This window comes from Sinohyriopsis cumingii, chromosome 9 (genome assembly GCF_028554795.1).
Source record: "Sinohyriopsis cumingii isolate HCF-2022 chromosome 9, ASM2855479v2, whole genome shotgun sequence".
Classification (NCBI taxonomy): Eukaryota; Metazoa; Mollusca; class Bivalvia; order Unionida; family Unionidae; genus Sinohyriopsis; species Sinohyriopsis cumingii.
The window spans coordinates 21917106-22039493 of record NC_142969.1 but is presented as its reverse complement, the minus strand read 5'-3'; the positions used below and the strand labels follow the sequence as shown (position 1 = coordinate 22039493).

Here is a 122388-nt window from a genome sequence, read left to right as displayed (position 1 = left end):
GACGATTTGCGTTTTAGGCACACGTTCTCCACACCACACCCACAAGGGTTGTTTTTGTAAATCTTGCACAGAAGAACTAGGGGAAGAAGGACTGGTCGACGTAGCTGCGTCTGATGTGTGAAAGGGCATGATGGTCACTTCTTCTTTTTATAGTCGATGACTTGCGAAGCGTCGATCCAAGAATCGAAACTGGGTGGATATCCTTTCCAACGTACTTTGACTTCTTTGACACGTCGTTTGCCCACTTTACGGGTTCTGCGTTCCAGAATGCTTTCGATGTCGTACACGTCGTCTTCTTTTTTGGTGACACGTTGTAACTCGGGCAAATAAAACGTTCCTTTGAGTACTTCTCCGTTCATGTCTTCCAATTTATAGACGGCAGGATGACGGCCATGCACTCGTCCAGTGACGCGAAACAATTCGGTCGTCCAGTTAGGTAAGTAACCTTTGTCGAAAGTGCGTTTGGTTTTGCCAATGCGCACCCAATCTCCTACGGTCAACTCTCCACTTTTCTTAGGGACAGCCCTCGTCGGGGACGTACCGAACAGGCGCTCGAACACCAGCACTTCGTTGTCGGGAGTCACGTCTTGCGGGGCACGTCCGATGCTTCGATGGTAAGATTGGTTGTACGCTTGCACCAGGTGCGGTAAGATGTCGATGTACTTCAGAGTGTGGTGATGCGTAAAATATTTCCACATGCGTTCTTTCAAAGTGCGTTGAAAACGCTCCACGATGCTGGCTTTGGTTTCGGGATTCTCGGTGGTAAAAAAATGAATGTCACGTTTCTTTAATTCTTTTTGGAAAGCTTGGTTCAGAAATTCGGTGCCTTTGTCCGTTTGCCATCGAAGAGGGTGACGACCACTTTGTTTCAACACCCGTTGCAGGGCTCGCACTAACTCGCTGCTCGATTTGGAAGTCAAAGGCACGACCCAGGCAAATTTGGAAAAGACGTCGATGACACAAAACAAATATTTGTAACCACGATTGTAGCTGGCCAAATGAGAGACATCGGCTAAATCGGCTTGCCATTGATGATCGATACCTTCCACTCGGGTGCGACTTCTGGCAAACTTGCGTCGAATGGGTTTGTGTAAAGTGTAGGTAGTTTGTTCTTGTAACCATCGTTGCACTTGAGGTAAACGGAGACTTTTCAGTCGGCTTTTGGCAGCACGATACAATTTTTGAACTCCTGCGTAACCTGCAGGATGGGAGGGATCGTAGTAAATGCTAGCTAAGACTTTTTCCATTTTTTGTGTGGATTGGTGTCTTAATAAGGCACCCACTCTTGGAAGAGGCTACTCTTTTTCTCTTGGGGTATTTTCTTGGATTGCATGGCTTTGCGTGTGCGGCCAGCAATAGGTGTCGAAGAGGAGGAGGAGGAGGATGTCTGAGCGGGGGATATCGGTTCTTGTTTCACTTCTGTTTTCACTTCTGTCTTCACTTTCTTTTTCTCTTGTGAGGAAGAAGGGGTGGCCATCATCTTTTTAATCCATCCAATTCTGGAGGTAGGTGGTGTTGTTAACTTGCGTACTTTTTCTGGTGGAGTTTGAAACCCTTCTTCTTCTTCTTCTTCTTTTCCTTTTTCTGTCTTGACCACTGGTACTGGTACTGGTACTGGTACTGGTGATGGTGCTGGACTTTTCATCAAGGTCTTAAAATCTTTCAGAGTGGGTAAAGCTGTTTCGTCTAAAGCTTTCTGGTGAAAGAGTTGCAGTCTTTGCAAGAGTTGACCGTACTTTTGCGATTTTTCTGTTTCGGACAAATCTTGGCGATCCAGCAAGGATTGCAATTCGTGTTGTAACTGGGACATTTCGCTCAAATTGGGATTGGGAGGTAAATGCGGGGTGCGTTGTTCTTGCCACCGATGGTATTCCATCCATCGTTTGTAAGGCACTAAAGCTAGTTTTCGTCCTTCCATGGGTTGTCAGGGGTGAATTCTGAGATCTTGGGACTTCCGAAGGCCTTTTTATCTTGCTCCCATCAGTCCTCCCAACATGGTTCCCAAGACTCCTTTCAGTATGGGGCCTAACAAGAGAGGTAAAATGCCTCCACGTTGGACCAACATCTTCTTTTTTTGACGAATGGGAATTTTCTTTTGAACCATTTTCCGAAGAACGTGACGATGTTTGCCTAAGCATTGTTTCTGGTGTTTGGACAAAGGGATCGTGCCTTTCAAAACGTTCAAACAACATTCGCACACGGTATCGATGACCTCTTTGGAGGCCGTTTGAATGAGTTTTTTTCGTAGGGGTGGAGAAGCTTTGGACAGGACAGATAACAGGTCCCCATGTTTGGCTAAACGTGGTGGTAGTCCTTTCCTTTTCTTTCCTTGGGGTTTTCTGGAGGGTGACATCTTTGAGTCTTTAGGAGCACCTAAAAACACTGATACCCTACTCGGTCACAGGCCTTTTTTATACTGGAACGCGTCGCCACTGATTGTCTTTACGTTTTATCAGTTTGAGGACAGGCATGACACGTCGTGCAGGGGTACGTAACGGACTAAATCGAGCCAGTTCTTGCTTGGACAAATCCAGTAAACTTTGTAACATGCCCGATCTTTCTTGAACTTTGATTTTGGGAGAAGGTACTTTGTGAGCAGCAGCCACTGCCGCTAAATGGGAAGGTCCTGCCACTGGGGAAGTTCTTTTGGGGGTCATCAACGGAGAAGTTCTTGGTGTGATCAACGTCTCCAAGTACTCTTCAGTTCCTGGTGACATCAACGGAGAAGTGGACAAACGTGAGGCTGCCGGAGACGTTGTGGCAGGTCGTGGTTTGCGAGTGTAAGGTTGCGTCCTGGCCGAAGTGCCTCTCTTGCGACTAGTTTTCTTCTGTGGACTTTTCTTTTTTTGAGGACTTTTTCTCTGTTTCTTTTTCTTGGGGCTTCTTTTCTTTTTCCGGGGTGATGGTGGTGGTGTCTGGTAAGAGGAGGGTCCTGCCACTGGAGAAGTTATTCTTCTTGGGGACTTGGTCTTTTTCTTTTTCTTCTTGGGGCTTCGTTGAACTTTTGTCTTGGGGATAACTTTGGGGGCATTAGGATCCCATCTTAAGAGTGAGCGAATGATGACCCCTCCTAGAGTACCGCTCCCTCCAGGTTTCAAAATGATTTGTTTTTTGGTTTGAGTGTCGATGCGGGGATCGGCCAGTTGGATCAAAGCGACTTTGTTTCGATCGAAAAAGCGTTGGGTTTGATGAGGAATCTGAATGATTCCTTGGAGTAATTGACGTGCCGTCACCGTGAACCATCGTAAGACTTCTTTGAGACTAGCTTCTAAGACACGGGCTCGTGTTTGTGGATCTTTTTCTCGGCTGATGCCATACAAGGCACGAATCAATTTGACGGGAAGATGTGACTGAAGGGACGTCATGTTCACACTGTGTGAGACAGACGAAAAAGGGTCCGAGGTTTTTATAGATTTTTTTCATGGGAGGAGTGAAATGAAGTCGAGGACGGAGACGTGTACAGGACAGGTCCTCCGTCTTGGCACCAGTGGTGAAACAAGTGGGTACGAAATCGCAAATCCTCGGGGGTCGTAGGTTTCAAATCGACGAGTAAATAGGCGTGTGGAGTTTGAGTGGCATCGTCGTACGCCTGAGTCAGCCAAGGCGTTCCTAACTGTTTGGCTAAGACTTGCACTTGCGATTTATCTCGAGGGCTTTTAAACAAGACCACGTAATGCGCATTGAGACTGATGGTGCGATGGGCTTTACTTTGTTGAAACAAATTTTGGGTGATGTAAACGACACTGGCATTACGGTGATGCCCTTTGCGCGTGAACCACAATTTAATTTCTTCTTCGTCTTCTCCTAACATGTCGTCGAAAATGACCAAATGGGTTAGACGGGAGTCAGAGACGATGCCATCGTCTTCTTTAGGAATGCCTTCCACAAACACGATGGAATCGCCTTGACTTTCACGCAAGAGGCTGTACGCCGATTGCCACTCTTTGTAACACCACACGATCCGTTGAGGTGGCCGATCGATCAAATGATGTTTATGTTCGATCAAACGTTTGACGAATTCGGTTTTGCCCGAACCGCTAGGTCCAGCAATGAGCATGTTAAAGGGATGGCGAAGATACAAAGCCTCCCAACTGGCACGATCTAAGTGTTCGTCGATGACTTTGACAGTAGAGGAAGAGGGAGCAGAGACAGCAGAGGTAGCCATGGTATGAGAAATGTCACTTGTGACACGAAAAAACAAACAAGACAAGAGTTTATATACTTTTTCAGAACACGTTTATTGAATGTTTTTTTCAAATATGAACACGAAAGACAAAAATACATACAACCCAAATAGTGATGTACAGGAATATAAAACACAGCAAAGCGATCAAAGTGGAATATAAACAAGTGTCTGTACAACATGTTTTGGTTAACCAAGATGTCCTAGGGACAGTGTGTAATGTTCTTACAGTTTCTACATGAGGTATTGTCACACAAGTGTCCTCCCGGAATGACCTTTCAGGCATGTCCATGACAGTCCTGTCCTGAAGCGAGTGGTTGTTCTCGGTGACGGGTTCTTCTGGCACCGTCACTAACACGGGTTGAAAAGTAACTTTTTTCCTTGAACAACTCTTGTGCATACTGGGCCACTTCTTGGGTCCAAACCTCAAAACCCCCCTTTTTCCAATCACGAACATCTGTCCAATGAGGGTGTAAGTCACAAGCTACACACACATCGTCATACACGTCTTGGGTCGCTAAAAGTTGACGAATCTTTTTTTCCTGTTGAGGTCGAGAAGTATCCAGATGAAAACGCAAGGCTTTGAACAAAAGGAGTTTTTCGTGACCATTTAAGGCCATGGAGGTGGTAAGTACTGATCGTAAAGAGTCCACAAAGAATCGGCTGGTAAACGAAATCCCAGAAAACAAGTCACTAAGACACACACCACTTGTCGTCCAAAATTGAATGGATACAGTTCTTGTAATAATTGATGGTAATGATCCACGGTTTGAATATGGTCATTGAGTTCCTTCCACGGAATCTGTTGGATGACATGTGACATAAGTCGTGGCATGGCAGCCTGTTTTTATAGTCTCTTTGTTTCGGAAACAATACACGTACTTTCTAGCCAGAGATCTTCGTTCTCCAGTAGGGAATCTAAATCTTGCATACTGTAACCGAAACTTCAGAGTTCGTTTAGAAGTTTCCTCTTCCTCTAAGTAGATTCCACGTAAAATATGTTGATAATCCTTTAACTTGTCTTCCTCAATGTATTGCTGTAGGTGAATCTCGAAGTAACCAAAATAATGAACGTTTCGATCATTCACTAACTCAAAGTGTTGAACAAGGTCTGACCACTGAAACAATTTCTGACGAATCAGTTCTCTTATACCATTCAGGTACCAGTGGTTAAAGATCTGGTGACGTAACGGATGCAATTGTTCTTTACGTTTGACTTGTATTTTCACCAGCTCTCGGTAAATGCGTTCTCTCAACTCCACAGGCAAAGCACGAATGTTCTCTAGCAAAGTATCCATGAATAGGTCATACTAAATCCTCTTTGGTCTGACACAAGAAATGTACTCTTTGCACAAACATGGTTTCACTTCAGTGTCGAATTTAAATCGTTGAGTCACTAATCTACACATGACAATTCGTTCAGAAGTTTCCTCTTTCACCAAGTTGACATTGTGTGAAAGATGTTGGTAATTCGTTAACTCTTCCTCTGGAATTCGATGCAGTACGTTTACAATGATGTAACTACAATCGTCCATACCAAACCAATCCTTTTTAAAACTAGAGGATCGTTGATCAATGTCTGTCCGATGGAACACTTTCAATTGAATCAATCCTTGTATAGCCTTCAGGTACCAGTGGTTCAAACACCGGTGACGTATCGGATGCAATTGTTCTTTACGTTTCACTTGTATTTTGACCAGTTCTCGATAAATGCGTTCTCTCAACTCCACAGGCAAAGCACGAATGTTCTCTTGTAAAGTATCCATGAACAGATGATTATGGTAAAAAGTTACTTCAATGTCTCGGTCCCACTAAGGGTAAGTAATGACAATTCGGTGACCATCGAGCATGTTCAACGAAGGCCGAATCTTGCGGTTCCCAGTGGTGAAGTGACACACCGCAACTGAAGCACTTGACTTTATCTCCTTCGCCCAAGTAGAAAAATCCGGCTCTGGCTAATTCTTCGGGGGTCGGTCCTCCCAGATACTTTGGCCATTTTCCTTTGAACGATTGAAGACGATTTTCAAAGTCGCAGTATTCCGACGAACGCACAGGAAACGAATATTCGTTTTTCACAGGTTCGTTTCGATGAGGGTTGAGTGAAATGGGTAGGAGTTTGCTCAGGGCTGGATGACATCCGTAGGGAGGTAAACGTGAAGGTCGACATTCCCCTTTAAAACGAAACCCAGTAAAATGTCCAAGAGGACGAGCAGCATCGCTTTCGCATCCCACAGGTTTGACACGCACAGCATCACTTTCCATGACAGGGGTAGGGGTACTAAAGTTCCCATGATGCTTTACGGCATCGCTCAGGTCACAAGGTACAGCATCGGTCCCATCGCAAGGCTCACAATCGCACTCGTCTGCAAACTCCGTTACGCAATTACAATGGTAACCACATGGACAATCGCAGTTTCCTTCCGGACATTTTCCGTCGCAATGCCTGGGTCTTATCCATCCAATATTAGTCACACTAGAGGAAGATACAACTTTTTTACAATCCCCAAACTGGAACGATGTCTTTTTCAAAGTATTCATCTTGTTCGCTCGGTCTTGGTAGTCACAATGAACTATCGATCTTGACCATAGCCCCCTTTTTATACTAGTCGCAATGCAGTCTCCAGCTTGTAGATCTTTCCTTTTTTACGTTTTTTATGTCTTGTTTCGGAAGGTACCGTCTCTAAGGTACCGTCAACATTGTACCGTAGTGTAATGGGTGGAAAGGCCATAGAAAGGTAAGGGCAGTGAGGAGACCATCGAGTATGTTCCAGAATAGCTGAATCTTTATAGATACATAGATCCATTCGTAACTTCAGTCCGCAAGCGAAACAATGTACCTCGTATCCCAATCCTGACTCAGGTCCCAAGTAGACAAATCCTGTTCTAGCTAAAACATGCGAAGAAGGTAATCCTTCCCTATCCGTAGGCCATTTCTGAAACGTGTCCAATCGACGGGCACAATCACAATAGTCAGGTAAGAAGACTGGAAAATGGTAGGGTTTGAACTTGGAGTTCTCATCGGGTTTCTCACTCAATTCTTGCTGTGGCGAAGTCATCTTTCTGGTGGGGTAACTATCCTCTTACAACCAATGTTTTATACCAACGTGTCCATACGGTAAGGTGAAATGATTGGGAAGTCGAACTCGCTTCTGGTACACGATTTGATAAACTTTTTCCAAAGGTCGACTGACGATGTGGTGAGTGGGTAAACGTACAATCTTGTTCGGTTGGTGAGTGGTCACTTTAAAGTTTCCATCCTCTCCCGATTGCAAGGCTTCTTTCAATACCCCAAAGTTGACCACTCGACTGGTACGATAATTCAGAGTCAGTCCTTTCACTTTGCACGTCGTGTGCACTTCTCCTTGTTTGTCCCGGTATTCGTAGCCGTAATTTTTGGGACCGCCACTGACGAAACTTAGAATCTTGTCGTCGGGATGTTCGTCTGTCCAGGCTCCTAAACGGTCTCCTTCGATGTTAGGGTGATGTTGAATCGGGTGATGGATGTAAATGCAACTGTCCGTGTCAAAGTACAGGACGCGTTCTTCTAACAGTTCTAAAGCTTCGTACAATTTTAAGCGAGCATGGGCTGTCACGTAAGCCGCAATGATGACATTTCCAAAAGGGTCGTCTTGCACAAAGTCCAGATCTTCTTCGTAATTGACCAAGATCAAATTCTCTCGAACGACGTCCACGTGTTTCATGTATTTGGTTTTGTCGTGAATCATCTGGAAGTAGCGGGAAGGTTCTGTCAAATATTCCGTCTTGGGTAAACACGGTCGTTGTGCCATTTTGCCCCACAAGCAATTTAACATCACTTTGGCAAACGATCGCCTGCCTTCGTTTTTCTCGATGTGGTCTAAAGTGATACCTTCTTGTTCGTAATATTTCTCTTTGAATTGTATTTGGTCTTTGGGAGTGTGACACCAGGAAGGATAGCCGCTGGCTTCTTGTTTCAGTTTCAAAAAGGCATCCACGTAGTCGGCGAAAATGCCTTTCTGCGTGGGGTCACCCTTGCGGTATTGTTGTGTCTTGGGAAAGTGGCAAATTTCGTACACTTCTAACAGTTGGTATCCCATGTCCAGAGCTTTGAACAATTCTACGCTGACCCAGGTTCCCGTCAAGGCACGTTCTTCCTGGCTGTGCTGACAAGGTTGGTCTTGGTTGCACGTTTCGGCACAAGTACGGCACAAGGGAAACATCAGTTTGCCTTGACAATGGTGAGGTAAGACGGGGTGGTATAGGTTCGTGGGAGGCAAAACTTTGCACTTGATCAAGCCTTCGTATTGTCGAATGTTTTTCAGGTCGATGTGTTCCGTCAGCAATTGCGGGTGCCCTACAGGAAAACGACAATATTTGCACACGTAGGGATACAGCGAACACACGTCCAAGTATTTGATTTCTTCTCCTTTCTCTTCGTCGGCTTGGTACAGCAAACAGGTGGCATTGGTCCTTCCTCCGTACAAACTATCCCTCGGGTTCAGCGGGTCCACGAACTGGTAACTTTCCACGAGGCGTTTAAACTCGGGATCGGTTTTCATACGGTGATCGTACTCGTGTTCCCACATTTCCACCACTTGGTATCCTTGCTGTTCCAACTTTAGGCGCCGCTGACAAGTGTCCTGGTACAAGTCTTCCATGGTTCGTTGCAAAAACTGATTTTTAGTGCCACGGTCAGGGTAACAGACGGGACATCCGTGAAATAAGCAACCGTTAAACTCGTACACGATCTTGGGGTTTTCTAAGTCCCAGCCATCGACCGAATACGTTCCGATGGTCTTTTCGCCCCCTCCGTTGCGGGCATGCTGAATCCACTTGTCTTCCTTGTCGCACAAGTAATGTAACCAACGTAGGGCTTTGACCGAGTATTGACGTTTGACAAAGTGGGTCGTTTGAGGACTGATGACAGCCACGGTCTTTTCAGGCATGAATCGTTGTCGATACACTAAGGAACACGCTTTGGCAATGGTGCAAGCTTCTTTCAAAGGATCGACCCCTCCGTGTTCCATGAACAGTTCTCGAAATTTTCCACAGCAACGCCGTAAAATGTCCACGTCGGAACGACAATACTTTAGCATTTCTTCCTGAAAGTCGAAAGGGTCCGAGGCGTGAGCCTGGTACCAAGCGTAGAAAGCTTCTCGTTGTTCGGTACGCATGTTGTCGGGGTCGTAATAGTGAGCCTCAGGCAAATGGGGTAGAACGGCGTGTTGATTGGCTTCCGTATTGAAAAAGTGTGGAAAGTACCCTTTAGCCATTTCTGTCATTCCAAACGTTTTAGGCATTCGACTCAAAGGCATGGCCAAGTAACTCATCGAATCTTTAAACTGCACTTGTCCCACTTGCATGAAAATGATTTTGGCTCCGTTCAAAGTCACTTTAGGACGCTCGGTGCCTTGTTCCGTATAGTGCCTCAAAAGAAACTGTCCATCGTATCCGGAGAAATTGTGAGCCATCACCGTGGCATGACGATGACAATCTCCGTAACGTTCGATGTCCTCTTGGCTCCACGTCTTGTCGACGGGGTCTAAGGCCCATTGGGCAAAATCGGCTAACGTGTTCGGTCCCCGAAAGATTTTTTCACGCCCTCCGGGTATCTTGCTGCAGTGAGGGCAATGACTGAAGATAGGTTCTTGAATGCACTTCTCGCACGCTCGATGAGCCACGCAGAAATTAGGAATGTGAATGCCAGTTTCTTGCATGCATTCGAAATCGAAAAAGATGAAATTGCCTTTCTTCTTGTGACCGTCCTCTTTCTCTGGTGGGGGTTGGTATTTTTGCACGTAACATTGGTGTTCCAAGTCCACGATGTGGTGACAAATGTGACATTTTTTCTTTCCTCGACATACGTGTGCCTTGGTATTATTGGTACGTATGACTTGTTCACACGTAGAGCACAATCTCAGCAGTTGACAAGCGCATTTCTTCTGTGAACCTTGCGTTTTCAGATGTTGTTGGTAACAGGTAGGGCTGACAAACGTGCGCAGACAAGTGGAACAAGGCACTGGTTCTTCGCTCAGACAGGGTGAAGAGGCCAAACATCCTGTGCATTTCGATCCACAATGCTTGTGTTGCTCTCGATTGTTATAACCATGGTCACATTTCTCACAGTAATAACCGTATTTCAGGAATCCGGTGATACTGGTAATGGTATCGAAATGTTCATCGTGATGATAAAGATGAATGTATTTTCCGTCCTTAAAATCTTGACCTCGAAACAACAGAGGCCCGCGCACTTCTTGAGGGTGCACTTTCAAGGTGTAGCGTGGAGCTAGGGCATCTTGCAATTTTTGCATCTCAGGAATGCCACAGGGTGTGTCTTTGGACAGGCCAGCTTGTTGCAACAGGAGTTCTGCTTCGTTTCCTTGCTTGGCTCGATGGGAACGTTGAATAGTGTCCCAGGTTCTTTTCCATTCTACCGTGTCGTTCTTGTCGGCATAGGTTCGTCCCACCACGATGGCACGGGCTAAACACATCTGGTCATGAGAGTTGTTAATTCGGACGAGACTCTTTTTGGTGTTGCGAAGGTCGTCCACCAATAACATCTTTTTGCGTCCAGTCCCTTGAGGAGGAGAGACGTGGGTCATGTCCAGTGTGGCTTTACCATCGGTGATGTCAAACTGATCATTAGATTGTTGTACGTGTTGAATCTTGTCCATGACTTTGGAAGCAGTCAATTCTGCAGGGGTGCTAAACTCGATCCAAACAGGGGATTTCAAACCGTCGTGTTGTATGGAAAGTCTCAAACGATCGTCTTCTTTGGGTTGACATTGTCGCTTGAGTGCAGTGAGCAAAGAATCCCACACCTCGGTGATGAACACTTCTGCTTTCTCTAACGGCACTTCAGCCTTGAAATCTTTAAACTTCACCGTGTATTTGTAAGCCGTGGTTCTAAATTTTCTAGAGGAGCGCTTTTCCGTCTCTCGAATGTGATAGTACTTTTCAGGGTTGACAAAGGGTGGTGAACTTGGTTTAGAGGGTTTGGATTCTGGTTCACTCATGTCCTCTTCAAAATCACTGGCATGAATTTGTGCCAAGATTTCAGCCCTGGTACGAGGCGATAGATCACGTTTCTGCCTCTTACTTTCTTCTTCTTCTTTCTTCTCGAATGAATGGGATCGTTTCATCTTGAAAGCAAAAAGTCAAATGACTCAAGTTCAAACACCATAAACTACTTTATAGTCCTGGCAGACCAGCGTATATAAAAGGGTGTGTGTCTTGTCCTTTCACTATTCATTTCACTCTCAAGCCGAGCACAACGATGGAAGAGACTGACCAGATGGAACGTTTCGTCAGAGCTTTGCGAGGGGTCATTAGAAAATTCTCTTCAGACCAGCCTACGGACTACTCTCCTTCCTTTAGAGATAAAAGTCAAGATACTTGCTATATCTGTCAGAAGAAAGGGCATTGGTCTTCAGAGTGTCCAGACCGTCAAAAAAGAAAAAAAACAGGGACTAAAAGAGACAAAAGTGAAGATACCTGTTATTATTGTCAAGAAAAAGGACATTGGTCTCCAGATTGCCCCAAAAAGAAACAAGAGGAGTCAGAAGAAAAGAGGAATTCTTCAGAAGAAGAGAGGGATTCTTCAGAGGAAGAGAGGGATTCTTCTGAGGAAGAAAGAAGACAGGTGAAGAAAAAGAAACAGGAGAAAAAAAGAAGAAGGGAAGAAAGCGAGGAGGAAGAAGAGGAAAAGAGTGTGACGGTGAAGAAATTCAAAAAACAGAGAGACTAAACAAGGAGAAAAGAAGAAATCAATGAACTTATTATTAAAGTGTTGTGTTATAAATTGTGAATTGGATTGTAAAAAAATGGAGAAAAGAATAAATGAATGATATAAGGTAAGTGTCTTTGAGTTGTGATTTTAAAATAAGAAGCTACACTCACGCACTCATACACAGACACGTACTATAAGGGTAACATGGGTGAGTTTTTTTGAGTTATTGGCAAATTGAAATTGTATTTCTTTTCGAGAAATGTGGGTGGCCCTGAAAAGGGCCTTTTTTCTTCATGGTGTAGGGGTGAGTTTAAGCAATCAATTTTAACTGCCTTAAGCCTTTGCCACGGCCAAGGCCTACTTCTGGACTGCGTAATGTTGATGATGATTGGGTTGAAATCACTAAGGGTGGTACGGTAGGCTTAGTCACAGGGTTGACATGTTTGGCTCGGGAAGGTCGTATTCTCTTCGGTCGTGATAAAGAAGTCTGATACATTTGTTTCAGACTTCTTAACTCCGCTAAAATGTCCAACAGTACCGTGACCGTTTGATTTTCACCCTCTTGTTTCTTTGCTGCTACTTCTTCTTGCTGTTGTTTTTTTCTTACCTCTTCTTCTTGTTGCTGTTGCTGTAGGAGAAAAGCCTGTTCCGCTTCCTTTTGTCGTTGTATAAATTTCTCCAATTCTTCTTTCTGTCTCTGTCTAAAATTCTCCACTTGCGGTAATGAAGAAGGTAACGAAGGTTCCGGAACAAATTCTTGCGAGGAGAGAAAATCCACAAAATCCCAATTCACCTCTTCTGAAAGTAAGTCCGGGTTCCCTTGGGCAGTCTCCCCTGCTGGTGCACCCCACTGGATCGTTTTCTGAGTTTCCGTCATGTTGAATCACTGTCGCATAGATTGACTGCACACAAGCGCTAGCGAATCTATATTGACTACGTGACGTCACAGACTGCTCTCTTCGGATTGGATGCGAGCTGACTGAATTCTGTAACGCGTGTTAGGATTGGTAAATGAACTCAATCCGTTTCAATCCTTCCTCCGCCTATAAATAAGCGCCGTTCAATGCATTGATTCACCTGTTCTCGTCGCTTCAAGATGTGGACTACAGTTGAGTCATCCACCCTTGTGTCTTCCATGATGTTTCGGACAGACTTGCTCATGTATGTCCGATCGAAGTGGACCGTTGTCCACAGGACCAACACCAGCCTGTGGATACGTAGGATCTACGTCGAAAGACAAGGATGCCTGAAAAGAGTGCTGATGTACGGACCAACAGTAAGACGCAGCCTAAGGACAAGAAGAAGACCAATGCGGTGCCATTTATGTTAATGAATACATTAACATAAAACCCAAAGGCCCTTTTCAGGGCCAGCCATATTTCTCGAAAAGAGATAGTCTTTTGAATTGCCTACCCCTTTTTTAAATTTAAATTTAAATTTAAATTTTAAAAAAACTTTTTTTAAAAAAAAAAAATCCCATGTTAAATTCCCCTTGTCCGTATAGTATCCCACAATTTATTCCCATGTTCAATTCCCTTGTCCGTAAAGTGTCCCACGATTTTCTCCATGTTAATTCCCCTTGTCCGTAAAGTGTCCCACGATTTTTCTCCATGTTAAATTTCCATTGTCCGTAAAGTGTCCCAAGGGTGTTTTTAATGCTAATTCCCATTGTCCGTAAAGTGTCCCCCTTCACTACTCACGTTTCTTTGCATTTAGACCATTAAAATAATTGTTCGCACTAATTCATGATAGTTGCACTTAAACTTTACAGCTGTTTCACTTGCTGGCTTACGCGAATCTCACGCATCCCCAAACTTAAGATAATAAGAAAAATGCAGTTGTTAATAGCCACAATTAAACAATCAACTTAATAAATCATTATTAATACGTTTATTATTAATAGCTTAAGCATTAAACTCGTGTATAAATCGCAATACACGCTCTTAATATTAAATTTATTTACTTTCAAAACTGTTGCCAAAATTTACAGCTTCTTATTAATTTGATGCTGCATCAATTGCAGTAAAGAAAGTACGTATTAATTTAATATATAACTAATATTAAACTTCACAGATATGACTTATACATAAACAACCAGTATACCCTAAGGTGTCTATGATACAAATGCACTGCGTTTGGGTGTTTTTATTGCGTTCCGGTGTTTCGGTGTTTATATGCACTCGTTTAGCAAAGCCTGGGAGAAAAAGAAAAAAAAAAAGATCTTTTTTTTTTATAAAACAAATGTACTGATCGACTACCATAAAATATCTCATCGTTTGGGAATGGATTTTAAGGATGCCAAAACCCTGGCCATTACTTATTTCCTGAGGTTTTTTTTCTTCTATTTTGGGTGGAATCCCTAATCTGGCTCTGAAGAGAGACATTAGTACCAACAAGCGAGTTGAAAGTAAAAGTGATAGACACATCGACGGACAAAACCGATATAAAGGACGTGATAAAGTAGCCCCCCGTCAACAATTTCATGCATTCCTTGTTCAGTGGAGTGGATTTGTACTTGATTAACAAACTGGTCAGCAATTTGCATGGACGCTTACCCTTACCGATCCTACCTAGAAAATCTCTTGACGTACGGAAAAGAAGTAAGGAACACCCATCTGGATGCTTGTGTACTATGGAAACCTGACACAGCAGGCAAATTCAACGATACCGATTTGATTACAAATAAAGAACCAAACCACAATGTGGGATTCAACGGTCGACGAAATAAATCAAAGGACCCAACAAAAATTTAGAATAAATGGATTGGTTGCATTTAGATATGTGGTTGCAAGAGAAGTATCTGCTGAACGGAATGGATGTCCGCCCGAGCCTGAATCGTAGCAGTGCCGCTTTCCATTTGATAGCTGAGTCTGCCTATTACAAAACAGTCATTCAAGAAGCCAGACTCTACGTACGACGCGTGGAATTCTTACCTAAAGTGGATAACGACATCAGACACACTTTGAGCAGAACGACCGCCAAGTATCGGATATGACGCGTGGAAGTGAAAACTTTTACCATTCCGGCTGAACTGGACAGTTACACGAACCTTTTGATAAATGGTATCGTCAAAAATATAGCCTTCACTGGAACCTTCGAAGAAAATCATTTTCAGTTTTAGTACTACAACGTGTCCAACATCAAAGTCAGTCGAGATGGCAAAACCTTGTGTACCAGGCTTTTCGAACCTGACTTTAGTGGCGAGAAGAAGAATTGCTTGAGATCGTACTTGTCCCTGTACGAAGCCACGGGACAGTTAGGAACTAACACGGGATTACGTACGAGGTATATGCAGAAGGTAACACTTTGTGGGCCTTTGATTTCACTAAAGACCAAGGCAGCGACGACGGACATTTCCACCCTATAAAATCAGGCCAGATTCGTGTGGATCTTGTATGCTGAATTCGACAATATAAATCAACACTTTGAGAGAAGTCATTCTAGACTATTTGGAACTATTGAAGCCTGTTATCCTTCTTTGAATAGAGAATCTTTGGAAATGGAATGGGAGGATACCGTGGAAAGAGAACCCAAAGACAAAGACGAAGAGGTCATAGTGATGTAGTCTAGATGGCCAGGACAAGAACAGTATGGCAGAAAAATTACGGAATTGATCAAGAAAGATTGCTTTGGATGTCAAAACGATCATCCCAGTCAAATTCAACACGATAAATGTATAATGCTGAGTCAAGAAGAAGAATTGGACGAGTATCTGGAGAACGTTTGGGGACTCATCTCGGAAGAAGCCTTGTTTCAGCTGTGGTATAAAGACTTGCGTGCTCATTCCTTTCCTCCACTGAGTGCTCTAGAGGTCCGTCGCATTTAATATCACGTGGCACTGATTACCAAGACGGAGCTAATAGACATTTACTTGTCAGAGATTTGCACGCAAAAGTTAAGGATTAAATTGATAACTTATCATACCTGTGAAAAAACAAGAAAAAACAAAACAAAACAAAAAATGGATACCTGGGAACTTTATTACCATTTGAACCACAGTTCTAGAAATCCAGCGGTGTGTGCTAAAGATGAACTGCCTTATCGCAAACCTCAAGACCATCAAGCTTATGTCATAAACACTAACGACTGTCATCTCCCACGAACTCACTGGGTAGTCGTCTACTTTCCTAAAGAGGGTTATTTAGAGAATTTTGATTCGTATGGATTGCCACCTTTGGAATACATCACTGACTTTATGAGAAGAAATGCCCAGACAACACGATTCAATAATGTGAAATTACAAGGCACAGATTCCATGGTATGTGGACAATATTATGTATTTTCTTCATCAACGCAGTCTTGGAAATTCTTTAGAACATTTAGTGACTTATTTTGATCGTCACTCTTCTAGAAATGATGACAATGTAGATAGATGGTTTTGTGACCATTATGGCTATCTCTTATCTTTAGCTAGGAAACGTAGTGTACATCAATGGCCCAATGACTTCCATCAGTGGAAATCTCACTTCACTTCACCACATTGTCAACCTTGCCAAAATAATTTATTTGGTTGAAAAACTGTTTGTTTGTTTGTAAAAATGTTTTATGGTTAATTGTTGGTTGTTAGTTGTTTGAAATTATTTTTTTAAATAAACGTTGTGTTTTGAAAAAGATTGTCGTTTATTTCCATCTTTTAATCATTATACATGCTCTTTGACTTCTCTCTATCTCTCACCCTAAAGTCAACTATCATAGCGTTCCAACCCAAGAAAACATCGTAGGGATGTTTCTATCGCGTCCTTGCTTGAACAATATAAAGCGAAGTAGTCTCCAGTCTGACCATAAAACCTTTTTAAAAGACAGAAACATCAGAACCAGAATAGGGACACAATATTCAGAAGAATATGCGCTAGAGAACGGCACCCCACAAGGAAGTGTCCTAAGTCCGACCCTATTTAACATCATGATAGACGATCTAGAACGCTATGTTGACCTCAGTAAAACTGACATATCTTAATTTGCTCACGACAGCGGCTTATGGAAAGCGGGCAACCCACGCAGCCAACAACTATTAACTGAACTAAAAGCCAATTTAACCAACATCGGCAAATGGGCCGATAAATGGGGGTTCAAATTATCAAAAGGAAAAACAACGGGAATACTATTCTCCCCCTCCCCCTCAAAGGGTATAATATAGAACCACCAACCCTATATATCCAAGACGAACCAATCAAATTTGAAAGAGTCACAAAATTTTTAGGCATGTACTACGACCAACATCTAACATGGAATCATCACATTACCGAATTAATACGAAAATGTAGCGGAGACCTTAATCTCCTGAAAAACATCAAAGGTTTACAATGGGGTGCAGACCAAGATACATTGGTAACACTCTATAGGGCCTTAATTAGATCCAAACTGGATTATGGATGTCAGATCTACGCATCTGCCAAACCATCAATTCTTAAACGCCTTGACATAATTCAAGCAAAAGGTCTGCGTATATGTACAGGCACACTCCAAAATACCTCTAAAGAAGAACTACAGATCCTAACAGGCGAAACATCTTTAACATTAAGAAGAGAAGAATTAACATTAAGATATCAAGCCAGAATTTCTATACAAAAATCCCAGCCATCCCCCAAAGGAACATATTAACAAATGCAACATCCCATTTAGCCGGAGACTCGTCCCCCTCCAGCCATCTGGGAAAATGATCCAGACATTATGTAAAGAACTAAAACTCTACTGCCTTCGTGCACCTACTCCATGGACAAGGAAAAAACCTATTATCAACACCTTAGCAACAACTTTCGGATACAAAGAAGAACATCCTTTAGAAATAAGATCAAAGATCCTTACTATATTAGACAATTCTTATACGGGATTCATCAATATATACACAGATGGGTCTAAATCAAACAACCCAGACAGAACTGCTGCAGCAGTCACTATCCTGGAGTAGAATAAGGAAATAGGAAGCAGACTCCCGGATAACTGTTCAATATACACAGCCAAATTCTGGGCCATATTTGAAACAGTAAAGACAGCATATCAACAGAAATTCCAGAAAACATTATTAACAAGCGACTCCCTGAGTGTGCTAAAATCATCGGAAACAGGCAACTCAAAAGGGGCGTGAAAACCTCCTAAAAGAAGCAAACTTGCTACTTAACAACATGGAAAAACAAGACCAAATTGTAGAATTCAGGTGGGTTCCGTCGCATATAAACATTCCAAGTAACGACAAGGCAGACCAAGCAGCAAAGAACGCACTAAGCGAAGAACCAGCCCACATCAATTACAGCGTCCCAGAATTATACAGCAATGATAACCCAAAAAATCGCCTCTATATGGCAAACCCAATGGGATACATGCCCCAAAGGACGTACGCTGTACTCGATCCAAAAAACAGTGAGTCGCAAAACCAAAGCACCAAAAACCAATATCAAACATTATCAACGGATCATTAACCGAATCAATATATTAAAAACATTACTTGCAAGTAGTATGGGGAAATATGTCCTGGCTAATTGTGGAAATGGAGCAAAATGCCCCAACTGCGTTGATGATGATGACCTCCGGCATGTTTTCAACATCTGCCCGAAATATGACGAACAAAGGAAAATATTAACCACCACGTTAAAGAAAATTGGCTCGTCATATACCTACCCCGAACTTATCAAACAAATCCCAACCCCAATCAAATAAATGATGCCATGTTAATCTTCCTTAAGGAGATTGACAAAATCAATAAAATATAACCCAATCAATTATACTCTGACCGGCTTGACATCACACATCCTATATATAATTACAAATAGTCACTTACTCACCCAATCACCATCAGCCTGTTTCATGGGTTGATACAGGTGGGAAGTGGGTGCGGAGGTAGTATACGGTTTACAGCCCGTCTAGGGGCGAATACCGCGTGGGGCGGGCTGATGCTGCACCTGCACCCATCACCCACTACGGCACCCATGGGTGGTTATACAAGCAATGCAGTTTAGTGACAGATTCAGAATTAGGACTTAACCAATACTCATCTATAAAATACCTGATTATTACATTACCGGACATCCTTCTTAGGGCGGCTGGGTGGGAAATATGGGGTGGGGGTACCGCGTGGGAAGGCTGATGCTACACGTGCACCTATCACCCACTTCAGCGCCATGAGTCGTCCAAATGTATAATCAATTAAGCAATGCAATAGGTGATCGGTGATTAAGTAACCATCATTCTCATACTAACATCTGTCTAATCTATCATAATTAAGATGAATCGTCTTAAAAAACATGAACTAAAACTGGCCAACAAACTTAGATATTATAAGGTGGCTTAAAACCCAGCCATCAGGGCCCGCTGCACAATGTGGCAACAAACTGATTCATAAACTGATTAGAAATTAAAGTAAGAACTCAAAATCAGACCTATAAGGTGGCTAATAACCCAAAGCCATCAAGACCAGCTACACAATGTAGCACCAAATTACATAATTAGGAAAGATGTCCTTAAAACGTTAGAACCATAAAGTGACTAAATCTGTCATTAGGCACCCCGCACAAAACGGAAATACTAATTATTAGAATAGAAACCCCAAATATTATTCGATTAAATAACTTTTCCCTTAAATAGACTAGGAGATTCATCGTGCCATCTCTATCTTATTCTACAAACAGCACAAATGATTTTCCAAATTATAAATTTGGCAAAACGACGCCATTTACTATTCGGAAACTGGGTACAAAAAATCGATCCCGAATGTAGGACGCATCCCTTCCATTCAGTCCGACATACCTTTGCCATCTCCAGACATTTTTCATGTAAGTCAAAGCTCGGTGTCCCGATGTGACGTCATAGTGGCGACCAATCGATACTGGCGTCACATACTGCCTTGGTTGACACCCCTGCTCAGCTGTGGCAAACTGAAATTTATCTCTAATCATGATTGTGTGTTGGGTCCATTCCCACTCATGACGGACCTTCAATCAGGTCGTTAGGGACTTATTAGTCCCAAGACCTGCCTGCCTAATTAATCAGCGTTCTATGAACACATAAATGCCTGGGGGATGAGGCACTAATTCCTTCCCCCAGGATTAATTAAACAGACAGCTTTGCGGCAGAAATCCGTCGTGCAGGCCCTAGTTGGGCGAAAACGACGTAAATTCAATTAGTCAGATGGCAAGTAACCACCTTGACAAAATGAAGAAGTTGCAAGACATTCTGGATAATTTGGGAATGATGGAAGAAATGTTGGTCAAACTGGATGACGATTTTTATTCTTAGTCCCCATCGAGTCAAGATGGTAATCAATAATATAATAAAATCAAAGGACAGGTTAAAGGAAATGATTAAAGAAGAAAAAGAGAAGAAGGTTGACGAGGATAGAGGAAGAATGAGGGAATAGAATGAAAAAATAGAAAAGGAAGAGGAGAATGAGAAGAAGAAGAAAGAGGAAAAACAGGAGGAAACAAAATTAAACAAGAGGAAGACAACAACGATAACAAAAACTAAGAAGATGGAAGAGGAAAAGAACAAACTAAAAGAACGAGAAGAAACCCAAAGGCCCTTTCCAGGGCCACTCATATGCATCGAAAAGACATTTATTCTCTTTGCCATATATATGTTTAATGTTCATCAATCTATGTTTATGTGTTGTATGCGTTATATATGTATATATCTCTACTGTATTTGTCTCTCCCTAGATTAGCGCGTATTCAGGTCAAACCCTTGCTACATTGTTACCAATGTCATGGAACGTGACGTCACCTCACCTGTTCCATTCCTATTTTACCGATAGATCAACTGAACTTTCCCTTTTCCATATAAAGTCCCAATACTCCACATGTTAAATTCCCATTGTCCGTATTTCGTCCCAGGGTGTTTTGGACTAAGATTTCCATTGTCCGTATATCGTCCCCTATAGCTACTCTCCACTCTGCATTTTAGACCTAGGGTATATTAGTCTCCTGGCCTGGACGATGCTGTTGACAACTTTGCTCGAAAACTTATCCTGGCATATTGATCACATGAGATGAACCTAGCATGATGCTGTCAAATATGTTGGTTGTTGTTGAGAAGAGATCCGTGTATTGCGACAACAGGTTATTCCTTTGAGGGTCTGTGCTACCAACAGTAGAGACCACATAGGGGCTACTATAATAAGCACAGTACCTGCTGAATCATTCTGAAAGATGGAAGGCTTAAGTGAACAGACGATCTCACCTTAGACAGAAGGTGTCCACAGTCCAGGTAATATGATCTGGGACAGGGGAGACATAAAATATAAGCTTGTTGTTTAGTCTTGTCGTAAGCAAGTCCACCATGGGCCTTCCGCACTTTGACACGGGACTATGCTGTGGATTGGTAGACACCATTCAGTAAGGACTACTATCCATCGCTTGAACTGACTGCCCGTCAGTGTTCTTCTTGCCCGGAATAGATCAGACATGAAGGGCAATCCCCTCAGAGTCCGCCTGCAGCGTATGTTGTTGTTTTGGAGTTTAACGCCTTTTTCAGCGCAAGATACATGGCGGCCAGTGTAACTGGTGGAGGATGAACCAGGGAAAACCCCTGTAAGAACCACAGCCTCACGGGAAGCTACTGGCAAGCTTTCACACATACCCATATTAACCGAGCCGAGACTCGAACTCACGCCGACAGGTGAGACCGTAGTGATCAGTATAGGCAAACGCTTTATATCACTCGGGCACCCTGGGACCGGATTTAGTTTGCAAAGCGCTATCCAGAGAGAAGGAGCATATGCACTTCCATGTCACCTTTTTATGTGAAAGATGGCGTATTCGACCTGATCATAAGCTCTAAAGAACAACCATTTTTGCTCCAAATGAACTACCCAACCTGGATCTGATGCATGCACCTATAGCCTGGAGTGAGGCTCAGGGTCTGTCACCAGGAATCAGACCAAAAACCGTTCTCAAGTGGTTCACTAACTCCATTCATGATAAAATTCTGACAACAGTACAATCCCAGCTAACGGGACCCTAACCGGATCCTTGTGCACTTGTTTGTCAGAAGGAGAAATCGGAGATGACGCAAGCAATCATCCTAGGATACCCCGGTCCGCTGTAGAGTTCAAACTCCCCGGGACGTACGTGTATGTGGAGCACGAACTCGCCCAAGGTTGGTGAGGACATTCATCCTCGTGTAACCGAAATCCTTAAAAGAGATTAGCTCCTATTTCTAGCCGGGTCACTGTGGACCAGCAATACGACAGATCTTGCAAGACTGAAGAGGGACTCTTTCAGGTCATTGTGCATCAACTAATTATGGAAATACTTGATGGGGATCCCAGATCCCTCTGGGAGGCGACAATTACTACATGACTCAGGTAAAAGCTTTATGAGTGGAGGCTAAGCCGAATGGCATTGCTCAAAACGAAAACCTTCCAGTCAAGGGAAAACAATAAATATTTGCTGTGTGGAGGAAAACCTGTGACGCATCTTGAAGGTCGATGAAGACAGTCCAGTCGCAGGGTTTTATTGACTGGGGTGGTGGTCACCATCCTGAATAGTTCTCTCGAAGTAACATTTATGGTGGAAAGGTCAATGATAAACTGAAATTCCCAAGTTAGATGGAGACCAGGAAGATCTGGGAGTAGGAGACTATTCATTTTGCACCCTCTCTAATGTGTCTTTCCGCAGAAAGGTGTGCACCTTTCCCCTTTATTAACCAGCTTTGATTGGGGTAAAAGAATGGGTGTCCTTGCAAGAGGATAAGCCCAGAGAAGAAGCCAGTAATCGTGCTAGCTGAATGCCCAAAGATCCTCAGAAGAGGGATATTCAATTTCTTTCGAGGGGAAAAGTTCATAGGCTTCCTTCCTGCCAGCCTTGTAAAGCTTAAGACGGGAGGCTTGGATTGGTGCTGCTGCTGAACGGTTGTATCTGCATCTATTTAAAGACTGAAGAAGGTCCCTTGGGGTTATCAGGATTAGAATACTTCCTGGCTGGTTTTGACGTGTTAAGTGGCTGTAATGCATCAGTGATATTTTTTCGATAGGTTTGTGAGATGACACAGATGGAACGAAACAAGGAAGCCCTAAAAGGTTCTTATTGTTATCCAGTTTGGTTTGGTTTTCATGGATTTAAGTCAGTTTATCATTCCATAGGAAGCTGATGCTAAACTTTGATCCAGAAGTACATTCGATGTGTGCAGCACAACCTCCCTTCTGAGGTACAGCAGACACTGATGGCGCCATGGACATTGACAATGAATGCCTCAAAGTTTTCGTGCAAGATCGACATGTGAGGTTATGGTTACTATCGTACGAGCAAGCCCAGGTACCCAAGGAAATATCCACTTGTGATGCCTCAGTATTCAAGGGGGTAGGCGGGCTTTACAGGACACGGAGAAGCGTGAACACTAGCTGAACGATGCATCATGGGGTGGGGGGAGAGGACAAAATATATGTCAGCAACTTGCCAAATCCGAACCACTCCAAGGCTAATGCATGGGCATTCATGGCGCCATTAATAGGAAAGAAGATTTGCCTATCTGAAATAGATGTACCCACATTCCATAGGGATTGAAAGGGAACATGATCCAATCCTTTTCCCTAGTTGGACAAATGTACGCTGATACCCAACCGCTTCGGTGGTGTAGTGGTTAGAGCATCTGCCTCAGATGCGGGAGGTCACAGGTTTGATCCCCTGTCGAGTCATACCAAAGATTTATCAAAATGGTACTAACAATTTCCTCGCTAGGCTCTCAGCATTATGAGGTTAGTGGTCGGCCTGGTGTCAGGATAATTTGACTGGGTTGGACATCATGCTACATGTCTACAGCATCATGCCCCAGTGCTAGACGTCACTATAAGCTGCCACACTGTATACATCATTGCAATATGAATGAAAAATTGTTAAAGCTATGTTAAAAATCCAAATCACACACACACGGTGAATGGGGATGATCAGAAGAATGGAGACATGTGATGTGTCAATCCAATCCTTGTCACCGTGCCGCTGTTGAGACTACATTGACTTGTGAACGTTACTCAAATATCAGATCTGTCCCGAGGTGCGTGCCTGGGCCTGTCATTTGAACTGGATCTCGCTACCCCCCCCACACACACATCATAGGGAACTGTAACTCTTCAGGCCCATTATGTCCCTTGACTTCACAAGACAGATCCCATCCCCTCCTGGGATCAAGGAGTGACTACCATGATGACCTTCTCTGAGTCTGCAGAATAATAATTTGGTCCCATACTATCATTCTCCATTTGTAGGTGCACAGTTTCTTGGCCAGGTCCCAGCTATCAACAGGCAATAAATTACAGAGCATACAAACCATCAATACATATGCACTAGTACAAAATAAACGTGGGGTGAGAATCCCTTTGGGCCTTTTTGTGACCCCAATTTGTGACAATTCTGAAAAGAAACTTACGTTTTGCTTCAGAAGCTAGTACTTCAAAAACAGAAAATGCATACATTTGGTTTCCAAATTACACCCTAATCTATTAAACAAGCAAACTGCACACATTTTTATGTGTGTTTGGATTTTTAACAGCTTCTACAATTTGACTCGTACAGTGATGTCTAGCACTGGGGCATAATGCATTAGACATGCAGCATCCCATTATATATATTGACACCAGGATGATCAGTCCTAACGCTCACTTTGCTAAATGAGGAAGCTTCTAGTACTATTTTTTATTCTTTTTTTTTTACAAGATTTCGGTATGATATTCCCGGGGTCTGAATCTGCAACCTCTCGCATCCGAGTTGGATGCTGTAACCACTTAAACGACCAGAGCAGTCTAGAAAATTTAACTGAAAAATGAATTTGAAGAGATAAATGAAGGCCATTTTCTAAGAGTGAACTGCAATGTGAAATGAAGAGAATACTCCATGAGAAAGGTTGTTATAATGGTTCTGGGTTGTCTCTGTTCTAGATTTCTAGAACATTCTATACAATGGGAGGTCAAAGTTATGAACTCAGAGGGGACCTGGCATTCCATAAGAGAACAAGGTAATAATTACAGATATTGTATTATCATTATTATAGCATTCTTTTTGTAACATTAATATATTACTTATTGAGACAAAGTCATCCATCACAAGTCAGAAAGCATCCTTTGATTATTTTGTTGCCCGATTGTGCATGTGTGGAAAATGTAAGAATATATGTAGCAATCGTACATATTTTGTCCAAATTATACACAATACAAGAAACAAATTTTCAGCTTATACAAATTTTTATTTATGTTCTTTTTAATATGGCATGTAATACACATGCCAATTCTTTTATCACAGATGAAAATGTTTACACAAAGACAATTTCATATTTAACCCCTGCCACTCCATAGAACGACACTCATCAGACAGACTTAAAGGGCAGTTATACTTTCTCGACAGTTGACAGACTTCTACAAGGTAACAACTTTTAGTCCAATTTTTGACCTGGGTTACTCTGAAAACCATTGCTAGATATACACAGTATGAATACCACATTGCACAGAATGAAATAATCTTTCCAGCAACAGTTTCTGAAAAAATAATGTAGTGCTGCTTTTCAAAATAAAGTTGGGGGAAAAGATGGGGAAAGCAGTATATTTTTTCAAGAATTTGAAATTCATGTCTGATAAATAAAAAAAATCTTTGCCGGATTACTTAACATACCTTCATAAACTTTACAAAAGCATGCTCTTACTCGCATACTGTCTCTCGAGTCCAGATTGCATTTTACCTACCATTATAGCCATCACATCACAGAGATCATATCTGAATTCGGCCAATATTATATATTTGGTTGAGGACAAACAGGGGAAGAACCATGGGAAGCTACTGACAAGCTTTCTAACATACCCATGATGGCTGACCCTGACATCTTGATATAAGCCTGTTTAACACATTTGATGATCAAACTAGATTAAAATGACTGTCTTTAGAGTGCTACCAAGCTCAGCCAATAAACGTACAAGATCACCTTATAAATATGCACAAGACTCATAACAAAACACATCCAACAACTTCATAATGTTAGCCCATTTACCAAGCTTAATTAAAACCAGGCAGAAATACATATTCTCAAGGAGTATGAGAGCTCAGCCAATCAGATGCAAGATAGCATAATTAGCACATGTACATACGTCACTCGAAAATAAAACTCACCAGATAAACTCATGCTATAGCCAATTCACTAGCTTAAAAAAAAATGCTGATCAGAAATAGTCACCAAAGTGTTGACAAGCTTAGTCAATCAAATGCAAAATCACCTCATTAATACGCACTGAACTTTCACACTGGTGTGTTCACCAGATATCTCAATGATTCAAGCATATTTGCCAAGTCTGATCAAAACTGGATTCAAAATAAGAGTGTCTAGTGGAGTAATAACCTCAGCCAATCACAGGCAAAATCATTCACCTACTGCATATTACTGGAACCTGTATAACTCAAACATCAAACTCATGGGATATCCAAATCATTAAAGCCTACATTCCAGTTCTGATTAAAACTGGATAATAAAATATGGTTTCCACAGTAATAAAAGCTTGAGGATACCTTTTACAAAAAGAAAAAGATTTCCAAATCTTTCATAAAGTGCCGAGGCAGCTTATGATGGAATGAACTATAGAACCATACAAAAAGCTTCACCAAATGTGGATTCATTAAAATCCAAGATGAAAATGTTTCTGTTAAGTTCTAGCAAAATAATTAGTTATCTAAATATGGTCTCTGGAGTGGCAACAAGCTCAGCCAATCAAATCTCGGCCAATCAAATGCAAGATCACCTCAATATATTCCTGTAATATACCAAACAAGCTATTTAGAACTGCTATAAAGAATTAGATCTAATTTGCTTTAGAACTGTAAAAATGCCATTTTAACTGCATGATGCCAAGAACTTGACATTATGACGTATGTCAAATTTAATAAGGTCATGACCATATGACTTGAAAAACAATCATGTGACATAAGATATATCACACATTACATGACAATGTGGTAAAAATAAAAAATCATGTCTCACAGGAATTCTGTAATAACTACTCTTCCTCCAGAAAACAGAGGGAATCTAGAACCTAGAATGGAACCTCAATCAAAAAGTGGGTTAACTTTTATTTATGAAATTACACCACTAACTGCAAGCAGTGAAAACAATATTTTAATGCACATTACATCATGGAAGATGTTGGTCTATTCTGTTAAAACCGGGCATGCATTTTATTTGCAAATATGGTATTCTTAGACCTCCTCATCCTACAATCTGTTTTCAAGTATTTCCAGTCAAATGACTAGTAACTGTTTTCAACCACAAGAAAACATCAGTTAATCTTGTATGCAGCACGCAACGTTTATGTTTAAAATAATCTTTATGGAAGAATTAAATCAGTTGGTTCCTCATTTTAGAAATTCTTCCTCCAAGACTACATGATCTTATGATACTTCTAACATTGGGACTTTTTTCTTTGGGGCAGAAAAATTTGAACAGATAAAAATAAAATATAGCTTAAATATCGTACACTTGTGAATGTTTGTAGAATAAATAGAGGGTGATGCCATTCCTTTTATTTGAAGGAATCCTTAAATGACTATTTCTGAGTGAATTCAAAATATTATGACTGCATTAAATCCTAAATGATTGACAAGTGTTTGGTGAAAAATTAACACAAATGATCAAAATTCTAAATCTGAGCAAGAATTTTTTTAACATGCTTTGAGACAATGAGCTAACAATCAGGATGCAGTGATGGAGATGTTAACTGAACTGAAACTATTTTGTTAATGCTGCTTCAGTAACTATACGATTTTGTTCATACCTGGTGAAATACACGTGAAACCTATTAATTTCAAGAACATGGCTAACAAAATACCTAGCATGTCAAAATGGTCACAACATTATTTTGTCAAGATTTTCTTAGAAGTTATTCCACAACTGACTTTTTTGTGTATATATATATACATCATCTCCACTTGTTATCACAGAACAAACCTAAGTGTTAAATGTTTTCAACAAAATACTTCGATCCAAGTATTCGTTCTTCTGTATAAAACAATTTTAAGGTAAAAATTTAGATACATGCCATAGAAGTACTAGTGTATGTATGTGGTCAGATTTGGCAAATGATGGCCAAAGTAGTCAAAAGTGGGTGAATACTGGCCAAATTTTCACCGCAGGTATCCGAGTATTACATGTTGTTATAATTACCTTGTCATGCAAGTCCCTATACATCGGCTGCGAAAGAATTACTAATGGTAATTAAATAATGATTCACGACGTTCACGACAAAATCAATCTACAGTAGAGCAGGATGACCTATGAGAGACAAATGTCTGTTAGTAATTTGTTATTTTTCGGTTCAAGCAATAAATTATCAGATAGCCACCCACACCAATTTCCAAATTTATTGTACTGTGAACTGAAGTTATCCACAACTAATATACAGCTCCATCATGTGGCAAGATGTAAAATAAATCATCAAGTCATACAATCATCAAATGTCATCTACACAATACCTCTGAGGAAGTGAAATATGTGTTTATATGATGTAATCAATGATTTTAAAGGAAAAATGTACATACATACTCCAGACGTTATGGCACTGGACAATATCCTACCTAAAACAGTTAACAGAAGTTTGACAACTGTCAAGCATGCCTGAATTCAACAAATAAAGACAGTAACATATGTTCCCATAAACATCTCAACAGAATCATGTGACATCATCACCAACTTTTAGTTTAAAGCAGTGAAATCTATCATATTAGAAGAGATGGTATCTCAGAAATTTCATGCATCAATAAATTTCTTGATAAATAATTACACTGCACTCATGTAGCTGTAGTACATGTAATACATGCTGAATACGCTGCTTTCAATACCAATATTTCTTGAGCAGAATAAAAACAACAAACATATATTTTTCTTTCTCAAGAGATGAAACCAAGGATTGCAATCATACTTATCTGAATAAAAGAAAAATCGCACCTAAAAGGAAACCCCGATGCAAGCATGAAAAGGTTACTCTTGAAACAGTGTCTACTTTGTGCAGTTTAATTGGTTCTTCATTCGCACATTCTCAGGAAATACTTAAATTACAAACTTCTCCTATCTGATGACAACAATACTGGTCAAATTATAATAATAAGTGTACCAGTCATCAACAGGACACCCCGTTCCACATGGCATTTGGACACTCAAAAGTGACAAGATTTTGACAACCACAGTATAAACAAAGTTAAAATCTATGACTTTTCATGCCAACTGCAGTCTATAAAGACCAAATATAAATGATATAGATGAATCTTCTTATATAACAACGTTTCTCTTTCTGGTTTTTGATTCTAAATCATATTTTAAAATATTTTGTGCAAGTTTCAAGATGAAGACAGGATTTCAAACTTTCAGCTTTCATTTGTGTATTGTACATGCAAAATTCTAACAACCACCGTAACATTATTTTTTTAGTAATCCAGGTTTGAGAGCATATTATGTTCATCAAGGTTAAAAAATCACAAAAGGCAATCATTTCACAATATACTAACCATAGCATACAAATGCTGGACTTGCACCTAAAAGTGGAATTCAACTTTCATTTGGTGAATAGTTCTAACGTCATGACAGTGATAAAGTTTTCCTCCCTCAAATTACAATTGCAAAGTACACATTTTGAATCCTATTTCGAAATACAAAAAAATCCAATATTTTTGCAGTCTGAAATCTGTTATATCTAAAATTCAGGATAACACTAAGCTCTCTGAGAAGATTATTTTTTGTGTGTATCTGCAATTAATTTTTCACATTTGACTACAATATATCAGTGACAAAGTTTCTCAGATGACTACGGTCAACTTTCTGTTAAACAACCATCTTAACATCACCCATCAAATAAAAATCCTGACAATTAGGCAACATTACAGAAAAAGTACATCAAAAGCACCACAAAAAAATTAAGATAAAAATCACCTAAATTTTGCCTTCATGCCTGCTGGCATGTCTAAAGGTGTGGGTGACGTTTCATCTATTTGGATTATTAGTTGATATCTTTCATTTCTACTTGCAATATTTTCTTTTATATGTACTGACAAGCAATATAAATCAATAAACAAGCATCTCCCTTTTGTTTAGCTTGCCTGTAATTCAGCTAGAAAGTACAAAACTTTAACAATGAGCTTAATCTATAAAATTTTTTTATAAAGATTGACCTTAATTTCGAGTGTGGTTTGGGTGAATTTTTATATGGACACTTGCATGAAATAATCACTATGCTGAACTTCTGCCAAAGCCCGAATCACAAAAATGGATAAATATCATTACATTACACTTTTCACATAGGTCCTTGATGTGCTTTTACAGATATAATAATGAGTTAATTGCATCAAAACAACATGGAAGTTTGACACAGCGATCACACTTGGACCTTATGTCTCTCTGCACAACTGATGATATCCAAGCCACTATATAGCATAACTACTCCCACTGCAGTCTAAATAGGATTTTTAAAAACGGGGAGACAACTCTAAAAGTAATAATCTGACAAAGTGAAATTGTATGGTACAAAAAACTGTTATGATACAACATGAAAACACCTTAACAGTTTTGGACATGTTAACTGGACAAAATTGGTTTGGTTTAGTGCTTGATGACAGAGAAACACAAGTAGGTTATTTAGTGCAGAGGCAACTGGAGTAAAGTGCCTTGCCCAAGAACACAACACAGTAGCTGATCCAGGTGGTCTGATGGTAGGAAACAAACCAGAACCCTTTCTGTCACAAGTCCAGTATGCTAACCACTCAACAGATTCGTGGATACATGTAATGGATGGACATAATTTGTATACAAAGCAGAACGACTCTTAAAATACTGATATAATTTCAGGACATCATACAGGAAGCTTACCACGTTTCATTTCAAAGGGTTCAGGTGATAATAAATACAAAGTAGGATGCATGGACAGAAAAGTTGATTCCAGTATACCCCTATCCCCCACTTTTGTTAGCAAGGGGTATAACAAGATCAATGTTGTTTAGGTTAAGTACAATGTTCAAGTTCCTCCACATTCTAGCTAAATAAAAAGTTGGCCTGACAAAAAGGATGGTGTTCTTCTAACTGCCAAAATGTGAATTAAAAAAAAAAAAACTTGGTAGTTTACAGTCTATTACAATGGTACATTTCTAAGATGATGGTTGTTGTCTGGAACAAACTGTCACTAACATATTTTTATCAAATCAAACAGAAGGAAATAACAGCTGAAAATGATGCAAAAACCTGTTGGGATGCTGTTTAATTCTTGTTATGCCAGTAAAAAGGAAAAGAAGAGTATCTGCAATTGTATTTCTTTCAAAACAATTTCTATTTGGACTTTCAGTCTATTCTGAACATTTTTGGTCCCCAAGATATCTGCATTTGAAAGGGTTCTCCATATTGTTTTGTATACATAAAATGTAACATTAGGAATGTACTATTTACATGGAAGCTATTGAAAAACACCTGACATGATATTCATAAAAGACGTTGTTCAAATTAAATACAGTGAAAATCCAATACAAATTTATATTGTGATCAAAACAGCAAAGATATTTTTTTTCCAGACACTCTTCACATAAATTTCAGCATTTTGCTTAAAAATGTGTAGCTCTTACGACAACTATTGCTCTATGATTTTAAGTATTATAAATCAAATCAAATGATCATAATTCATGCAACCAGTCACCTTCTTCAATTAACTGAATCCCACTGAAGGAAATGTTTGCACATGGATTTCTTCATTATGACACGTACATCCTGACATATCAGTGAGGTAGATTTTTTAACAATTACAGCTGCTTTTTATATAATATCACACAATTACAGCATATGTTGCTACAAGCACTTATCCAGAATCTAATACACACAAAATAATCTACATAGTCGGACTATGAACACTAACATGTTAATTAACACTTCTGTCATTCAAGCTCCTTATTTCACAATATAGAACCTCAATTAGGCAATGACTGGTGATCCCAAGACAGAGCAATTTGGAATCAATCATATCCTACAGACCGTTTAAATGTGACAATACAAAATGGCAATACTTAGAGTTTCTCAAGCTAAAGTGTCTTGATAATATCTTCTTTTAAGCGAGCAAGAAACTCTTACATAGGTAAATTATAAAGTCGTATCATCTACAGCCCAAATTAGTTACATTTTCTGATTATTATAATAGTTTTCACTTGAAAGCCCTTTAGTGGCAAAAGAAACAAAAATTTACTTTATTACATGACTGAACACAAAAAACCAACATTACAAGGAATTTAAGTACAGGCAATATAATTCAAGGCTGCAACTTTTTTCTCCCCAAACTTCCTGTTTATTTTGCCAAAGAACAGATTTTACTGATCATTTCACAGAACACAAGTCCATCACAAGCATCTAGCAAATTGCAAATGAAATGCAACGAGAACATTATGATTCGTCAAGTCTTCATGGAGTATAAAGTATATGTTCACTCAGTCTCGCTTACTCGTATCAATTCACAATCTGCGGAACACTAGTGATCTGTTTCAAGCATAAACTAATACCTAACTCAAAATACTGCCAAGCTACAACTTTTCTACGAAGCACTTTTCCCTGACCCTGATAGTTTACATGAATGAGAATGGTACAATGCCACCATTAACAACATGGAAGAACTAAACTGCTTTCAAAAAGTTAAAAACCAGCACTGTAATTTTTTCCACCATTCACTGATATTCTTCATATACAGGATATGCTGTATAAATCTGCATTGTACACAGTATTTCATAACATATAGCCACTCCAGAAAATTCACATTTTTTTTCAAATGGATGAAATGTTTCAGTTTCTTGAGAAGTTAAACATTTTTTGATTGAAGTTTTTCCCCCATCATTTTATAATACCATGTATTCATTCTCCCATATTTAATAGTACTCGATGTAGACAGAGAAAATTTTTGTGCAGCTGCCATATTTTTCCCGTCAGTGACCTTGACCTCAAAATCGATAGGCTTCTGCCTTATCCTTGCAATAAGGTCACACCACGTCAGCCAACCCAAGCTCATCTGATGGCAGAATTCAAACCCAGAAAATCTGTTACATGACCTGTACACTAGCCACACAGCATCTGCCTCCATTAGTTAACTCTTGTGATATGATTGAGCATGCATGGGGCCTATTCTAGATCCCAAGCCACAGAGTGTTATTTCTAGAACATATTCTAAAAGTTTAAAAAAATTGAAATATTCCAAAAACTGTAGAGCTGTAAGCCATGATACAGACAAGTTACATTTTTCAAAATGCACCTGATGGCTATCATTAAACTTGAATAATCAGTACAATCACATCAGAAAAAAAAATTGTATTTAAAACAGATCTGATAAAAGCACATTATGAAATGTCAACTATTTAGTTTGATGTCAAAAGGGGAAAAAGGTGAAATTCCTAGAGAGCTGTTGATACAAGAAAGCATGACACACAATAACAGTGCTATTTTACAGGTTAACTGAGAATCGTGTACAGTGACTCTAAGCCAGTGTATGATCTATGTAAACTGTGACTCTGGTATGCAGCATTTGAACATAATATCAAATATCTTTTGTCATTTCCGATTTTTTTCTTAAAATTGCTATGAATATTTAAAGAAAGAAAAAACAACAAAACCACCACATGGATTGCCCATAGACCAATATGACGCAACTGGAAAGCGAAGTCAGAGGTTAAACTGTAGTCACCATGTTGTTACATTTAGCCCAAAATTCGAGAAAAATATACCTGAGGTTTGCCTTTTTAACATGAAGTTGGCTTCAGTTCCTCAAGTTTAATACATGTTGCTGAATGGAAATGAAATACATAATGTGATGTAATAAGATGGATAGACAGGGGGAACACCATATGCCCCATCCAATGATATTGGGGAGGGGTTAAAAATTTTTTTAACAAGGCATCAGAACTGACACACACCTATTTCCTTGAATAGCATTAATAGACTAACAATTCTTTTTGTATTAAATAATGTATAAATATATACATGTCTTAAATCCTTACTTTAGATTAGCTAATTGTCGACAAAACAAAATGTATGTGTTGGATGATGAAACTGACCTCATGGCAAAGGTTCAAGACTTCTAGATTTACACACGATTGCCCATTATTTTACACTTATTTCCTGCCTTTTATGTGGTGAAGTCCACAATTTTATAAGAAAGGATCAAATTTTACCAAGCAAAACATTTGTGCCAATTTCATGATGCAATCATTTAATTTATTCACCACAGCCATTCATTATAAAACTTATATATACAAGATCTACAATTACGTTGAAACCATTTAGCTGCCATTCAGAGCCCGAGTTTACATCAATCATAGCTTTAGGCTTATCACAAAAGCAAACTATTTTCACTCATTAACAGCATTAGACTGCTGCCCTTCTTAAATCCAAGCTGAATCTTCTGTTCATCTCTCCATCTCCTTGTCCTCCTTCGCTGACCTGCTCTGAATTGGATACTCGCACATGTACAAAGTTGGACAGTAAGGTATTGAATATGAGCAGACCCATCCACAATGTATGCTGTCCTGAATCCGACTGTTTTGGTGTCAAGTCGGCAGCTACACATTGCAATGGTTTAATCTCTGTGGTTTGCCTTGATGTGCCATCAGTCATGTGACATCCATGGCCACACTTGTATCGAGGCTTAGATTGTTCAATGGTTTGGTGTCCTCATGGTTCTGTCTGTAAAGATGATTGAAAATATATGATTACATGGTATGAAATTGTCATCATTTGCTGATCTGCATCAATTTAATAACCAAAATTTTTGTGGAAGTCATCCATTACAAATAGTGATCCAGGCAAGACTGAAATCGATAACCACACGTTTCCAAAAACTAAATTTATCTGATATGGAAATCAGAAAATAACAAGAAACCCCGTTTTGTCAATCCAACCTGTATTTACCTAACGAAGACACAAGAGTCCTAAGTGCACCTGCACACTGCTCACCAATAAAACAGAACCCTATGAAACTGATTTCCCAAACTTTGTATCATGTAAATTATACACTTATAAAACGGAACCCTATGAAAAATGTTTCCCAAACTTTGTGTATTGTATCCATTACACACCTACAGAACAGAACCTGAAGTGAACTATCTCCCAAACTTTGATAATATTTTGTTCTAATGTAATGGTGTTCATTCCAGAAAAGGGCCCCCACTGGTCAAAAACTGGAGTCATTGAATATATCCTAACCTGTTCTGGCTTGTGCAGAAAACTGAAAACAATTTCATTATCAGTCTCTCATGCCATGGGTATACTGTACTAATTTCTCATGTTCAACAAATGATTCCTCTCCAGACAAGTCAGATTTTTTTCATGTATTTTCCTCTCTGTATGTTGCTTTGCAAATTGCAAATATATGCATATGGACTTGTGACAACAAAATTTTTTTTTACTTCTTTTCTTTATGTATTCTATCCATGATAATAAACCATGTGCTCTTGATTGGTGCCCAAGCAATAAGAACATTGCTCATCTTCAATAAACCTGGATTCGATAGAAGAGGCAGAATGGTATTTGGATTGATGTTAAAGATACTAAAATCATTAAACATTTCTGAATGCCAATTTTGTTCATCCTCCTATGTACTCAATTCAGATATTCTTAACAACCATAACAACATCTTTATTTTCTATGGTCTTTTCTGTGTGCCTTGTGGGCCAAAGATGAAAAATTAGGGCATGTGACAAACTGTTAGTCTGACAGAGTGTGCCTTGTGTGAACCACGCGGAAAACTTGTGCCAAAGATGCAAAATAAGGGCATGTGACAAACTATTAGTCTGATAGTATGCCTTGTGTGAACCACACGGAAAACTTGTGCCAAAGATGCAAAATAAGGGCACGTGACAAACTATTAGTCTGATAGTATGCCTTGTGTGAACCACGCGGAAAACTTGTGCCAAAGATGCAAAATAAGGGCATATGACAAACTATTAGTATGATAGAGTGTGCCTTGTGTGAACCACGCGGAAAACTTGTGCCAAAGATGCAAAATAAGGGCATATGACAAACTATTAGTCTGATAGAGTGTGCCTTGTGTGAACCACGCGGAAAACTTGTGCCAAAGATGCAAAATAAGGGCATGTGACAAACTATTAGTCTGATAGAGTGTGCCTTGTGTGAACCACGCGGAAAACTTGTGCCATAGATGCAAAATAAGGGCATGTGACAAACTATTAGTCTGATAGAGTGTGCCTTGTGTGAACCACGTGAAAAACTTGTGCCAAAGATGCAAAATAAAGTCCAATGACAACCTAAAGTAAATATTATTTGTCTGATAAACATTCTCTCCAAAAATGAGACATAATTAAAACAACCCTTCTTTTATATCGCTGGTGCAAGTAAAAGTTCCCTCTATGGTACCAACAGTGTATATAAAAATGACCTAAGAGATTAAAGAGAACAGATTTTAGACTGAACGTAGCACATACAAAGTTTGTTGAATAGAATGCATTCATTACTGAAGAAGCATAAGACGATCAATCTTGTTGGCAGCCAAAAATGTCTTACTGACTCTGACAAGCTTGGGCACTAATCAAGAACATGTGCAATGACTAGCTTGGGCACTAATCAAGAACTTGTGCAATGACTAGCTTGGGCACTAATCAAGAACATGTGCAATGACTAGCTTGGGCACTAATCGAGAACGTGTGCAATGACTAGCTTGGACACTAATCAAGAACATGTGCAATGACTAGCTTGGGTACTAATCAAGAACATGTGCAATGACTAGCTTGGGCACTAATCGAGAACGTGTGCAATGACTAGCTTGGGCACTAATCGAGAACGTGTGCAATGACTAGCTTGGACACTAATCAAGAACGTGTGCAATGACTAGCTTGGACACTAATCAAGAACATGTGCAATGACTAGCTTGGGTACTAATCAAGAACATGTGCAATGACTAGCCTGGGCACTAATCAAGAACATGTGCAATGACTAGCTTGGACACTAATCGAGAACGTGTGCAATGACTAGCTTGGACACTAATCAAGAACATGTGCAATGACTAGCTTGGGTACTAATCAAGAACATGTGCAATGACTAGCCTGGGCACTAATCAAGAACATGTGCAATGACTAGCTTGGACACTAATCAAGAACATGTGCAATGACTAGCTTGAGCACTAATCAAGAACGTATGCAATGACTAGCTTGGGCACCAATCAAGAACATGCAATGACTAGCTTGGACACTAATCAAGAACTTGTGCAATGACTAGCTTGGACACTAATCAAGAACATGTGCAATGACTAGCTTGAGCACTAATCAAGAACATGTGCAATGACTAGCTTGGACACTAATCAAGAACGTGTGCAATGACTAGCTTGGGCACTAATCAAGAATATGTGCAATGACTAGCTTGGGTACTAATCAAGAACATGTGCAATGACTAGCTTGGTCACTGATCAAGAACACGTGCAAATACTAGCTTGGGCACTAATCAAGAATCCATGGATGATAATCATTCATAGAAAAAATAAAAAGAAGAGATAAAAGCAAACACACTGCTGCATTTATTTCAAAAGTAGCACACAATGAAGAAGAAAAAAATCCAAAAATATATTCAAGAGGGGCATGATTACTTTAGCACAAGGAATTTAAATCCCAGGAGGTATGGCATGACAGAGACTGATCATGATCACAGGCTCTACATGTACAGTTTTCAAGTATTATATACTCTGCATTATTTGTTGCCGAGTCGGACTAGCATGGTTTTCTAAAATTTTCTTATTCACTAAAAATATTATCCTGAATAATGAGAACTTGTTTTATTGGACAAAGAAATAGTAAAAAAAATACATACTATAGTCTTGATTCTGCAAGAACTAATTCAAAGCATATATTACTGCAAAAGTGAATATTTACTGCAGAAACTTTAAACCATGACGCAAGTGGTTGTGATAATGATACAGCTTTGAATTCCTATAATAAAGTAGAAACAGCTGAATATACCTGGATCCCCCTTTTTCCATTTTTGTAATAACCATCTAATTATATGCATTGGTTATGCTCATCAAAGTCACCACCACCACAAATGACCTTGACCTTTAAGCATGGGACTTGCCTATTGTATCATAAGGTGTGGATCTGGGTAAAGCTCATCAAAATATCCCAAGATTAAAAAAATATATAAAGGAATACAGGTCACTGACTTGCACTATCCCTTAATGTGACCTTGGGGCAGAGGCGTGATAGTGAAGAGAAAAATACCTTCAATTCATTTTAAGTTATGCTTTTTTATGGATTGGTCACTGATTTACATTTTCCCTTAAAGAGACCTTGACCTTGAGACAGTAGCACGACAATGGTATATGACATAATGCCTCATCGTGATATATCTAGTGTAAACTTTCACTGACATCTCTAGCAGTTCAAAAAGTCAAACTCTGGACAAGGATACAAGAGTTTCTCTTGCTGCGACCTTCATTTTGAGGCAGGGGTGAGTGGTTATAGTATATAGTTATAGTACATGACACGGTCTATACAAGTAATTGGATATGGTTTTATCATCATATCTTGTGATTTAAAATGGCAAGAGGTCATGGCTATGGCATGTGACACAATTCTGAACTGCATTCAGGACAATAGATACAAGTTTAAAAAATTGCATTTTCCCTTGCTCTGACCAAGACTTTGATACAGGAGATGTGGCAATAGTATGTGACTCGCTCTGTGTGTGTGATATATAATTCACTAAGTTTCATGAAAATATCTTCATTGATTTCAAAGTTGTACTCTCTGCCAATATAGTGACCCTGAATCGGGGGGGGGGGGGAGAGAATGGAAATGGCATGCATCATACCATGAATGCATGATATATGATTGGCAAAAATAAGTCTTCAGCACTTCAAAAGACATAGAATTACCTTTAGCATGACCTTGAACTTCAGTTAGGAGGTGTCACAATGGTATGTGACACCACCAATACAAAAATATATCATTGGTTACAACTATCCGAAATTGGTTTTTTAAAAGTTCCACAAGTGATTTGAAACTTGTGATTTGATACAGAACAGAACTGCAGTTTCATCTGTGACCTGGACCTTGAGGTAGGGGGGATTGGCATGACACCATCTCTTCATGATATATACTTGGGTAAAGTTTCACTGATGTCTCTTCGACAATTGCAAACCTATAGGCTGGAGAAGCAAATATTAATGGACTGATGGACAAACAAACACCTGAACATAATATGCCACTCTAGATAAGCATCTTGTTGCGATAAATACTTGGGCAAAGTTTCATTAAATCTCTCCAACCATGGGCTGGACAGTTATATGCTAACAGATGGATGAACAGCTGTCAAATGCCAAATACACCAGACACGAGTTGGCAAATAAAACTCTGAAAAGAAATTAGGTTTCTAAGTGCAGACAAGCACAGCCAATCTTCTGCAGGATCACCTCATTATTGTGCAAGATGACACTCATTCTTAAACTCATCCAAAATCTTGACAATGTAAGCCACTGTTCCCATTTTGATCAGAGATATCGTCTCCTAAGTGGAATCAAACAATTATGATAACAGCATGATAACAGCTGGCTGCAAGGCCATACCGAAAAACTCATTTTGCTTTATAGTGCCAGTGAGCTAAAAATTTTAACAATGAAGTTAACTGAGGGTGTGGACTTAACCAAAATGGGTGAACTTGTATGCTTACATGGATTCCAAACTGATCACTAAATTAGACTATTATCTACTACACAGATATGAAATCCCGAAGACCAGAATGGAATTACTGGTCAGAAAGAAATGATTATCTTTAAGAGCATAACAAACTTTATCAAAACATTCAAACAAATAGGAAGTACTTACTTTATACTTGAGTCCATAACTGTGTTGCTGGATGCCAGTTTGAGAAAATTTGAATTGATTGTTGTAATTGTTTTGTTGCTGAGGCTATTTCTTGAGGACAAATTGGATGTTGTGATCAAAGATGTAGTGGCAGGACTAGATAATGAAGTTGCAGATGAAAATGTTGACAGTGATGATGTTAACGATGATAACACTGATGAAGAGGTGATGGACTGTGGTACACTATTCAATGGAAAGTTAAACTGAAGTACATTAGCAGCTGGTGAAGTTGAAAGCCCTGTGGTTTTACCTGAAAAAATAAAGGTGATTTGAATGGTTACAAATTCTCTGGATACAAGTGTCGACTTTTCAGATCACCTCTGTAAAATTTCTTATTTCTAACAGGTAATTTTTAAGGTGTTGGGCTATATGAGACAACAAAAACAGACCCAACAACAGTTCTAGTTTCCAAGCTCTTTTGTGAAGAAGTTAGAATAAAGATGGGCTGTTTGTTTTATAAAGTAGGGAAAAAAATGGAGAAAATCAGATAGACAAATTGGGCAGATTTAAATGACTGTACTTGAATCAACTATATATCTATAGTTGCATGCATCTTGTCCTCTAACCTTAAAACTTTTCCCAGGAATAAACACTGCAGCAGGAAACCTTTAGGTGAAACTGCAGGTGATGCCTCTGCCGTTCAAGAAGTACAACAGAAAAAAAAGGCTTGAGCTGCCTAGGCATTGCATAACATCAGAACACCGGATGTTTGCTAAGACTTTCATAACATTGGAGCACCAGATATCTTTCTAAAACTATGTAAATTACTGAGAAAAAAATCAGATAAAAGAACCTCTCAATGATGTTAAGTTTGTATTAAATTAATAGAACAATTTTCTTTCACCATTTCTATCTAATTTGCTTCAAGTAAAAGAATTTTTGTCATTCTGGTTATTAATTCAATTTATTTTTTGCTTCCAATGTGTAACACAACAAAATTATTCCAGCTCAAATTTTAAATTACTAAAATTTTCAAGTAAATTTAGGTTCATGTGTGCTTGGGGCACTACCAAATGAGGCATTTTCAAAATTAGAGCAAAATTGTTGGTTAATATGGGATTAATTACATACTGCAGGAAGTGTTTAGTGAAACTCAAGTCTGTATGAATGAGAGTAGTTATAATGAGAGTCCATAATAACTGTTGTAGCAACCATATATGGAGGTCACATAGTCACCCATTTCACTCAGGAACAACTACATCCCATAAGAAGTCTTTTAGTGAAAACCCCATATCAATATGACTGTTACTTAAGAAGGAGAAGCAAAAAGAATTTTTCAAGATGGCCACCATGGCAGCCATATGAATGTCAGACTGTCACTATAGTTATTTAGGATAATCTGCAAGTCATAACAGTGTGAGCATGTGATTTGCATTTTTAACACAGCTTTAACAATTTTTCAGTCATATTGCTACAATGTCTGAAGTGTGGCAATTTATAGTGATGTCTAGCACTGGGGCATAATGGCGCAGGCATGTAGCATCATGTCCAACCCAGTCACATTATCCTGATACCAGGCCGACCAGTCCTAACACTAATCTCTTGATGCTGAGATTCCTAGCGAGGCAGCTGCAAGTACCATTTTTTAAGTCTTTGGTATTACTTTGGGTTCAAACCCACAACCTCCCACATCTGAAGTGGACGCTCTAACCACTAGGCCACTTGAGAGGTTCAAGTCAAGCTCATAAATAGAAAACATCTGTTGATATATCTGTTCAGAATAAGACATGATAGCAACCTCATGATGGCCACCAGTGTCCATGTAAGCTGCCGAATTGGCACCAATGTCATTTGGGACATTCTACATCAGATACAGTAATTCTGTGAAAACCACAAGTTGACATGACAATCTATGCTGCATAAGAGTATTCAGCAGACCATAAGAGTTCAGCAGATAAAAAGAGTATTCAGCATACAATAAGTATTCAGCAGACCATAAAGGGGCGCTCACCAGTTATTATGTACTTTTGAGAGAGTGAGGTATGTAAGGTGAAGCTGTTTGCATTTAAAACATGCACAATGGAGAGAATGGTGGCATACCTCTATGCTACATTAATGTAATGTGGATGATATTTATTTGGATATTGTACTTTTGGAAACTGTACATGATTTAAACACACTGCTAACTAAAATTAATGCTCCCTTGTGCTAAAAAAAATCAGCCTGAATTTGTGTAAAGTACACTATCCATAGCAGCTATTAAAATAGGGAAAACAGATTTTGCTAGACTAGACAATAAGAGATTCTGAAAGTGCAATGAATGAATTACCAAATATATAAAATGTAAAAAACGTTATCGGCTCCTTTCTATAAAATTTACCTCTGAAGTTCAGGAAGTGAAAATGACCAAGTAGAGCTAGCACTTTTTTGAAAGGTGCACATCTGGAGTAAGGCCAAGCTGTATACTCTATAACCCATATTACACCCATCAATCAAACATCAAAATAAAGGGAATTAAAGGTTCTTTGAATCATACCTAAGATATACAAGGTCTTTTTTTAAATAGACAGTATAACCAGTGAGGGAAGTTGGGGAAATTCTTTTTCTTTAAAATCCTAACCCTATGCAAAATATGAAACTGTAGAGTGCCACCTAAAAGTATTCAGCAGACCATAAGAGTTCAGCAGATAAAAAGAGTATTCAGCAGACAATAAGTATTCAGCAGACCATAAGAGTAAAGCAGATAAAAAGAGCATTCAGCAGACAATAAGTATTCAGCAGACCATAAAAGTATTCAGCAGACCATAAGAGTTCAGCAGATAAAGAGTATTCAGCAGACCATAAATGTATTCAGCAGACAATAAGTGTTCAGCAAAAATGAGTGTTCAGCTGACCATAAAATTATTCAGCAAACCATACGAGTGTTCAGCTGACAAACAAGTATTCAACGGACCATAAGAGTGTTCAGCAGACCATAAGAGTATTCAGCAGACCATAAGTGTTCAGAAGACATACAAGTATTCAGCAGACCATAAGTGTTCAGCAGACATACAAGTATTCAGCAGAGCATAAGTGTGTTCAGCAGAGCATAAGAGTGTTCAGCAGACCATAAGTGTGTTCAGCAGACCATAATCCTTAAGGACCTGAGACTGTCAAGACAGGATCTTCTTGAACTTTAGGCCTTTAGTAGTATAATCCTAAATTGTTAGATTGTTAGTCAAATCCAGAAAATGATGTTCAAGATGTGACTTTCATAAATTTCAACATAAAACACTGCTGACAATGATAAAGCATGCTTTAATGATGATGATAATGCTTCAACAGGCGAGACAAGCAAATAGGAACTCTGAGCTTGTCAGCATATAAACTTTAGATTCACAATATTATCTGGAGGTTTCAGTTAAATGCATTCACTGATGTAGAACATATACGACTTTCAATAACAACTTGATGCAAAATTACAATGTATACTATAATGCTTCAACAGGTCAGACTAGACAGGATAAACTAGCTCATCACAGCATACATTTTAGACCTACAATATGTAAAATTAAAGTTGTTGTATTGAAACCATTTTTCTTCTTGCTCCCAAAGTCAACTGGCTTTTTCCTCCTTCTTGCTCCCAAAGTCAACTGGCTTTTTCCTACTCCAAGCCACCCACAAAGTTTGGTTTTCGTCTGTGATGCAGAAGTAACATCAATGTGCACAAACCATTTTCCTTCTTTCAATCATGTTGACCCTGACCTTGTACCTTTTGACCCCAATATAAATAGGTGTTTTTCTTGTCCAAATTGCAAGTTATGTAAAATGTCTGGTAGCAGTAGATACTAGAGAACTGGATTTACTGTGTGGAAGCAAAATATGACCTGTCCTAACAAAGTGCACTATGCCTTATGATAGGTGTATACAATTGTGACTACCTGAGGAGGTGTATAAAATTGTGACTACCTGAGGCACTGAGGCATTGATTTTGGTGACATTTAAACTCAAGGGTAGTGCTGGCAAAATCTTCCTGCCATTTTCCTACCAACAAATTGCCATGAACCACCATATATCAGTCAAAATTTAGATAATGAAAATTCTGATGTACAGCAGACCATCTTTTTCCCCCAAGTTACACAAGAATTTTCGAAGAACTGCTACTGACCAGCTAAGTTGTGCTAATGAAAGGGTACGTATTTAGGGGGATCTTTCACGATGTAACAGGAGCAAATTCTAGCTGGTAATAATTTTTTTATAGTGGGTCCAATTTATACACCAGTTAGACTTTTCCACCATATCCATAAACCAAAAACATGTAAAGCTTTTAACTGTCTAATCACTTTAGTGATCTCTGTGATGTGACAAGGGCTAAAAAAAAAAAGTTTTTCAATCCCCTTCACATTAGAATATATCATTCTCTAAATGGCAACGTTACTTACTCTCTACAATTGGTCCATTTGTGAGAGGCAGAGTGGATGACACAACCGATGGCGACTTGTTGATATTAATGTTGCTACTATTGCTACTAAGATTAGCACCATTTGTTGTGGAAGTGACTATAGCACTATGATGCTGAATCTGTGATGAACTAATAACTGCCGACACGGCAAATTTCGCACTGTCCGAGTCCAATGTGAATCTAGATGTGGGTTGTGATGAAAAGGAATGATCAAGACCATTGTACGAGATTTCGAGGTCCAATGAATCTTGCAGCAACAGCTGTTCTTGCTGCTGCCGCTGCATTTGTAATAATAACTGTTCACGATGAGACTCAAAAAGCTCCATATTAAACTCTATTGGTTCTTGTGAATTGGAAAATGATGAGCCATTAAAATGAGAAGGACTGGAATCTTCTGATGGAGGTGAGTGTGGACGATAGTGTGGACTGAAAGGGAAAAATAGAAATTTACAGTCAATATTGAGTCAAGAAGGCAGCAAGAAAATAAATATCACATCCAAATGATGGCCTTGACAGCTCGCGACTAACAAACTCTCAACTAGGATCTATATTTTAATTTCTCTAATTCAAATGCATGCCTGACGTCAAAACAAACTACTAATACAGAAAGAGGAGGTAGTTATTCCACTGTATTTTAAGTCATCATCTCATCCTAGGCTGACACCCATAACTTATTACCCCAGTCCATGCACCCAAGACAACCAAATTTTGTTTCAGACTACTTGACTGTAAGGTTCTCAAGCGTATATGACTATCAGCAAGCAGATTATTTCCCTTTTATGGGGGGGGGGGGCAACTCCCACTCATTCAGATTTTAACTAAAAATATGTCTGAAGGATATTTTTAAAAATGCACAAAACTTTCATTCAATAAATTATACTTTTTAACCCAATTATCAGCAGAGAGGCCAACCCTACAATACCATCCCACATTTCAGACTAAATGAAGTTTACTATGTGAATGAGCATGCTGTCATTTTCTGGTTCTTGGAAAATTCCATTTTCAGTGAAGGGGTTGAGTTTTGGACTACATGAACACAGAAGGTAAACAATGTGTTGCCTGTATCCAATATTAATGAACAGTCCAAATATTTCCCTAAAAAACTGAAAGTTTCTTTTTAAAAAAATGGAAAATATATGCCCTCAAATTTTAAAGAGTTGTAAAGTCATTCTAGAAACTCATCAAAAAGGACTTGCCCATACAAATATGGAAGCAGTGTTAGCACAAAACTCCTATTTGGTTTGAAATGCGAAGATGACAATGTTAAGTACTCCCTGATGATAACTGGGCTTGAAATTATATATAAATGAAGGCAATGACCAAAGTTTTGCACACTCCGTATATCCTTCAGGCTTTTCATTTCACAATCGGTATGCAGGTACAAACTGCCACATACTACAGTGTAACAGTAATTATAAACTGCAGCACAGCATTGTGGCATAAAGACATACTTTGGCCTTTTTATCCACGCATAAAATTTTCATTTTTTTAAATATTAATTTAAGCTACACTGTTTATTTCATTAATTTGCAAAAAAATTAAAACTGCATTTTTAATGTTTCAAGCATGCACATTTTCTTGTAGCTATACTTCTTAACCTGTCTCCAGGAGGTTCTTAATGCTGTCAACTTGTTTGCATTTCAAACTAAACGGAAAATATTAATGTAAACAAGCAGACTCGTACTGTATTGGTTTCTAGAATAGTCCATGTCAGTAAAAACTGTCATCAGCATAAAAATTTTGCATTATCTAGTTTTAACATTTCTAAAACAAACAGAATAAGTCAAAGCAAAAACTCTTGAATACATGTGTTCAAAGAGATGTAACTTCTAAATGTAGAAAATTATTGAGATTATTAATAACTACATCACATCTATTGCTTGAAAAGAGTCATCCTTGCAAAATGTGACGTCCATAATACTAAGAAACTCCCAATGAAATTGAGTGTTTGGGACACCATGGTGACAATCAGTTTAGAAATGAAAAATCTGATGAATGAAACAATCAGGTTTTGTTTATTTATTTATATCTATGATATGTTTCTGAAATCGGTTGTTGTTGTTGTTGTTGGGTTTAACACCATTTTTCAGCACACGATAGGCTATGCATGGCGGCCAGTATTAATGGTGGAGGAAAAACCTGGTAAAACCCCGGTAAGAACCACTGACCCACGAGAAGCTACTGGCAAACTTTCTCACATACCCACATTGGCCGAATCCTAGACTCGAACCCATGCAGACAGATGAGATGGCAGTGATCTGTAACGGAGAGCACTTTAGATCACTAGGCTACTCGTGGCCCCTCTGAAATTGGTAGGGGAATACAAACAAACAAACATGAGAGAATGAAAATACTAAGTCAACATGCAAACCTTCTGATGATAACCACATATCACAGTAAGCCACTAAAACCTGAAGTACTTCCATTCACAAACCCATCACACTCTGCCTCCAGCTGCATTTAAAGTAAGCCAACAACTCGTATAAACATCATACAAAAACCATAGGAGCACAATGCATTGTGCAATCTTTAGATGACCACAATAGGTAAAAACTCTAACAGCAAGTTGCATTCTCAATATCAAATCAATACAGCAGGACAGCAAGAGCAATTAGCCCAAAAGCAAACATTACAAACCTGATCCATTGAAAACTGATGGCTTTATTGTGTTCTTAACATTCTGTCTCTATCAATTTAAAGTAAAAGAGAGGAACAACTCAAAACCAAAATCAATGAGGCAGAGTGGTTTGTTGGTATGTACATCTTCAAATGATGACCATAAACTTTCCAAAGTTTCATGGAAATCTAGTGTAACCTGTTAGACTAGTTCCATGCACAAGATTGCTGCAAAGTACATTCTTTGGTATGTCAACAAAAGTATTATGAGTAACACACTGGCTAGTGTTTAATGGTCTTCTGTTTAGGCATTTTTAGAACATGGCCGACTCTAAGATTAATGACTAATTGGTCCAAATGACCTTAACATTGGGTCAAAATATGTGGCTCTGAACTGAACCAAATGCAGAGAAATGATTACCTTTTTTAAGCTTGACATGTCCATTATGTCAGACCCTTAGACCCATTAATCTATTGGTTGTTATTTTCGTAACTGCATGCCATCCACAACATTTGGTTAAGAAAGTTATTCTGTAAAACCCATTTTTCTTTAAGCCAAAATAATAACCCTGATCTTTTGATCCCAAAATCGATATGCCCTTTTGTTGTGCAGAAAACAACTTTTCTTAAAGTCAGTCAGTGACACTGACCTTTGACTGCCCTAACCCCTGACTACTTCTTTACCTCGGTAGCAAACCACCCACCCAGTTTGTAAAATGATGCTATTGTGCAGAAACCATTTTTCTTCTTTCAGTCAATGATCCAGACCTCCTTATTCCAAGTTCAAGACATCATCAAAGTCTGGTTTGGGTCTGTGATTTAGCACTCTTGTTACTGTATGGAAACAATCTTCTTTCAATCGTCGTGAATTTGACTTTGAACAAAATATTTCTAGGCTTTTCCCTTAGCCAAAGTCCATGCCAATCACAAAGTTTGGAAAATGTAGATGGAGGAGGAGTTATTGTGCAGAAACCATTTATCTTCTTTCACTCACTAATCTTGTACTTCCAGAATCAATAGACTTCTTCCTTACTCCAGGCGCAAGCCATCAACATAGATGGGTAATTGTAGAAGGTAGGGAAATATTGAGTGGAAACCAATTTTCTTCATTCAGTCTGGGACCCCCACCTTCAAACATCTGACCTTGAAATTAATAAGATTCTTTCTTATCCCAAGGGCAAGCAACCCACAAAGTATGGAACCTGAAGACTGGAGAACGTGAGTTATTTTGTGGAACTGAAATTGGAGACAGACAGATAGGACAATAACATAATGCACTCCATTCTGTGCTGGGTGTATAAAATAAGTCGACAATTGTTAACAAATTTGTGGGAACACATTAATCTGACATCAACATTATAGTCATAATATTTACAAAGTTTCATGGCAATCCATTAAAAATCTGCCCACATGGTAACCGTGTCATACAGTGCATTAAGCTAAAAAAAACAAAAAGGCCAGTAACTCAAAAAATATTACAGGAGCAAAGTCATATGTTACATGCATATTTACAGTTGATAAGCACTATATTTATTAAGCTGCATGGGCAATCCATAAAAAAACTGCACAAATTGTTCTACCACTGAAATGTGTTCAGGATGTGAAGAAGGATGATTACTTTGTGGCCCTGCCTCCTGAGACAAATATTATAAAAATAACCCCTCAACAATGTTATTTTTCTATTTGGGCAAAAATGTCTTTCATAGAATAGCAGCATTTATTTAAAAGATTTTCAGATGTTCAATAACCGTTATCATAAGGACTCTAAAATTTGAAGGCAAAATAAAGAAAGAACAAAAGCAAGCAAATTATTTCTACCTATCAGACAACAAGAATCTGGTCCAATCTGACAAGTCACCAAATGCCTATGCACATTTCAATGATGCATGTGGATTCCAAGTGTTGTTACATGACTTGTTGTTCTACACAAATATAGACTGCTGTATAAGGACAACAGGCTATACAAGGCAGAATTACTGCATCTGAGTACTAATCACATGTTTATCCGTACTGGGGAACAACAACGTAAAATCAATTGACATTACATGTTCATCCATATACTTATGTACTCACATTTCTCATCTATACTCTTGTGTACTCACATTTTTCTTTCCCTAATATAAGTTACATAGTCCCCTAAAGTCCCTGAAAAAGATCCCGAACTCGTCAGGTCCAATTGGCATAAACCATCATCCCAAGAAGTGAAAGCTCGATCAAATATAACCCTGGAAGAAAAGACAGATTAATTATACAAAGACTTGATACAAAACTTAACACTATTAACTACTTCTTCTAATGGCTCCATGTATTCTCATAAGCCTTGTCAGAAACAACTGTACTGTGAAAGATGGAGGATATATTTTTACAACATGGTCCGAAAGTGGGCCCAAGTTCAAACACCTACATAAATGACACATTAGTCTATGAATGCAAATTCATATATGTACTGAAACCATAGATGGGAAAAAAGAAATCATAGCACTTAGTTCTTAACAGCGTCCATTAATGTCCATGTTATTTTCTTCATTAGTGCAGAGAGCACAACATATTGTGATCATATACCCACTCCCATTTAAACAAGAAAATTCCTATGGTCCAATTTTCCATGCATGAAATCCAAGGATAGATGAATTCAGAAGAAAACATGGCCTTGCCCTTTCAAATTCTAATTAACACACTGGTACACATTGGCAACAAAATGATATCAACATGTGCTATGTTTTGTTCTTAAAGCTGAATGTTTCTATTTTTTTCTGTCTTAGTGGACAACAACAACAGGGTTTTAAAACTAAGGCACCCTACTCATTGATACAAGTCACATGCATCTTTTCAGCAGAATTAAAAAAAAAATTAAAAATTAATTTCATGCATCTGATAAATACTTAGAATTATTGAAAAGGGTGACAGAAAGAAGAGTACGAAGCTTTGTTTTTGTTTAGGAAATTGAGCACATACAACAGGTTTATACAATCTGAACACTAGTATATTTTTCAGTGTATTTATCGACCTGATGCTATCTTGCTACATATGAAATTGAAGAAAATTATCATGAAATACATTACATTACAATGTAACTGGAAATACCCAGCCCTAGCAATCTTTTGATTACAAAATCAATAGGATTAATTTTCACCAAAAGTGCAGCCATCCACAAAGTCTGGTAACTGCAGATGATGGAGAACTCAATTTACTGTGCAGAAAACATTTTTCTTCCTTTGGTAACCATGACCTTTTGATCCTGATATTGCCAAGGTTCTTCCTTACGATCCAAAGTTTATGAGTTGCAGTTGGCGGAGAACAATTGTTTTGTTTTCAAAGTGACCTTGACCTTTCAGCTTTTGAGCCCAAAATCAAAAGGGTTCTTCCTCCACTACAATGCAAGCCATCAACAGTCAGGTAAATGAAGACGGTGCATAGGTCAATTTACTGTGCAATTTTGTACCATCTTGACTGACATAACATAAGGAAAATGTAAATGTTTGAGCAAAATAAACAAACTGTTCTAATCAATATTTAAAATAAGTGAACTGTGAAAAGCTGATTATATTCTAACTTCGTGTATAACAGTCATCAATGCATCTGACTGAGATCCGTTTTTTGTTGTTGTTGTGGGGTTTAACGTCATTTTTCAGCACACGATTGGCTATGCATGGCGGCCAGTATTAACAGTGGAGGAAGTACCTGGGAAAACCCTGGGATGAAAGCACCGACCCAGAAGCTAATGGCAAGCTTTCTCACATATCCACACTGGTCAAATCCTAGACTCGAACCCACACAGACAGAGGTGAGATGCCAGTAATCCGTAATGGAAAGCACTTTAAACCACTCAGCCCACCCCCACCCCCTGAGATGTGTTTGTAAAAACCACTTTTCTTTCAGTTACAAAGAAATAAGCTTGTACTATCTGACCCTCAAATCAATTAGCTTTTGCTTCCCTCCAAATATAAGCAGTTCACAAAATATGGAGCAGATCTGTTATGTTGAACAAATGTTATTACAAGGAAACCCTTTTTCAGTCGCAGCAGCCTTGACCTTTTGACTCAAAATCGAATAGTGTTTCCTATGTGAGTCATCAAAAAATTTGATCTAAGTAAATGATGTAGATCAGACGTTATTGTGTATGTGTGCATGTGTGTTGTGATTATGATTTTTAACGTAGCTTTAACAATTTTTCAGTCATAGCGCTACGACATCTGCAGTGTGGCAATTAATAGAGCTGTCTAGCATAACATGTTGCATGATATCCCTCCCAGACACATTATCCTGACATTTGGCCGACCAGTCCTAACAATAACCTCTTAATGTTGAGCGCCTAGCGAGGCAGCTGTTAGTACCATTTTTTGTAAGTCTTTGGTCTGACTTGGTTGGGGACTGCACCCATGACCTCCTGCTTCCGAAGCAGAGGCTCTAACCACTAGGCCACTGGAGCGGTTCAGATATTATTGAGAGAAATCCAATCTTATTTCTTATTTCATTGGGACCTTGACCTTTGTACCATCCCCGAAATCAACAGACTTGTTCCTTACTCCAAGTGCAAGTGAGCCACAAAGTTTGGTCAAGAACTTGTATTACCATGTGTAAATGAAATACAGAACGAAACAATGGACAGACAACATTACAGCATAAGGAACAACATTATGGCAGACATAAAAAGGGGTAAAATCCTTAAAATACAAAGTCCGATTTCTGCTATAAACTTGACTCTTTTAGAATGTCCAGGAACTTCTCAGCTGGAAAATGATCATGGGACATACCTCTGGACAATAAGGTTGCTTCACTTATTTTATGACCTATTACACATCCGAATGCCTTTAGGTGGGTGAAAACATACAACTCACTTGCAGCCTTGCACATTTGCAAGACCCATAACTTCTACTGCTTTGTGTAAATTGTGTGCTGTTGCAAAATAAAATCCTAAGGTACATACCTGCCTCCCCGCCCTATCCTCCGACGTGCAAATCCTATACATTTTGGAGGCTGTGACAATGAAACCAAGTTGTAACAGTACTTTTTATTGCCTGTTCCACCTTCATCCTGACCACACCAGGACCAATTTCCCAGGCGATTTAGTAAAGGCTGAAAAAGAAAAGATTAATGTCATAAATGACTACATTGTTAGCCCTATCAAACATGTAGTAGCTTCCAGGAGCCCGTCCACTTGTTTAATACCAACTCATTATCAAGTATAGATTGTTGTTTATTACATTCTTGGATAAAATACTCTGTTAGACTGTTGGAGTTTAATTTCCTACACCAAATTACTAATTAGAATCTACGATTCCTTTCTTACAAATGGTTATAGTGTTCAACCCAGGTGGTCCATCAGAGAAAATTACAATGCTTTTATCACTGAATGTGACAAACCTAGGTAAACAATGGCAGTCACTGAAATAATCAAGGCAGAACAAAGATGCAATGTAACAAAAGTGTGATAATCACACCTGATTCATAATAGTTAATTTAGAATTGCATGTTACAGGTTCAATGCAATTAAAGCATGGAAAGAAATGGTTTTATATTTTTCTGACCAAATAATTTAGAAATGCTCTTTAGCTATCATTCTATACTTGTATTTTGAATAAATGTGCAGCTTGTAAGTCAAAGTCCACATGTTCTAATCAAATATGCCTGTGTTGCAAACTTTTATTAAGGTGGGTTTAGTGAGCAAGCAGATGTCATTACCAATGATGACATTACACTTGCTTCCGTTCATGACACATTATGCCTCTTTGAGTCTGGTACTGAGGATGTTGATTTCTGTGATTATGTTAATTAAATTAGTGACATTCTCACATCTGTGATACCAACAACTGAATATATTGTGAAATTAGTGATCACTCAGAGACAACAGATTTTCATGCAACTTGAAGTGATAACTTAGTACCAGCCATTGTACCTGGAGCTTGCAAGGATCTACACAATGTAGCATACATTTGAGCTGGAGTCTCTCAAATCACCATGAGGGCAAAATGATGACTAACTAGTGCAATGGACTGAGGGCCACATCACTGAAACCAATTAATACAGTGAACGGTGGCTTGTATAAAAGGTTGCCAGTTGAAATGTTTGAAACAATGTACATTATTATTTATTTTACAAATTCTGGTTGTAGTTGCAGGCCACAGGAAATAACTCCACAGGCTGCATGTAGCATGCTGGCCATGTTTGAGACCCCTTCATTAGACTGTACTCAGAGTGATGCACCTATTATTCTTTACGGTCATCTGCACATCTCTAGTAAAGATGTAAATAAAAATCTCAGATTAATAAAGAACAGATGACTACTGATAATTTTTCTTTCAGGCTGGTGCATACTGTATACACGTATATTAACACTTTGGATGGATTGGAAATATTCATTTAGTAGTGGCATGTCCTATGTCATCGACATGTACACAAATATAAACATTCTGAAAAGTAGCTGACAATTTGGATGTAATGTTTCTTTGTTATTATGTTTTTTAAAAAATCCTTATCTTGTGTAAAATGAAAAAAAACCAACAATCTTTACTGTACAATACAGTGTTAACCTCCTTAGAATGACCCACCATAATATAGAACATACATTTTTTTAAAATAAAAAGCTTGCCAATGTATAAACAAATTCACTCCTACTTTAAGTTGCATTGAAGGTTATGAAGTAAATAGCACAAAACAATCTAATACCTTCCAACTTGTGGAAGGCATGTTAAAAACAATATCTCAAAGTGTTTTGTTTTGATAGTATTGCTTTAGCAGAAGCATAAGCATACAGTATATATTCACTTAAAAAGTCTAGTCCAATTGCAAACTGCACAGACCCATGATGTGCTGGCACATCGGGGTCCTGGCATTTAGTCTGGCTTTATAAGCAAGCAAATACAATACCCCTACTTGTCGATTATAGTGTCCTGATTAAAGTGCCCCAGAGCTGATTTCTGAACGATCACATCTGCATCAAATGTAAAATCAGACATTCAGGGGCACTCAATTATTACAATGGGCAAAGCAAAAGCTTTAGGGAGAATCTTTAATTAATCAAAAAGTATGTACTGTAAAATTTGTTTGCTTGCCCCTCTATATTCATACCTATGCAAATCAAGGTCATTCAGTGTGGAGTGTAAATAGATAATCAGCCAACCATGGGTTTAAGCTTGTTTATAATAGCATTATGGAGTAGAAGCTACATTTCTGAAGCTTTGTGGGGTAGTATTCCAGGCTTGATAAGACTCTCGAAGGGATACACACACACACACACACACACATGCACACATATACTTACAGCATAATAACTGCAATGTTTTTTCCTTCTGAATGCAAAAATTCCATCTGGGTCATTTTCATCTTCATGATCAGATGGAGACATCTGTGAGGAAAAAAGAGAGACATGGCATCAATGTACATATGCAGCTGTAGTTGGTACAATCATAGTTAAGTCTGCGATTTCCACTTCCAAGTATCATATATGCAAAATGACAGGGAATGACTTAAACAATGGCAGTAATTTAGCTTTATGCGTTGATAGCTGGGTTTATCTTGAACATTTAACAGTTATAATTTTCGCCCCGTACTGGAACTGTGAATTTGTTATAGAATATAAGCTCAAAATTCTGAACTGAGAGAGGAAAAAATGTTTAAGGCATAATGATAAGAAAGTACCCATATAGATAAAGTCAGATAAAAGCAATGCTACATTCTGCCAAGTGACAACTATGTCTTGTTATCTGCCAACATCGGTAGACGAAAAGCACCAATACTTACTGGTGAAAGCCCTTCTTCTTCTGATGTATACACATCTCCATGGTGAAGGATGTCCACATCATTATACAATGGTTGATGAGCACTAGTGGTTTGATTATTTTGTGACAGATTATTTGGTTGCTTATGTTTCCTTTTCCTATATTCTCGTTTCTTTTTGACAACAACTTCTTCCTGAAAAATTAAGACACCATGGAGGTATTTATCAATTTATATATAAACACATATCTTTTGACATTGATCATTTGCATTCTTAATTGCATAGATATTTAATTGATCTTCATGCAGCCCATATATATAGTCTCTGATAACTATTATAATTTGCCTGCCTTTTTTCCAAATCCACCAAATGCAAAGTTTGAATAGAAGAATTGTTGGTCTAGTATACAAAAAATGTGACACCATTAACTAATGTCTTTAATTCTTTAAAATCAATATCTTTACAGACAAAACTATGCTCTATGTAAATATGGGATATGTTCATTTTGAAAAGGAGGCAAGTATGACATCATACAGGTGTATGAACAACATTATTTACTGTCCTGCACTTGTATTAAGGACATAGCAACCTACTCCCCCTACTCATAAATCCATCATGCAGCATGGATAGTACCTGGGCTGTGGTAAATAGATTCTGGTCTGTAAATTTTAATTTTTTGTTCTTCATATTCAATGCTAACTGTTCATTCACAATGTGTTTTATACAAATATATAAAAAGTCAATTTACTACACAAGGTTATCATGTAAACCTGTTTTTATAATTGTCGGTTTTATTACCCCAATCTCCTTCTGAAACTACATGCAGAAGGGACTTTTTTTCTAAAAACAAAACGTAAGACAAATTAAACAAAAGTTCTGTCTGGAGAATGATGCAGAAAATTTCTGATTTTCAATGTCAGTTTTATTAGACTGAAGCCATGGTTATTAAAGTAACACACAGAAAGCTTCAACTTTGCAAAAATTAGGACAACTCTGATTTGTCCTTAAGAGAGACTATAAGGCTGCAATCATGAACACATGTGAAACAAGAATCCCTCTATTATTCAAGAAGAAAATTTCCAGGATTTCAAGTTAAATGTGGAGAATTGAAACTCTGATATTCTCCAGTCATTTATAGGATATTTATATTAACTGCTGTGGTGGACATATTCAATGCAAGATTAGCATCATTTTCAAATTAGGAGATTGTCACCATGACAGGCATATTGAATGTGAGAATGGCAACCATTTTTACTGAGGAACAACTTGACATCACAAGAATTCTGACGAAAGCCTCGTGTCAATATTGCTTTCTGTTCTGAAGCAGTGATATATTTGTTCAAAGATGGCTGTTGTGGCAGCCATTCTGGACATCAGACTGGCATCATTTCATTTAGGTATACAATTAGACATTTGTTAGGAAGTCTCTTAGTGAAAACAGATGCTGACAACACCAGGGTTTCAATGCTTTTTAAAACAAAAAATTGCCAGGTCTTTTCCAGGTTTTTCTAGATGAAAATAAATTTTTTGTTCAAGAATAATTTAAGACCCCTATTGAATGGAATCAAAAACATTCTGGTTTAGAAAATATGGATTTTTATAATCAAAAGCTGTTTATATCTTGAGACTCTTCCATAACATCTGAACTAGAACTATGACCAAACAAAAAACCTAAGGAATGTTATCACTTGAAATGAGAAAAGCATTCTGCTATTATATGCAGCTAAACTGACTTAAGTGTGAGTACTGAAAAAAAGTACATCTATATATATATATATGAAACTGAACAGATATTGCCACCTCCAAAAAATGATTTGGTCATGAATATTTTTGTTTGCTTTTAATTGTTCAGAAACCTTGTTTGTTAGAAAAGCAAAAATACAGGTCATTGTACAGTACATCTGATACACAAGCACAAATATTCACCTGAAAAGTTGAACAAAATACTTGACATAGAATATGAAGTTCTGGCGAGTAATAAAACTAAAAATCAAATTTAATTTTATGTACTATGTTTTGTTAATTTGTTCAAATTAAGATTATGAACTACCTATATTAACTGGCTGAAGCGGTAAAATAGTGGCTACACTGGCTTTGATTTTATGTGGGGAACAATCAATGGGCTGTATCACTGATTAGATGGATGAGACTAGTTGTGCACAGAGAAACTGTCTACAAGTGCTTTTAACATTTCGTCTAATTACTGCCAACCAAGACATTATTTCTTGCTTTTTTAAAAGACTTTCTCTTCATACTCACCTGACCCCAGTCTTTGTATGAGAAGGGTGGAATGAAGGGAGGTAACTTGTGCCGTATTGCCTCCGCTTCCTCCAACAAGCGACCTTCAAAGTCCTCCATGCCATACCTCAAGACAAATACAACAGTCTTATACAATGAATATTAAAAAGTTGTTTATGATGAAACACTAGCATCAAATCCAAAAAATGTGACGATTTCTCTTATTTTAAAAGTTTTGACTTATGACATCTAGAAGGAAAACACAAGATACTGTTAAAGAACTTCATTTCCAGATATCATAAATATCATTGTTTTCTCATCTAATACAATGTACTAACTTTTTGTTTCCTGAATGAGTAATGTTGACCTTTCACAATGATACATAAAAATCACCAGGGCAAAGATTCCAATTCTGACCCAATAGCCCATGTCTAACAATCTTTCTGTTTTTCTTCCTATATAAAAATTGGGCAACATAAATAACTTCACTTAGCTAAGAATAATTATCAATTGTCTTTGCAATCTGGGCTTGGTAATCGTTCCTAAACAACTGGTTTTACTTGCCAAGACGTACTTAGAACTGAGATGAATTCAAACAAGTTGGGTATATGTTTATGGCCAGGAAGTTTGTAGCTAATCTATTTTGGAAAGATAATGGCTCTCACACAATCTACAATTAACAAACTCCAGAGCGTTCTTCCAACTCAAAGCTGAAAGAACGAGCCATGCAAAGAAAAATGTTTTCAATTAGGAAAAATAATGCAATATTTTACACCTGTCCTGAAAGAAAGGATCATTTGACTTAAAACATGTATATGCTTGTCTGCCTGTAATATCATTTTTCTGGGTCTTGTTTATTTACATACTAAAATGGATTTTGAAGCATTAATATGTTGATGACAGATGGAAACTGTCCTTAGTATGTCCCCCATCTCCTTCAGGATTAGTGACCTGGATAAATATTAATCTCCTGACCTCTCACCCCCCCTCCAATCACAACACAGTTGATAATATCAGGAATCCCTCGAGTGCAGAAACCCATACAGCCATTTGTGATGAGCCAATGGCCCTATTTCTTATATATAAGCAATGCAAATTCAAGACAAACGAGACTTCAAAATTTAACAGGCCACCAACTAAATTTGACGAGTTCAGTATCCCTTAATATTGCTCTTGAAGCAAAACAAATAGTACATTTCAATTGGTCATACAGTGTGTCCAATTTATGAATTCCGTTCAACTGAATCTGTTATACTTTTCTTGCAAACTGAAAAAGGTACAGCACAGATAGATTTCTGTGATATGATCATTTAGAATTGCTGAACCCTAATTTCCACACAAAGCTCATTCTGAAATTCTGATGCTGAAAAAAATCCACAACATTTAAAATGACTCTCACCTCTTCTCTAGGACTTCTATTGTCAGCTGCAACATTTCTTTCTTTGCTTTTTCTCTTCTTTTTATGAACTCCAACAGTGTCCTGAATATAAAAATGTTCAATACATGCCGACGCTGACCTTTCTCAGAGATACTGTAACTTGCACATTAGTTTTTTTTCTTCTTCTTAATACAAATAACTTCCATGCTTTAATTTCTGTCAAGCTCTATTCTTTTATCTGAAAGCCTATGTACGAGATTCCAGCAAATATGTACCATATAAAGTACAACGTAATTTGAAGACAATAAATAGGTAAAAGATTAACATGAAGCATTACTCAACTTACACTATCAGGAAGATGCCAATGTAAAAAAAACTTCCTACTTCCAGTTCAAAATGTATAATAAATCCATATACAAGTACTGTATATATATATAGAGACAAGTCAAATCTGACTGCAAACTGCACCAACCCAGATCTGCCATCTCACAATGCACTGGCAGATCTGGGTCTGTGCAATTTATTATTGGAAGTAATCAGTTGAACAAACAACATCAACCATAACCTGAACACAATTTAAACAGAACATATCCAAACAAACGTTTCCTAATATGTTTGATCAAAATGGATCCAGTCTGTTCCAGAGAATAAGTCAGAAAGATATTTTCAATACTGTTACAATGGAAGTCACCTTGTTACAAGGCAGCCAATCAAGAAAAAAATTTGACAAAGCATGTCATAAGAAACATAACTACCATGTCTGAATGAATCCACTGGTCTGACAAATAAGTCTAACATATGCTTTCCATTTTAATTGTTAAGCCTCACCACTGATGGGGATGCCACCACGGACACAATTTTGAAATACACCTGCTAAAAAACATTCCAACCAAGTCTGATTAAAAGTGGCAGAGATGTTCTGGAGGAGCTCTAAACAATGATGATACAACATATCCTAAATAACAATCCAACCAAATGTGCTCAAACTAGTCAGCAGTTTTTTGGGGGAATTCATCAATAACAGCAAATTTTACAAGGTTAATTGAATGAACAGGTATAATATAGTTTACTAAACTTGGCAAATATGGGGGCTTTCTAAATCTTCATGGTACTATCAATTAAAATCTTTCATGATTTAAGACCTAAAGCATTTGCTAAAAAAATGACAGCTAGATTATGGTCAACAATTTACAAATATAATAAAGTAATGTATTTCCACTTACAGCGCCCGATTCAGGTCTCGTCGTAACTTAAGCATCTTTTCATAGGATGTTTCATCATTCTTTCGATTCTGAAAATTTCATACGTTTAGTGAGTACAGGCATAGTGATACTAATTCTTAATAAATTTGAGGATATAAAACAACTACCAAGAAATGCATGCTACTTTTCAATATTAAACAAGAGTCCTTAGAAGAAACACTCTCTCCTGGGAATTTGTTTTCAGGAATTCAAAATAAAACCATTTCTTCCTTTTAACTGCTGAGTGTTGAATCCAACTCTGATGTTTTTCAACGACAACAAGATCTTCAAATAAGATGCCGTGGTGGATATATTGGATGTCAGATTGGCACCATTTTATTTAGGTCAAAGGAGATATTAGAAGTCTTTCAGTCAAAAACCTCTATGTCGTAGTGATCACCCTTTTTTGACAGTGGTGTCAATATCTTCACAACAGCTACCATAGCAGTTTTACTGAATCTACAACAGCACCATTTTCCTGTAGGACTGACTAGGTATCATAAGAAGTCTACTGTGAAAACCCCATGTTCACATAGCAATCCACCTGTGAGTAGAGAGAAGAATATTTTCAAGACAGCCACATTGGCGGTCATATTGAGGGTTAGTGATTTTATCTATTACCAAGCAAACACCATAAGAACTCTTTTGATGAAAATTGCATGTGCAACTGAGTTTCCCTTTAAGAGCAGCTAAAACAAGATTTTCAAGATGGCCACATACTGGGAGTTAGATCAGCACCATTATAATTTCAGGTCAACGTAACATGATAGGAAGTAGTGACAATTCCACCACTACACATTCTGGGGTAATAGTGACAAGACTCTAAGCTGGACATTATGGCAGCTGTATTAGACCCCAGATAAACCATTTTCATTTGTGACAAAGTAGACGCTATAACAAGTCTTTCTGGTCAATATGATTTTTCGTTCAGCAGGAGTAGTGCTAAGAAGACTTTTCTGATCAAATGCTGTGCAGCCAAAATAACTTTCTGTTCAGGAGTTACATCAAGATTTTAAAGATGGCCTTCAAGGAGGCACCATTTTCATAGAGGACAAACTAGACATCTTAAGAAGCTTTTTTAAAATGAAAACTCGATGTTGATGTGACCATCCATGTACGAGTAGCCATAACAAAATTTTCAAGATAACTGTGGAGGCCACAGTGGACCCCAGATCATCATTATTTTCATTTTAGACTAATTAGACATAATAAAATGTCATTGATCGGAAAATACAATTACGAGTTGTGATGACTAGATTTTCAACATGGCTGCTATAATGGACATCAGCTTGGCACCATTTTCATGTACAATCAGCCAGAGATCACAAGAAGTCTTGATGCAAAACCCAGTGTTGACATGACCAGTCATTCATGAGTATTAGCAATAACAAGATTTTCATGATGACTGCTGTGACAGTCATCCAGGATGTCAGATTGGCACCATTTTCGTTTAGCATCATGTACACATCACAAGAAGTCTTGTAATGAAAACCCAAAGCTGATTTGGTCTTCCATCAGAAGGATTAGTCATTTTAAAAATATTCAAGATGGCTGCTGTTCCTGCCAAACTGGATGTGTAAGCAACACCAACTAAACCATGGGATGAATGTGCATGTCCAGTTTCATTGCAATCCTCCAAGTATTTTAGGAGGAGTAGCAGTAACAAATTTCTGCTAACGGATGGACATCAGGTGACAGATGGACCACCATCCCATGCACTCTTCTGGTCAATATGTCTCAAATACTGCACATTAATTGAATGGAAAATAACTTCCATCACTAAAGTGTGGTTAGATGGTCAACTGCCGAGATTAAAGAAAGCATCATTTCAACCAGATTACCACAGTGAGGTGTTGCAATAAATTCCAGTGTCATGAAATATTTTACATAATCTTTAAAGTCAAACTTCATGATGTTAAATGGACTTGTAATTACAAATACTTTTTATAAGAAGACTAAATTTAAGTTCTTTTTTTTGACACCACCAACATGTAGAAAGATAATTAAACATATTATTGTATCAAGAAGACTGAAAAAAAAAACACTAAAGCAAATTGGTCTGTGATCTGACTTGGTCAAGTAACTGAATATTATTTTGAGCATATGACTGTTTACCTTTTTAAGGCATGTGTATCCAAGAATGTGCACGAACCAAAATAATTTTAACAGCACATTTGTCAAAATATAACCAAACAGTATGTGCACAGAAAACAATATTCAACACGTAATATTAGCAAACAAAACCTCTGCAGATACTGACCATTATGAGCCAAACGATGCTGATTTCCTTATAGTTCTTTGGGAATTAAATAATAAACTATATTAGCAAGCTTTTAAAATTAAACTGCAACTCAATTCAATGATTTAAGAGTGGAGAATTTCAAGTTAAATCTGCTTGATTTACAGGGTTCATACAGAATTCTGAATGATAAATTCAAGGACTTTTCTCAAACTTTCAAAGACCACAACATAGATTTTCAAGACCTATTTTTGCTAACATTTATTATAAAAGTTATGTTATATGAGAAAACAATGCAAAATACTACAATATGGTTTAATGATGAAATTAAACTGAATGGGTCATCAAAATAAAGAAACCAGGAAAACTCGACAACATGCGAATCTAACCTTGGAAAATTTTATTTGTGATTATGGAAAGAAATTAAAATGTTTGGCTTTATTTCAATTTTCAAAGACCTTTAAAGACCTCAGGGTAATTTGCTTGATTTTCCCAAACTTTCAAGGCCTTGAAAATGCTACCTCATTTTTCCCAAACTATCGAAGACCTTCAAAGACCATATGAACCCTGTTAAATAACTGCAAATACTGGTTATGATCTACACCATCTACAATCACATACTTGCCAAATTCGCTACGCTATTAGACAATATCATCATTTATATTAACGAGTATCCATGTCAAACTGGTTTATCATACATGGTATTCAGAAGGTGCAGCCTATGTATACAAGCACCTTTCTTGTTTGCATTTTTTCCGTCCTTCTCCTGAATGCTACATATGGATTGTTAGTCGTGGAACCATCACGCTTTTCTGTTTTCACTTGCAATATCAAGGGATGTTGCTGAAAATAAAGTAAATCTTGGTAAACGCAAGCTTTCTAATGGACAAATGCTGTATAGTGGACATGTAACACTCATTTCTGATGGATGAATGCAAGATCATGAACATGTAATACTTATTTCTGATGGATCAAGGCAAGATCAACATGTAACACTTATTTCTGATGGATCAAGGCAAGATCAACAACGTGTAACACTTATTTCTGATGGATCAAGGCAAGATCAACATGTAACACTTATTTCTGATGGATCAAGGCAAGATCAACATGTAACACTTATTTCTGATGGATCAAGGCAAGATCAACATGTAACACTTATTTCTGATGGATCAAGGCAAGATCAACATGTAACACTTATTTCTGATGGATCAAAGCAAGATCATCAACATGTAACACTTATTTCTGATGGATCAAGGCAAGATCAACATGTAACACTTATTTCTGATGGATCAAGGCAAGATCAACATGTAACACTTATTTCTGATGGATGAATGCAACATCATACACATGTAACACTTATTTCTAATAGATGCATAGAATTGTAAAACATCTCAAACTTTTCCAAAGGAATGTCAACATACAATCCTACACAATAAAAAAATAAGTTACAAGTTTTTTTTTAAAAGTATATAAAATAAAAATAGATGCTGAAAATTTAAAATCATCAAATTATGGAGTCAAAATCTGTTATATAAGCTACATTCTTTTAAAAAGTTTAATGTTTTCTTTGCTGTTACATTATTTAAAAAAATCTGGTGCTCACAAAAAAAAGTTCTTTCTCATAGGGAGGAAGCTGATACACTCAACAAGCAAGAGGTTAGAACATAATCCATTGTTAATGGATAGTGGCAAGGCATTCACCACCTCATCTCTCCTATTTGTAATACACAAGGGATGCTCTAATACTGTCAAATTTTTATCCTCCATAATCTGCCAAATGTCTTGAGTAAGTAAATAAAATATGTGTACAAGACCACATACCGTTTTCAGTCTTTTGTTCAGCCAGTAGTCATAAACAGAAATGATGAGATCGTCGTCCTCCTTCAAGAGAAGTTTGGCTTCTTGTAAAGTCACAACCTGTAGAGATAAAAACGTATGCATTTAATGCAAAGAACATAGTTAACCCTTTAGCTACTACAGCTGTTGTGCAGTTTTACTACTGCTGAGTGCTATCATATCAGTTACTGAGACTACTGAGGCTGGTTGATAGGCTGAGTATTGGAGCATCATCATGGCTGACTACAGAAACTGACAATGAAAACATGCTTACATTGATATTCATTATTTCATTAGTTTTTGCTGGATTTCAGTGAATTAAAAAACAGCTTACCTTGTGTAGTGTGTGTTAATCGTATATTTCCACTTTGTATTCTCCTACATTCCATCATATAAGAAATCCCAGTCATGTAAACTGTTTTGAATCACACATAATAAATCCAATAGTTACATATGTACATATAAAAACATGAACGAAATCCACTCAACTAAAAAGTTGAGAGTGGTACCTCTCAAAACAGTCGTTATCCACACATAAATGTACTTGGCATTGTTTGCATCCAATGAAAACTTCATGTCTCCTCCCTTTCCTAACACACATCTGCATCTCCCACATTTTGGGAACCATCCTGGCCAGTGCCTTAAACCTTCGGTATTAACACTGGACAGAGCTTTTCTTTTCCTACTTCCCTGAAAGCCAGCAACCATATATTTGGCCACGTTAATTCTGAATTCAAGCTGTGTTCTTTTCTTCTTTTCTTTTCCGGACTTTGTATTGATCTGGTGGTTTGAGAACTCTTTCATACATATCAGGGCATTACATATCACTGTATCAATGAGAAACCAAAAAAGTTATTTCCACCATTTCTTAACTTTGCAGCAAGAACTGTTTTGGTCTGCAATATCCACCCCACCCCACCCCTTTGTTTTTTGAATACTCATCTGCAACTTTTGGGCAAGTTACTTCTTTTCGTTGGCCTGTTTTTTCTCTTCGAGTTACAATGAATAGCTGTGTGGGATCCATTTCGTTAAATAAAATATGGACAATTTTCTTGTCTTTTGAGGCAACACAGACCAGAGTCTCTTTTTGCATAATTTTCATATCCCCGGCTTTTTTAACCCGTTTTTTATATATAAAGGTTCTGGCATTCCTTTCCTGTTTCCTCGGATGGTACCACAACAAAGGAATCCATCTCGACGTAAATCTTCAAATAACGGGATTTGAAAAGAAATTGTCCATATAGATGTAGTGGTTTTTGTTTATTTTTTTTCTTGGAGGTCTTTCACCACCTAGATCCTAATCCTTCTTCTGTCACTCTCCCTCTCTGTCCATCGGCCTTTCCAACATGCACTTGAAATTCATGGATGTAGGGATGGGCTCTTTCCCAGACTTTAATGACAAATTTTGTGGGTTTGACTAGTACTGCTTAAATAACAGTCTTCCTTTATAAGCAATCATGCCTTCATCAATCGATTGGTTTTTGGGAGAGTCAAAATTTTCCAGGCATTTATGAAAAACTGTTGTAGAAAGGTCTTATATGGAAAATCTTGTCATGTCCTGCTTGGCCTCTGGGTGGGTTAACACTTGTGTCGTTGGCAAGGAATCATTTCCCTATTTTATCATACCTTTCTCTTGTCATGATTTCAGGTATTCCTGGTATCCCAAAATATACAGATGTCATCCATGCAATGGAATATTTGGGTATCTGCATAATACCCATGACGATGTATATTCTAAGATATGCCCACATCTCCATGATGATGGTTTCATACCATTTCTGGTCTTGTTTTTGGTCCAGCATTTTCTTGGCATAATTGTTTGTTTCTTTCAAAAGCTTTTCCACCAGACAGTCAGGAAAAAAAACTGAGTAAAAAATCTTTCTTGTTGCTTAGTGGTCCAAGCTCGATTGTTGAAACAACATGACAATCAAAATCATTGATCCTGAACACGGCAAAGTCATCACTCCATTGTGCAAATGGGACTATGTCTTCCTCGTCATCCGATCAAAAATCACATCTGGTGTTAAAACGGGGCTAATATCAATATCGGATCCACTTTCTAAGAATGATTCATTAAACTCTACAATTTTGCTTGCACTTAACCCTTCAAAGTTGCTCATATCTGAATCGGAATCCATCTTTGTTTATCTCAACTATACATTTTTTGTAAAGTGCAGAAAACCTCCTATAGTGTCTAAATTTAATCTCTGTTTTCAAACTTGTATCAAAACGTTGAGTAAACAGTCCTCTCATTGGTTATGACAAATCAAAAATGTGTAAACCTCTGTACTTTCAACAAAACAACATTTAGTAACATAGAAGTCACATCCGCATAGATGCGACACTGGGGTTTCGAATACTGAACAACTTTACGCACATAAGCGACACTGGGGTAGTAAACTAGGTTTTTCGGCACTGCATACATGCATCAGTGGGGTTCAGGAGATATTTAAAGGTGACGCTTAGATGCAGCAGTTGTAGCTAAAGGGTTAAATCTCTTTAACACAATACAAATATAAAATTTAACTACAAATACAAAATTTAACTACAACTTCAAGTTCCAGTAATAAGTGGATTATCCAAGTGGTCCTTGTAGTAAGAGTTACTGCTTCCAGGGCAGAGAATATATAGTCCTGAACCATGGTTCAGACCATTTATGACAATACTGGGTAAGGACTTCGTAAGGAATTTATAAGGAAAAATGTCTTGAATGTAAGGACCAAACATTGTCACAACCCTGCCAATTCCATGCCTCCGGACTTAAAAGTCAATGGATTCTTTTGAGGTGTGTCGATTAGTATACTGACTTCTGTTTCCAGCTTCCAGTTGAGTCATACCAAAGACTTCTAAAAAGGGTATGAACAGCTGCCTTGCAAAGCACTCAGCATTAAGAGGTGTGTTAGCACTGGTCGGCCTGGTGTCAGGATAATGTGACTGGGTGGGACATCATGCTACAAGTCTGTGGCATGATGACATCACTTTAAACTGCCACACTGCAGACATCATAGCAGTATGACTGGAAATTTGTTAAAGCTACATTAAAAATCTAAATTGCACAGTTCTGCAGGTAACTGTCACAATAAAGCTGATATTTACTATGGAAAAATTAGAAAAACAACAAGCAAGGACAGCAGTGAAGTGGGGCACCTTAGCGACAAGGGAAATCCCAGTCAAAAAGGTCGTGGGCCAAAATAGCGATAAGGGGAATTTAGCATGGGTGGGACTATAGACGGACAAGGGGATTTTAACATGGGGAATATTGCTGGGATTGTTTAGCCTCACGGGAAATTTAACATGAGGAATATTGCTGGGGCTGTTTAGTGACAAGGGGAATCCATGTGAAGGAAGCCATCTCTTACGATAACTTCACATATTATCTACTATCCCACACAGAAGGGAAGAAAATAACCCAATATCTACTATCCACACAGAAGGGAAGAAAAATAACCCATTATCTACTATCCACACATAAGGGAAGAAAAAACCCCAATATCTACTATCCACACAGAAGGGAAGAAAATAATCCATTATCTACTATTAACACAATAACCCCTGGCGACGAGTTAACGTGGCAGGAGGTAGTAGCCTACTGCCGAGCTCTGTAGCATCATGGTCATGCATGCTACACTAAAGTGGGTGGTATTGTAGAAAGGTAGACAGATATTGCTCTACAATGATACCAAATAATCTGGAATTTCTAGTTGCACTATAAAATACAGAGGGAAAACCCTCATTTTGTTTACCCGTTTTTTTTCTAATCAAAAATTGGATGATCACCTGGAAGTGTTTTCGGATGTATTCAGAAATAGCTATCAAAATGTGTTTCCTACTTGAATTTCAGGCGAAAACAACAAAAACCTAACAACACACCAAGACAAACTAATATTTAGGATATTGATTAGGTGTCTTTTCTAGTTTGTTGCGATAATCCTGAAAAGAGCTTTTGTTAAGAGTTTTTTGGCAATCTTTTTTAACGCCTGGGATTACGTCCAAGTCTGACAACATCTTTGAAGGATGTCTGAATGAATTGTTTTTGCATGGGTGGAGGGGCTTTGGACTGGACAGACAACATGGCTAAATTAGGAGGCAGTCCTTTTCTTTCCTTAGGTGTTAGAAGAGGGATGACTTCTTGAGGGGGGTGACATCTCTGTGTGTTCTGGAGCACACAAAAAACACCGATACCTATCGTCTGGTACAGGTCTTTTTTTATAGTGGAATGTGTCGCCACTGTTGTTCCATCACATCTTCATGGCAGCCATCACTCAACATGGAGGGGTTCGCAATGGGATAGTTCTTGCTTGAATGAATCCAGTAAACTCAGTAACATGCCCAATCTCTCTTGGACTTTGAGGGGCAGGTACTTTGTGAGCAGCAGTTGCAGCAGAGGTGGCAGGGGGTGTCACCAATGGAGAAGTTCATGGAGACACAGGTTTCCATTTATCAAATTAGGAAAGATCTGTATCAGATTGGGTTAGCCATAGTGCAGGGAATGTCACTTTTGAAACAAAGACAGGCAAGACAAGAGTTTTTATACTTTTTTCAGGATACGTTTATTGCAAGTTAAAATGGAACGCAAAAGACAAAAAATACATAAAAGCCAAAGGGTTAAGTAAAACGATAAACTACACATCAAAACAATGGAAGTGGAATATAAACAAGTCACTGTTCAACATTTTTGGTGATGAGGGTATAGTGTCCTAGGAACAATCTGTCAGGTTCTTAAGAGTCTCTACACTTGGCACAGTTATACAGGATTCTCCCAGTTTCTGATTAACCAAACTTGTATGATGTCTGTTTGAAAGGATTCATCTTTCTGGCTAGGCAATGGTAGTCACAATGAACTATCATTCTTGGATGTTTTCCTTTCTTATATACTGACCAAGATCAGCATGTTTTGACAAGTTTTTCCAAAGGTCAACTGATGATTTGGTGTGTGGCTAAACGCACAATCTTGTGAGGTTAGTAGGTGGTCACTTTAAACTCTTGATCCTCTCCAGACTGCAAGGCCTTTTTCAAGACCCCAAAGTTCACCACTTGACTGGTGCGATAATTGAGAGTCAATCCTTTCACTTTACTTTACACTGGGTGTACACTTCTCCTTGTGGGTCCCGGTATTCGTAGCTGTAATTTTTGGGACCACCACTAGACAAACTTAGCATCTTGTCGTCGGGGTGCTCGTCCATCCAGGCTCCTAAACAGTCTCCTTTGATGTCAGGGTGACGTTAACCCAGTCAATCAATGTAGATGCAACTGTGTCAAAATACAATACATGATCTCCTAATTCATGTAACGCTTTGTACAATTTTAGGCAAGCATGGGCTGTCAAGTAGGCCGCAATGATGACATTTCCAAATTCATCAGCCTGTACAAAGTCCAGTTCTTCTTTGTAACTGACCAGGATCAAATCCTCACGAACGATGTCCACGTGTTTCATGTATTTGGTTTTGTCGTGAATCATCTGGAAGGTTCTGTCAAATACTGTCTTGGGTCATTGTGCCATTTTACCCCACAAACAATTTATCACTCCAAGGGCAAGTCCATCATATTGAGTTGGGAAGTATTACTGTTCCATTTTAAATGCCACAAAACATATTTCCCTCGTGTAGTCAAGGTCAATGTCACTAGTATGCTCTCACATTGGTGTGATGAAGTGAATATTTACTTATTTAAGCCAATTTTGACAAATAAGGAATAAATACTGATATTCTGACATGTCTGTTACATTTGTACGTATCTGGGATTAGTGGACATTTAGGTCTATAATGTAGCCTCAGGCAGTTTGTTAGCTGACTGAGTATAAAGACTGTTTTGGTGCATGTCCTCAACATAACATAACCAAGAATTTGTTTTAACCCCCCCCCCAAAAAAAACCCACAAAATAAACCACTGATACACACAATGCCTTTAAGAGTTCTAAAATCTAAACAAGTTGTTTGTGTAGAAATTTCTTTCATTGCTAATGACTTTTGATAACAACTTGTTCAATATTAGTCCAATTTTTATACCATCATCCATGTTTGATAAAGCATCAGCAGGATCTGTAAAGTATTGACTGGCCTCTATGCAAGTATTCTGTCAGAGTTATGCAATGCTTTTCTTTATTTAGTAACAGCCAACAAATCTGATGGTGATGGTGACTGGCATAATTACTTTTAATGCAGAGGTCGACCTAATTAATTTTCCAGCAGACCCAACTAACATGGGAATAAATTGACCATATAAAATACCAAATAGTTTTTTAATGTATCAAGTTGCAATTTTCTGAAAATATGTAATAAATCTGAATAAAAATACTTTTATTATTGTTGAAAATATTTATTTTAAAAATTCACAAGACCAAAAAAACAGATTGTATGCCTTTCCTTTTCGTTAACATCTGTGCAACTGAAACAATCGACTTCATCAATTTTTGTTTTCAGTCTTCATCCATATAACTGATCTTATCTTCACTATTATCTAATAATGGAGAGGAAATGTTGGTGTTCTAAGGGACAAACCACGAAGAATCACTTTTACACTTCTGTATTATTCAAACTTTTATGTTCATTTTCTCTTTCATCCTGACTGCTCACTTATTTGATGCCATAAATAAAACAACAGCTTGATCATGCAGCTGTTTTGCATCACAAAATATCTGCAGTTTAAAGCATCTGAGGTATTTCTGTTAACTTAGTATGCTTCCCTGATCAATTCAAATGAATCTAGTATGAATCCTGTATCTGAATCAAACAGACAAGCCAGTCTCCAGATTTTAATGCATGTGTATTTCCATAATTTGTACTTTTGTTCTGTATTTTTAGGGTAATTTCCACAAGACCTATGGCAAAATCATAAAGGTTGGCAGGTCAGTAATTAAACTTGTGATTAGTACTTAATGGTAAGCAATTTAAGGCTTCTGCCATTATGACCCATTCTGACTCATGAATGTATTAAGTATTTGGTTACAAACTTGGTGGCACATATAGGCGGTTACAAACTTGGTGGCACATATAGGCTGATACACGGGCCCAAATGATTGAAAAAGACGCAATGATATTAAAAATGCCAGTCAAAACAATGGAATGTATATGACATTGAAAAATAACGTCAGATGAATCTTCCTGATTTAGTACAACATATCTAGAAGCAAATTTGGAAAATTTAATTGACACATTGGGTCTGTGCCTAAAGATATCCATGCTTATGTGAAAGGCAATAAGCTAGAATGCTAACTATGTTAGTTTTGTTTCTTCATAAAGTTCTATTACAATGGTTTTTAGGATTAAAGTGTCCAGGTTCTTCCTCCACCACTGATACTGGCCGCCATGTATAGCATATACTGTGCTTAAAAATGGTGTTAAATCCTACAACAACTTGCAAACTTGCCATGGTGAGGTTTATTTTTAAAAATAAAATTTTTAGTAATGGTATCCATATCTGACATTGAATGATCATCATTTGTAAAAAAGATATTTAAAGGTTCTGATGCCAGGATTTGAGGCTTCTGAGCACACGTTATTCAAAGATTTTTTTAATATTTTGGTAATGATGGCCATTTTTGATAACAGGTTCAATTATACCTTCCTGTCAGATTAGGCCAAATTCTGTTGAGCAGTTTTGGGATATCACTTAAGGTGCCACGGGCCCTTTACAATACCATTTATAATTTGGTGCAAGGGACCAAGGAAACTGACTGAAAAAGATGTAACAATATTAAAAATGCCAGTCAAAACAATGGAATGTATATAACACTGGAAAATAACGTCAGATGAATCTAAAAACAAATTTGGAAAATTTAATAGACACATTGGGTCTGTGCCTAAAGATATCCATGCTTATGTGAAAGGCAATGAAGCTAGAATGCTAACTATGTTAGTTTTTTTTACTCCATAAAGTTCTATTATAATGGTTTTTAGGATTAAAGTGTCCAGGTTCTTCCTCCACCACTGATACTGGCCGTCATGTATAGCATACATTGTGCTTAAAAATGGTGTTAAATGGTAGCCATATCTGACAGTGGATGATCATCATTTGTAAAAAAAAGATATGTAAAGGTTCTGATGCCAGGATTTGAGGCTTCCGAGAACACGCTATTCAAAGATTATTTTATATTTTGGTAATGATGGCCATTTTTGATAACCGGTTCAATTGTACCTTCCTGTCAGATTTGGCTAAATTCTGATGAGCAGTTTTGACATGTCGCTTAAGGATTTTTGATGGCAGATTGGGATTATTATGAACAAACATGATAGGGTTTTGTGCTAGGATATTTGAAAATCAATAACAGTGAATCGATGATGCTAAAGTGACCAATCAGTTGTCACATTACACCAGTAGAAAAAGTAGGCTTTAAGAAGACAGACTAAAGTCAATAATTTTGTCAGCAGGTACGACTACACATTTTGTCGACATGAAATATATTTATATTTTACTGAAACCAGATGGGTCATCAGTCTTTAAAAAGATGGGTCCTCAGGTCTTTCAAAGTTTCTGGAAATAAATGTTATCCATCTTTGAATTGGTACATATCTGGATATGATGCTTCATTTTTAATGCAGGTCTGAGGACTGTATAATCTAGGTTCGACTTTTAATGTTTTTCTCAAGCATCTGATGCAACTGTTACAACCATACTCTGTAATATAACACTGTTTAAGAACTAATATACCTGCTGGCCACTGCCTTTTTCAAGGCGGTCCATCATTTCCTCAAATTTGAGGGGTGTGATCTCCATTTTCTTCTCCTGTTCATTTAACCATTCCTCGTCCTCACTGTCCATGTCGTAATCTGGTATCTCCTGGTCCATGCCAAAAGCTAGTAAATAAATAATTTAAAATGGTTAAGACTCTACCATGTTAATCTGTTCCCCTTTTTTTTTTAAATTGGGTCGGGGAATCATGCTGGTTCATATTCAAAACTCACTTAGTTTTCCTAACGAGTAAAAATTTTCATGCCTTTAATAAATAATAAACTGAGCCTACAATTAACACCAATATAAAACACGCTACCTTTAACCCCAAAGTATAAGGATTGATAAGCATATGTCATAGCCAACTATTTTAGCTTCACATCAATAACTTGTAAATGTAGGGTTTAAGAAACATAAGTAAATAAAACAAACTTCACTGAAACATTAACTTTTGATGTCACCAACTGCCAAGTGAATACAGCCTGCCATGTTTCACTTCCCATTAAAGCATTTCTAACCATAAAAAAACATGAAAAATGATAAGCAAATCTTTCGTTTTTGTGTGAATACTATACAGTTCAAATGCATCATGGAACCCACATATCCCAGTGGGGAGAATAAATCCATCTAATTTCAATAAAATTTCAGCAATCAGCAACCTTTATTTTGATCACATATATATTCACCTGTCCCTCATTAACTCACGCACAGTGGGGTCCACAAACATAGACCACACTATAAGCATGGGTGTAAGTTATTGAGTGACCTTCAAAAATTGAAAAAAATCTGTACATCAAGAGAACTGTTTGGGGGAACTGGGCTGTTTAATGAATGAATCCTCCTTTTACAATCACATCGATAATAATTGTTAATAACGCATTTTCTAATGAAACTGTTCTTTATTCTGTATAAATAACATTTATTTTCAAAATTTCCAGCATGAGGAAGATTGTTCTATCTGGTTTCAACAACCATCACGTGTACACGAAAACATCTTTGTATTACATCACTGCTTTCTGGTTTGTTGATTTGTCTGGTTCCTGGAGTGGTATTTCATAGTATATTACCAAGTCAGGAGTCAAAGTAGCCGGGAACTAGACTATCTGTTGATACACCACCCAAAAAAAGAGTACTTTAAAAAAAAAAAATAGCAACATTGCCTACATTGAAACTAAATTTGTGTATTGTTCAATTAGTACAATACTGATGTCGCGATTTCATTGAAAGTAATAGTGAAACTTCTTATCATCCTTGAGGATATCTCTAAGTGACAGTTCAGAAATTCTCTGAAAATCGCTTGCCCACAATGGTCCCTAGCAGTGAAACCAAGCTCCTTATTTTACAAAGTATTCATTTCACTTGGTCGCCTTGCAATCTTTGATCACAGTTATGAAGGCGTTGGTTAATTTAAGGTAGTTTATGTTACATACACAATAACATTTATAAGTGTTCACTTGATCAACTTAAGTGAGTTTACCCAACATACGATTGGGACAGTTAGATTTTAAGTATGTAGGATTTGTGTGCCTTTGAACTTTTGTATTCCACCTCCTTTCTTTGATTAAAAAAACATAATTAACATGATAACACAAAGGAGGCCAGCTTTTAATTCAGTGCAACAATACAACATATACTTCTGCAAGTCAGTTAAAGGGATAATCCTGGGCTTTGCCAATGATGCAAATTGCGATTTATTTTCCTTATTGGCAATAAAATATACCATCTGGCAATTTTTTTTGGTGATAACCTTTTTGGCTGTTTAATTTGTACATACAATCATGGATTTGGAGTGGAGACATTCAAAGGGACCACGAAAGGAAGCCACAAACTTGGATGCACAATGCACTGCAATATGTTACATAACCAAATTCTTTGTTCGTATGACAAACGCATCTTTACAGTGCATTGTTACATCATAGTCCGCTTTTATTGACATCTGGCCTGAGTACTGTATACTGTGATACACTCAGTCATGCTACCGGACTACACCTACAATTGACCGACCCTTGAAGACGCGATCAGAAATAGCTACAATTTAATTGAATGACAGCAAATCCTTCTGTTTTTTTAATAAAATGTACCAATAAAATAGTTTTCCTGAAACATCAATGGACAAAATCTCAATCAGAATTATATACTGTCAACAGTGCAACTTTATCACGGGTAAACGAAAGTTTTCTGTTGCGAGTTCATTGTCTCATTGTAAAAGTTAACAAAATAAATTCGTCTACCCATGATAAAGTTGCACTGTTGACAGTATATAATTCTGAATGCCATTTTTTCCATTTGTTTTGTATTTACACACAGAATTAAAAAATTATCAGTTTTCTCTTAAGTTCCATCAAAACTATTTTATTGGTACATTTAAGAAACAACGTAAGGATTAGTCGTCATTCAATTAATTATAACTATTTCTGCAGATTAAATGCGGTTGTCAATATGAACAAAGGATTTGTTTATGTAACAGATAGATTCCAGTGCACTGTGTACCCAAGTTTATGGCTTCCTTTCATGGTGCCATTGAATGTCTCCATTCCACTCCAAATTCATGACTGTATGTACAAATTAAAGTAACAAAGGTTGTCACACAAAAATCGCCAGATGGTATATTTTGTCACCAGTAAGGAAAAACATAACCCAATTTGTGACAGTGACAAAGCCCAGGACAATCCCTGAGTGATCACTGTTCAATTGACTCTGTAATTTCAATACTGAACTGTCATTACTGCCACCTTTTCATATACTATCGAAAATGGGAAACTGTTGTACACTATGAAAACAGCGAAATTATCAAGATTTTGAAGCATATTATATCACACTAACTTCTAAACCTAAAAAGACTGCCTCAATAAGGCAGCTGATTTTTACATGAAGTTTACCCAGGCATCATCTCTGAATACACCTAATATGCATACTCAAACAGATCTACAAACCTATGATATCATACACACTGATATAAGTTTGTAAGACACTGTTTTCTAAAATCAATTTTCAATCTTTTATATCCATATATGTATCAAAAAAGGCCAAATTATTATACCCCCAAGCTCCTTCAAAAATCTTAGTTGTCTGACTTTGAAAATCAATTATCCAGGACGCCTAGCTCTGGGATATGATCAGCACAGAGTAGGCGAGAATTTAACAAAGTGGAAGAAACGTTATGGGGTAAAATCATACCTTGGATATGAATATACTGCTTGGTTGTCTTATAGTCTGCCCGGTATAGACATCCATATCGGTCTTCAAGCTCTTCTATCTCTGGAATGGGGATGGTCAAGGCTTCAGCTGAACCATAAACCTGTTGTGCTGACAAAGCCCTCTGCAAATGGTGCTCCTGATAAAACAATAACAATAATAATAATAATAATAGTTTAACCCTGCAATAACAAGGTAATTGGTCTTCAAAGAATGTGGTATAACCAACAAACTCAACAGAAGAGAAAGATGATTGTGGGTAGGGGGGATAAATACACACTTTTGATTAAATGAAGACAACATTTAAATACTGCCGTATATTGTCAACTTACATTTGTGTAGTACAGTTCATAATTGGTTAAGTACTGTACACGTAAATAAAAAATCCATGAATTCAAGTAAAGATCTTATGTTATAAATCTCCCAAAGTGACATGTGTCACTAAACAGTTCACTACAATATTGTCATCAGTAGCACATGGTTGTAGTTGTTGTAGGGTTTAACGCCATTTTTCAGCTCACGTGGTGGCCAGTATTAATGGTGGAGGAAGAACCCGGGAAAACACCCGACCCACAAGAAGCTACTGGCAGGCTTTCTCACATACCCACATTGGCCGAATCTGAGACTCGAACCCACGCAGACAGAGGTGAGATGGCAGTGATCCTTAACGCATGGCTGTAGTTGTTTACATGCTACATGTACTTCAAGTAGACTAGATTTTGGTCAGCTGGGGACAGCTATAACCTTGTGTGTGTGTTTATGTGATTTGGATTTTTAGCGTGGCTTTAACAATTTTTCAGCCCTATCACTATGATGTCTGCAGTGTGCCGTTTATAGTGATGTCTAGCACTGGTGCATCTAGTCCAAGTTTCCTCTAACCCTTGCCATCCCTTTTTTGATACTGGACATTTTTGTTGGGGTGTAGGGTCTGAGTCAATTACCTCTCAAAAAGTTGGAATTTGCCGACACCATTTGGTGTCGGCATGGGGTAGCTGCTTACTAGCCAGCCTATGAAACTAAAACAACTGTTCACCAGATATACTTGCATGAAATCGATACGATTTATTTTCTAATATGATTTAATATGATTTATTTTCTCAAAAATAGTGAATATAGCATTTGTTATATCTTTAGGCTGCTGACAGACGAGATGTAACGACAGCGCTGATGAAATTTTACCTGGAACTCGTCATTTTCATTCCGAGTCACATGACTATACAAATCTCAAAACCTACATGTCAATGACATCAGAGGTCCAATAATCATGTGATATCAACAATATACCATTTCGAAAAATTACCATATTTACATGAGTGGTAATTTTTCAAAGATTTTTTCAGTGTCATTGAATAACAAAGATTTCTCTATTATTTAACCCATTTTATCCTGAATACGACTGCGGTTGTAATACCTCATTCTATCCTGAATATGCCTGCAGTCGTAGTATCCCATTTTATCCTGAATACGACTATGGTTGTACTCTACTACGTATGTGTGTAGTGTCTCTAGAAATACGTGTTGTACATCACATATGTGTACTTCTTCACATACACAGGAAATGGTTAAAGCACGCATGCGCAGTGAAATTTAAAAAAAACGCGGCTGGAAAAGAAATTGTTGACTTGAAAATCGATCGATAAAATGATGGACAACAACTCTGTATGTATGTTGATAGCGAGGGTAGCAACAATGAAGTTGGCGACTTGGATGATTCCAATGATAATATTTACTTAAATGATGGGTTAGAATTTAATAAAGTTGATGAAAGAGAAGATGCATGGCTTCATGCACTTTTCGACAGCAATTCGGAGAATGAAGCTGACTTTGAAAGCTTTCAAGAAAAATGGATCCGGGATGATTTTTCACTTCAGTTGCAGCCAATGCAAAACATTATTTTTAGTTACTTTGGGATGATTTAATCTGGAAAAAACTTGTTAATGAAACAAATCCTTACATTGAAAGATTTCTAGGATTAATTTGTGACAAGTTTTCATGAGAAGCTGCACGGTGAAGTACATGTTCCAGAATGTGAAGTAAACAAATTGTTCCTTGTGTCATGTTGTCCAACTTTAGTAAAAATTTTATAACTTTTGAACTAACAGTGCTAAAAACTTCAAATATGGACCAAAATACTAGAAATTGAATTATCTTTATTTTCTTCACATAATATTAGAGCATTTCATTAATTGTCATGGACAAAAGATTCACTTAACATCTTGGTGAGTTTTTTAATTTGTTTTTTTTTCTTCAAGTCATATTTCAAAACACAGTTGTGAGCATGTTCATTGGTAAATGATAACAAAACATATATCACTGTATTGCAAATTTTATTACCTTTTCAGAGATATATAGTTTTATATACTTTATAAAAGAAATAACATTGTTACAACATTTTTAGTAAACATGGTGAAGGTGGTCACAATTTCTGCAGCTGCTGCTGTATGATGCTCCGTTTTACCACAATGTACTGTATTTACCGTATGTTTTCGGACTTCAACAAATAATTACTTTTTTGTCGTCCGAATACATATCAAATTCTTTAATTAGGTATCCGAAAACATACAGTTGAAGACAGATTTATCCCCCCCACCAATGTCTGTAACGAAGTAACCGTTAGCTCACATGACGACGTGCTGCCATGAAGTAAAACAAGTATTTTGTCAAGCACCACTGAAAGGATAATGAATGAAAAACAGACATTACTTGCCTATTTTGTCTATGTGATACATGTCCATCCACCAGAAAACACAGCCATAAATGTATTAGAGCCACAACTGTGTGCATATTTTCCAAAAGAACCGCCATATTACTATATAATCTTGCAATCCACAGTTTAACCCTCTGCTGATCGGTGATCATTAAAATCTACATTACCAATGTGCGCAAGCTTAATTTCTGTGTAATTAAGATATTAATGCAAACTAAATAAAAAGATTTTGGAATTATAATTTTTAAGACATTTAGGACAGAAACATTTTAGTATCGAGAGTAGAAATACTGGTACATGTATGATGGCTAATCTTAAAGCACCAAGGGTGAGAGGCTCCATATGGGGTGAGTGTTGTATGCACGCACAGGAAGGGTAAAAATAACAAGCAAGTTGAAATATGCAAGTCAGCGTGATTAACCCGTAAATTGCTATATTGTTTTGCAGCACAAGATCCCTCAGTGCTGAATTGTTTGAGGAAAAAAAGGAAGAAAACTGCACAGTTTTTAAACTGCATGCATTTCAATAAATATACACAATAGATACACAGACCCTATATGAAAAATGATGGTGGATGTATAAACTTTGAGATTAGCATCAAGGTACATGCGCAAGTTCAACATATTTGCATGTACAGGTAAAATTACAAGTTTTGACTGTATTTCATCTGTATTTTTGTTTGTTTTTTAATGAAAAAGCTCCAATATATCTAAGAAATGTTATATTCTTTTGTAGTTCAACCATGTACATGTACATGTTATGTCTGTCACAATATTATATCTAAATTGTGAAAATCAGAGGTAAAGAAAAGGTAACAGTTTTGTAAACATGCAATCCATGAATGTCAGAGGTAAATTTAGACCCAGAGTCAGTAGTAAATGTTCATGAAAATTTTAAACTTGTTTATTCTGGTATATTTCATGTCAACTTGTGCACTTAATGAGTCACCCATTGTGTTTATTACCTGTTCAGGTATTATTCTAGCTCATCTGAAATACTACATTCACTCTGTTGGTTATATATTCAAGTGTGGAATAACCTGAAACAATCAGGTACACAAAGTGCCACTTGGCATGTCTCACATCTGAAAGATGTTTGCTTTCTTTTGAATCCCTCACGGTCCTTTCTTCTCTTATTACAAGCAACACAATCACGTGCAGGCTGTGCTCGTTTAGCTCCAGGTGTAGCTGGAATAAATTCAGGGAAATGCCTCCCAACGAGGCATTCAGGTTGCTCACCAGCAAATCTTCGTCCTCTCCTAGTAGGTTCTGACACATCTCCTGCTTCCAGAACCAATGACTTCACTATTGAGACATGGAAATCATGGTGACTTAGTTTCTTCTGCACAGGTGAGAATTTCAGGTACAACTGATAGGCATTTACAATACATACATTCAGTAGATGAAAAAATAGTTTTCTCCACCATTTCTTGGATTTCCTTACTACAGGATTGTACTGGTTAAATCGGTCACTTAAATCTACTCCTCCCATGTTTTTCACATAATCCACAATGCATGTGGGTTTCATCACAGGTGTGTTTGTAGCAAAATGTTTTTTTGATCACCTTAGCTTCATGAAAACTTGAGATCATATTTGTCATGATATTTCACCAGTAGCAAATTGTCCTTTCTGCGAAAAATACACTCACCCTGGTTTAGTTTTTTTTAACCTTCATTGCCTCTGCAACACCTACTCTATTTGTTCGCAAGGTTCCACATGCAGAGGTATTTAGCAACTCAAGTTCATTAAAAAGTTCAGGTGATGAATAATACTTATCCATATATACTCTGTGTCCTTTATTCAAAAGACTACACTTGCAAAGCAAACCAATCACAATTTTTGTTGTTTTATTCAGCTCATCAGTGTTTAGTTCTAGTCCTTCACAATAATTATCAAGGTCTCCACCTGTTTTACCAGCATAAATGTGGTAGCCGATACAATATCCACTGCTTGCCTCGCACACCTGGAACAGCTTTATGCCAAACTTGTTAGGTTTGGTAGTGTTATAAACTCGAAATTTCTGACGACCTTTCCAAGGGCAGGTAGCTTCATCAAAACTGAGGTTCATATCTGGTGAATAAACCTCAGCAAATGCTTCAGTTTTTTCAATCATTGGGCGGATCTTGTGTAAAGTGTCACCTTGATTGTTCTCGTTGTCTGCCAGGTGTAAATTGCTTAAAATAGCTAGAAATCTATCCCTACTCAATTTTTTGCTCAAGTATGGGGTTGGCATCACATCATCAGTAGCCCAGTATGAATCAAGATCAGATTTACGTACCAAACCCATTGCTATAATCAATGAGAAAAAGAGTTTTAGCTGCTCAGGTGTGACAGGCTGCCATTTTTTCATGCGACTGTTCTCCTTCAAGTCTGCCCCATGAACTCTCTGATCTGCATAACAACTTGTTTGATCTACTATCAAATGCAATAAGTCATCATCAAAAAAAAGTCTTAAGTAGTCGATAGGTTCACTATTTGCCATTTAACATTTAATTTTGAAGTACCAGTGTATGGAGGGTTGACAGGCATGCCATCTTTTCTCGTCCAGCCAGCATGTACATCCGACTCCAGTTCCATGTAGATTCCTGGCTCAAAATCACTAATAGGTATTTCCATCAACACTTCGCCAGCTCCAATAATTTCATCCTCCTCAAATCCTTCAAATCATTGTCGTCATCACTATCAGAATTCAGTATTTGTTGAAATCACCATCGTATTCAGTGTCAGCCATTTTAATTTTTTTCAGGTACCACATGCTCAAAAGCGAGTATTTGTAAAACTTCTTTGCTCAATGTTTAGTAAAGTACAACAGAATGCTTGTTCTGGGCCTTTATAAACCAACCAATCAAATATAGTTTTACAAGCGACTAGCACTTTAAGGGTTAATATGTTGGTATTTTTTTAAAAATAAAGGTGATCTATTTGTTGTGGTTCTCTCTTTTTTTTCTCCCCCACCTAGCCGAGGGTAGCTTCAAAATGAGTAGACCTTGCTGACTCGAAACAATCGACTGCTCAAAGATTGTACTGATGTACCGGTATGCTGGAGATTTCAAGGTGTCTAGGTAATAATTGTTAATAATAAAACTTGTGGGATTTCTTTGACAGGTGTGTTCAGAAATAAAATGCAGCCATCTGGATTTCATTAAAAGAACACACGACGTACCGAACATTTAGCACCCACAATCAATATTTATCGTCTACAAAGAGGTTTACTACCAATAGAACAATAACTATGTTTAAACCTTGGCATAGAATGCCTCAGGGATAAGGGGTTTGTTTTGTTGCACAATGCCAATGAATTTTACTAATCCATACAGACTCTCTGATGTATTGTTTAATGATATAAAGCAGGGGTCATGGTTTCTAATCAAAGCCATAACTGTCACACCTATTTGAAGTGGTTTTGTGTGTAATGATGTCTACACTGACAACCAATCATATTTTTGTTAGCCAATCAAGCTATTAAAACGTAAAGTATAAATAAAATACCCACCACTATCAAAAGTTTATATATTGGATGGCTGTTGTTGTGAAACATAATATTGTTAGTACTGTAATAATTTTGATGGATAAGTTTATCTTAAGCTATGCAACAAGTGAGGAGGCACTGCTTAGTGCGTGGAGGGACTCTCCCTTGCTGAAATCGTCTCCAAAGAGGCCAGTAGGCCGTCCACAGAAGTGACCTCGAATTAATGATTCTGAGGATGCATCACAAAAAGAACCGCCTACAAAGAAAGCTGCTCTAGATGACGAGTCTGATTATCTTGAACCCGAGAGTGCTCCATCCGGTTCTGTACGTGGTCACTATAAACATTATACATTAAAGCAAAAGCAGAATATCGTTAACAATGCAAAATGTCTGGAAATTAGACCCAAAGCAGAAAAATTCAAGATTCCGAAATCCACAGTGAGTACCTGGATGAAAATTGACTTTCCTGCCGATCTGAACTTGAACGGACATTTGCCTAAGTGTGGATGACCCATTTCATATGGACAGGCTATGGATGATAAGATCGCTCAATGGGTGCTCACTCAGCGTGACTTACAAATTCCAGTCAGTGTTGCGGGAATAATGTATATATGCCAAGGAGCTTGTCTCAACAGAATTTCCGGAGAGCAAATTCCATGCCAGTCGTTTATGGGGAGAGTTTCATCAAAAGACATGACTTTGTGCTCAGAAGCAGGACCTCTCTTGCCCAACGTTTACCCAAGGATTTGGAAGAAAAGATTGCTTCGTTCCACAAGTTTGTGATGGATAGACATGAGGAGGACGAGTTTGACAATAAGTTTATTATTAACATGGATGAGACACCGATGTACTTTGATCTTGTGCCAGGGAAAACAGTGGGCAAAGAAAGAACGAAAAGCGTTCTGATTCGTACAACTGGTGCAGAGAGAAGAGACACATTACTGTAGTTTTAGCCGTTGCAGGTTCTGGCGACGTATTACCTCCAATGATTATTTTCAAGGGAAAGAGACAGCTAGATCTGAAGGCACCAAAATGGTGGATTATCGCAGTTCAAGAGAAAGCATGGATGGATGAAACGCTAATGCTGCGATGGATTGAAGAAATTTATTTGCCATTCACCAGAAGAGAGCAATCACTATTAGTTATGGACTCGTTCCGGGCTCACATAACTGGTGAAGTGAAGAAACAGTTGCAGTGTGATGTTGTGCCAGCAATAATACCTGGAGGCTGCACATCCAAACTGCAACCTCTTGATGTGAGCATCAATAAACCTGTCAAGAGCTACCTCCGCCGCAGCTGGACGGAATACATCAGGGATGCTACGAATGCATTAATATCATCTAATGAAAGCAGCAATGACCGGATCAAAACAGCCACCAAACAGACTGTATTGGACTGGGTTGTAAATGCCATGGACACATTGAAGGAAAAGCGCACAATGATAATTAAATCTTTCAAGGTGTGCAGCATCAGTGTCAATCTGAGCTGAAGTGAAAACGAGCTGATCAGAAATGACAAACAATTAAATAATATGGATGATGATAGTGATACAGAATTTGAGGGCTTTTCACCCGAGGACCTACAAAAGGCTACGGACAAGCTACTTGATAATGAATAATATATTTAAATATACTAAGCATTAAATCATATTTCTTTTCATTCTTTGATATTGCTACTTATTGTGTATGGCTTAATATAACAATGTTTATCAATCTATCTATCTGCAAACATACATACATACATAAATATATACATACAATTAAAAAATTTAAATTATATTAGTTCATGATCACAATAAATAATTGGTTACCAAATGAAGCAAATTTTGTATCAGTTAAATTAACAGTAAACACGCTGTGAATTTTACAATAAAATGAAGCAGCAGATCTTCCTAGATTGTGTCCGAAAACATAACTTGTAGAAAAAAATTATAGCAGAGCAATGTCCCAAAACTTACAAGGCATTTAAATTAGGGCATAACCGACTTTTGATCCGGAAATCGGATTCCACCGGATAGTATGAACTTCCGATTAATCGGAGTTGGACAAGGCAGGAACGACCGATTCGGATAATAAAAATAATAAAGTTGAATTTCTATAGCACCGTGTCTAACACTGCGTGTCATTCGATAGTGCGTTAATAAAGTTAAATAAGAAGTCAGAAAAGTCCAATATGGTCAACACAACGGGGTGAAACGATAATACTTGAGTTAGACCGAAAGATTTAAATTTATTAAAATATATAATACAGTCCTACCCGTTTATGTCAACATCCTCAATAATGAAGGCATAATACTGAATACATTGACACATGCTAATGAGGTATTAAAAGAAAATGATTCCGCAAGAGGCCAACTTTATAGAACCAAACAAAAGCCTGTTTTATTTTTATTTGACCGCGACATTAAAGCATGGCGGCAAGATCAACTAATTGTTGAATAAAGTACAGGATGGAACTGGCCGCTTGCCGACATAAATGATTAAGGTGGGAAAATAAAAGCCTGGCGGCAAGATCAACTAATTGTTGAACAAAGAATGGGTCGGAACTGGCAAAAAAATAAAAAATTTCATGGATTCTTTGTGGCTTTGAACTTCGTTGCATTTTGCTATAGTCCTGCCATATCCTTCCCCTTGTGACATCAGTGTGATATGCAAAACGTGTGTAACACGGTTTAAAAAGTTGATTTGAAAAACCTTTTAATTTAGCATTTCCGATTAATTGAATCGTATCCGGAATCGGAAAAATTTCATGCCCAAATTCCGGAATCGGAAATCAGTAGAAAAATGCTAATCGGTTATGCCCTAATTTAAATATTATATTTTCCAAAAAAAATGGTGTCCGAAAACATACGGTAAATACGGTATTTAGAATTGCTTCTCAGGAATCAGGCACTGCAGTTGAAATTGGTAAACAGGATAAAATGGGTTAAATATTTCAATGAAAAATTTCATTCTGTACAATTGTTGATTTCTTCCTAATATGGTATAAGAAGTGCATGTTATGGTAACCAAGTTTTTGTGCTGCCTTTGCTTTGACAAAATTATCTATATTGGGTTTCCCGCTAATAAAAAAAAAAAAGATTCCAGTAACAAACATGTGAACAGCGGCCATGATTTGAACAGATAATACTCGCTCCAGGGCCATAAACTTGAGGCAAAAATGGCCTTAGTTAAACTGGACATTGATATTGTGCTTTCTTTTATTTGAATTTGAGGAAGTATTTAAATTTTATTGCGTAGAATATTTCTTAACACATTAATCCCTGGAGGTTTTTGTCATTTTCGCCAGAAAATCGAGTAGGAAACACATTTTGAAAGCTATTTCTGAAAAGATCTAAAAACACTAAATCACCGGTGATCTTTCAATAACATACTGCCTAGTTGTGTTAGAAACATCATTTTTCATTGGCTATTTGACTCTCGCATGAGCAGAAGGGTAAAAGTTGGAGTGTTTTTTTGGTTTTTTTTGCTAAACGGAGCCATTATTTTTGTATCGAGACCCCTCTTTATTCCAAATGCCCATCTTATCCTACTTTTTGCAAAGGCTCATCTGTCTGTTTGCAGTCCATACCGGTATGCCTTAGATCTGAGACCAAAAAGTCTAAAATCCGGACACCAAATCGGATTCAGACCATGGGCGAATTTTGGGAAGAAAAAAGTCGGGTCAAAAAAATGAGTTTTTTTTTATCTGTATGTTGTAGTGCAACTTGATATTCCAGATTATTTGGTATCATTGTAGAGCAATATCTGTCTACCTTTCTATAATACCACCCACTTTAGTGTATCATGCATGACTGTGACACTACAGAGCTTGGCAGTAGGCTACTACCTCCTGCCACATTAACTCGTCGCTAGGGGTTAGTGTGTTGATCAGTACTTACTATTGACCTAGCAAATGTCATCAAGAACCCGAAACATGGTCAGGCAGGAAGTTAGACAGTCTAGCTTTAAATATCTGCATTGATTCTTAAATAGGTTGCGCGACAAAGGAGAAGTGTCCTCCCTTGTATTATTATATGGTTCATGTATGTCAAGTAAATTGTAAGCAACCATGAGCTCCTGTGATTACGAATAAATGAGCATACAACGAACTGTAATCATTATTCTGTGTCCCATTCTTAAGTTCGAATACTTTTTTTTAACGGGTACCCGTAGGCATCTTTAACTGTATCATAAGTTGTGAATCGTGACTCGTATCAATGTGGCAGAAGTATATCATTTCACTCCTACACACTATATGCCCTTTTGATTTAAGCACTTTCATTTTAACCTAATTTATAACAAAGAAATAACATTCAGTTTTTGTTCCACTATGCTCATTTTTAGGATACCGCTGGCACCATGTGGTGTGACTGATGCCCAGCTCACATATGAGCATTTGTGTGCATCTCATTACTCACTGAGCTCTAAGTTATTTTTGATTTACACTATAAACTCTGAATGTATCCATGGTAAATATCAAGCTTCATCTGCACTTGAGGAGTTTGCCATTCAGGCATGGGGACCATAACTGCTTGGGATAGGAAAACATCTTTGAAAAACAAGAGGGGTTATTAGAAATTAACAAGGCATTGTTTGAATATCCCACTAGAAGAGTTAGAGTAATGGGCACCCCCAGTTTTAACTGTACTCACTCTTGACATAATTATGAGTTCACAATTAGATCACAAATTCCAGGTTTACCTTACTAGATCATATATGCATTGATGTCAATGCATTGCAGCCTTTTGAAAGGAGAATTTTCTTTGTTTCTTCATGAAGGTCCATGGAGGCTGAAAACATTCCATATCTTATGTGAGTGGGCCACAAATGAATAAGAGTACCATGAATGGCATGGTGGCAGAGAATTGCAACTTTTTGATATATGATTGATTCTGACCCTACACACCAAAATAAATATCCAAATATCAAAATTGAGGTGGGATGGGTAAGAGGTAACTAGGACTGCTGAAATGGAATTCAATGAAACCTGAAAACATGACAATTTGATTGTGTTCGAATTCACTGGGGAAAAAAGTAAGTATAGCAACTCTGCTTTAATTTGTGGAAAAGTTTCTACATGTGATGCCAAGTGTACAAGATATTCCTGAAAATTTGGCCCCTAATTCCCATCAGACAATCATGGGTCACATTATACAACTTTGTTTATTTTGGCAATATGATGTTACCATATTTCATGCATTTTTCGTACCCTTTAATTTTTCATACACAATTCAGTCATCAGAATGGTAATTATTTAAATGTTTAATAATTTTCAAGAAAAAAAAAATCATTTAATTTTAGGATACAATTTCTATTAAAAAGATTTACGTTTGCAAGAAAGATCACAAATACTGTACTATCCTTTAAGTGCTTCTTCGGTTTTGACTTAGAAATAATTAACATTTCATTGCAAATCTATTCTACGATATACCCCAATATTATCTTTATTGCTGAGTTCAAATAACAAGTAATGTGTATGATCACTTGTCCTTATAACATCTGTTGTATGGACAATGGCTTCAAAGCACAGTGACAGAATTTCATTTCATTAACAAGAGCCTCATTTCCGTACTGGCTGCCTTGCTGATTTGACCTCGTTTGTCAATTCTTGCCCTCAATCTGGTTTCAACTGGAATAACCAAAGTGCTAAGCATGTTTAATTACCTGAATTGTTGATTTAGCAGTGTTTATTGATAATGGAATATAGTAGGGTCATAATACATGAGGATTATCACAATCGTCAGGTAACAGTCTTTGTTCTCTTTGCAAAGGCTACAAATAAAAACCACTCTGAATAAATACGGTCTTGTACACCAACAAAATTGTGTTTCATCTCACTCTCTCGCATACACATACATGCGCAAGTGATTTCAAGTTCTTTATTGTTGATGTAAAATTATAAGCCACACTTAATTTTTTGACAATGTGAACTCATATCGTTGTCTACAATTACCAATAAATAATGCGCGTATCTATGTTCAAACGATCTTAATCATAGGTTGTTGAGTAAAATGTATTCCACAGAACTTGTTCATGTATGATCCCTTTATTTTTCATACACAGTACCACCAAAATGACATTTATTTGACATAATTTTTCGTACACTGAAATTAATAATTATTTTTCGTGTACAAAAATTTACATGAAATATGGTAATCTTATTATGAAACAAAACATCAAAAAAAGTTATTCTCAAACTTTCAAATTAGTCATGATAACCTATTTTTAGTTTGGTCATGTTAACTAGGGCCTAACCGAGTAGATAATTTTCACCGAGTACCAAATCCGAGTATTTGGATGTACTATTTGCCAGATAGAGGCATGAACCGAGTAGTAGGTGTGACTCCGGAGAGTACCGTTTGTTTCATTATCGTATGCAAAGCTTAAACTTTTCGTGTATCATATATATCGCCTATAAGACCAAAATTTTTAGTCGGAAACCATGGGGAAAGTCTGGGGGTCGCCTTATATACGAGGCAAATCCATTTAGAATTTTAGAAATCCATCAAGACTGACCTACAGTAAAGTTCGATCGACAACATGACTAATTATAAACGTAAGTAACACATTGCACAACAATAGTACATTACGTTTATTTATTTGAATGACTATACGAAGTAATGAAAAAATTATATACATGCAATCAAAATTCGGAAATAAAGAATTAAAAATGAAGTACTAATACTAAGTACTACATAGTTTCAGACTCGATAGTCTAGAATATTTAGGAGTAAAATCAGTAAATGTGCAATAACTAACACAGTAGCATTACTTATACTACAAATACACTGAACTACTTTTGCAAAGACTGTCGAACGAAATACCGACTATTACCGAGATGGTAAGTATACTTAGTAACATAATAATTAAAGTCTTATAACTACTAAAAAATGACAAGAAAATCATAATATAACGTAATATTTTAGTAAATGCAATAAATTTCCCAAAAAATTGGTAATTTAGTTGTCTCAATTTTGTTACTGTTAGTAATTGAAATTAACCACGCTCAAGTTATTCTTCAAGAACAACAGCTGTTCCAGTTTGTGTGAGACCAAGCTTGAATGTTTATCCTCGCAAATGTCACTTGCACTGCTGAATGAACGTTCGCTTTCTACACTGGAAGCAGGTGTTGCAAGAAATGACTTAGCACAATCTGCCAAAATAGGATATTTGTATTGATTTAACTTCCAGTATTCTATGAAATCTAACGGAGAAGTAACGCGTGGCTGAACTGGTTCAGCCAAATAAGCATCCAGCTCCTTGAGGCAGACAGCTTCATCCATTGTTGAATCAAAACCTGCAGTGTGCTCTTGCTGCTGGTCATCAAAGTCTTCCAATAATCATCGAGAACGGAAGAAGCACCATGTTTCATATCTGAATCAGCAGCAACTATCTCAGAATCCGACTGCTCTGAAGTACATTGTGTTACTGAAGTCACTGTTGCAGTTGCAGATTGGCGTGTGCGAATCTTTTTCAGAGCTACTTCGAGGAGAATCTGCCTGGCTTTTGCTTTCCCATCACTGTCAAAAAATCTCAGTTTGTAAGTTGCATCCAGCAATGTGGCAACAACACAAGTTTTACTGGTCATAAGGTGCTGGAATCGAGCATACAGATCAGTGTATATCTCAGGAGATATAGTTTGAATCCCAGTATCATTGCCAGGATTTTTTGTTCTTTGTAGATATCGTTCCAGTAGGCGAACACCTGAAATAATCATTCCGGCATGCGAGGAAGCCAAACTGGCTTGCTTAGTCTGCTATTCAAATGGTTTGAGAGTGTTTAAAACCTTCTCCACAAGGCTCCACTGACTGGCGGTTAAAGATTTGATGTCTGCTTCCTGGCTGTATACACCAATCACACGCTTTTGTTCCAGCAACCTCTCTAGCATATAGCAGGTACTATTCCACCTGGTCGATACGTCCTGTATGAGTCGATGAGCAGGAAGAAGTTGATCTGTAACGTCAAGTACGTCATCGGTCCTATTGGAATTTAATGATTCCTGAATTCTTTTCAAATGGTCTGTTGCTTTACTAGAGTGTCTAAAATGACCGACAATGCCACGTGCAATTGCGATTGCGTCTTTAACTGCCCTTTGCTTGTTGAGACTTTCACCAACTACTAATTGCAGAGTATGAATGTAACATCCTAAGTCGGATATCTTAGCCACAAGTGCTGCTTTTACCATATTTGAGCCATTGCCTCTTACCAAAATTCCCCTCCTGTCACCCACTACTTTCCACTCTTCCATAATGGACAAAAGTTCAGCAGCAAGCATTTCTCCTGTATGCGACCCTTCTAACAAACGAAGCTGCAAAAATGTGTACTGTCTCTCCCAGTTGCTGTCTATCCAGTGAGCAGTTAGACTTAAAAATGCATGTAAATTATTATCACTAGTCCATGCATCGCTCATGAAGCTTACATATAATGCTTTGTCAACCCTTACTTGAATCATGGCTTTCACAAGTACATGTCGGGTATTATAGTACGAGAAAAGTGCATGGCCGAAGGGAGCTTATATCATGGTTCCAGCACCTTCATGAGTCGAGTGAAGCCAATATCTTCAACCAAACAAAACGGTTGCATATCAACTGCTATCATTTCTCCTATTGATTTAGTTATTGCATGCTTGCGTGGATCATTTTGTCCGAATGGTGTCATTTCTCTATAAAGTAATCAAGGTTACCTTGCTTTGAGTGTTTCCTCTTTAAATCTTCTTCATCATCTCTCTTTCTTTTGTGGCTCTCTGTGTATCTGGTGTATTCGTCATACTCAGAGTGATGGAAGGATCGAAGATGATTTATTAGAGCTGAAGTTCCATATGAACGAGCATTTTTGCCACCTCGTGTTAGCCTTTCATTGCAGACATCACAATTTGCCAAAGTTCCAAATCTTGCTACTTAATTTCGGAGTAGACATTTTTCAATGAGTATTTTAATATATATATATTTATTATTTATTAATTTTATTTGACTATGTAATAATTAAATTCTGTTAAGATTTTTTTACATATGGCATCTCTACACTCAAATATTTACCGGAAGCAGAAAAATTACGCCACCTGGGGAATGCTAGCAAAATTACTAAAGGAAATTGAGTTAAATAAATTATCATCAATCATGATTCATTAAGTCCAGTGGAATGTTAACTGTTTGTGTAATTATAATTTATTTTAAAAGTTCAATATTTATTGAACTATTTTACTTGTAACCATTTGTGCGCATATTATTTGCCGAGGTGAATACTTCCGAATAGTACCAAAAAACGGGATATTCAGCCAAGGCGAATGTCCGAGGCGATTTCCAGTTAGGCCCTAATGTTAATCTCATTGAGATGCATCAACATACCAATTTTAAATAGGTTAAATAGGGTTCGAGTGCAAGGGTGTAAAGTACAGTGGGTATAGTCTGAATATACCTCTCCATTTGTTTGTAATCCACTACCAATTGAAAAAACAAAAAGCACAAATGAGATGAAAAATGCACAGAACATAGTCAATTCATTCACTGATTTATAATTTATACCCTGACCGTGACCAGGGTGGCCCTCACATAGTCATCAGCTGTGCATTTCATGCTTGACAGACTTTCCACACTAAATATGCATACACTATGGGCAAGTCTATTTTCTTTGGACAACACAGTGTTGTAGTACATCATATTTGGTAAAAACTGCTACCATAAATTAGCTGAGTTGAAAGTTATAACCCTTTGCACACATGTACATAGAAATTACACTTGTTAACTTCATGTGAAAGGCAAATTTTAAGTTATCATTCTTTTTCTTTGCCTAATTTGACATTGTAAATATCAGAAGCAGACAACATAGTATTCACCTTCAATGTACATGTACATGTAGTTGTGCATCCACATCTCCTGAAAATGGTATTGTCCAGGAAATGGAAATTATCAGCGAGCAAGGTCGTCTTTTATACTGATATTTTCGTTTTGGTATGAAACACGCAAACGATACTGTGCTAATGCCCTACTGTCAAAATCAGGTTTGAAATTATAAATCAATTAACTAAGTTTTGTATATTTCTTAGATCTCATATATGCTTTTCATTTTTTAAATCGGCAGAGGATTGGTACAAACGAACGGAAAGATATATTCAGACTATAGAAAGTTAAAATTAGGTCACACTGATGTTGGTAGGATGAAATTAACTCTTTGAAATACATCCACATACCAATTTCAAAAGTGCATTCCCAAATTTTACGTTTTTATTTTTTTTTATTTTGTCAATGCAGTGTCAAATATCAGGTTGCTTGACAACCAAATACAACTTAATAACATACATACTAGTGTAAACAATCTGACAGATACCACATGGTTTCCATAAATAGTGGGTAATCCCCCCTTAATCACGTGACCCTTTCCGAAATAAATTTTAAATTCAATATAAGCAATTATAATTCCGACTTAATTGCACATAGGAAAAAATTTCTTGATCCCTGTGACTCGTCAATTCAGTGGTTCAATGCAAATATAGGGTAGAAATGGGTGATACTATAATCTACGCAAATCGCGCCAAATCCAATATGGCGGCCAATCAATGCACGAATTCAAAATACAACACAAACGTACCGTTTCTTCCTCTTTTTCCATTCCAGTAGGCATTTGCGGCACAGATCGGTTAATAGCTGCAAAATCCGGCAAATCAGGAATTTCTTCAGCCTTATAAATTGCCATTGGCTTCGTGGCGTCCAGCGCCCGAGCCCGAAAAGATACCTTGCTCATCTTGATGACCCCAAATATGCTAATTAGAAGGACCACAAGATGGCTTTTCTCAAAAATATTGAATATCTGCGGTTCGACGTGAACCATAGACTCATAGTTTGTTACATGAATGTTTTGACATTGGTATTTGTTTACCAAAGTTCGTCTAGGGCTACTATTTAAGCCGTAGTGTTTGAACGAAGTTTCACTATTTCCTCGCAATTTAGAATTTTCATCATGGCGACCACTGAAGTCCATGAACATATCCCAGAATTCAAAATCAACATGCGCACGCACTTGCATTCATTCAACTCGAGCACGTGGTCACGCTACAACACTGAATTCCAGTCAGTGCCCGTTTCACTATGTTGTTATAAGCATGTAGTTTTCGATTAAACGATCCGAAACGTGTTTCGATTTGAATAATTCTGAGTATATTTTCTAGATACAAGGAATTTTTATCAGCAATTTCCATCCACCATATTTTCTTTATCTTTACTTACTTATTTTTGGGGAGAAGGGGTGGGGTAAAACTGATACATTACAATGAGATATTGGTAAAAGCATGCAAGATGAGTGGATATCTAGAAACAACAAAATCAATATCAAGTGATAAATAATGAAGGAAGGAGCAATTTGTAAGTGAAATGAGAGTAAAATAAAATCCATTACATTTCAACCTATTACACAGAGATTTAGTATGTTTTTATTAATTTAATTTGTTTATAAATTTACAAACAAGAAAGAAATAGAATAGATTACTTTTCGAGCAACTGTAATATATTTTTTATGTTTATTGGTAAAATGTACAATTATTTTTTTTATTTAGGTTAAATTTCTTCAGCCATATATTTTATTTTGTATTCTTTTTCTAGACTTAAATTGCCAATGAATCAATATTCTCAAATTTTCTTCATACTAAAAGCATTTTAATAGAATAGATGTATTTTCTCGCCTTCATATTTTATCCCAAAATATTTTCAACTTTCCACAGAAAGTAAAATGTTATGTATTCACCACGTTTTATATATATATTATTTTACACAAATTCTTTCTCTTCAAGCTGCATCGATTTGCATTTATATTTAGTGTTGCTAAATACATATTCCTTAAGTAATTCATCCACTCTACGAAAATTTTGTGGTTGACTTTTCTTTATTTTAGATGATTCGTATGAAGAATGAAATAATTGGACATGGTTAGGGTGTGAAAACGAAAGAGAAAGATGTCAGAGGACAAGAAAAATTTAACCAAAGGTGACAACAAACATTAAAAAAAGAGAATATTTTAATATAAATAAAATAAAACTACGAAGTCATTGTTACGAGAATTTAGATTGGGTAAAAGCTGGTGTAGAAAATTAGTATTTATTAGTTCATGCCACAAGAAAGTTACTACCTGTATATTTGTATGCGCACTTTTTTTGTGCTTCGACACGTAGGCGCCCGCACATAGGGACACGGTGGCGCGAGCCACTTGGTCTCCACCTTCTGTGATTTTACCTCTAAACATGTTTTGGCCTACATCCAAAAAACTTAATAGCTGACCACTACACGTTTGCCTCCCCCCCCCCCCCCAACAACGACAACAAAAAATTAACAAGTCTGCGGGCGCCCCAACAAACCACCCACCCCCGCCCCATTCGACATTATTTGTAATCAAGGATCGAAATTTAATCCTGTTATTTATTTTCTAGAGGTTCGTTATTATTTGTATAACTAATTGTTGTTATAAGAATGGAACCTCAGATATTGAAGGAATAATAAAGTCATGCCATGATTTTCGGGAATTCTGTAAAAGAAAACGTTCAGTTCTTAACTAATGTGACAGCAGTTTGAAATGGCTGTTAAAACGAGTACAATATTTTCTATCCTAGACTTAGGAACTTTTGGTCTAGCACCCTCGTCATGTCATAATCCGTTCCCGTACTTCGTAATGCTCGAAAACAGATGACATATTGAAATACGTGAACCATAGTAAACTTGGAAACAGTTTAAATGAGTACCAACACAAATGATAAAATTACTAAACTAGTCAGATCTGTAGACAATTAGCTAACACAAAATAAAAATTGAAAATATTTACGCATAATAAATAACGCCACAGAAATACATTGTATTGAATTATGCAGTTGTCAGATGATGGTAATATATGACGAGTTAAACTTCAAAGCAACAATGTTGGTATTTACAGACAATGACAGGTTTGGACGGAGGAGAAATGTGGCCATAGCTGTGCTGAAGGGAATCATTCGGGGGGGGGGTACATTTCTTGATGCTAAACGTGAGAAAATATTCTCTGATGTGTCAGAGTAGATGCAGATTTAGTGTTATTGGCAGCAACGACCACCTTAGTAAGAGGGTTAACAAATAAAGTAGGATATAGGAACAAGTTATGTATTTTGATGTCGGAAGATACACGTATGTAGAGCTTAACATTTTTTGTATGAGGTAAATTCACTATCATTCAACAGAAATGTATGAAGGATGAAAACAATTTTAAATGCCACATGGTGACTAAGTATATGTAATAGCTGTGATTGAATCAACCATAACAATGATACCATCTGACACAAATCTGGAACCATGCATACGTTTGAAAACATTCAAGGAACATTGCAAATTCCCCAGAATGAAAGTACCCGTTATAGACTGTCGTCTTGCTGGTAATATCCAAAGACAGTTTGTCAAGCACGGAATATTCGCAGAATGTTTCTACTTAGCATTAAAGAATGTTATTTTATACCTCTTCACTATGATCATAAGAGACCAGTTGCTTACGCAGATATCAAGCGGTTATGGAATCAAATTAGATGGCACAAAAAGAAAAGAAATTACACTAAACTGAAAGACTGGTTAACTGAATTCTCTACTGACAGATTGCACAGTCAAGCGAGAGAAATATTTCCATATAGTTGGATCCATAAAAGTAACGGGGTTGACATGTGGCAGGCAGACACTGGGGACATGCAGATGTATGAAAAGTACAACAAAGGATACAAATAGACTTAACACTAATGTGTAAAAAGAAAAATCTCTTTCGAATACATAGGGGTTAAAATAGCGAAAGGAAGGAAAGGGAATGACCAACAGAAAGCTTCTAGAAAAATCTTGAAGGAGCGAAAATCAGAAAAGATTCCATGAGATGAGTTAAAGCAGACAAAGAAGAAAACAGATTAAAAAGTTTAGATCAGTCTCTTAGGTTACATGACACTAATATATTATCAAGAATAGCTTTAAAATTGGCCAAACGGTCAGAATGGAAAGAACAAAACAAAAATGTTTTCAGAGGAAATATTTAAAATGAGGCAAATACACTTAGATGAAGCTGTTTACAAACAGCGACATTTGAACGGAGGGAATACAGCGGTCATGTTTTACAAACAAGTGTTATCTCAACTAACAACAAGATTTGAAGGGAGGTGATAAAGCGGTCATGTTTTACAAACAAGTGTTCTCTCTATGAACCAACCAAGATACTGAAGACCAAAACATTGAATGGTACAAAGGAGTCACACAAGAAATGGAAATGATTTTATAAATCTTGTAACCGTTTTGAACAGTTATGCCGTTACGTGAGTGATGTATCTAGACTACTTCACTCGAGATGGCACCTCCACTAATAAGAGTAAATAAATAACAGTATGTACTCTTTGGCTCCTCTTGTGGGGTGATTAATCTTTACACTGCAGGTATAATCTCCAATCTCTCCCCTTTGAATTATACACCGACAATCACCCTTTAAAGTATATATTTCTTTCAGATTCACTAAGCCTCTGGTTTACGACTGTTGCATGCAACACATTTTTTGGTACATTTACTTATTATCTTTGGAGAAGAATATATGATATATATATATATATATATATATATATATATATATATATATATATATATATATATATATATATATATATATATATATATATATATATATATATATATATAATTGTACTAAAAATTAAACATCTTACCTAAAAAGGATTCTTCGGAAGTTTAACATCGAAAGGATGACTACATACCAGAGCGAAGCCATTACAGGTGTATTTGAGTGAAAAGTTTTTATACAAACGCGGACCGTCACTGTAAAATTGCTTATTTATCAATTCATTCAGGTTGTGTGCTACCCATGTCTCGATCATGTAGGAACAGTGTTCAAATGTGAACAACTTAATTTTGACTGGATGCGTTAGTTTGCCGCCGTATCCAATGAAATTCACAGACCTGAAGCACAGAAACATCTGCTCGATACGCCAAGGTGTAGATAGGGTTATCACATCGGAACCATGGATAGCGAAGATGTGTCAAGGTCCGGGCTGTGCATTTGTTACATATCAATGTGTTAAAGACACGAAGTGCTCAACCATTGTATCCTAAGCAGTAGATGACTTGTTCCAGTGAACGAAAAGAAAAATTCCTGGTGGTTTTTGTAACCTAAGATGTACATAGATAATGTCCGAGATACAAAACGGAACATAACTGTTAAAGTAATTACGAATCACGATTAAACAGTGCATATTATCAAATAAAATAATATATTGTAGGATTCAATAGGAAAATAACTATAGAGGCATCCAATGACTGTGATACATTTTGTACAGTTTGTAAACCTTGATATATATATATATATATATATATATATATATATATATATATATATATATATATATATATATATATATATATATATATAACACAAGACAATATTTCTTTGGTACAGACACGTCCTCAGCAGGGCTAAGCTATTTCACTTTGTTAAGGTATTCGATTCTTCGATATTTCCCACGGTGTTTTATACAGTTTGTATGTCCTGTCGGTGACTTTGTTATGTATTGTGATAATGGTCATTAAAAACGTGTACAGAAGGATGCAATAATCAGACGTATCAGCTCAGTGGATTAAGATTAAGATTAGAGTTTTACGCTATACCTGTAACATATGATGATCAAAGTAATGAAATAATAAAATGATGACGTGCGCTGCAGGTGCAGTCTTTATTGCTAGACAAATGAAATATATCTCTGAGAAGATCCGGTTAGCTGGTTTGACCTTTAACATTGAAAGAAAGAAAAAAAACAGAAAGACGTGACAAAAGGTACAGCAGAGTCGAACATGTATATCGGATACCGCAGTAGATGTACTATAACAGGAAATCAATAACATCAAGAAGGCATTCGAAGAGGAGTCATAACCTATGTCCGTATGGATATGGTTGTACAATTTTGTCTCATTGTACTAATTTTGTTTGGAGTTAATTTAAACGTAAATATAACTGTTACGAACGACATCATCAGAATTGGGAGCTAATATTTCATACTGACCACTGAAAGGGTTATTATGCAATTTTAAGTTGAAAAGAATCACATATATATTTCTTAACGGAAGCGATACTCCAGATGTGTAGGGGGGGGGGGCAGGGGGGTACATATGTCCCCGGGCTCCAAGGTACAGGGGCGCCAAAATGAGGCTTACAACGTTACATTATAATAAGTAAACAAGGGTAATATTCAAAAATGTGATTAAACGGGGAGGGGGCTGGGGCGCCAATTTTATAGTTCGTCCCCGGGCGCAAAAATATCATAGCTACGCCTCTGCGATAATCATTTCTTCTGATGACGTTTATGACATACGAAAATCTCGACTATATTGACTCGGTTCGGACAAATGAGATTGAAGCAGGCATATGAATAACAAACTGCCAAATTTGAGATCAGGGGTAGGTAACGACGCTGTACAGTTCGTGATATATGGCAAGTAATACAACGATTCAGGGTATCAGTGGACTTCCAGATAACATAGACTGTTATCCACTGTATTTTGTGCTCTTCCGTTTGATTTCAGATTTAACATAACACTTGCAAAGCTACTGAACCAATGCAAGGTGGTAGTCATGACAGCCAACTGCAAGCCATTTGTCTTCAGTAGCATTCGGTTACTTCAGAACGAATTGCTTAATCTGTTCATAACAGGTACAGCTTCGGATTTAATACACTTTATGACTACATCATTTATGGAGCCATTTATTAACATAGCAGTCACCACAATGTTAACTAATTATCACACTTAATTACCTAGTATAAGTTTAAAAGGTGTTTTGCTATCAAGAAAATTGTTACAACTAAGAAACACAAAATTTAATTTACTATAAAAGGTGATTAAATTAACACTTTATGTACGTTTCGAATTCTAATTTCTTTTTTATCACAATCATTTTATTTTATTTACGACCTTTCTTTTAATCTTTAAGCAATCGGTGTACATTTGGAATTCTGACACGACAATAGTCTTATTCATTCTTGGTAATCCATTACGTTAATTCGGATTATCAACAGTGTCGTAGAACTTACTGTTATCATTCATATCCATGATGTGACAGACGTCGTGGTGTCCAATTGAACACCCAATATATTTACACATGCATCAAGAACTAGCAGTGGTAAACTGTAATAGTGAAGATTGTCGTTTTTAATTGAGCACACATACATTCCCAAATTCTTCAACACTGTTACATAGCATGAATGCATCTTTCTTTATGTAACAATGCACTTAGATCTCCAGGACTTTTCCAAATTTCCGAGGAGTTTAGAATCGACATACAAAAATGGATGGCCGTAACCTTGTCCTGGTGTTGAAGAAATTAGAATACAATTTATCTTTTAGTGGCATAACTGATTTCTTTAAAATTTTAAAGATATCCACGTATTAAAATGGGTTAATGTCTTTCCTCAATTATTTAGGTGTGACATCTATACTGTACAACATTTCCGTGTCTCTGTATCTTTCTCATTATTTAAAGTTTTAACCAGGTGTTCCGTTGACTGTCATACGAATCAACGGATGTATTCAAAACCTAATCGTCCTTGAAAAGTTATTTCTTTTACTTCTTTAAGAAAACTATCAGTTATGATATCCTTCCTCAATTGCATATATTTTGAGACGTTGTTTGGTATGATTTGTATCTATTCATCTAATTTATATTCAATAATATTTAAAAAAAAATAAACAGATGGTTGTCGTATCCGAACAAATTATGAATAAAAAAAACCGTATATTTGTTTGGATATTTTCATTGAAATTACAATCGTTACCTATTTAGTGATATTGTTGGTGTTTTGGGGTTAACTCCTTTTTTCTCAGCGCAAGATAGAACATACAACGCGGCCATTATAATTGGTGGGGAAAGAACCTGGGAAAACCCCGGTAAGAACCAAATACACACAGGAAGCTACTGTCAGCTGTCTCACATACCTTCACTGACCGATCTTAAGACTCGAACCCATGCGGACAGAGGTAAGATGGCAGTAAAGCCGAGCGCTTTAGATCACTCAGACACCCGGGACCCAGTTAAATGATTATGGTCTTAGAGCTTGTGTGCGTGTTTTTCTTTTACCGCGAACATTGTCCTCATTTTCTTTTCTATCCCAAATGTGATATATTTGTTGAACTAAAATGTTTTAATCATCATATGTAAATACTATTGGTCTTGCACCTTCTATTCTTAATGTTTTTATACATTACGTTTGTGATCTTACTCATCGCATCATAACGTACTTTAATATAACATGTTTCTCTGGACACTTTGATTTCAATCTCTTGCGGATTAATTTGAGATAAATACGTAACCATGACAGTTTAACTGTCCAAGATATAGCAAACTGTACAAGATAAATGGCGTTCTCTTTCGGTGCGGATCCGTTTTCTGGCCTCTTGTGCACGTTGCCCTTGGTACGATATTTCGAGTTTTGTACCTTCGAAAATACTCTGCCGTTAAGGTCTCACTGGATAGTTTCGTATTTTGACACCCCCAATTATCACAAGCCTAGCATTTATAAATTCACACATAAGCTAACTCTATAATGTGGTTTAGATTTACTTTGAGTTAGGCTTGGAAATAGGTTGGCTTGTTGGTGACTGCCTGTCACAGTTAGATGAGCATTGGAGATCAAATGCGTAACTTGGGCTGCAAACGAGCTGCCGACTTGGCTTACGTATTTATGTGTATCTGCTACAGAGGTAAATATCTAAAAATCTAGATGGTTGAGGGGTGATGAAAAGTATGCTAATTTGTTATAGTACTAGTGAACTTTATTCATGCATAAGGCACACACTGATTCTTTTAGCTGCCTTGTCACAGGAAAATATTCAAAAGAGCTATTTCTTGTCAAAAATGAATGTAAAATTTAGGGGTTTGTGGCAGTGTTGGTTCAGTATAAAGCCACCAGTTGCATCAGGAATTAACCTGATTACTGCAGTCAAAATCTCACATGTATGCTTTCTACAAAAATCATTAGTTTATTTTTATTTGTATCTTCAGTGTAAAATTATTCTCATTTTTCTGTAATTGGTCATTGTTGGATGAAAATTCACCAGATAAACTGTCCAGTGAGACCTTAGTTTCAACTACGCTATTCACAGGCACAACTGTAAAAAACACATCTCGTCCACACTGAGTGATGTTCCGGAATCTGTTTGATCAAGGCACACCTACGGAAGAGGTTTCCTCTGGCACGACGATACTTTCGAAATCACCAACTCTATCACCAAAAAGCAAAACAAAATGAAACAATAACATACAGAACTATTAAATTTATGTTGTTTATGTTGATATTTTATTTCTAAACAGGCCTTATCAAGCTCTTAAATGAGGAGTTAATCTTTCTGGCGCATAGAAAAAAGATCAGTCTTTTATAAAACTCTTTTTTTCTTGACCTATTTGTTAATTTGTGATAATAGTAATATTGCAAACATTTTATTCCAGCACAGTCGTACATTTCCATCTCTGGACCATTGAAATATAATCAACATGGCAGCATGGCATTATCTATCTATTTCAATTATTTATCGAACCTGTTTGATGTAAAGCGGTTCATCTATTTCAATAATATTTACAGATAACTAAGTTTATTTTTTTCTTCAATTTCCTCTATTACTATCATACATGATTTAAAAAACAGTGTATATTTAACTTATATTTTGATTGTATATCTATTTCATCGGCTGGTGTGTTTTGCACAGATTCCGCAGCCTAAAAAATCACTGATCGTTCCTTATTGTTCGAATAAACGCAAGTTATGAGATTCCTCTGGGCGGGTGATATATATATATATATATATATATATATATATATATATATATATATATATATATATATATATATATGGAATGTTAAATGTTTGATCATGCAAAATACCCAGTTTGACCAAATTTGAGAATCCTGGCTTTGATGTTCTCATCTGTTCCTTCTGTCTTGTTCACAATTCTGCTAATGCCTGGAAACTTATTATCATTCTAAATGGTTTGTCCCTCTAAGAAAATAGCTACATACTGTTTGTATTGACTTGCAGGTATTGTGTCTAACTTAGCGTACACATAACAAAACAGTCGATTATATCCACCTATAATTTTTTAAAATATCAATGTCATTGAACATTTCTTTACAATCTATACGCACTTAAATTTCATTAAAATGAATATCTATATTGTATTGTTAAGATTATATTTTCATCATTATAGCTGATTATACCAGTTATTTGAATATTGTACATGTAAGATTATGGTATGTGTATATTATCGGGGGAACTCACGCAGAAGAGACACACAATCAAATTTAATGAGTCTTCATTAAAATTAAGTCATTTTCCAATTCACATCTTTCGTGATCTCTTTATCGTTTAATCTCATCAAGATTAGATTCGCTGCAGGGCTGGTTTCGTATATGTATATATCATTTGTCTGGAGATTATCAAATGAAAGTACAGCAGAAGGAAATTCCGATCGTTAGTTCATGTTTAAAATGATGTTACTAGAGTTTACGTTCATACGTCCATTAACAGTTGTCTGCACTCATCACATCTGAACATGATCATTCTGTGCATCTATATATCCCATAATAATACATAACATATTTATGTGACTCCTGAGCCTGCGCATCCAGACATTTATATTAGTGGATAATGGTTCGTACAGAAATAAATAAATAAATAAAATTTAAATAAATAATGAATAAACTATAGTCTAACAACTGTTTACTACTATTATCAAAATAGTGTTAAATGCAAAGGGGTCTCTTTACTGAGCGAATCAAACACTAAAGTGGGTTCGGCTTAAAGTCCTTTGTTTTCCCTTTCTTATCAAGGACTTCACAGCAGCAATCGTTGTCAGCTGGAAGTTCTAATAATGCTCCAAGATTATAAATAATTTTCCTTTAATTAATCAAGGACCACAAAATATCCCAACTTCACACCTGTATCACAAACTTCACGGTGTCATGACCGCCTCACAACTGCATGGCGTTTCCTTGTTAGGATTCCGTAAACTAATGTCAGTACTTAAATACCATAAAATATCTTTCCCAATTCAAACACCAAATACCGGGAACTATTTTCCTACTCTATCCCTGGGTCAGCCGAACCATGCTTTTGAACTTCACTTCACATGTGACTGTACTTCATATTTACTATCACGCCAACAATAAAAGGTGTCTCGAAGTAATGGAACAACCCCTTCTCAATTATTCCATTATGCCAAATATCATTCCCTATCACAAATATTTCACATGGAGACACACAACCAATCTACACCTTTAGATTTAAACAGGAACCATGCCCATTCGTCCAGGTCTGACCTAAACTTGACTACGAAAACTAAACCATGCCAACATGAAATCTCATCAACACTGCACTCTGTGACCTTTGCCGCTAGAAACTGGCTAAGGACTCGGGTTGAGAAATACTTCCCCAACACTGACTTCCCATAATCAAACTACTAATCAATAAAATCTAATAAATCTATAAAACGGAGACCTACATGCAAATGGTTTATTATAATACAGTAATAACAACGCTTTTAAAGCCTGTGTAACAAGCATTTCAATTGATTCAAATCGTGTATTGTGACGGAAAAAATTAGAGGTTATGCACCACAAGGAACTTGTTATGCATTCATAAGCCAGTCTTTTGTGCTTGAAAATATGTGCAGATAATGGCAAAAACAAAGTCTCTTTACGGATTTCTTGCCATTAGATATCATTTTGTTGTTGTTGTTGTTGTTGTTGCTGTAACTGATTCGTAATTATAAGAATTCAGGACTTAGGAAGTCACGAAGCCTGGAAGTCGATGAACGCTATGCGTGAAAGTTTTTGCTTCATTTAATGAGACATTTTAGTCAAATATATTTTAACGCATACAATCCATTTCTGACATGCTTTTAAAAAAGCGAAGCAGAGTTTAATACTTTAATTAAAAATCTACTTTATAACTTTCTCATTCGATTCTTTTTGATTTTGAAAAATGGGTCTAGAAAAATTACTCTGTGTGTGTGTGTGTGTGTGTGCGCGCGCGCGTGCCAATGACACCATACTTGACGTATACACTCTACTACTCACAAGGGAAGCCATTTTTTGCGGGGTTTACAAAATTAATCGTTTAGAAATATTCTCGCATATACATGAATGTAATAATTTAATTAAATTTGTTAAAGGTGGTTCAGTATTTTTTCAAGTGTATAAGGCAGATCCTACATGCATAATTGGTCGGTTTTGGTCACGTGAACAAGACAAAAGCTTAATCGTATATACCCGACTGTGAATCACGCAATGTTCCGCTCCGATACATTCCACGGCAGCAACTTATTATTGTTCTACGCTCATCGCTCGAAATGAAACTGAAGATAGAACAACAGTGTTTAAATCGTGCTTACCCTGTTCATTGGTCAATGGTTGTTATTCAAGAGCAATTTTGGTATTCAGAGTCAAATGTAGAATGTATTTATGTGTAGGAGTTAATCATTGGTCTTGAGGGAAATGCGCAACTGGCAAGGCAGGAGCAGCGGTCGAGTACGATCTCACCCTCTGAATTTGTTATAAATGCTATTAAAGTCACATTTCTGTAGAGAATTTGGTGTCAAGTAGCATTTCTTTTAATATCTAGTCTCTTCTGCAGCATTTGCTTTTGTTTTTATTGTTTGTTTTTATTTTGGTTGGTTTTTGTTGTTGTTGTTGTTGTGGATTTTGTTGTTTCTCCTCTTTGGAGCATATCGCGAGACATAGGTACAATTGTCTTACATTGTTGTTGCTATTGTTGTTATTGTGGACGTACAAGTTAAGTTTAGTTTCGTTTATCTTGTTAATTATACCGCTCCGACATCTCGGATGCGGGAGTTCACAGGTTCGAACCCCGGCCTAGTCACACCAAAGACTTGTAAAAATGATAGGAACAGCTGCCTCGCTTGGTGCTAAGCATTAAGAGGTTAGTGTTAGGACTGGTCGGCCTGTTGTCAGGATAATGTGACTGGGTGGGACATGATACTACATGTCTGCGGCATGATGCCGTAGTGCTAGACATCACTATAAACTGCCACACTGCAGACATCGTAGCGATATGACTGAAAAATTGTTAAAGCTAAGTTGAAAAATCAAATCACACACACACACACACACTAATTTAGTTATATTACACCGAAACTTAAAGGGCAGCATTGAGACTCGATGAGTACAATCACTACTAGAAGTAGGTCACAACAGCATTGTTTTCAATCTTTGTTGATTTATATAGAGTTTGTTAATGTAAGCTCTATTTCTGTTTGCATAAATTATGAAATTCAGTATGTGCATTGGAACTGTATTAACTGTATTAGGACCACAAATGCTCCAATGTCTGACAAGAATGTCAGGAATTCAAAATAAGACCATTTCTTCTTTTAACTGCAGAGGGTTAAAACATCTCCGATATGTTTACAGGATAAGAGTTTCAAATTAGACACTGTGTCAGCCATACCGGATGTAAGACTGACACCAGTTTCATTTAGGACTGTAGAGTTATCTAAAATTCTACTTCTAACTTTTTCGTTTGTTTCTATTGGATTTTGATAAAGGGGTCTAGAAACAGCTAATGTGTGTGTGTGTGTGTGTGTGTGTGTGTGTGTGTGACCTATAATTTGCCGTATGCACGCAACTACATATAAGGGAAGAATTTTGTGTGGCTTATTTATATACAAAATTAGTCGTTTATAAATATTCTCTTATATAGGAGAATTTATTAATTTAATTTTTTTTTATGGGCGGTTCATTATTGTTTAGTACTGTTGTTGCTGTTGGTAGGGTTTAACACCATTTTTCAGTACAATATAGGCTATACATGGCTGCCAGTGTAAATGGTGGAGGAAGAACCCGGGAAAACCCTGGAAAGAACCACCGACCCACGAGAAGCTACTGGCAAGCTTTCTCACATACCCACATTGGCCGAACCCGAGACTCGAACCCAGAGGTGAAATGGCAATGATCCGTAACTGCGTGCGCTTTCGACCACTCGGCCACTCGGGGCCCCGTTTTAGTATTGTCATAAGGTTTTAAAAATGTAATTTTGAACATTATAAGTGATTCAGAAATGTTCTCGTATTGATACAAGACTTTAACAATTGAAAGGATTACAAAATCAAGAATTGGTCAAAAACTGTTTTCGTATACAGATACCAGACTAGTAGCATTTCACTTCAAAACTTTCCACAATCGTCCTTCCAAAGCTACATATATGACGTAACTACCTTAATAAACGTAATTGCACTCGAGCTTCTTACAAACGAACTGTTATTCCCGCATTAAAACGACTGTATAGTAGTCGTTGTTTCGTTTGAAGAATATATTTTGCATTTTACTAGCTATTTCAGACATTTTTGTTACTTCGGCTACCGAGCTGGTGAGGTCAAGCAATGGTACAATGATAAACCTTAAGTGACAGAACTGTACACTTACTGAGCGGACAGCAAAGTAACCAAAAATGCATGGCACTATCTCAAAGGGCATTGAAGTGACCAGTATCATACAAACGAGGGGGGGGGGAGAGGGAGTAGCGTGGCCGGACGGAGCGGTTGCCCCGGGTGCCACAGGTCTTGGGGCGCTAAAACCACGGGCGGCAGAGGTCTTTGGGGCGTCAAATCCACCTGGGCCATCATTGTCGCCCTAGCGCCATTTATCCTTAGTACGCCATTCTTGTAGTGGTTCTAAATTGATAGATCAGAAAGGAAAGTTTGAAGGAAAACTGAAAATTATGTATACTTATGACCATGGCATGAAGGTAAAACCTACGAGTTAGTAAGTGACACATGTTCTAGTGAAGACCTACAAGTATATTTAATCTAACTCACTTATCTTCAACGGCATGAGAAATCACTTGGCGGAAAATAAAGTGGCATGGACGGACAAAACACTTGTACTATATCACCCATTTTTCACAAAAAGGCGGGGATTGATAAAATACAGATTAACAAGTGCTCACTAAACGTAACAAAATATTGGTTTTAGCAACTAAACTGAAAACGCCAAGCATTACAACTTTGGAGATAAACTTCCTGGTTTTCTAGATATCGTGGACGCATACAATTTGTACATTGCAGTAGAGTAAGACGATGATTACAAGGAAGTTTGGTGCACGTAAATTTAACTGAGTCACTGACTCTTTTATCTCGTGAGTCGGTGGTTGTTCCCTGGGTGTTCCAGGGTTCTTTCTCCACTAGTTATACTGGCCGCCATGTATAGTCTATCTTGTGCTGGAAAATGGTGTTAAACCCTACAAAAACAACAACTGACTCTTTTATCTGTCAAGTATCACTTTGTCATCAGTTACGTCATTTAGTAAATTTTACACACAACCTACTGCTTTGAGGTTTATTATCCAGTACACCGTGATGCAGTCAAGTGTACACGGCGGATACATTCCACGTCAGCAAATTAGGATTGGTCTACGCACATCGCTCGAAATGAAACTAGATAGAACAACATAGGTTAAATCGTGCTTACCCTGTTTATCAGTCTTTGGTTGTTATTCAAGAGCATTTTCGGTATTCAGAGTCAAATGCAGAATGTATATATGCGTAGCATTTAATCATCGGGCTTGAAGAAAATGCTCAACTGGCAAGACAGGAGAGGGCAGCAGTCGAGTACGATCTCACCTTTCTTAGTTCTCCTGATTTAAAAAAAAAATATAAAATGCGTTAAAAGTCACATTTTTTCATAGAATATGGTCTCAATTAGCAGTTTTTAAAATATGTATAGTCTTCTTTGCCGCTTTTTGTTGTTGTTGCCTTTTTGGGGGTTTCTCCTCTTCGGAGCATATGGCGAGACATAGGTACAATATTCTTACATTGTTATTGTTATTGTTGTTGTCGTGTTGTTCCGAAACTAATGTAAGATCTATTTCTGTTTGCATAAATTATGAAATGTAATGTGTGCATTCGAATTGTATTATCTGTATTAGGACCACGAGCATCATGTTGTAGCAATTTACTTGTCATTACCTTAATGGTTATGGTATTTTTTTTATTATTATTTTCATCGGATATCTGGACAGTATATTTGTATTAGTCACATACCACGCGACAAAATTCAATTTAGCGATTTTCGCATTTGATCGGGATGGTAACAGCCGTAAATCAACCGAAACAGTAAACGCAATGCTCAACTTACTTGTATGAAACACTCCGTCGAATACGGTACGGGTCAAACGCAACACTGCGCTAGCTGTCATAGAGACGAGGTCTATGAAGCGAAGGTCAGGGTCAAAGCTGCTAAACTCCTCGATTTTGCCCATAGACAATTTTCTACCTGGTTTAATTAAGGAGACTTCAAGAGAAAGATTCTACCCTTAACAGGATACCTGGGTATGCAAAGGAGGAGTCTGTACGGAACTTGCCAGACGATGAGGTAGAGTTCGTGCTGAAACGGGATATCTTGTATCGATACGCCCAGTAAGATCCGAGAGGTACAAGCAATTGATTATACCTCGATCTAAGAGAGAACACGTGCTTAGGCTAGCACATGAGTCTCCTTGGTAGTCACATGGGTATGGCAAAGACGATCGATTGGTTAGGGAGGGAATTCTACTGGCCAGGTGTGTATGGGGATGTAAGGAGGTTTTGTCTGTTGTGTGACAAGTGTCACTGGGTGTCACCTAAGACCTCATATCGCTCAGTGCCGCTAGGAACCTCCCCTCTGATTGATGAACCTTTCTCGAGGGTGACGATGGACTTGATAGGTCAGATAAAGCCTGCATCAGAAAGTGGTAATCGTCATGTGTTAACCATTGTTGATTATGCAATATGATGCCCGGAGGCCGTTGCGTTGAAAAACATAAATTCAGTAACGGTGGCTGAGGCTTTGTTAGGAGTTTGGTCCAGAGTTGGTGTTCCTGAAGAGATGCTAACTGACCAAGGGATGCAGTTTGTTAGCCAGGTGATGGAAGAAGTGAACCGGTTACTTTCCATTAGGCACCAGACTACTACTCCATATCACCCACAGTGCAATGGTCTAGTAGAGCGTTTCAATGGGACGTTGAAGCAATCTCTGAAGAAGTTGTGCGAAGGTCGACCCAAGGACTGAGATCGATACCTTCCCGCGATACTTTTCGCGTACCACGAAGTACCCCAAGCTAGTCTAGAATTTTCACCTTTTGAGCTAGTTTATGGAAGGACAGTGAGAGGACCCATGGCTGTATCGAAGCAGATATGGACGGATGAAAAGGCATCAGAGGAAGTACGAACAATGTATCAGTATGTTGTTGATATCCGTAACAAGCTGGATGCAGTTTGCAGCTTGGCCCAGAAGAATCTCCGTGATGCACTGGGATGTCAAGCCAAGTACTACGACAAGAGGGCGAAGGAAAAGAAGTTTGAAGTGGGTGACAATGTGTTGTTGTTACCGTTGAAGCACAACAAACTCTAAGTATCCTGGAGGGGACCGTTCTTTGTAACGGAAAGGAAGGGTGGACAGAACTACCGTGTCCAGGTAGGAGATAAGGAGAAGTTGTACAACATCAACCTTCTTAAACGCTGTCGTGAAAGGGAGACATCCACTGAGTTCGTGGTAGCATACATTATATATTATTTGGGCGTCTTTCTGGAAGATCACTGAAAAATTCATTTCGATCGAAGGAATTCCCCTCACCAATGAAATAATGAGTTTCTTCCCTGAGGTCAGTATATAATACTAATAATAATAATAATAATAATCATACTACTACTAATGATGATAATAATAATAATAATAATAATGAGGACTTTGTATAGCGCCTAATCTTTAGAAGCTCTAAGCGTTTTACACTATAAGACAACACCTAAAACATATTTTAAAAAACCTATATAATGACGTGATTATAAAAAAAAACAAACACCATGAAATTAGAAAATATAAAACATGCTGAACATATTTAAGGTAGGAAACATTATTAGGTCTTTAAGTGTGTTCTTGCAGTCGGAATAGGTGAGTTTTAAGAGCACTCTTGAATGAGATCACTGTGTCTTGGTGCCCAAGTTCAGTGGACAATTCGTTCCACGTTGCTGGGTCCTGGTATGCAAAAGAACGTTGTCCATATGACTTCGTCTTCATAGTGAGAATAATGATGTTGTTGTTGTGGGGTTTAACGCCATTTTCAGCACTTATATAGGCTATACATGGTGGCCAGTATTAATGGTAGAGGAAGAACCCGGGAAAACCCCGGAAAGAACCACCGACCCACGAGAAGCTACTGGCAAGCTTTCTCACATACCCACACTGGCTGAATTCGAGACTCGAACCGACGAAGACAGGTGTGAGATGGCAGTGATCCGTAACGGAGAGCGCTTTAGACCACTCGGCCACTCGGGGCCCCCGGGGAATAATGAGTAAACGATTGTCAGAACAGGAGCGTAAGTATCTTGCTGGTGTATACACATGGGCGAGGTCGGATTGGTATGTTGGACTGGAGTCCGTCAGTAAAACGTAGCGCAGAGAACAATTTTTTAAAAATAATATTCTGGATCGAATGGATAACCAGTGTAGGGTACAGAGCAGGGGGAGGCGTGCTCTGATCGTGGTACTCTAAGGATGATCCGAGCAGCTGTGTTTTGAACTTTTTGAAGTTTCTGGAGTAGATATTGAGACGAACCAGACAGAATAGAGTTACAATAGTCCAGTCTTGAAAGTACTAATGAACACACAAGTGTTTTAGTGGCATCAAGTGGCATCAACTGAAAGATATTTGCGAATGGAGCTGATGCGCCTCAGCTCAAGATACGCAGCTTTGCATATGTTCATGACATGTTGGTGCAATGTGAGAGTACTGGCCAGAGTAACACCTAGGTTTCGTACTGACTGTGTGAATTTAATATTGGTGTAGGTGATACTTATTGTTTGAGGTAAAGGATGTGAATGAGAAAGACTTTGTGTTGTTTTCACAGGGGCTTCAATTTTATCATCATTCATCTGCAGCTTGTTACATGTCATCCATGATTTCACATCAGAAATGTACCTCTCTACACCTTGGATGGTATCATCAACTTCAGTTGGATGGCTAGATTTGTATATTTGGGTGTCATCAGCGTACAATTGGTGAGACATTGGATGATGAGCTATGACACTTGAGAGCGGCTGAGTGTATGGAATGAAGAGAACAGGTCCAACAACAGACCCCTGTGGAACACCACAACATAGATCAACTGGGCTGGAGTGTATTCCATTTGCAGATACAATTTGTGTCCTGTTGACCAAGTAGGACTTGAACCACAGTAAGGCTTTATCATGAATGCTAAATACATGCTGGAGACAGTGAAGTAATATATCATGGACTATTGTGTCAAATGCTGCAGACAAATCAAAGAGGGTGAGGACTGTAATCTTTCCGCTATCCAACGCAGAGAGAAGGTCGTTAACTACTTGCAGAAGAGTAGTCTCAGTACTGTGGCAAGGGCGATATGCAGACTGAACATTGCTAAAAAGACTGTTTGAATTCAGATGAGATACAAGTTGGGATAGAGCAACTTTTTCTAGGATTTTTTTTTTTTTATAGGAATGGAAGATTAGAAACTGGGTGTTAGTTCTTTAAATCGTTATGGTCGAGCGTTGGTTTCTTCATCAGAGGCTTTACAATGGCAGTTTTGAAAAATGATGGGAATTCCCAGGATGAGAGAGAGAGAGAGAGAGATATTAATAACACCAGATAGTGAAGGCAATATTGGCTCTAAGCACTCAAGCAGCAGTGATGTTGGAATTGGATCAAGTTCACATGACTTTGGTACACTCTTCCTCATGATTGTACGTACTAAATCCAGAGACAGGTTCAAATGCTGCTAGCGGTTGCCGCTGAAATTCTGTATCGCAACTGTATGGTGACGACGAGTCAACTGAAGAAATTTGTGCTGTCTCTAATGGTTTGTACTTTGTCACGGAAGAAATTTGCAAACAGGTCCGGAAGGTCGACTGGAGAGAAGGTAGTTTGGAGTGGTGTACATTTGTTCCTTGACGTTAGCTTGGTAGTAATCTCGAAGAGCTCTTTGCAGCTGAAACTTTCCGTGATCTTAGTACTATAGTGGGCTAATTTCGCTAAATGACTGTGTTTGTAATGTTCTTTTTAGCGGCTTCATATATTTACCAGGGATACCAGGAATGACCGTAGACTATGATCATCAGGTCTATGAAGAATCCAGTCTAAAATGTGACCATGATTATGGGTGTGTGTGTGTGTGTGGGGGGGGTTAACTGTTTGAGGTTGAAAACATGAATGGAATCTAGGAATTTTGATGTGTATGGGTTTCCAGGACAGACAAATGTATGGTATTTGTGCTTTGTGAAGAATTCATTCATGATGGCAATTTTATATATGCCTGTATTACGACTATACGGTCTTAAAAAATAGGTTCTTAAAATAAGTAAAATGGTCTTAAAATAAGTAATAGAAAAGATTAAGAAAACAAGATTTAAAAAATTCAACAAATAATTTATTTCCATAGAATACAAAGTCAAAAATAAAAAAGATCTTACAGTATTGCAAATTAAATCCCAAACAATCTTAGAATTACATACTCTAGTTATAATGATTTAAGTTCTGAATAATGTTTAACGGAAATCCACATTAAATCCAACACTGGAAGTGTTGATGTGCCTGTGATGGCCTATGTCGTGTGATGTATTGAAAGTCTTTTGTTGAATCTTACTAATACAATCCAAGAATAAATCCTTATATGAAATTTCAAGTCTCAATTTCCAAGATTGTTATTTTTGAGCACTTTGTATTTCCAGAGAAGGATCCCTTGAAATAAATACTCTGAATAAATATATACCAGCCCCCCCCCAATAACCCTGCTGGCCACAAAAAATACAGTTTAATTTGCCTCAGAACCTTTAGTACGAATTAATAATTTCTAGAAACAAAAACAAATAAAATTATCTAGTCTTCTACTTGACGTCAGGTCACAATAAACATTTTCTAAAAACAAACCAAAAAAAAAAACAACAAAAAACAACAAAGAAACTATTACCTAATGGAAAATTTATGTCTGGAAAGTTCCAATATTTACAAGATAAAATCTTAGCTGTAATTATAAGTCTATTACTAAAATTATAATATAAAATGTAGAAAACAACAGGTAGACCCGGCAATTCATGGGCAATTTCCAGTGTTCTAGACTCAGATTTAGACAACAAGTTGCTTACGAAACATACATCAATGACTCGAGTCAGGTAGAAAATGAACTTGATATTGACAATTTTACATTATCATTAGAATATAATGAAATAGAAAGAACACAAAAACAAACAATGCAAATTAAATATAAATAACACCTTGCATTAAAATGGGTCGTCTTAGGTTTGAGTACTCTCGACAGCTACGCTTTCTCATGTTTTATTAGGTAGCACTGATTAGCCAAAAATTATCCAGGCGTGTCTGCGCGATAATTGTTTAAAACGATAGTATGATTAATATAAATAGCAAGGCAAGACATTTTCACAATTTATTCAGAAGAAAAGACAATTCAGTAACTAAAAGAATACGTGTGATTTTATTTTAAACTTGAATTCAATACTATCCGATTGACACATAATTTTGCACTATTTGTTGTCTGCACACACACACACACACACACACACACATATATATATATATATATATATATATATATATATATATATATATATATATATATATATATATATATATATATATATATATATATATATATATATATATATATATATATATATATATATAACAACGAAGTGCCAAACTAGTATCCAACAAGCCTGAGCGCTCTTAATGAATCTCTTCCAAAGGCAAATACAAAACACAGACAGGACAAACAAGTAAAATAGAAAAACCGTTGAGTTTGCAAAACTTTACATGACTATTTCTACAGGAATGAAATCTTTAAATTTATTATGTTTCAACTAGTTTACTTAACTTGATACGGATGCTGAAAAATATTTTATATTGACTTAGAAATTGATGAGCCATAACAACATTTGTTACTTTAGGTAAATTTATGTAAGTGCAAATTATATACCGGATATTTAATTTGTAAGAGTGGGAGTCGACTATGGAGTGGGGCTCCGATCACAAATTGGTCCCGATTGAGTCACTGACTCAGGTGGTGGTTAAAAGTCGGATAGCAGGGGATATATGTAGACTGTGGGTCCTTGTGCAGTCCCTGAAACAGAAAATGGAGAGACCGCAAGAAAAGTCTCCTTAATGGGACCACGTTCACTGCGAAGTCCATTTCCTCCAGGAAAGATAAGATGAGCCAATAATTATTCTTGTCTATTTCATCTATGCTGAGAAATTCAACTTCTCATGTTTGGGAACAGGTCCGAGATGCAACTGGGCCAACAACGGGAAAAGTCATTCAGGAAGGAAAATCTGAGGACTTTGCGTACCAACTAGTCGTCTAAGACTGGAAGATGTGAACCTTGAACGAGCTCAGTGGGCGGTTACTACCCCATTACCCTGATAAAACATTGGGAAAAGAAACAAGTTCGAACGGAAAAACTATAAATTAGAATACATACTTGCCCATAGCAAAACTTGCGGTACTTCCTGTGTTGAGGGAAGATGGGGATGTGAAGAAACTCGTATGACGATTGGTGGAGATCGCCCAGTTGGAGGGTCTTATGGGCGCCTGACCGAATCGGTAGGCTTCATTTTGAAGCGCTCTTCCTGACGAAGATTGATTAAAGGCTGAAAGGTCTATTACATAGTCGAAACTGACTGCTGTTCTTGAGACCAGAAAATTATGTGAATAAAACCCAGAATCTATTAATTTATTACCCTATCTACTACTCTCTGCTGCAGAAGGGTGTGTACATCTTCCCATTACCTGTACCACTTTGGTCTGGTGAAAGAAGATGGGAGTCCATGATAGAGAGGGTGTTCCCGGAACCAAAACGAAAACTCTCATTTACGTAGAAATGATCCCACGTTGGACATGATGCTATACCAAGCCTTTGTAAGTTGAGATGATAAGAAGAGGATGGCACAGTAGAAGATGGGATTTCTAGGCATGGAGCCCCTCATCTCTTTGGAGAAGGGGAGAAGTCCTAAAACTTCATGACCCTGCCTTCCAGCCTCCTCTACTTCGAAAAGAAAGTGAGGAACGAGTTAAATTGAGGATGCTTTGGAGAATGCCAAGACTGTATCTGCATGAAAAGTACTAAGGGGCAAATCAATGTGAGTATGCTTCGTGACTGGTTGCAATAGGCCAGGCACCACTGCAAGGGATCAGCATTGTCTGTTCCTTTAAATCCTGAGATGCCACAGAGGGATGAGACTCCTCCTCCACGAAATGGAAGTATCTCCATCTCCAACGATGCCGACCATAGTAAGATTTTGCTATGATCCCGCAAGATATTGGGAGTCTCCAAAGCAACATCTCTGTGAGGGTAAGGGAGTTACACAGAGTTATATGGACATTGAAAGTGCATACCAGGAAACACTAACCAGAGTCCTGGTCCCAAAGCACCAATGTCTTCCATGTATTAACAGGGTAGGGCCCACGTTTCCGTTATAATACAGATTTGTGATGTCTCAGCATCCAAAGAGAGGGAGGCTCGACGGAAGAAGGTCCAGGTGCGAATCTGCCCCTTTGGAATATCTCCCAATAAAGACAATCCTCTTTAGTCCTTCTTATTTTGTTGTCAGCAATACAGACTACTTCCTAGAGCACCTTTTAGGAGGAAAACGTATTCGCCCTTGCTAGAACATCTAGAGGGGAAAGGACCGGACAGCCAACCCTCCCCTCGTTCTTAGCTCCACTTTAGGCCAGCATTTTGCAATATCCATTCTCCTCTGACGGACATATCAACCCGATCACTGTAGTCAGACCGATGATGGAGCTCCATTGACCGGTGACTGGTAACCAGTGTTAGAGGACATGTGACCAATGCTGGAAACCGGTGATTGGTGCCTAGAGTTTACCGGTCAGACGATAACATTCTGATGGAGAGGACAAACTCAAGATACATTACGAGATTGCTGCTATCCCTTTTGAAACAGCAGTGACCTGCTCTTTGCCTTCACTGGGCCACCTACCTTGAGAAAGTACTGCTCATGCTCTATACCAAGTGGTACACTCACTCTCTTCCTTTATTTTTCTTCTTCCCCTTGTGAGGGACCCAGGCTTAATCACTATCAGGTAATGAAGGCATCAGAATGATCATCAGAAATCATTGGATCTATTCCTGCTCTATAGGTCATTAAAGATTCAATACCCTCCTAGGATCGAGGAGCAAATATTTGATTTTTGACTACCTAGACATCATGTCATCTGGTGAAAACCATGTGCTAGTATCACTTTCCATTTACGAGGAGTAGTAAAAAAGACGTTTTAAGATGGGCATTTTCGTTTATGTGCATTATTAGAAGTCTTTAGTGAAAACCCCATGTTGATATTGCCTTCCGTTAAGAAGTGGAAATAAAATATTGAATGTGGTTGCCACGGAGGCCACATTTCATATCCAAGCGGCACCATTTTCATTTAAAATCAACAAGTTAAAACCATGTTGATAAGAACATCCATTCAGGAGAAGGATCGATAAAAAGATTGGCAAGAGATGTAGTGATAACAATATTTTCAGAATGACCGTGTCACCCGTATTAGACATTTAAGCGGTACCATTTTCGATTAGGACCATCACATAAAGTCTTCAGGTGAAAACCCTATGTTGATTTTACTTTCCATTCAGAAGGAGTAGAAGACAGCTGCCATGGTGGCCATATTGTACAACATATCGACTCATTTTCATTTAGGATCAGATGAACATTACTCTAAGTCTCTCAGTGAAAACCCCATATTAATTTTTCATCCATTCTGAACGAGTGCCGATAACAAGATGGAGGATGACAAATGACGGATGACCGCTAAGTGCTATTCCCCCAAAATTCTTCTGGTGTATGGCATTATTACTGCATGCAAACAGCAGGATTATAATACCATGGTAAAACATTTCTACCAATGCTTGAATCTAATAGAAAATACACTGACTTTGCAGACTGATGCCATAAAATTCCGCATAAATAGAAATGCATTTCGTGAATATACAACATGAAAGTAGACATAGCAGTTACAAGGGGAGGCAATTGTACTTATTGCGCTTGTATCTTGGAAGAGTTATTTCCCATATACACTATTTGTAGTATCTGACTTTCCATTCAGAATGAGCAGCAATAACAAGATTTTCAAGATGCTGCTATGGTTGCCATATTTAACATCAAGATGCTGCTATGGTTGCCATATTTGACATTAAGATGCTGCTATGGTTGCCATATTTAACATCAAGATGCTGCTATGGTTGCCATATTTGACATTAAGATGCTGCTATGGTTGCCATATTTAATATCAAGATGCTGGTATGGTTGCCATATTTGACATCAAGATGCTGCTATGGTTGCATATTTGACATGATGCTGGTATGGTTGCCATATTTGACATTAAGATGCTGCTATGGTTGCCATATTTGACATTAAGATGCTGCTATTTGACATCAACACCGTTCATTTTGGATCACCTAAACATCATAAAAACAGAACCCTCTGATGGGATTGATGCACTACCACTAAAATAATTGTTAGGAATCCATGATAAATCCATTTCTTCCATTATTTGTTTTAATTGGCAAGTACTGAAACCATCTCATTCTTGTGAATTAGAAACGAAAACATATGATGTTTAGTAAGATAAATATTTTCTTATATGTTTTAGCTACCATGTCTACAGGGGCCCCGAGTGGCCGAGTGGTCATAAGCACTTGCCGTTATGAATCATTGCCATCTCACCTCTGTCTGCATGGGTTTTAGTCTCAGGTTCGGCCAATGTGGGTATGTGAGAAAGCTTGCCAGTAGCTTCTCGTGGGTCGGTGGTCATTTCCCGGGTTTTCCCTGGTTCTTCCTCCACCATTTATAATGGCTGCCAGGTATAGCCTATCTTGTGCTGAAAAATGGCGCTAAACCCTACAACATCAACAACCATGTTTACAAGACACCTGTTAAGTGCAATACAAAATTTGACCTTTAACCCACTAATTTTTGATGAATATAATATTTAGATGCCTTTAAATTTTGGGACATTGCTTTATAATTTTTTCTGTAACTTATTTTTCTGATATTTTCAAAGAAGATCTGCTGTGTCATTTCAAGTAAAAGTCTCAGTGTGTTTGCTGGTAATTTTACATAGATAAAGTTTGCATTTGTTGTTTACTTGAATGCAACTTAATGCAATGTCTGACCAAAATGTATTTGAATATACACAAGTAAAAATCCCTGTCAATGACACCAATCATTCATGAGAAGTGAAAAGATGATTAAACAGAAGGCCATTACAGTGATATATTGGAAGCAATCAACCAGTTACCTGTTGCTATTGTGTTTTCGTGACAACTCCTTGTCGATGTGACCTGATTTTCAAGATGGCCATCAAGGCAGCCATTTTGGATACTAGATCAGCACCAATGTAATATAGGTACCAATAATTGTAAGAAAGAAGTTTTTATTCTTTTAAATGTCATTTAAAGAAATAGTGTAAAATGATTAATCCCAATGGTCACTATGGCAACCATCCTGGAGGGTCATATATGTATAATTAGGAATATTTGCGTATTTATGAAGCATTTTCATAAAAATCACATGTCAATATGGCCATCCTTCAAGCATGGTAGTATTAATAGATTTTCAAGATATCCATCATGGTTGCCATGTAAATCAGCACAATTTTCATTTGGTAACCAACTAGATATCTTAAAAAATTTGAAAGTGAAAACCCCATGTTGATGTAGGACCATCCCTTCAAAATATGTGGCAATAAGATTTTACAGCCAGCCATAATAGGTACCATTAGTCCTAAGTGAAAACCCCATGTTGATGTAGGACCATCCCTTCAAAATATGTAGCAGTAAGATTTTATGGACAGCCATAATTGGTACCATTAGTACTAAGTGAAAATCCCATGTTGATATAGGACCATCCCTTCAAAATATGTAGCAAAAAGATTTTACGGACAGCCATTATAGGTACCATTAGTCCTAAGTGAAAACCCCATGTTGATGTAGGACCATCCCTTCAAAATATGTAGCAATAAGATTTTACGGACAGCCATAATAGGTACCATTAGTCCTAAATGAAAACCCCATGTTGATGTAGGACCATCCCTTCAAAATATGTAGCAATAAGATTTTACGGACAGCCATAATAGGTACCATTAGTCCTAAGTCAAAACACCATGTTTTTAAATATTATATGACTTTCAAGGTGGTCACCATCATTTAGTAACAACTCCTGGTTGATACTTCAATTCATTCAGAATTATATTCAAACCTGTCAATAGTGGCCATCCATGGGAAAATGAAAAACTTTGTACACAGGTGACCTCTGTGCACAGGTTCACTTTTCAAAATTTGTTGTCCAACAAATACACGCACCAAAATATTATTATTATTATTATTATTATTATTATTATTATCATTATGTCCAGATCGATTTATATGCACCATTCAACAAAATAAAATAGATGTAGATTAAATTATGAGATTGTTGAATAGTGCATATACAGGGTTCATAATGAACTATGCATGATAAATTCAAGGACTTTTCTCAAACTTTCAAAGACCACAAACAAAGATTTCCATGACCTATTTCCTCTAACATTTTGTATACAGGTTAAATGAGAGAACAACGAATGCAAAATACTACAATATTGTTTAATGATGAAATTCAAACTATAATTAATTTCCTAAAATTGCTTTATAATGATCTGGAAGATAGGTTAAAATTAACTGACATTTCAGAAATACGTAACTTATGCATCAGATTTAATACAAAATAAATTGTTGTCTTAACAGACATCAGCACTGATTTAAATGCATTATTATAGTTGCTGTTTTTTCTCTTCAATCATTCTGTTAAGAGAAGCCACTGCTGTTATCTTTTCCTTTGCTCTTCTCTTAAGAGCATTTGACTGTGACAAACACAATGAGTCCTTTTAACTCTGCTTCTTCTGCCTTCTGAACAGAGGAAGCATGTAGGCTGGCAATGTCAGCTTCAAGATGCAGCTTTCTGGCTTTAAGTTCTTCCACTTCATCCAAGGCTAACTCCCGTTTCTTTCCTTTTTGGTTTTTCTTCTCATCCTTCTCCTCTGCTTTCTTCTTATCCAGATAGGCATGGCACTTATGTCTTGCAGAGGAGGCATATGTCATCATTTCATTGCTAATGACGATTTCCAAAGGTCCACCTGCTTTTCTCATTGTGTCAATTATTAGCCTTTGGGCTTTGAGGCTTTCTCTGCTGAGGTTCTCAACAGATACCTGTTTCTTGACAGAAAATCCTCTCTCCACTGTTGCCTGCCCATGTGACAACATTTTCTGGAGAACATTCCAAAGTTCAACATATTCCTTTCTTTTGGAAAGGACAGAATAAAACACTTCTTCAAGGCTGTCATCTGTTCTATTGAAGCATTTCAAGGGATGATTGTCCGATTGGATAACTTCATCCACTAATTTTCCATACCAAGTCAATATTAAATCACATCGGGACACTACTTCTCTTCCTGCCTCACACATAATTCATAACAGTGTGTAGTTACTGATTTGGATCTTTCCTTTGGGATCACTTGTAAGAGCTCCTTCTCCCATCGAAGCCAAGTTGTCTTTTTACACAATGTACAAAATGCCTTTCATTTACATGTTGTATTATTTTTCAGCCATTCTTTGTAATTCTCTTGTTCAAGCCAGATATCATTGAAAGAGCAAAGACCTGAATCCTCGAGCATGTGTTACTTTCGTGCACTTTCTACATAGAGTGAGAACTTGTTCAATGTAACCAAAATTCAACTGGCTGAACAGTCTCTTGTTTTTTAAAAATCATGAATTAGTGTAAAGAACATTTTGATTGGCTAAAGCTGATGAACTTGTCAAATCAAATTGAACAATTCATCAAAAGAAAGAAACCAGGAAAACTGACTACATTTGAATCTGGTGACTTATGGCAATTTTATTTTTGATTATAATAATAATAATAATAATAATAATAATGAGGTCTTTGTATAGCACCTAATCTTTAGAAGCTCTAAGTGCTTTACAACATTAGATAACAGCTAAATATATAATGATATGATTACGAACAACAAACACCATGAAATTAGAAAACAAAAAATGTGCTGAAAATAGTTATGGTGCTGACTTCCTTTGATGAAGGGTGTAGCCTGGCTTGCTTTGATGAAGAGTACACATGTGTTATTGAAGTTGCCACCAAGGCCAACTTTGGATGGCCAACCAAATGCTCATTATTGCGGCAGCAATGAAACTGAACGGGTCATCAAAAGAAAGAAACCAGGAAAACTCAATTATAGTCTGACTATATATCCCCGTTTCTTTGTAACCCCTACCAATTTCAGTAACGAAAACGTTTAATGTGATAAAAATTGCACAGAACTAAGTCAATTGAATCATTGATTTATAATTTGTAACCCGACTGTGACCAGAATGGCACTAATACTGGCATCCCCTGCACCTTTCATGCTTAACGGACTTTCCATAATAACATGGCGCCATATTGCGTACACTATGGGCTACTTTATTTCCATCAGACAACATAATGACATAGTACCTATTTGGTAACTGTCAGATAATTCTGTAAATTACCATAGTGTTGAGAGCTTGGAATTATATCCCTTTGCACACATGAACATAGAAATTAAACCGCTTATTAAATCCATGTGAAAGGTAAATTTTTCGTTTTCATTCTTTTCCTTTGCTTGATTCGACATTGTAAATATCAGAAGCATACGGCATATGGATGTACATCTGTAGTCTTGCTGAAAATGGACTTGTCCAGAAACTGGAAATGGATCGAGCATGTCTATTATACTGAGAACTTCCATTAAGCATGAAACGCACAGATGATGACAGTGTTAGGGCACTCTACTCACAGTCAGGTTTGAAATTATAAATCGATGAATGAATTGACAAAGTTCCTTGCACTTTTTATCACATTAAAGGTTTCCATTATTGAAATCGGCAGGGGGGTACAAACAAATGGGTTGGTATAGTCAGACTATACATCTGAATGTAACAGCCTTGGACAATTTTATTTCTGATTATGGAAAGAAATTAAAAAATTTGGGCTTATTTCAATTTTCAAAGACTTTAAAAGACCTCAGGGTAATCTGCTTGATTTTCCCAAATTTTTCAAGGCCTTGAAAATGCTACCTCATTTTCCCCAAACTCTCAAAGACCTTCAAAGACCATACGAACTTGATATAAAACAATCTGGATAGAAAAATAATAATAATAATAAAATAATAATAAAAATGTTCCACATGAGATTCATGTATCCTGCATACTTTAATCCATCTTTTAAATTAAATAATCACTGATATTAGAATTTTTTGTGAACTTTGAGAAAACACTAATTTCACTACTGACTGACAGCATACACAACTGTAAAACAGAGGACTAACTCTTTGGTCAGCCAGCTTGTATAAATCAGGCTTGGAAACGGCTGTTTATACTGCAAAAACTGTATCTGTGATAGCCAGTTGCTGGGGGGGGGGGTGCGAGTGTCCCAGTGGTCTAATGACAGTCAACTTATGTTTGAGGCCTGTCATGAATAGGGCCTAAACAGAAACTATATATGTTTACTTTATGACCTATGCACTGAAACTCTGCCTGCCTGTACAGACAAGTTTAAAGTCTTGAATTACCCTTGATCCTAATGAAAAGTGATGCAATTTATTTCTCTTCTCAAAGATAAACTTTTTTCATCCGAGAAACTAGTACTTTAATTCACAGGCAAATACATGATATCGAACCATACATGTCACACTTGCACCAAGTGATTCCTGTTTCTGTTGCTAGATGACTTTTCCTACCATCCTGCAATGAACTTCTTGAACACTCACTTGTAAGGATAAAAACTGCCTCACTTTTGAACCTGATACATGTATATTGATACCACTGAGTTAGATCAACTGATATATTGACACCACTGAGTTAGATCAACTGATATATTGAC

At 37.5% G+C, this 122388-nt stretch overlaps 1 protein-coding gene across 1 annotated transcript; it reads right to left on the bottom strand.

Moving 5' to 3' along the window:
- Positions 1 to 25034: 25034 nt before the first annotated feature.
- LOC149791377 (enhancer of polycomb homolog 1-like) lies at positions 25035 to 92352 on the bottom strand. The gene is made up of 15 exons (XM_089969931.1): positions 91965 to 92352; positions 75206 to 75362; positions 72008 to 72153; positions 63347 to 63442; positions 62261 to 62368; positions 59269 to 59336; positions 58067 to 58147; positions 56689 to 56794; positions 54453 to 54623; positions 53974 to 54057; positions 51640 to 51788; positions 48815 to 48937; positions 44077 to 44522; positions 39677 to 39965; positions 25035 to 34532 (listed from the first exon to the last, which is right to left on the bottom strand). Exons 1-15 carry the CDS (start codon positions 92202 to 92204, stop codon positions 34460 to 34462), a joined length of 2337 nt encoding a protein of 778 aa, XP_089826057.1. The 5' UTR covers positions 92205 to 92352; the 3' UTR covers positions 25035 to 34459.
- Positions 92353 to 122388: the final 30036 nt, after the last annotated feature.

Coding starts and splice junctions, on each gene's coding strand:
- LOC149791377 (XM_089969931.1), bottom strand. CDS start 92,204: ATGGTTCACGTCGAACCGCAGATATTCAATATTTTTGAGAAAAGCCAT. Junction 63,443..72,007: donor AAAAAGGCAGTGGCCAGCAG/GTATATTAGTTC, acceptor TTATCTCTACAG/GTTGTGACTTTACAAGAAGC. Junction 48,938..51,639: donor AGGATAGGGCGGGGAGGCAG/GTATGTACCTTA, acceptor CTTTTCTTCCAG/GGTTATATTTGATCGAGCTT.